Source organism: Adiantum capillus-veneris, chromosome 13 (assembly GCF_014529385.1).
Source record: "Adiantum capillus-veneris isolate H3 chromosome 13, ASM1452938v2, whole genome shotgun sequence".
Taxonomy (NCBI): domain Eukaryota; kingdom Viridiplantae; phylum Streptophyta; class Polypodiopsida; order Polypodiales; family Pteridaceae; genus Adiantum; species Adiantum capillus-veneris.
This window is the reverse complement of record NC_140943.1, coordinates 41,602,663-41,746,841: the sequence shown is the minus strand read 5'-3', so window position 1 is coordinate 41,746,841 and position 144,179 is coordinate 41,602,663.

Below are 144,179 nucleotides of genomic sequence, written 5' to 3'. Positions count from 1 at the left end.
TACCTGATGAACTAGTGGATGTCGCCTACAGTCTGTGTGTAGATGCGCCCGTGTCGTATGTGACACGCCTCCAAGAACTGTGAGCCGTCCTTCGATGTGTAGACAACCACAAATCAACACTCTGGGAGTGCCGATATCCTCAGCACCTGCAGTCCTAAGCCGAATACCCCAAATTTGCAGAGTCGGATCTGCACCCGCTGAGACCACGTAGTCGAAAATGGCCTGCGCAGAACTTTGTCGAAGCCGAACGGTAACCCAGATGACCTCAGAATGAAATTCTGAGCACACCAAGCCCTATGGGCTTACCCTCAAGATTTGGGGCCGTGTCTTTGCCTGTCGAATTTCACTCCAATCTGAGCTGGTGACTCTACCCTCCTGCAGTGCTGCCCCGAGCCTCGATCTAAGCTCTGATACTAGTTGAAGGAGTACGAGCGGAAGTGCAACGCGAGAGAGAGTGCGAGAAGAAGAGCACGACGATATGGTGAACTCGCTCTACTGTAATGTGTAGAGCATAGTGAGTTCTTATTAGGTTTTTACAAAAGAATGTGTGTACATACCTGGCGGCCCGCCCACTTACCTGGGCGACCACATTGGGCTTTATACCCCAACACTATACCCATTGTACATACACAAGCTTTCAACAAGTCAATAAAGAGCTCTATTTTCGTGTACATGATTTTTGTTAAAGATTCTCAAAATGAACCTAATGTTTTAGTAAAAGAAAATATACACAATCAAAAGGAATTAGAGTTATCCAATTTTCTCAAGGGGTTTCAAGATGTCTTTATTGGCGACATCCCTTGTGAGCTACCTCCTAAACGAGGCAATGATGACCATGCAATTGAACTTCTTTCAGGAAGTTCACCGCCTAACAAACCTCCTTATAGAGTTTCTCAAGCTCAACGAGAGGAGATTATGCGGCAAGTGCATGAGTTAGTTGACAAGGGCATGGTTAGGCCTAGCTCATCTCCATTTTGTTCTCCTGTGCTAGTAGTGCAAAAGAAAGATCACACATATCATATGTGTGTCGACTATAGAGCACTAAATAGGATCACTATCAAGAATAGGTTTCCTGTTCCACGAGTAGAAGACCTATTTGATAAGCTACAAGGGTCCGCCTACTTCAGTAGGATTGACCTAAAAAGTGGCTATCATCAAATAAGGATAGTTGATCAAGACATTGTAAAGACCACATTTTTCACTACGTTTGGTCTTTACGAATACATTGTCATGCCTTTTGGCTTGACCAATGCACCAACCACATTCAACCACTTGATGGAGAAGCTATTCAGGCCTCACCGAACCTTTACTGGAGGGTTCTTTGATGATATCATCATCTACTCTAATTCATTAGATGAACACAAGCAACACCTCCAGGTAATATTTCAAGTTCTAAGAGAGAATAAACTTTATGTTCATCGAAAGAAAAGTGAATTTTTCTTGCAAGAGATTCAGTATTTAGGACACATTATCTCTCAAGATGGCATCCAAATGGATCCATCAAAGTTAGAGGTAATAAAAGGATGGCCTAAACCAAGGAATCTTCATGAGTTAAGAAGCTTTATGTTACCATATACATGTGGTAGTGATGTGTGTGAACACACTAGGACCGCCGGGGCATTTTTTCCCTCTTTTGTATATACGCCCATCACTCTAGGGTTATCTATCTTTCCATTGCACACTAAGTAACACACTCTCTATTGTGTGCCTTGAGCTTCCTTCATCTTCTCCAAGCTATGTGCATTTCTCTGCAACCCTAATTCCAACAATTGGTATCAAAGCAGGTTACGTCCTCCTGGGCTTAGTCGCCAGCTGCTCCAGCACACACCTGCTCACTTTCTCCAATTACAGTGAGGTTTGGCGAGCGTTCGCAGGTCGACAAATATTTCGGGCGAGCGCGTAGAGCTCAGTCTGCTCAGATTTCTGATTCGGGCTCATTTCGGCCTCCGTTTCCACTACAGGTAGGTCTGCACAGGCAATTTTGTCATTTTGTGCAGAATTGCCAATTTTTGCATGACAAGTGCCTTACAATCTTCTACGGTTTGTGCTATATAGCACGTGTTGTTCTCGCTCCGTTTCTCCTATTTTCAAACAGTTTTCACATCATGTGCAGCATTTACCATGGCTGACAACAACACAAATGTCTTCAAGATGTTTGCTGCTGAGGACAGGTTGGATGGGGACAATTACCCTATGTGGGCTTATATGATGCAACACGTTCTTGTGTGAAAGGGCATCTGGAATATTGTGCAGGGCATTGATGTACATCCTGGTTCTGAGGATGTAGGCGATGTTGATGATGTTGCAGATCTTGCTCCAAGGATTGCTGCTATTAGAGTTGTTTTGCCTATGGTAGAACAAGCTCGTTGGGATGTAAAGGATGAGCAGGCTCATGCATTGATTGCGTTGTCAGTGAAGCGCACCATTGTTCCTCACATCCCTTCAGCAAAATCTGCAAAACAGGCTTGGGATATTTTGGCTGATCTTTATGAAAGTCGCAATGAGGTTAACATTGCTTTGTTGCATAAATAGCTAGAGTCAAAGATTATGCATGAGGAAGATGATATGGACACTTTTCTTTTCTGCAGGTGAAGTCATTTCAGACAGTTCCCTTGTGCAGATTGTTCTTGATGCCTTACCAGATTCTTACCATACTTTTGCTAGTACTTGGAGACTTATGACCCAAGGAAATCCAGAAGTTGTCAAGTTTGATGCATTATGCACATTGATGTTGCAAGAGTCACTTTCCAGAAAAAACAGGACTAGACAACGTGCAGTCGAACAGGCTTTTATTGCTTCTCAAAGAAAGGGTGGTGACAGCAATGCAACCACTTCTTATGGTTCTGCTGCGAGTGACAAAACTTCTGTTCCTAATGCTTCTGCTGGCAGCAATTCGTCTGGAAATTCTGGTGATAAGGGCAAAAAGAAGATGCGTTGCCATTATTGTAAATCTAGTGATCACTTGATCAAGCAGTGCCCTAAATTGAAGGCCAAAGAGGCTAAGAAGAAAGAGGGTGGTTCCACTGCAAATGCTGGTTCCACTACAAATGTAGCCATTGTTGAGTCTTCTTTAAAAGGAGACTGTGATGCTGATGTCGATGCAGAATGGGCTTTTAGCGTAGAGTGCACTTGCAATCTTGCTATCCATGATGCATGCTTGTCAGTTGTTGCAGATTCACATGTGTGGTATTTCGATAGTGGTGTTACAAAGCACATTACCTCACATCGTGAATTGTTCACCTCTCTCGAGTCTGTCCCTCATGGGACAGACTCATGGGAATTCTGTCACGTGTACCAACAATGCCTCTTATCCAGTTCAGGGAGTTGGAAAGATTGTGCTTACTGCTACAAATGGCAGTTCCTTCACACTTGTTGATGCAATTTATGTACCTGGGATCAAGAAGAATCTCTTGTCTGTATCCGCACTTGCTAGACTTGGACTTGTAGTCAAATTTGTGGATGATAGTAGGTGATGTTGAGGATGTTGCAGGTCTTGCTGCAAGGATTGCTGCTATTAGAGTTGTTTTGCCTACGGTAGAACAAGCTCGTTGGGATGTAAAGGATGAGCAGGCTCATGCATTGATTGCATTGTCTGTGAAGCTCACCATTGTTCCTCACATCCGTTCAGCAAAATCTGCAAAACAGGCTTGGAATATTTTGGCTGGTCTTTATGCAAATCGCAATGAGGCTAAAATTGCTTTGTTGCGTAAAGAGCTGGAGTCGAAGAGTATGCATGAGGAAGATGATATGGACACTTTTCTTGCTGGTGTCAAGGATATCAATGAGCAACTTATTTCTACAGGTGAAGTCATTTCAGACAGTTCCCTCGTGCAAACTATTCTTGATGCCTTACCAGACTTTTGCTAGTACTTGGAGACTTATGACCCAAGGAAATCTAGAAGTTTTCAAGTTTGATGCATTATGCACATTTTTGTTTCAAGAGTCGCTTTCCAAAAAAAACAGGACTAGACAGCGTGCAATTGAACATGCTTTTATTGCTTCTCAAAGAAAGGGTGGTAACAACAATGCAACCACTTCTTATGGTTCTGCTGCGAGTGACAAAACTTCTGTTCCTAATGCTTCTGCTGGCAGCAATTCGTCTGGAAATTCTGGTGATAAGGGAAAAAAGAAGATGCGTTGCCATTATTGTAAATCTAATGATCACTTGATCAAGCAGTGCCCTAAATTGAAGGCCAAAGAGGCTAAGAAGAAAGAGGGTGGTTCCACTGCAAATGCTGGTTCCACTACAAATGCAGCCATTGTTGAGTCTTCTTTAAAAGGAGACTGTGATGCTGATGTCGATGCAGAATGGGCTTTTAGTGCAGAGTGCACTTACAATCCTGACGTCCATGATGCATGCTTGTCAGTTGCTGCAGATTCACATGTGTGGTATTTCGATAGTGGTGCTACAAAGCACATTACCTCACATCATGAATTGTTCACCTCTCTCGAGTCTGTCCTCATGGGAATTCTGTCAGTTGTGCTAACAATGCCTCTTATCTAGTTCAGGTAGTTGGAAAGATTGTGCTTACTGCTGCAAATGGCAGTTCCTTCACACTTGTTGATGCACTTTATGTACCTGGGATCAAGAAGAATCTCTTGTTTGTATCCGCACTTGCTAGACTTGGACTTGTAGTCAAATTTGTGGATGACAAATGTACAGTTCATGATCTCAATTTTGGTGATAAAATTGTTGCATCTGGCCATTTGTGCCGTGGGCTGTATAAGCTCACTTTGTATAACAAGTGTGGACAATATTTTGCAATTGCTGTTGCAGATTCAAGGGCTATTTCAGATGCAAAACTTTGGCATGCACGTTTTGGTCATCTGAATTTTGCCAGTTTGCTACGTTTGCAGAAATCTGATATGGTTGCTTCTTTGCCGCCTCTTGAAGCACCTGTCAAACATGTTTGTGAAGGCTGTATTTTGGGTAAGATGCAACGTTCTAAGTTTCCAAAGGATGGTTCAGTTCCGGCCACATGTAGGTTGCAGCTTGTGCATAGTGATGTTTGTGGGCCCATGCAAACTCCGTCCTTGGGCAATTACCTTTACTTCGTGACTTTCATTGATGGGTATTTCCGCTTAAAGCGAAGTCCGAAGTTTTTATGTGCTTCAAACAATTTCTGGCTATGGCTGAAAATGTCTCGAAATGTACTATGGGCAGCCTCCATTCCGATCGACGGGGGGAGTGTATGTCTCATGAATTCAATGCATTTTTAGCTAGTCATGGGATAAAACACCAATGTACAATGCCTTATATACCTCAGCGTTGCTGAGAGGAAAAACAGGTCACTTACGAAAATGGCACGATGTATGGTCAAAAGTCAAGCTTTGCCGCATTCTTTTTGGCTTGAGGCCATGATGTGTGCCACTTATGTACTAAACGGGTGTCCTATGAAAGCTTTGCAGTCTATTACTCCATATGAAGCATGGCATGATAGAAAGCCTTCTATTGAGGACATGTGTGTTTTTGGCTATTTGGCATATGCTTTGGTGCTACAAACATAGCGCAGAAAATTGGATGATAAGGCTGTCAAATGTATTTTTGTTGATTATAGTGCTAACAGCAAATGTTATAGGTTGTATAGTGCTGAAAGCAAATGTTACAGGTTGTATCATCCGCAAACAAAACATATTCTGGTTTCACAGGATGTTGTGTTTGTGGAAGATCCTGTTCAGCTCTTGCTGTCATGTACTAGAAACAGTACTGTAAGCTTACATGACATTTAAGACACTTTGTTGCCTCTTTTCAGTGGTGGAAATACGAATGTAAGTTCCAATGAGGCAAATGTACAGCCTATGGGGGTTTCTGAAAATGTTACAGATCAGCCTATTATTACTGATGCAAATGTACATGATGTACTTGATGAGGAAAGGGCTGAAAATGAGCAGGCTAGAGGTATGCCAAAATGGCTGGTGCACACTTTGCATGACAGTAAATTGGATGCACCTTTGTCTAGTCGTACTCGTTCAGGCTCTCGCCATGCATCTTATGCATCAGATTGTTATGCTTTGACTGTGTCTATCTTAGATGATGTTGAGGAGCCTCTGTCTTTTGATGAAGCACATAATTTAGAAAATTGGATGGGTGCCATGCAATCATAATATGATGCACTTATAGAAAATGACACATGGACTTTATGTGATTTGCCTCCTGGCAAAAAGGCCATTGGTACGAAGTGGGTTTACAAGTTGAAACGCAAGCCGGATGGTGAGATCGATCGCCATAAGGCTCGACTTGTTGCAAAGGGTTATGCACAACAAAAAGGCATAGATTATGAAGAGACTTTTGCTCCCACTTGTCGTATGACTACCGTGCATTTTCTATGTGCATTGGCAGCTCATTTTGGTTGGGATGTACATCAATCAGACATTGTTACTGCTTTCTTGAATGGTGACATATTTGAGGAAGTTTATGTAACACACCCTTGCGGTTTGTCATAAAAGGACAAGAGGACAAAGTGTGCAGATGTCAGAAGGCTTTGTATGGGTTGAAGCAATCTCCTAATTCTTGGTATGAGAAAGCTGACACTCATTTGGTCAAACGATGCTTTCGTAACAGTCCAACAGAAAGCACATTGTATGTAAAGCGTGAGGGTGATGTACTTCTCATTTTGGTTCTTTATGTTGATGATTTGTTGATCACTGGACTTAATTTAAGGCTGATTTGAATTTTACTTTCAAGCTGAAAGATTTGGGATTGTTGCATCATTACTTGGGTATACAGTTTAAGCAGTGTGATGGTGGTATTACCTTGTGTCAGAAAAGTTACATAGACACATTGCTATGTAATTTTGGACTTGAGGATTGCAACCTATTGCCACTCCCATGGAAACAGGTTTGAAGTTGAGTCTACATGATGCTGGCAATCCTGCTGATGTCACTCTTTATCAAATTGTTGTTGGCTGCCTCATTTATGTATGCAACACAAGGCCGGATATTCAGTTTGCAGTCTCATAGGTCGGCAGATTTATGCATAGCCCAGGGTCTAAGCATTGGCAGGCTGTCAAGAGGATTTTCCGCTACCTTAGTGGCACTTTACATCTTGGCTTGTTTTATCCCAAGGGGGGATCATTGCCGCCAGACTTACATGCTTTTTTGATTGGGCTGATTGTTTTGACACGCGTGTCCATAAGTGGTTTTTGTTTCATGCTTGGCAGTTCATGTATATCATGGTTGAGCAAGAAGCAACCTACTGTGGCCACTTTGAGTTGTGAGGCTGAGTACATGGTAGTCTTCACAACTGTGGTTAAGTGTGTATGGCTCAAACGCCTTATGGCTGATTTGGGTGTTGGACACACACTACCAACACTATCTACACCGACAGTCAGAGCGCATTGGCAGTTTTGAGGAACCTAGTTTTTCATGCTCGCACAAATCACATTGAGGTGCATTACCACTGTGTCAAAGAGAGGCTCTCAGCAGGAGAAATCAGCTTGGCTTATGTGCCAACTCAGGACAACCTTGCAGATCTTTTCACAAAGGCATTGTCTCGTGAGAAGCTTGAAGCTTTTCACAAAGCTTTGGGCTTACTCCCCTTTGTGGACTGATCATGTCCTCAGGGCATGGCACTTCCCTCTACTCATGTGCCAACTCTTGTTCACCGCATCACTCTAGGGGGGTTTTGTTACCATATGCATGTGGTAGTGATGTGTGTGAACACACTAGAACTGTCGGGGCATTTTTTCCCTCTTTAGGAGGTTTTTTCCCCCGAGCGTTGTATAGACGCCCATCACTCTCGGGCTATCTATCTTTCCATTTCACACTAAGTAACACACTCTCTATTGTGTGCCTTGAGCTTCCTTCGTCTTCTCCAAGCTGTGTGTGTTTCTCTGCAATCCTTAATTCAACACTTTATAGGTATGTGTGCATACTATAGACGCTTCATAGAAAAGTTCTCACTAATTGCGGGACCATTACATGACCTAACAAAGAAAAATTTAGGTACACATGGTCTGCCAAGGAGAACAATGCTTTCAAAAAGCTTAAAGAAAAGCTTATCTCTCAATATGTGCTTACACTACCGGATCTCTCAAAGCCATTTGAGGTCCAATGTGATGCTTGTGGTGATTGCCTTGGAGCTGTTTTGCTTCAAGAAGGGCATGCCATAGGCTATGAAAGTCAAAGGCTCGACCCTGTTGAGCAAGCTCTAGGCATATATGAAAAGGAACTCCTTGCAGTTCTACATGCCTTAGACTCATGGAAGCACTATTTATTGGGGACTCCTTTCATTCTGCGAACGAATCACCAAAGTCTCAAGTACTTAAAGACGCAGACCAAGCTCTCCGACAAACAAATGAGGTGGGCAAATTTCCTTTCGCAATTTCAATTTCATATTGCTCACATTGCTGGCAAGCATAATCAAGTAGCCGATGCACTCTCAAGACGGCCGAGAGTGAATGCGCTTTCCATAGCAACTCACAATGATCTATCTTCTATGATAGATGAGTATGCTATTGATCCTGATTTTAGAGATGTGATATCAGCCCTTGCACTAGGGAAGAAAGAGGAACCATTTACTTTACAAGATGGTTATCTTCTCTATGGAAATAGACTATGTGTTACTAGCTCACTACGTGAGAAAGTAATGTATGAATCTCATGCTCCTCCTTATGCATGGCATAGAGGGATTGAAAGGAATATGTTTTCTATTGGCCTGACATGAAAGCAAACATATAGGAATATGTTTCTAAATGTGTGGTATGCCAAAAGACGAAGTCTGATAGAGGGAAGCAACTTGGATTGCTTCAAACTTTGCCAATCCCTAATTCACCATGGGAGAGCATATCCATGGATTTTATCTTTGGATTGCCTAAATCTATCCATGGGAATACGGGAATATGGACGATAGTAGACAGGTTCAGTAAACAAGCTCATTTTATACCTGTCAAAAAGACTATCAAAGCCCATCAAATGGCAACCCTCTTCATTTCACAAATCTTCAAGTACCATGGCTTGCCAATGTCCATAGTGTCGGATAGAGATCCTAAAATGACCAGTAATTTCTGGAAGGGTCTCTTTGAGAATTTAGGAACAAGGCTAAACTTCTCTTCATCCTATCACCTGCAAACGGATGGCCAAAGTGAAATAGCTTACCTAACAATTCTCGATCTACTAAAAGCCTATGTAACGAAAGTAGATCTGGGAGAAGTACCTACCCTTAGTGGAGTATGCCTACAATAACACTATACATACTTCCACGGGAAAAGCACCTTTTGAGGTAATTGAGGGAAGATCAAAAAGTCCCTTGCTACTTAAGGTACACAGGAAGATCTTCGCTACATATGAGTATAGACGAGACATACAAGAATCTTTCCAAAAGATTAAGGATGCTATCTCTATCTCACAACAAAGGCAAAAGGCTGCTGCTCACAAGCATAGAAGAGCCCAAGCCTTTAAAGAAAATGATTGGGTCTTACTCAAATTTCCCAAGGCTCGATTAAGGCACACGACAGGCAAGAATCCTACGGGACACCAAAAGTACTATGCTAAGTTAGAAAAAAGGTATTATGGTCCCTTCCAAATTCTTAGGCCAATCAATGACATCGCCTATCAACTCAAGTTGCCCAACCATTGGCTCATACACAATGCTTTCCATGTGAGCCTATTAAAGCCTTACAAAGGAGAGCCACCTCAAGAACCAACTATTGAAGACCCACCAGAGATCGAGGTCCAAGAAGAGGTGCTGCAGCCCGAGTCCATTCTCAGACATGAAGACAAGGTACTAAGAGGTGGTAAGACTATTAAGTTTAAGAATTATCCTTTTGAAGATGCTAGATAGATGCAAGGCATACAATCAAAGGATAACCTAAACCTTGTCAATGCTTACAATGCTTCCCTAGAGTAAGCAAATGTACAAATGTTTAAAATGAACAAAGTTTTTGTCTTATAAGACTCTCTTTTTCTTTATTGTGCACAAAAATGAAGTAGTATGCATGCTTAGATCAAGTTTGCGGAGACGACATCTCCCGAACACCAAGTAGAGCTTGTCACTCTACTATGGAAGACTGATAAGAGTAATGTGCAGACATGCTTGCGATAGCTTAGGCTCTCAAGCGCCAAATGGACTAGTCATCCATTCTGGAACGATGTCGTAGGGTAACATAGGGATCCTCTACCCGCTACAAAAAGGACTAATGAATATGCTTTATCTTCTCTACCCCATAGTCGAGGACGAGTATGATTTCAAGAGAGAGGTAATGTCATAATAATCAATATCTAATTCTCCTAAATGATTTTCTCATGTTAAACTGATCATTTAATATGGGGAAGTGTTATGGGAGAAAAAGCTAGAATATTGGTTAAGCTAGCAAACCGGCCACAATAGGGATCCAAAGGGGGGGCCATGTGCAAAAGAGCTATGTGCAACAATGGGCTCAAAAGACCCTAAGGTTCAGCCCATTAAGACTTCCAAAATGCTAAGGTTCCAAAATTCAAAGGTTGTGTCCAAAGGTCAAACATTAGGGGAATTGGATGCTTTGTGTGTGTCTCAAAAAGTCTTTGTCAAGCCCTACATAGGAGGGGGATGAGCCCAAGAAGTAGGGGATGAGAGAGAAACACCCACACACACTCACAAGCTTCATTTGTACACAAGGGGAAAGAGGGACACATGTCAGCTCCCTAAGCCAGATGCCCACAAGGTGTACTCAAATCCTATTGGATGGCCATGGAGGTGGACCAATGAGAATTAGGCTAGAGTAAATCTAGTTTAATTAATTTAAAAACACTTAATAAAAGAACCAATAAGAATTAAGCTCTCTAGAAGACTATTGGGCAGTCTCCCAAGGGGACCAATGAGCATTCAACAGCCCAATGGCTTGCCTGATTCCTATTGGCCAGGAGGCAAAGGGATCCAATGAGAGTTTAGTTGCATTTATTAATTACCTAAAGCTCTCACAAAAGGGGAAAGGGGGACACATGTCAGAAGGCTATCACTTATGATGCTTAATTTCCATTGGCTAGGCCTGGGGAGGTGCAATAGGACTGTAGCATGAGCATTTAGCAAGGGGGGTCGACCAAGAGAGAGAGGGGGCTGATTTTTGCAAGGAATTATCACACACACACTCACACAATCTCATGTGTGAAGCAAAGAAGACTCTCTCTCCTTCTCAAGCTTTAATGGAAAGCTTACCACCTACTCCAAGCTGGTGAGAAGGGATGCCTACACCAACAACTCTTGGCTTTGTGATGCAAATCCAACCAAGAGCCAAGCTTCAATGCATGCTCATATCCTCTACCATGCTAATTACTAAGCTAAGTTATGCTAATATGAGTGATTATGTGAGGAGATGTACATCTTTCTCGTAAGAATAATCCTTCTTTCTCTCAATCTACTCTCATACCCCGCTAGCTCTCATCATTTTCGAAGGTGTGTAAGGTCTTGGGGGTCTGAGACCCTGAGGGAATTGATGTTGTGTTTGATAAGTGTTTTGCTTAGTGCATGAAGTTTCCATCTTCATTGCACTAGCTAGTATTGAAGGAACACAAAGAATTGTATTGTAAAATGTCTCTCTTGATTGGAGAAACCATAATACAAAGCCTTTTGGAGGGGGTCCGGCTCCATGCAAATCCGGTCCTCAACTATTGTCAATTGCTTAATTTCTCTCTCTTTTGAAGTATTGTTCATGCTATCTAACTAGGTGTTATGCTTTTTGTTGCTCTCTCCAACCAAACACTCTTGTTAATCTCATTAGGAATCTATTCTAACGAAATGCTCACTATGTTCATGCTATTTTCTGCTACACACAAGTTACTAGGCCATTAAATGTTACAAGAGGAGATGAGCATGCCATTGAAGCTTGCCTCTTGGTTGGATTTGCATTCCATAGCCAAGAGTTGTTGGTGTAGGCCTCTACTTCTCAATGCTTGGAGAAGGAGATGGAGTACTTGCTCAACACATAAGTTGTGTGTATGTGTAGCAAATGAGTTAGACTAAAAATACCAGCTCTCTCTCTTCTTCGTCGACCCCTCTTCCCATTTGCTGTTGTTGGCTTCCTGTTAACCCTCATGGCTCACGGACACCCTATCACCTACGAGACGGACGTTGTAACCTACGGTGGACATTGTATTATTTATTTGGTAGAGTCAGGTACCGGGCTTGTCGGTCCAATAGGACAAGGGTAAGAGTGATCGCCGATGAGAGGCGCACTCTAACTGGGACATTCAAGGGATTAGTTGGCTAAGCAAGGGCGCCCAAGTGTGAATGGGGTGAGCTCATATAAAAGCCAACTAAACCTAAAAGTCACTTATTCTCTCATTTGTGCAATAGAAGAGTGCTCTTTCTCCATCTCCATCTCCATCTTCTTCTTCTTCACCTCCTTGTGTGTGTGTGTGTGTGTGTGTGTGTGTGTGTGTGTGTGTGTGAGAGAGAGAGAGAGAGAGAGAGAGAGAGAGCGATCGAGCATTGCGATGGCACGATGGCGGTGAAGCGGTTGAGCGAGACGTAGCGGCGTCTCCTTCTTCTTCGCGGCGAGGAATCCTCCACGGCAGGAGCATAGAGCGGTGAGTGACACACCATTGCCCTCTTTTGAGCTTACTAGTTAAGCTAGTTGTGTGCTTGGAGTCGTCTGTGGCTCGCACACAGTGTTAGGCAAGGCCCTTGCTTCGACAGTGCGGCAAGGAGCGCACATTTTGGCGCCGCTGTCGGGGAATCGCCCTGCACTAAGCCCAAGAGGCACTTTGTGCTTCTCCTATGAGTTGTTTGTAGTAGGAAAGAAGAGGAAGAGGAAGAGGAATGAGTTATTTTTCTGCAAGTTGTTAATTTCTGTATTGTCTGCAAGTTCTGTGATTTCTGCATAATGTTGTGTTTTCTGTTTGCACACAAGTCGTTAGCTTGTTCGCAGTGAATGAATAAGTAGGTAGACAGTTAGCAATTTCTGTTTGCACACAGTCTGTACACAGTTTTCTGTCAAGGTTTGCCTGCACACAGTCTTTGCACAGTAAGGTAGTGAGAAAGGAAGTAGGTGGACAGTTAGATCACCGTCAGTAAGCAGTTAGTAGAGTGGTTAACAGATTAGTTAGTGGTTAGCCGCACTGTTAGTAGGTAGATAAGGTAGTGAGCTGTCTGTAAGCTGTTGACAAAGAGGTTAGGTAGGTGTTGACAGTGTGTGTGGCCAAGAAAGGCCGAAAATATTTAAGCGTGAGTGACTGGGGGGCTACACTTAAATTCTTGATCGGGATCGATTCCCCAAGCCCAAGCCCAAGCCCAAGCCCAGGCGCAGGCCTCAGTCCTCAGTCTTATGATACATACTAAACTCACTCTTATATATATACCCTACCCCCTCAAGAGGGAATGAGAGCATGTGGGGCAAGTCCTCCACTCTCCTCCCTTCTCTTCCCACTTACACCCTTAGACTTTCTAATTTGGGCCTAGTTCCCTACTAGAAATTGACGGTTTTAGGGATTCCGAGGGCATAAAGGGACCAAACGGAGGGCTGCAAAGCACGGCACGTCCCTTTGACCGAGACGCTCGTTTTGAGCTATCATACGTTCTATTCTATAGCTGGGTGAGAAAAAAAAGAACCAAAAAATAAAAAAATAAAAAAATAAGAAAAGACTTGTGTTGCAAAACACCCAAAATTACTATGTGACCAGCCTTCACGGGCACTCACTGACACTTCTAGGGGATCCAAGTCATATGAACCTACGCTCTGGACGAGTGTTAGAGCACGAGCATATTGGTAGTGCCTCCATTTACGCGGGCACCCATTATTCCTCCACCCTAGGTTCTGGACCTTCGGCTGGGACTCAAGGTAGCACGAACCAAGATCCTCATATCGCGTCTAGTGATTCTTCCTCTGACTACGAAGTCATGGAGGGGTATCCTACACCAAACCCTGATAGTTCAAGTCAAGACATGTATGCCATGGGCCCACGGCCCGGGTCCAGCGTGTTTAGCCGCTTAAAGGAGACCCTTAGTAGAGCTACTCGCTCCAAACATGCGGTTAATGAAATTAATGAAGGGAGTGGGGAAGTAAATTCGTCATTCATGTCTAAAATAGACCCTATGCTTCTTGAGAGTGTGCATGTGAGTGTTCCATCCACTGCACCTCCTGATCCTTTAGGACTATCTCCCTCTGAGGTTCTACTACCCGATGGTAGGAGTCTTGCGGAAGTACAAGAGATCGAACGCTATATGCAAGCAACAAGGGAGAGGGAAATTGAGAACCTACGAAGGCTAGAACAAAGTCGAGCCCTGAAAGCAAAGGCTCCTATGACAACAATCATGCCAGCCGAGCAACCGAGTGCTCCCAAGGTAGCAGTCACGGAGGGGCAAGCGATGGGGAGCAATAATGCTTCCACTTCGAGGGAAACCTCCAGCACGCCAGGCCTAGATGGGATATTCCTAAACGAAAATTGGGAGTATGACCTACAAGCAGAAGCTTTAACAGATCGGTACACAGGACACACCTATCATGTGGGTTGGTTAGATGTTCTACAATCCACATCGGGTGCTACTAGCATAGATAAGCAACAACAGAGAGTCTGTGATGTCCTCCATAGGATTGTCGAGTTAGAAAGACAAAACACAGGGATCAACATGCCTTCAACAGGCCTAATCAGATTCTTGGATACGGGAAAGGCCAACCAACCAACCCTATCACAAATGGAGACTCCCTCAGTGAGCCCCATTGATCCTCCATATGTTGTTTCGCCAGGAGCCTCAGTACAATCTGAGCCCACAAGTGGCAGCTTTACCTTCCCAGATCTAGCTCATCTTTCTCTTAATGACACTACGGTTACCATGCATATCCCAGTGGTGAGCATGACAAGAAGTACACCATGGACTTCATTTGTTAACACTGCGTCGATGCCTAGTAGCACAGTGCCCCCAACTATACCTACATGTATGTATCAATCATGTGCACCTGTCGTACCTCAGCCTCATGTAGCTCCTACACCTCCAATTATTCCAAGAGCTTACAATCCACAATGGCATTATCCAAGGTCTTATACAAGTGGAGCCATGCCATTTAATAATAACATGCCATATCAGGCACCCCCTATGCCTAGGGCCACACCTGTAAACTTTGGACCACCGTCTGGTACACCACCATACGAAATATGGGACCCAAGAGCCGTGCGCATGCCAAGGCCAAGGCCAACTCCCATCTCACATGTGGTTCCAGGAGCACATACACCCATTATACCTACTCAAATAGGAGATTTGGCAGCATTTGCTCAAACTATCGGTCGCTCTATTGCGGAAAACATGCGTAGTGCACCTGATAGAGAGCCTAGGAGCAAGGCAGTTCAAGTAGCTAAGCTCACACAGAAATTCAGTGGAGATGGAGATTCTAGAAAGAATATGGAAGTCTTTGAACATGTGTGCGATTCCTTGGAAGAGCACAATGAGCTACATAAGTGTAAGGCTTTGAGTTTGACCCTAAGCGGAAAGGCTGGAGATTGGTATAGAACCTTAAGAGTAGAAGAGAAAACGATCTACTCTACTCTTAGGAGACTGTTCTTAAAAGAATACATACGAGAGAGAGTACTTTGGGGTGTAGCCTCTCAGCTCCAGAAAGCCCAACGAGAAGAAGGTGAATCCGTGAGAGACTTCATTAGTCGCCTAAAGAATTTGAATTCTCGATGCAATCCAAACGAGCGATTCAACAACAACCAATTGCTCAATAGATTCATTAGGGGACTACGACATGAAAGTATTTATAATGGCCTAGTCATTAGAGGCATCACTACTTGGGAAGCAGTCACCATGAATGCAATCCAATTGGAGGATAATTTAATGATTGCAGGAGAAAGAGTGTCTGCCGAGCCGAAGTCTAGTAGCTCGCAAGCATCAGGGCATGAGCCAATGAAGATAAATCCAATCGTGAAAGAGCAAACGATATCTGAGATGACTTTGGCAGATCTCACCAAGGCCATCCAAGAAAGCCTTAGGGGTAATCGTGCTCCACAAAACACTCATATGTATCCAAGAAGGGAGCAGCAATGGTGCTCAACCTGCTTGGGCCCACATACTACGAGTGAATGCCCTACTTTCAGAGTAAAGCTTAACGGGACTTGTAACGTGTGTGGTAGGTATGGCCATCAAGCGAAGGATTGCCTAATGCTTAAACGCATCATGGAAAATAGACCGCCTATAGCTTGGGCAGACTCACCTCGAGTTCCTGCATTGATGCCTACCCCACCCATGGAGCAACAATTGCCATTACAGCACATTGTCCCTAGAACCCAAAATGTGGTCCAAACCAGACCGTTGCCACCTGCAGTGCTAGGACCGCAACCCCCTCATCCAAGAGTTACACCTATGAACCAAATAGGTTGCGAGTCATCTAGTACTTATGTAGATTGCGAAGAGGACATAGACTCTAGTATCACGTATGGAGTCAACATGCTTGAGGAGTGTCCCATGTACTATATGGAAGACCATTGGGGACAAATCAAACCGGTATATCAAGCTACTGCGCTAGGAGCAAGAGGCCAAAACATTAATAGTTTTGCCAGGAGACCACCTCTTTAGTGCTACGAATGTGGTGGACCACATCGAGTAGCTGAGTGCCCCATTAGAATGCAAAAGAATGTTGCACTAATGCAAACAAGTCAAGGGAGTGCATTGGCAATGCCAATACTCATTTGTAATTGTTGTGGCATAGATCATTTGATCGCACAGTGTCCTAACAATCCAAACGCGCCGAAAATCACACCATTGAACTTAATAGAGAGTTTTGATGGGACACCACCAACTATAAACATAGCACCAGTGAATGCACTCACACGGTCGATGCTCCAAAAGCAAAATTACATCCTCGAAGAGAGAGATGCTGCATCCATTGGCCGAGCGAGAAAGAAGAAAACACGAAGAAAGAAATCCCTTAATGCCTCTAGCTCAAAACCTAGTTCAAAGAATAACATAGGGACAGGAGAGGATCCCGTGTATATGAATGACCATGAGGATGACTCAGATTCGATAGAGACCACGGAGACCAAAACTGTTACTACAAAGGAAAAACCCAGTGAGGAGGATCACGAGAGGGAATTACGACGAACACCAAAAGAGTATTCAAAGTTAAACCACCCAGTTGCGAACCCCCAAGATAAGCCACGAGAGACAAAAAATGAGGATTGCAAGAGAAAGATTGGAACCTATCCAAACCCAACAGTGGAAATTGAACGAGTCCAACAACTGAGGGGTTTGGTGGAAGAAACTAAACGAACATTAGAACCTGAACCCAAACATATCCAGATGTTGGACACAGTGTTTCCCACACAAGTTCAACCTCACAAGAACTACAGGCCGTTAGCTATACCCAATATAATTCGGGAAGAGAGTGAGGGTAGGACATCTGAACGTGGACACACACCTTTCCTACTAGAGAGAATGTTTGGTGAGGGAATGCCCGACCCCCTTGAGGAAGTGGAGATTCCATCTTCACCATTCTCTTGTCAGGGTCCTACGTCCCACAAGATGCCATTAAATTTTGCCAAATTGATGGATTTCATGTCTTCAGAAGTTAGAACCACCATCATGTCCAAACTATATAAAGACCCCGAGCTAGTATCAGCTCTTTGAGCCTTCCTCAATGGAGAATTACAGGCCGGATTACCACAGTTTGCACATATGAACAAACCTGACTCGGTAATGAATGATGAGGAACATTTAGCACCACCATTTGACCTAGCGGGACATGAATCTGTAATTGAAGTACCCGTTAACAAGTTGGGGCAATACTTTAAAGGTGATGAATCTAATGCTACTCTTCCAATCACTACTAAAGGATTAACTGTAAAGGGGGTCCTTGACGGTGGTGCGGGAGTCAGCATGGTGACAAAGAGTTGTTGGGAGTCTATGGGGCGACCTCACCTTGAAGCCACAAGCGTAGTGGTAAAAATGGCTAATGGATCTATTGTTACGCCTATTGGAATGCTAAAGGATCTCAGAATCAAGGTCTTGGGACACAAGGTAAGGCAGAGTTTCATTGTTATGGATTTTTCCAAGCATCCTATGTCATTTGAGATGATCTGAGGGCGTCCATTCATGAGGGAAGCAAAAATGGTGCATGACTGGTCCAAAAACCACGTCTACTTACAGTTCCAAGACTCTGTCATTCGAGTTGATCTTTTAAGTGGTCGAACGCATCCTCTAGGAAATAAATTCATCATTGATAATCGATCAGACACAACAATTCACTCAGCTCTATTACAGTATTGTTACATGTGTAACGACGACACGGATATTGGGGAGAACTCTCCTTATATGGATATCCTACCCGGAATGGCTGAGTCACACAATGTCGATTGGGTACACCTAGCAGCAACTATAGATACATGGGGAGCTAGAGGAACAACCTGGGTAACACCAGATGGGGAAGAGATACCACACATTGCACCAGTAAACATGGCAGGTGTAGCGCATGTAACATCTGATGATAAGAAAGAGGCACACCTATCTAAGAGTGAAACCGATGATTCCTCAAAGGCTTCAGGCCAATACACATCAGAAACGGAATCTCAGGGAGAAATGGATTCAGAACCTGGGGAAACATCGAGTGAGCCAAGTATAGAAACTGAACACTCAAGGCCTAGTACGACCATCTATGGTAATTTATATGAGAGTGAAGAAGATACAAGCGAAGACCTATCAAGAGAGTAGAGTTCAAACATTTACCAAACTCAAAACCTTAACAAGAAACAAAGGTCATATAAGAGACGACGATATCGAGCAAATGTGAGAGCTAGGATAAACAAGGAAAGATCTACTGCAGAATGGATTAGCTATCTAGGGGCATGTGATGCTCATCGAAAGCTAGTAGGCAATTGGGGTGAACATCTCCAGAGTGTCATGTGGTGCAGTCCGCGACCCATTGACCTCGCTCAATTGGAGGTTACATAGCCGAAATTGAGTCGAACTATAAGAAGACATAAAAACCGAGACTTAGCACAACAACAAAAGGAGGTAGAACCACCTACTAACTATAAAGGAGTTCAAAGATTTATGGGCCATGTTGGTTATTATCGAAGATTTATTTTAAACTTTGTCGAGATAGCGCGTCCATTGTACAAGCTTCTTATCGAGTTTCACTGGACGGAAGAATGTCATCAATCTTATGAGTTATTAAAGAAGGCCCTAACAAGTGCTCCAATCCTGCGAACACTTGATTGGAATATACCTTTTCATGTGCATATTCATGCATCAAATTTTGCTATTGGGTGTGTTCTAACTCAACCAGGAGAACATAAATTGGACTACCCTATTAGCTTTGCAAGTCGCCAATTAAATGATGCCGAGATGAACTACACTACTACAGAGCACGAAGGTCTAGCTATGATTTACGCAGTAAAGAAATTTTGCTATTACCTTCTTGCTACCAAGTTTGTGTTTTATGTTGATCATCAAGCATTGCTATATTTGGTAAACAAGCCGTGTTCCACAGGTTGAATTACACGATGGTTGTTAATTCTTCTTGAGTTTGACTTCACTGTTGTTGTGAGGCCTGGGAGGAAACATGTCATGGTGGATCATTTATCTCGTATCCCTAAGGGCGAAGCTCCTACGGGGGTTGATGATGAATTGCCTGATACTCCTTTGTTCATTGTTGAGACAATGCCTGAATGGAGTGAAAAGATTGTTAACTTCTTAGTTAATGGTTTTCCACCCAAAGAGCTGCGAAAAGATATAGCTCGAAAATTAATCAAGGAATGCGAACCCTATTGCTTACTGGGCTGGAACTCTCTATAAGAGAGGAAAAGATGATGTTCTTAGACGCTGTGCCCGCGAGGATGAGTATTTATATATTCTACAAGAGGCACACATGGGCGTAGCTAGTGGTCACTTTTCAGGAAAGTTGACTGCCCGAAAGATCTTACAGTCAGGCTATTGGTGGCCCACTCTGTTTAAGGATGTATCACTTTTTGCAAAGGGATGTGATGAATGCCAACGCTTCAACAAGCCACAAAGAAGGGATAGGATGCCTCTACATCCCATCAAGGTAACCCAACCATTTGAAAAGTGGGGCTTAGACTTTGTAGGACCGATCACTCCGGCTGCACGTAACACGCAATCACGATATATCATTGTGGCTACCGACTATGTAACCAAATGGGCTGAAGCAAAAGCAACACGAAAGGCGGATGCAAAAACAACAGCTAAGTTCCTCTTTGAGAACATTATCACACGTTTTGGATGCCCCTTTGAACTTGTGAGTGACAATGGAACTCATTTTATAAATGAAGTAATAAAAGAACTCACATCAAACTTCATGATATCTCACCACAAGTCTACACCCTATTATCCCCAAGCAAATGGCCAAGCTGAGAGTACCAACAAAACTCTCATCTCCATTTTGACAAAGACAGTCGAGGCTCATCGCACTGATTGGGACCTAAAGCTTACATCGGCTTTATGGGCTTATCGTACTGCGTATAAAGTTGCTATTAATTTCACACCGTTTAAAATGGTGTATGGCCAAGAAGCAGTTATGCCATGGGAGTTTGTCATTCCTAGTCTTCGAGTAGCTTCTCAAGAAGGTTGGGATGGTAACCCCTTAGTGGAGCGATTATATATCCTGGAAAGGCTAGATGAAGAAAGGAAATTAGCTGTGCGAAATGCTCTAGTGGAGAAGGATAGGAGAAAGAAGTGGTTTGATAGCCATTTAAAGGATAAAGACATCAAGGTTGGTGATAAAGTTCTTATGTACGGGGTACATAATGAAAAGAAGAAATTGAAATACGTTGGTAAGGGACCATATCGAGTGCGTGAAATTACCCTGCAAGGTACCATTCGTGTGGAGACTCTAGATGGAGTTGAAACCATTGGATTCCTTAATGGGAGTAAATTCAAAAGATATTATGATCCTCTAAGCCAGGAAGAGTTGCAAGCCATCCATCAAAAGAAGGCTGCCAAGGAACAAGCAGAGCTTAAAAAAATCAAAGCAAGAGTTGAGGCTCGAGAACGACAACAACGTCTTAGACGCCAACGAGAGGCTAATCTGGGAATCACGCAAGCATTCTTTGAGGACACAGATGACAAGTCATTAGAATCTGAGCCACCCCTACAATACCCAATTGAGCTAAATAGCCCCTATGGGAAAGTACTATACAATGCCTGATTAGATACGGGAGCTAAACACAATTTGTTGTCCTATGTAGTTTGGTGTCAATTAGGGAAACCGACCCTATCCCCGAGTACGATGCAAGTCAAGGGCATTAATAAAAAGAAAACTGCTATTCTTGGAGTCCTTCAGACCCCTGTTGTCTATGACAATGGAAGCATAGTGCAGAGGTTTCTAGTCATGCCCGCGGGAGCTATGGAAGGCAACGTAAACTTGGGATGCACGTGGATGTTGGTAACCAAATGCACTATTGATTGGGATACTGGTAGTGTCACGATGCGACCACAGACTCTTACCCCTATCATTCAAGCAAAGTCACCTATGTTGCAAACTCTAGCAAAGTTGAAGGATAGCCAACATTCACAAGCCAAGGTGGTTAACTCGTCTTTGCCGGCTACCCATGAACCTAGCACTTCAACACTTGTAGTTGCAGCAAGCAGTAATATTGCAAGTACTCAACCTGCACGACCTAAGAGTACATATCAATGGGTCCCCAAGGCCTTACTTCCAACTACCTCAACCCTCCCATCCATTTCAAGAAAAAATTTCCCTGGAGAACCAAGAGCGCGCTCTAGGAGAGTCAAGACCAAATCACGATGGATTCCAAAACGACTATTAGAAGCCCAAGGCTACTATGATGGAAATGAGCAAATTTGGGTACCTAAACATAAAATGTGTCCTTCCCTATCGACAACAAACCCATATGAGTCAAACAGTATAACGCTAAAGCCAATGGCAGACCATGGGAAGGGAAAGATCACAGAATGCTACACACCTAGTCCAGAGCTAGTTTGGGCTCCAAGGCAAAACCAATTTATTCCACCTAGCTCAGGAAGGGGGGAGTTCCATGAAGCTTCTAGCTCATCATGTAATACATCCATAGAGGTAAAAGCTTCTACACAGCCTCCATCTATAGTAGTGGACCTCCATGAAGCTACAAAAGAATCCACACCTCCCAGTGTTCAAGAATCACCTGATGAACCCCTTCAAGTTCGATCCTGGGAGAGTACCTTACCACCCTTGCAACTCGACGAGGCACCTATGGTAATAGAAAACTACTGGCAAAAATCTTCACCTATAACAACTGGTTTCAAAGGGTGACGATATCATTTGAAACGGTATGATCTACCCAAGGAAGGGGGGAGTGTTTGTGGATATCCATTATTCACTTGCTTCCCTCTCAACCTTTCTCCCTGACCTCTTAATCTCCAATCTTCGGGAATGTATATATAAAGCCTTATACTCACAAAAACAAGATAAAAAAGTAAAAGAGCAAGAGCCATAACACAAAATCATATAAACAAATTATGCACAAGAACACGACCCTTGTAATATTTGCACTCTAACCATCATCTATTTGCGTGTACAGATATGGCTAGTACGCTAGAGTCATCCACTCCTGCCTTGGGCGAGAGGTACCCTCGTTACTTTTCACAAATATTTCACATGGTCTTTCCAGTGCTTGCATATGAATGGGATTTGATAGGTACGCTAGCATGTGAGAGGAATTTTGAGGAGTTAGAATGGCTAATACGTCTCTTGACCACGTCTGATCCATACTTAGTAGAGAGAGTTTCTCCCATTGCACAAGCCTACCCTTTTGACCAAGATGACTATAGGCGTCTAGTGACCTTCTTAGTAAACATGGGCACCTATGATGAAGAAGAAAATTTACAGGACTATACGGATGGCACATATGGTCTCATGGATGATGAGTTTGTTTATCTCGACGACGAGGATAGGGGTTTAGCCTTAGGGTTTCCCCCCAACCTCTACAATATCCTATTCCCTTGACTCTCTAGGGGAGTGCAAATAATTAGGTTAGGGTTCCTTATGTTTTTTGTTGTGTTCAATAAGTGTTGGTACCTTTTCCCACTAATGTGCCTCCTGGAGGTATTCCTTTTGTTTCCTAGTGTGTACAGGAGCGTGTTGCTATTGATAGGATTTGGACCTTCATGAAATCTTTATCTCGACTCACTCTTCAAATCAAGCGCGACCATCGACACAAACAAGTGTTTCTTGTCCATTAGAATTGCCCCTTATCTTTTTTGCATCTATGATTGTCTGCTTTGATTGTGATTGGTAGGATAATATGCATCACATTTGCTTAGTAACAAACATTTAATTCAATGTAATTTTTTGTCATAATCACTTGTCTAGGTTTAAGAATCAAGCAGTCCGACTAAGCTAGTTTGACTAAGTTAGGTGTTAGAGATCTTCTCTTAATACCATGGGGAATGCCTTCCTAATAATCAATGGTTACTTAGGTTCTTAATCCGATTTAGGCAGCATTGTGTGAAATGTACTAGGGCTTTCTAGTGGGCTTGACCCTATTGACCTTTAGCTTAAGTATTATAAAGGGAGTTTACTAGTGTGATGAGCCTGGGGAGGTGTATCAGTGTTATATGACCCCCCAAAGTTACAAAACTAAAATGGTGAAAAAAACAAACAAAAAATCAAAGTGCCACAATGTAAAATCTTAAGCTAGAAGAGAAATCTCAGCTTGATTTGGTACTTCACTCACATGTATCGCCTATGGTACTAGAGCCCTAGAGGTTCCCAGTATGGGCGCTTTTTCTTGAAAAGCAAAAAACCCAAGGCATACAAAATAAGCACACACATCAAAATTGAATCACTGTGAAAAGAATTTGGGGGGTCAAAGCAAAGGTAATCAGTCAGGCGATGGTTTCATGAGAAATTCCTTTTATCGTAGCTTAACTACAAGGTCCTCTAGGTATAGCCTCTAGTCATCCCTCGAACATGAAATACTTGGCTCTCGCGATTAAACAACTTAATTAACCAGAGAAAATTAAGAAGCTTACCCATGGTATTAATAGTCGATCTCTAGTGCCTTTCGACCGTTAAATTAGCGACCCCAGACTTGTTTAATTTTTTACCTTTACATCTGTTTATGCATTTGATTACATTGCAATTTAATGCTTATTGCTAACAAATTGTTTAAAATTCTGTTACCAATCAATTGTCTGCCTAAAATTGCATATGCTTTTTAATCGCTTATGAGAATGCAATTACTGTGCAATGTTGTTTGATTCTGCAGTGACTAAGAAGGCTAAGGACATTCATCTCAAATGCTCTTCCACCTCGACCAAAGAGCTTCAACTCAATAGCTTTCGAGGACGGAATCGGTGGACATTGTATTATTTATTTGGTAGAGTCAAGTACCGGGCTTGTCGGTCCAATAGGAAAAGGGTAAGAGTGATCGCCGATGAGAGGCGCACTCTAACTGTGACATTCAAGGGATTAGTTGGCTAAGCAAGGGCGCCCAAGTGTGAATGGGGTGAGCTCATATAAAAGCCAACTAAACCTAAAAGTCACTTATTCTCTCATTTGTGCAATAGAAGAGTGCTCTTTCTCCATCTCCATCTCCATCTTCTTCTTCTTCACCTCCTTGTGTGTGTGTGTGTGTGTGTGTGAGAGAGAGAGAGAGAGAGAGAGAGAGAGAGAGAGAGAGAGAGAGAGAGAGAGAGAGAGAGAGAGAGAGAGAGAGAGAGTGATCGAGCATTGCGACAGCACGACGGCGGTGAAGCGGTTGAGCGCAACGTAGCGGCGTCTCCTTCTTCTTCGCGGCGAGGAATCCTCCACGGCAGGAGCATAGAGCGGTGAGTGACACACCATTGGCCTCTTTTGAGCTTACTAGTTAAGCTAGTTGTGTGCTTGGAGCCGTCTGTGGCTCGCACACAGTGTTAGGCAAGGCCCTTGCTTCGCCAGTGCGGCAAGGAGCGCACACTTCCCATTGACTCCTGCAGAGCTTAGCCAATAGCAATTAGGAGACATAGTTGACAGTCTTGTGACAAGTGTCCCCCTTTCCTCTTTTGTGAGAGCTTTAGATAATTAAAATAATTTATTTAAACTCTCATTGGAACTTTTAGTCTTCTGGCCAATAGGAATCAAGCAAGCCATTGTGTTGCTTGATGCTCATTGGACCCCTTGGTAGACTGTCCAATACTTTTCTAGGGAGCTTAATTTCTATTGGTTCTTTTATCAAGCATTTTTATTAATTAGACTAATTTTACTCTAGCCTAATTCTCATTGGTCCACCTCTTTGGCCATCCAATAGGATTTGAGGGGAGATTGGAAGCAACTGGGTGAAGAGCCTGCCATGTGTCCATTATTCCCTTTGTGTAAAGGGAGAGCTTGGGAGTGTGTGTGTGTGTGTGTGTGTGTTTCTCTCTCTTCCCCTACCTTTAGGGATTGCCCCCTCCTTCCTAGGAATGTGGGAAGACTTTTTAGTCTTCCCATAACTGTCCAATTTTCTCCACTTTTGGCCATTGGACTTTTTAATTAAACTTTGGAACCTTAGCCTATGGAAGTCTTAATGAAGCTGAACCTTAGTTCTTTTAAGCTCCATTGATACACATTGCTCTTTTGTAGACTGTCCCCCTTTGGATCCCTATTTTTCCTCCTTTGGATCCTTGCTGAGACCGTTCTAGAAGCCTTACCAATATTCTAGCTTTTACTCCCCTGGTACCTCCCCATATTAAATGATCCTTTTAACATGAGAAAATCATTTGGGAGAATTATATATTAGTTTTTATGACATTACCTCTCTCTTGAAATCATAGTCGTCCTCGACTATGGGATAGAGAAGATAAATCCTAGTCATTAGTTCGTTTGCTAGCGGGTAGAGAATCCCTATTTTACCCTATGACACCGTTCCAGAATGGATGACTAGTCCATTTGGTGCTTGAGAGCCTTAGCTGCCGCAAGCATGTCTGCACATTATCCATAACAATCTTCCATAGCAAGGCTTGTGTGTACCATAATTGTTCAGCACATAACCCTCGTTTTGCAAATCTAGGAGTGATGTCAGAGAGGTCCCGTTATATGCAACGAAGGCACATTATGTTCTTCAGTAGGAGGTTCTTGTTGCAGAAAAGGGTTAACTTTCACTTCATCGTCTTCGGTGTCGATTACAACATCTACAAAACAATATATAAGAACATGGAAACTCATTCACATTAAAAGACAGAGGTAGACAGTTATTGTTTTGGTTTTATATATACTGTGCCTCTCGACCTTAACGATAGCCATCTTTGTTTTTTGCGCTTTCAAGCATCCAACTTGTGCACCTATTGAAAAAGATGGGCCATTTCAAAATACAAAAGATGAACCGGTTTTGTGTAAGCTTTCTTCAAAAGAAGGTAGAAATTAACGTACTGTAAGCTTGCCCTTTGCCTTTTGAGAGAGATGGGTGGATAGTGAAGTTCGGTTCACTGTATACACTACGCTTGCAAAAAACTGTCAGAGTGCTTGCAGATGACTCACTCACATCAATACGTACACATTCACGTTGGAAGTTCCATGTTTTGTATGTGCTTACATGTAAGGCTAACATTTTTTCTTGGCTCTACGAAATGAATATGTTCAAGTAAGAATACCAAAAGTACAAAGAACACTAGAACACCCGTACTCCATACTGTCAATCTCTATGCTTTGTGCGCCACCACGGTTGTAGGCCATATTTCAGCAGACTAATTTGCTTTGTCTACATGACACAAACAAATATAAAGGCTAAGAACACTTTGCAACTGTGATTCTATCATCAATCATCCAAACTAAATCTACAAGGAAGAGGGATTCAGAAAAGGGGGGAGGGGGGGAGGGAGGATTGCATCTTTCTCATAGCACACCTCGCAAATAAACCACTATCTTTTGGAGGGGCACAAAAAAGAGTGAAGAAAGGTGGCAACCACACCAAACGAATAGAAGTGGAGAGAGCAGGGAAAGCGAGTAATGGAATTTTTAAGTAGTAACATACTATATTACACCACCAATCTAACATAGAGCAGTGCCACAGGAGACAAATAGGAATGGAGAGAGCATGGAAAGTGAATAACGTCATTTTTTGAGCAGTGTCAGACTATATTGCACCACCAACCCACCATAGAGCATGAGAGCATAAAGAAAATCAACAATGCACGAGACAAAAAATTATCAACTACATTCTTTCAAGCCCGAATGGAGTTAACAAGGTGGGGGGGGGGGGGGGGAGAGAGAGAGAGAGAGAGAGAGAGAGAGAGAGAGAGAGAGAGAGAGAGAGAGAGAGAGAGAGAGAGTAAAACCCTGGGACTGCCTAGCCTTGATCCTCCGCCCAACCTCCCTTTATAGGCCTTGCCCCTAGGATCCCATCTCCTTTAGCAGCCAACCCTTGGCCTCCAGGGTGGACCTTGGCTTGACATTACTCCCCCCTTGGAGAAGAATTTTCGTCCTCAAAAACAAGAGTGATGATACACTAATGTTTTCCACAGTGGCCTCCTTCATGGATCCATCTGTTTGCTTGACCGAACACGGTTTAGTAGGAGGTTCAATAAAACATCTTGATTTTCCACATTGTCGTCCATTTGCAACCATCTGATTGTATCAGCTCCTATCTAATCATAGTGTGTAGACTCCATATAGAACACACATGAGCATGCTAAACGAATTATCACAACAAAGACGTACCCAAAAGAGTACCACTTTCCATGAAAAGTAGCTTGCCGACTTAACTCATCAACCATGTTTAAGTCCTTGACTTGTTCTCAAATTTCATCAGTAAACAACCCCACCATAACTAGTGTTCAAGGTTGAGAACCAAACTTAAACATGAAGGGACTAATCTGAGTCACAAACATGCTTTACGTTATTGTAAGCAACACCAACTAGAGCGATACATTCTTGCTAATTGGATTGATTGGTGCTAATGTACGCGCTTTGCATATCCTTCAGCACAAGAGTACACTTATAAGTTGTAATCTTCCTATCCTCTTTGGATTTTGACAGTATTGAGATGCGTTTTCCCCCACGGTTTACAGACAGTCATCCCAGAGGACTAGTAAATGGGGATCACAATATCGTATGTCATAAAATCTAATATCTAATATCTAACCAACCCAAATGATTTTCTCATATTAAATTGATCACTTAATGTGGGAGAATAAACGGGAACAAGCATTAAGATATAGACATGTGCTTATAGATCTATCTAAACACGGGGCCAATGGTAAAGGGACCCAAATGAGAAATGGTCTACCAAAGAGCAAGGCTAACAAATGCAGCATAAGACCTTAGGGTTAGCTTCATTGAAGACCTCCAATAATGTGTGTAAAAGGCCTTTGACCTTAGGTAAGCTAGGCCTTTGACCTTAGGTAAGCTAGGGCTGAGCTTGAGGCGCAGGAACCCGACCCAGCTCGAGGTGCTTGTCCTGCTTGTTATGCTTGATGACTAAGGTGCTTGATGATTGAGGTGCTTGATGCTTGAGGTGCTTAATTATTGAGATGCTTGAGTTGCTTGACATGCTTGAGATGCTAGGGTTGCACTTGAGGTGAGAACCCAACCCAAGCTTAAAGTGCTTATGAGCCAAGCTTGTGGTGGGAACTGGGCCTATGCATGAGGGGCTTGAGGTGTCAAAAAGTCAAAGATTCAATCCCTACAAGGAGGGGGCGAGCCCTACATGAGGGGGGATGAGAGAGAACACCCACACACTCACAAAAGGCATGCATGGTACAAAGAAAGCAAAAGGGACACTTGTCAAGTTCCTCCTCATGTTGCCCTCATGGTGTGCCTGAAGCCTATTGGTTGGCCACCCAAGGGGTCCAATAATAATTTAGGAGATTTGATTAAATGATTTAGCATTTATCTAGACCTCTCTCTCAAAGGGGAAAGGGGGACACTTGTCTCAAGGCTACCCTTGCTGCTTGTAATGCCTCCTGCTTGTGATTGGCTAGGCCTGGAGGGGTCCAATGAGCTTCAAGCATGAGCTACAAGGGGGGGTCGACCCAAGCAAGCTAGGGGGTTGCTTAGGGGGTATACTCACCCACACACACTCACAAACACTCTCATTGTGTGCTATGCAAAGTGCAAGAGCTCCCTCTCCTTCTCCAAGCAAGTAGAGGTTGAGAGCCTACACCAACACTCTTGGATATGGAGTGCAAATCCAACCAAGATCCATGCTTCAATGCTTAAGCTTGCCATCTCCTTCTTCTTCATTATTACGCTATTATGTATGCTAGCAACAAGAGTTATGATAAGTGAGGAACTAATTCTTTCTCCTACGAAATGTTTCTTCTTCCTCTTCCCTACCCTCATTCCCTGCTAGCTCTCTCTACCTTTGAAGGTGTTTGAGGTCTTGGGACCGAGGCTTGGGATAGTTAAAGCTTTCTTCAAGTTTATGTTATGTTCGTGATGCATGAAGCTTTCCATCTTCATTGCATCACCTAGGTCACAAGGAACACAAAGATTGCATTGTAAAAGTCTCTCTTAATGGGAGAAATCATAATACAAATGCCTATTGGAGGGGGGACCGGCTCCACATAAATCCGGTCCTCAATTGTTGTCATGTTCTCTAAATTCTCTCTCTTGCAAAAGTATTGTTCATGCCAAGTTAACTAATTGCTATGATTATGTTGCTATCTTCAATTATGTTTACCCGCTATGCTCACAAAGTCATTTCTCAAAAGTACTCTCATTAATTTCCGCTACTCTCAAATTAAATATAGGCCAATTCCATTACATCGTACAACATTGCTGAGGAATCAGCAATGTCCTGAGTAACCATCGTAGTTAACTAGAAAGATCCACAAAAACCCAAACCGAGCCATGACCTCTATTGGTGATTAGTAGATCCCAAAGTAAGCTCATAGAGATTATGCCTACATAGCATGCAAAATGCTTCATAAGCAACAACTTGATGAATACGCATGCCGTTCCAAATTAGCCTTTGCTAAACACTAGGGCCCATAACACCTAGTGTGCATGCATTTAGCAAAAATAAGATCCGAACCTGTATATCCATAATCATTCTTGCCAATACTTTTGGTGAATATGATGCTCCTAGCACTCATTGAAGAAGAGTGTAAATAGTGGCAAAAAAAAACAAAATACTTTCTATTGCAATCATTTACAAGCCTTGCTGAAACGTTTGAACCATAATAGAAGGTGAAACCGTAATCACTTCTAGGTACAAACAATGAAACCTGTTTATTAATAACTCATAGCCTTGCTATATGCATAAACAACCATTTGTAATGTTGTTTCGCTGCACTTGTACCGTAACAAGTCATTCTAAGTATCCGACAATTTATGGCCACTGAAAGTGCTCCTGCTGATACGTCGTGCTGAAAATGGTCTAGGAAACAGATTTGACCAGCACCTAGGGACATTGTCGTGACACATACTTGAAATAGTGGGCACCAATGTCAGTCCCAGAGACTCATATTTGCCACATGTGGAATATGTCTCAACTAAGGATGTCTAAAAAAAGAACATCCTATAAGTACAAAATGTACTTGTCTGTGGAGGTAACTGCAAACATTCTACGACAAGAGTGAGAGGGACCCTCATTAGCCTTGCTCCACACTGGCTAAATTGAACTCCTTGAGTCCCTAGAGCATGTTGTATCCCATGTGACAACATGTCCCACATAAACCCTACAAGTGGGTCTATAACTACATAATGTAGAAACTTATTTTGGACACTATAGCCCAAATGTCTTTGGCTCTTACATGACCTTGTCATCTCTGTGAAGAGCAAAAACGGATATGCATCCTACGTAGAAAAAGCAAACCAAAAGAAACAAAACCAAAACAGATGCGTACCTGTAGCGGAGTGAAAAGCACCTACCCAAATTTCCCGCCGGCAAGGCCTAGGAACACCTATTTGAAAATTAGTAAAATGCAAGTAATATTGCACATGTAACCTTGGGTATTGCCATTGCAATCCAAACCCCTCGGTCATTGCCAAACCGCTTGGCTAGACTTTTGTATAAAAACTGCTCAACTAGCACGCAACAACATCTTAATTCAACTTTGGAAGTTGAAAGTATCCACGAGCCCTTGGCAACTTATGGACTTCTTTCCTTGAAAGTGCAAGTGTGAAGATTCCAAGAATTGACCATCACACGTAATAAGGAATTTAGTAATCATGAGTTGGGTCTTATCCCCAAAACTGGACTCATATAGACACTCTTAGTGCTATAGATAAAATAGGAGATCCACTAAATTTGGAATTGTATTCACAACTAGAGCTTTTTGGACCCAAAAATCCATAAGCTTGGATGTTTGTGAACAACCGTGCTGTCTGAAATACTGGCTTCAGCTATACACCTTGGTAGAGATAAGCCCTGATGAGTTTAAGACGTTCAAAAACTCAACTTGATTTTCACACTCAAAGTGTGTAGAATAAAATAAACTAAAATAAAATCACTAATGGCAAGACTCTTGCTTGTCCATTAGAATTGAGTGGTACTCAAATATAATTGTTCGATCTTGAAAGCAATCACTAATGGATTACAAACAGATGGCTCTTAGCCCTTCAAAAACAGATGGCTCTTAGCCCTGCCTGTTACCATATCGACATAGAAAGATTTTAGAAAAATCATGCCTAATTTCACCTTTCCCGCATAGAAGTTGGAGAGAGAGAGAGAGAGAGAGAGAGAGAGAGAGAGAGAGAGAGAGAGAGAGAGAGAGAGAGAGAGAGAATGCTGGGTTGAGGAAATCCCATGAGGCGATTGTTGTGTGCCCCGTGTCGACCATGGCTGTGTCATAGCTTATCCTATAAGCGTACAACTACATGCTCTCGTAGAGAGGCATAGCGTATCCTATAAGCGTACACCTGTGTACTTGTACCACGCCCTCGTAGAGAGAGGTACCGTAAGTCATATCTTGTCCGACTTACCGTGTACATGAACGTGACTGTATCAGGGTGCATGTGTATGGCACTTTGCGTGTGATTAAACATAAAAAATGTTTGAAGAAACCAGTCACTTACCTTGTCCTTGACAGAGTAGTTAGTGTTATAGCGGAAGCGTATACAATGATGATGTTGTGTGACCGTCATACTAGTATGCCATGCATACAAAGCAAAAAATATAATAACAAGCCCTTGGATTCAATGACAGTCTCAACCATGTGAGCTTTTGTTATACGTGCCTTGCATGATTACACTAGTATGGATACATCACAATGGAACATTGTGTAAAGTGTGAGCTTATATCCATGTAGTGCTAAAGATGTGTGCCATTATCATGGACCCGAAGTCAATCAATAATACAATAATACCTTTTCACAATAAAGAAGCCTTGCTGTGTATGAAATTTGGCAAAGTACTTTGCTTTGTACATCAACTTCGTACGGAGGCTGCCCAAGCACTTTGCTTTGTGGAGCAGAGAGATCTTTTGCAAACCGTATTGACAAACAACCATAACGTGACATTTACTAACCTTGTCGCCCACTTGTGGCCCGGTTTGTGATAATGCACTCAAATCTAGCTCATAGCCATATGTACTGTTTGAGTGAGTTAGCGAATGTATCATATACACCCGCATGGGATGTAAAAATCTGCAAACATCTTGGCATACGAACTTTGGAAATCGTGATGCCGAAATGGCGAAAGGATAATCATGCTGCACGTAAGGACGCATGGAGTGCTGGTGCTCATAGTGAACCCATACTCTTGCCAATGTACATGTCATAACCAAAGAAAGTCGACGTTGTCGAGTATTTATTGATAAGCGACCTTGTCAAATTGTAGGTAATGGTTGGTCTTACTAAGTTACCTATGCCTCTTTCACCCAAGCTAGTGATAGGCTATGCCAATCTCCATGAGATTCTTAAACACTACCATGCCTTGACACTTTCCATGCAGGAAAGAAGCCTTGCTTGTAAACGAGATCATGTCTCAGCAAGCCTTTCTTGATTGTGAATGGTTGTTGCAAACCGTGTGTGCAAAAACAAAGATATAATGCTTTTGATAATGTTGACAAGCCGTGCTATAGCTTTAACACAAGCCATGCGTGGCTGATATGATGTTGCAACAACAGATCATATATGCACAAGTCATTTGTTCGTGCAATTCTAGAAATGAACAATCAAGCATGCGTGCCAATCCATGCAGAGAAATGGAATTGACCAGGCTAGTAACAATCTTGTAGGAATGGTAGTCAAGCCATGCTTGACAATTTCCAACCAACCCCTTGGGTGACAATTAGTGCCTAAGTTGTAATCGACAAAACGCAACAAAGATCATATGATTGAAGAACCATTTCAAAATGGAAGTGAAAACTTAAACACGAGATCCTGAAGTCTTGTCGATAAATCCATGAAGACATCATAATCGACTGCACCTGCTCAATCCCTTGGATAGCCATGCATGTAGGTGGAAACAATAGCATGTGATGCAGTCTTACCCATAATAACAATGTCTCTATGCTTTTCGTATTGGTTTGGCTCCCTTTGAGCACTGCTAGCATGTCGTTTGTTGAGTCCTTTGATCCTGCGACCATGTTGCCCCATTGGGTTTGTCCTTTGCTGCCATCCATGTTTGTCTCAGCAGCAGTGAGAATCATAGGTTGTCAAAACTCGCAAAAAATTTAGGTATCAATTTCTGTAATTGCCAACCTGTGTCGACCTTGCCAACTTCCCCTTTGACACATTAGGTAACAATTTTTGTAATTACCAGTCTGTGACGGCCTTGCCAACTTCCCCTTCGACACTTGGTTTTGCTGCTCGGATGAAGGAGGGGTGTGCCGAGGGTGGGCACACTCCTTTGTAGCAAAAAATAAATGTCCTTGGGCGGCCGTTCGTGGGAAACCTGATGAAAAAAGACTTCTCAGAGAAGCAGTGATGGTGTCGTTTGTAGGGGCGACAACTTTGCCAAGATCTAAGGGTGATGTCGTGCATGTCTGCAGACGGCACTGTGTCGAATTTTCCTCCTCTTAGCATTGCGTACCCAACAAGAGCACCAAAGACAGATTTTGCAGAGGTCAACTTTCAACCCGTAGGCAACCTTTCCCGTGGCTCGCGTCTTCTCCATTTTCGAACACTTCTTGCTCGAACCAAGGGACCATACCCATGCCATGACGGCTTGATGACCACACACACACAGAGAGAGAGAGAGAGAGAGAGAGAGAGAGAGAGAGAGAGAGAGAGAGAGAGAGGAGGGGGGGGGGGTAGAGGAGAGAGGGAGAGGAGAGAAAAAGAGTGAGGACATGGGAAGACAAGTGCAAGATGTAAGGTTGCAATGCTAAGGGCACCGAGTCAAACGAGAGAGAGAGAGAGAGAGAGAGAGAGAGATTGAATTATCGTCCACGGAGGTCAGATATGACCTATGGGACCGAAGGACAACGCATTACAAAAGGTTCCTTCTAAGCGAGGAGATTGTCGGATACATCTCAGTTAAGGACTGAGGGTCCAATGGGAGGGGATCAAAAGACAAAACTCTAAAAACCCTAAGGGGGGGTGGGTGAGAGGGGAACCATTTTGGGAGTGCGGAACTCCTGAATAATGGCTTTACCTTCTCGATAAACTGCCCATTTTCTGGCCGTGCGTGTTGCTCGTACCTTTTGTAGTTCTACCTTCTTCTGCTTGAGTTGGCCGGGGGTGAGATCTTGTGCAAACCAGATTTTGGTGCCCTTGAGAAGCCTTGATTGCTCAAGGAATTTAATTCGGTCCACTTTGGTCTTGAAAGTGAGGATCGCATGATTGGTGCGATGCTCATGTGTGATGGAGTCGATTGTTGATGGATCCCACTCTATCATGTGGGTTGTTGTTTGGATGCGGGCAATGGATTTGTGGTTGAGGTTTCCCTCTCCTTTCCAGTCACTTGGCAACCCCCCAATGCGAACATTGAGGGCGATCTCCTCTTGCCGTTGTCGTTCGCGTAGCGTGAATGCCACACGGTCATCAACCTTGTGGGTGATGGCTTCTTGTACTTGGTTTTTGACCGCCTTTGTGAGGGTGGTCTTTGTGAGGGTGGTCGCCACTTCTTCCTTTGTTTTGTCAAGCTTGGTTTGCATTTGTTCCGTTGCTTCCTTCTGGTGGTTCTCCACTCTGATTAGCCGCATTTCAGCTCATCGTTCTCCTTGCGGAGCCATTCAACTTCATGCTGAAGGCGGATAATATTGTCCGTTTTAGGGGGTGTTGTCATGACCCCTGCGAACGTGGGTTTGCTTCTGGACGAGGCACGGGTAGCCATTCAGGGGAGCACACTCTTCAACTGTTGAGGGTAGGGTTTTTTCGAAAACAGGGTTTCCAAAAAAAAATAAAAATTGAAATGGAGGCGGTCGTCAAGTGGGATGGCACAAAGGCCGCCAAGCCGTCGAGGGGTAGCAGAGCAGCAAAGGGTGCCGGGGGCGGACTGTGTTGCACAAGTGGCGCGGAGTTACGGCCACAGATGCTGGGGGATGCAGGTCGGCAGGTAGGGATGGCAGCCGGCAGAGCATGGGCGACGGCCGCAGGCTTCGCTTTCGGGCTGTGGGCGGAGCTGGTGCAGTAACGTCCCCCCACAGGGCCGCCCTCACCCAGGGGGAGACGCATAGAGAGGGTTGAGGTTTAGGGTTTCTCGGCAGGAGGGAGAGAGAGAGAGAGAGAGAGGAGAATGGGGGGAGGGGTGGTAGAGGAAAGAGGGAGAGGGGAGAAAAAGAGCGAGGACTCGGGAAAGTTGCAAGTTGTAAGGTTGCAATGTTGAGGGCACCGAGTCAAACGAGAGAACATTCCACTTGTGTGTGTGTGTGTGTGTGTGTGTGTGTGAGAGAGAGAGAGAGAGAGAGAGAGAGAGAGAGACGGGGGGGGGGGGGGGGGGGGGGGGGGGGGGGGGGGGGCACAGAGGTGGGGGATCGATGCTAAGAATGCTCCAGGAGGCTCGTGACATGCGACGAGCCTACATTTTGAATCACATGAACATTTTTAGATAGAGGAGGAGAAAGGAAGAGGGACAGGCAGAGAGAAAAAGGGGGAAGGGTGTGCTCGACATGAGCTCAGCATGTTCACACATAGCATACATACGAAACCCCAGCTTCGAAGTCCATTACACGACAAACACCAAGCATTGCACACGTAAAAGATTACACACAAACAAAGGGACACATACAAAGTCAACACATACGATAAACAACAACATGCAAAAGAAAATAGATGATTAGAAGGCCTTCAATCACAATTGCTGCATATCTCAATTGCCCCGCATTTAGATCCCTTTTCCACTCAACTGTCAATGGCCACAAGCAACATAGGCAAGTGATAACGCGGAAAAGAGTAAAAGATTTAATGACACAACCATCAGCAATAAGAAACTACTCCAAACACGACAGTAAACAGAACAAACAACCCCAAAAGTCAAACATTGAGATGGACCACGTGCCTATGCACATGAGAAATCATGTACTGAAGCAGTAGACACAAGAAGTGCCAGACTGCAACAACAAGAAACTTATCGCAACAAACTGAAGTCAGAATGTCTACATGTCCCTATTAAAATCCAGAACAGAAAAGCACATTCCTGCCATCTATAAATCATCATGTTGAGGCCTTTAGCAAAGCTTTCACCTGGCAATGCACCTAATCAACATCACAAGAACAAGAACAAATGCATTCTAAGCACAAGCTTAGTTGCAGGTTGTCCCAATGGAGAAGTCAATGCCATGGGACTGTCATTCGTGCTGCACTTGAAGCATAGCCTGCAAAGCAAATCTGAAAAGTAGTAGACACAAACAAAGAGCAGCATAGTGTGCACAAAGTAATCCTTTTTAGAAGCAACATTCCCATCACAGAAGGCCGAGACTCTATCCTGTAGCCTAAAATATCAAATGGCACATGTGCAAGACCGTCATTCACATGCTTTAAAGCACTATGTGCTAATTTAAACCCACAAACAAACAAATATAACTAAATGTAGGAAACTGAAATGAAGATAAGCACATGTCCCCACAAACAAACAAAGACTGAACCCTTGAACAAATCTGCCACAGATTTTTGTTAACAACAATTTTTCAGCAAACCATAATGATTACAGTCGAAAATCATGCCAAAACCAACTTAAGACACAACACCTTGCTTCAAACACTTGCGTAGAAAGCCAATCAAAAGACAGATACAAGTTCTCAATACGAGGCTCAACAATGACGACCCTTTGTTTTGTCACCTCACTAAAAGCCTATGCAAAGAAAAATGATTTGTGCCAAACAAACAAGCTACATGCATGGAAAACGGAAGTTCGGTTTTTTTGCTTCGTGAAAGAAGTGATGGTGGTGCGAGATTGGACTGGCCTACTCGGTTAAAGATAGCACAAGGAGCTATAGTAGAGCTACCTTATCTGCATCAAATCTGCAATCCACATATTGTGGATTGAGACATAAAATCGAGCAATATCTTATTAGATGAACAATTTAAAGCCCATCTTGCAGATTTAGGTTTGGCGTGGTTGCTTATGGCCACATATGCACATATAACAATAGAATCAATGGGAACTTTGGGATACATACCTCCCGAGTATGGTGAGGTTTTGAATGCAACCACAGGAGGTGAGGTTTATAGTTTTGGGTTTGTTCTTCTAGTTGTTGACGGGAAAGAGGCTTGTTGACATCTGTAAACCAAGAGGATGTGGGGATCTTATAGCTTGGGTGCATGAGACGACGAAAGACCACAAATTAAAATTACATATTTTTCCAAAAGCAATACTTACGAACACAAGGAGACAAGCATCATCTTAGATGTACACAACAAACACAAAAGAAACAAAGGCAAAAAGACGTCACTTGTCCACAGACGGTTAGACCAGTCTATCACATGAAATCAGAACTTGTTCACAAGCCATGTCCCAATTCCTTCCAAAAGACACAGCTGCCATTTGTAGATCATATACATACCACAAGAGAATAGCACAGTCCATACAAGAAACATACCCAAACCGAAGGACATGCTCAAGAAGAAGATCAATACCTGCTACACAAGCCTAGACGACACCAGACAGCCCCGACCTCAAAACCCACCTATTTAAACCCGCCACAGACCATAGCCGGAAATGGGAACTCCATGCGAAGCCATCATGCAATGATGTGCCAGATCCAAAGAGAATCAAGGAGCATGGGCATTGCTACAAATGAAACATGGCATGCCTTCAAAATACATAAAATAACATGCTATAGACAATAAAACAATAGATCTGCATACCTGCACACTCGTGTACACGTATGCCATAGCAAATCTGACATGAGAGAGAGGTAGAGAGCGAGACAGAGTAGGAGGGCACGGGTTGACGCACCTCCTAGAGCGGAGTGCTAGGTCGGCACGGTGAGAGAGAAGGGAGGAGAGGAGAAGAGAAAGACACAAGCACTGGGTGCAATCTCCCCCCGTGCAAGAGTGAGCCTTTTCCTCGCACGTATTTCATTTATAGATTCTCCAATTCTCAAATTGAATACACATTGGCCAGCTGACACAAATGACCATAGCTCCTAATGAGCACTTGAGCAATAAATGTACATATCACTTATCCATAACATACTCCGGGGTTCAAAAAGCAACTGCCCTTAGTTGCGAGGTACATAAGTGGTGGAGTTGAGTGCGAGGTACAAGACGGTAGGTACATTCTTGCAAAGCACAATGAGTAACTAAAAACCAAAAGAGCAACAAGGATTAGTAGGAAGCAATTTAAAAGTGGGAAAATATTTAACATGTGTATGGTGTGATGGGACTTCATAAAATGAAGTAAATGTACATAGGTGTAGAGTGCAACCTTAGTAAAAAATGTGGTTCCAAATAGACCACCATGTGTTGCCCTTCCACCTAGCCTACCAATTCATCATATCCGCTCATATCAATCCATACCAAATGTGGTGGGCCAATTCCACATATAATGTAACCGCGGAGAGTCCTACCATACCAAGCGTAGGCACTCTAGTACACATGTATCAACAACCATTCCATAACATTATTGCAAAGTGAAGAGTCCTGCCTCACCAGGCGTAGGCACTTTAGGACACATGTATCGACATCCAAAAAATTCCATAACAATATTGCAAAGCGGAGAGTCCTGCCTCACGAGGCGTAAGAGCTCTAACATGTGTAGAAATTTTGCCATTTCCATTTTGTATAAACGATAAGATCCTTGCCATAACTGTGCACAATGTCGCAACCGGTGTGCTGGATAATGCAACCAAGGATTTGTGGAAAAATTTATATGTGGAGGTTTTCTGATGTGAAACCATTGCACGTAGAGTTATTTGCAATAGTAATTCTCAAAGACAAAGCTAGAAAAATGACTTCTTGTCAATTGTAAAACTAATTGAAGCACACAATAATTGGAAAAATAAAATAAAAATTCATTCCAATATATGATCTATATTCATCATGCTTTACCTTAATCATCTCGGAGGAGTACTATACATTTTTCATGTTTAAATTTTTTGTAAAGCAATGGATATAGAGTTGATAGGCAACATTCTTTTATGATTTTTTTAAATTTCTTGTTGGCGTCAAGTGTGAGGTGCTCATGTACTACGGCACTCGGATTTAGGACTACATATGGTGTCAAGTCTTTCTCTCTTTTTCTCTCTGTCAAGGACTACATAAGGCTTTGAGATGAAGACTTGTTGCATAGACTTATGGGATCTCTTGAGGATTGACTCCCATGCAAGGCAAGAAATACTAAACGATTTTTTTTCCGATGGTAAACAAAAAAATTTCTTGAGGATTGACTCCCATGCAAGGCAAGAAATACTAGACGATTTTTTTTCCGATGGTAAACAAAAAAATTTCAATGGTTTTATCATCTCGTGCCTTCTATAACTACTAGGATTATTCCTACGAGACAAAAGTTTCTCTACTACGTCTTTCTATTGAGAATCTCAATTTCCTCTTCTTGAATGAGAGTTCAAATCTCATCTAATTAATCTTACAAACCTCTCAGGATGTTTTTTGGCCATTACATTGAAAACTTCTCTATTTCTTCTTCTCTCTCTCTTTTGGGTACGGTTCAACTGGTGCTCCTTGCCCCCCCCCCCCCCCCCCCCCCCCCCCCCCCCCCCCCCCCAACACGCACACACACACACACACACACACACACACACACACACACACACACACACGTATCTATATATCACATCCAATTAAGTAATCTCCATAAGCGCTTGTGATTTTACTATTACATTAAAGAGTTTATATCAATATTATCAAACAATAATAAATATGTTAATAATATTTGGGCCTTTTTTGAGTATATAAGATATCATTATTCTTGTTGTCCTATTCATGTTGCTTCCTATTAATTGTATTCAAAATTTTAACAAAGATATACAGGGCAGATTTATATAAAACAAAATAGAACTATGCAATTATACTTATCTGTGACATGTAATAGCCGAGAGCTATGTTGTTAAGATGCAAATCTTGCACCGAGTAGTTTTCTTGTTCCTAAGAGCATATCGTCAACTCTGATACCACTGCTACAATCAGGAGCACAAAGAGCCCTGCAAAATAGAGAAATAGCATGCTATAGATGATAAAATTAATCAATCTACATACATGGATAATCAATCTACATACATGGATAGTCGCATTAGCACATAAGCAAAGCTATACACGATCTAAGAGAGACAAAGAGCGAGAGAAAGAAAGAAAGCATGTGTAAATGGACCTCCTAGAGTGGAGTGCTACACTGTCACGATGAGAGAGGAGAGAAGGGAGGAGAAAAGAACAACAGAAGCATTGGGTGCAATCTTCCCCTGTGTAATAGTGAGCATTTTTCTCTTGCACGTATTTATTTATAGATTTCTTGAATGCTCAAAATGGATACATACTGCTTAGTCGGACATACATACTAATGATCATAGCTCATAGAGAACACTTGAATAACAAAATATACATAAATGTAATATCCTTTCATAGGTTGACCATGCTTTTTCCACCTTTCAGCTGCAATAAATAACTATATATGAATTTCCATTACATGTATATCGTGTGGAGTCATTTTTTGATGATTTTTGGTAGTTTCTCGGCCATTTTTGAGACTTTGATCGAAACAGACCTTTATGAGATTGTGGCTAGTGTCTTGTGTTTGCTTAGCCTTTAAGAGGGTCCTGCGTGAGGTTCTATTGAGTTGGGGTATTCTCAAATGTTGAGATACCATCAATGATATAGGTTGTTGGAGTTTCCTTTGTTTGGTCTCATCCGGCTGTTAGGAAATAAGACGTAGCTAAATAGATAATTGAGTAGATTACTTAATGGAGAGAGACAGATTTACATACACGAGATTATAGAGTAGAGAGAGAGAGAGAGAGAGAGAGAGAGAGAGAGAGAGAGAGTACACACGATATACGTGGTTCACCCAATGTGGGCTACGTCCATGGGAAAGCATCCACTCAATGGCTTTAGTACTTCAAAACAAGAAGTAATTTACAAAGGGATTATACCCTTAATGGAGCTCCCGCCTTGCTTCACTCTCACCACCTCACACTCACCTTGTTGCATCACCTTCACACTATGAAATGTGTGTAGAAATGGCCTCCTTTTATAGGCCAAAAGGGCTGCCCTCTCTTATGAGAGACAGCCATGTGTAGCCGCCCTTGTGCGAATAAGTCCAAATCGGACCCTCCAATCCGCCCATGTGTGGCCGCCCTTGAGAAGACAAGTCCGCTTTTGAATTCGGCCATCGGCCATTGAATTCGGCCACCGGCCACCGGCCATTGACTTCCGACCACCGGCCACCGGCCATTGACTTCCGACCACTAGCCATCGGCCATTGACTACCGGCCACCGGCCAACCGACCGGTTGTTTTCCGACCACTTTCCGGCCGCCGTCCGGCCATAATATTCCGGCGAAAAAAAGTCTTGGGGGCCTCCGCCCCCGAGGCCTTTAAAGTTGCCCCTGATTCTTGTCCGTGAAAATTTTGGTTTCCGGTGAGTGATTTTCCTTCACGCACGATGGCTTCTCCTCATAATGGGGGCCTTACAAATGTGCACTTTTACCACAGAAAATTACAAGGGTAAATCAGGCTCCATACTTAACACCGGCATGGTGCATACAATTGACCGTTCTCTCGATTGAGGAGCTCATTGCTTACCCACTCTATGTGCTCCATGGACCATACCTCCGGACATGTCAAAGTGGGTTTCAAAGAAATCTTCGATAAACATGGCAAGAGAAGGAGGCGTCTCTAACTTCTCTTCGAGAATTCCACAAATAACAATGTTCTTGGAATGTCGCTCCCGTTCCTTCAACTCCTCCACATCCACATTCTCAACATTCTTTGTTTCAGCCATCGCTTGCATGATTGAGGAATTGGGAACCACATTCTTACCACATACATCACCCCAAGACTTGTTTGTACATACATTTTTCATGCCGCATACATCTCGGCTCATGGTGTCAAATTTCTCCTCTTTCAATACACGGTCATGCTCTACTTTGCTCATGCACTCCTTCAAACTATTCAAGTCCACAAGAGAGCATTTACATTCCTTGACTTCCTCTTCAAGTTGCATCAAACATGTTGTTTGCATCCAAGTGTCCTCTTGAGATTCTCATTCTCAACCACAAGTACCCTTAGTGCGCCATTATCCATTGCAAGTGCCCGTAAGTCTTTGCCTTGTTAGTTTACGGTCTCTTGCAACGATACCAAGTATGCCATGATCATAGTTTTTGATGTTGTTGATTGAATGTTTGTGTTGCTATCTCCACACTTAGGCAATTTTGGATCATTTTCCACAATGGTTGTGGACCTTGTTGAAGAAGAAGAACCCTTGCAAGTGCCAAAAGACATTGTATGTAAAATAGGAGACAAGAGTAAACTTTTCTAAACATATTCACTTTAGAAATGATACTACAAAAATGACTTCCATGACTCTGAAATTTTTTGTTTTTCAATCAATACGTAGAGGGTGTCATGCTCTTCGATTGAGGCTATAGATCACCCAAATCGGAGTTTGGATGAAGAACTTATGATCAAAAGAGTGAACTGTTGTTGTCTACTAGGTCAAAAAACGTATGTACTAAAAACACACACACACACACACACACACACACACACACACACACACACACACACACACACAGAGAGAGAGAGAGAGAGAGAGAGAGAGAGAGAGAGAGAGAGAGAGAGAGAGAGAGAGATAAATAGTCTTAACCCTCACGGCTCACAGACACCCTATCACCTATGAGACGGACGTTGTAACCTACGGCGGACATTGTATTATTTATTTGGTAGAGTCAGGTACCGGGCTTGTCGGTCCAATAGGAAAAGGGTAAGAGTGATCGCCGATGAAAGGCGCACTCTAACTGGGACATTCAAGGGATTAGTTGGATAAGCATGGACGCCCAAGTGTGAATGGGGCAAGCCCATATAAAAGTCATTCTAAACCTAAAATGTAGTATTCTCTCATTTGTGCAATAGAAGAGTGCTCTTGCTCCATCTCCATCTCCATCTTCTTCTTCTTCACCTCCTTGTGTGTGTGTGTATGTGAGTGTGTGTGTGTGTGTGTGTGTGTGTGAGAGAGAGAGAGAGAGAGAGAGAGAGAGAGTGGGCGATCGAGCATTACGAAGGCACGATGGCGGTGAAGCCGCTGAGCGCGACGTAGCGGCGTCTCCTTCTTCTTCGCGGCGAGGAATCCTCGACGGCAGGAGCATAGAGCGGTGAGTGACACACCATTGCCCTCTTTTGAGCTTACTAGTTAAGCTAGTTGTGTGCTTGGAGCCGTCTGTGGCTCGCACACAGTGTTAGGCAAGTCCCTTGCTTCGACAGTGCGGCAAGGAGCGCACATTTTTGGCGCCGTTGCCGGGGAATTGCCCTGCACTAAGCCCAAGAGGCACTTTGTGCTTCTTCTATGAGTTGTTTGTAGTAGAAAAGAAGAGGAAGAGGAAGAGGAATGAGTTATTTTTCTGCAAGTTGTTAATTTCTGTATTGTCTGCAAGTTCTGTGATTTCTGCATAATCTTGTGTTTTCTGTTTGCACACAGTCTTTGCACAATTAGTAGTCGTTAGCTTGTTCGCAGTGAATGAATAAGAAGGTAGACAGTTAGCAATTTCTGTTTGCGCACAGTCTATACACAGTTTTCTGCTAAGGTTTGCCTGCACACAGTCTTTGCACAGTAAGATAGTGAGAGAGGAAGTAGGTGGACAGTTAGCTCGCTGTCAGTAAGCAGTTAGCAGAGTGGTTAACAGATTAGTTAGTGGTTAGCAGCACTGTTAGTAAATAGATAAGGTAGTGAGCTGTGAGCTGTTGATAGAGAGGTTAGGTAGGTGTTGACAGTGTGGTCACCTAAACCGCGCGCGGTCGTCACCTAAAAAAATAAAAATAAAAATAAATTAAAAAAAACCAAAAATATTTAAGCGTGAGTAACTGGGGGGCTACACTAAAATTTTGATCGGGATCGGGATCATTTCCCCAAGCCCAAGCCCAAGCCCAAGCCCAGGTCTCAGGCCTCAGACCTATGATATATACTAGACTCACTCTTATATATATACCCTACCCCCTCAAGAGGGAATGAGAGCATGTGGGGCAAGTCCTCCACTCTCCTCCCTTCTCTTCCCACTTGCACCCTTAGACTTTCTAATTTGGGCCTAGTCCCCTACTAGAAATTGACGGTTTTAGGGATTCCGAGAGCATAAAGTGACCAAACGGAGGGCTGTAAAGCACGGCACGTCCCTCTGACCGAGACGATCGTTTTGAGCTATCATACGTTCTATTCTATAGCTGGGTCAGAAAAAAAGGACCAAAAAAATAAAAAATAAAAAAATTAAGAAAAGACTTGGGTTGCAAAACACCCAAAAATACTAGGTGAGTAGCCTTCACGGGCACTCACTGACACTTCTAGGGGATCCAAGTCATATGAACCTACGCTCTGGACGAGTGTTAGAGCACGAGCATATTGGTAGTGCCTCCATTTACGCGGGCACCCATTATTCCTCCACCCTAGGTTCTGGACCTTCGGCCGGGACTCAAGGTAGCGCGACCCAAGATCCTCATATCGTGTCTAGTGATTCTTCCTCTGACTACGAAGTCATGGAGGGGTATCCTACACCAAACCCAGATAGTTCAACTCAAGACATGCATGCCATGGGCCCACGGCCCGGGTCCAGCGTGTTTAGCCGCTTAAAAGAGACCCTTAGTAGAGCTACTCGCTCCGAACATGCGGTTAATGACATAAATGAAGGGAGTGGGGAAGTAAATTCGTCATTCATTCCTAAAATAGACCCTATGCTTCTTGAGAGTGTGCATGTAAATGTTCCATCCACTGCACCTTCTGATCCTTTAGGACTATCTCCCTCTGAGGTTTTACTACCCGATGGTAGGAGTCTTGCCGAAGTACAAGAGATCGAACACTATATGCAAGCAACAAGGGAGAGGGAAATTGAGAACCTACGAAGGCTAGAACAAAGTCGAGCCCTGAAAGCAAAGGCTCCTATGACAACAATCATGCCAGCCGAGCAGTCGAGTGCTCCCAAGGTAGCAGTCACGGAGGGGCAAGCGATGGGGAGCAATAATGCTGTTACGTATGGAGCCTGATTTACCCTTGTAATTTTATGTGGTAAAAGCGCATATTTGTAAGGCCCCCATTATGAGGAGAAGCCATCGTGCGTGAAGGAAAATCACTCACCGGAAACCAAAATTTTCACGGACAAGAATCAGGGGCAACTTTAAAGGCCTCGGGGGCGGAGGCCCCCTCCGCCCCCCGAGACTTTTTTTTTCCGCCGGAATATTCTTTTTCTCCGGAATATTATGGCCGGACGGCGGCCGGAAAGTGGTCGGAAAAAAACCGGTCGGTTGGCCGGTGGCCGGTAGTCAATGGCCGATGGCCGGTGGTCGGAAGTCAATGGCCGGTGGTCGGTGGTCGGAAGTCAATGGCCGGTGGCCGGTGGCTGAATTCAATGGCCGGTGGCCGAATTGAAAAGCGGACTTTTCTTCTCAAGGGCGGCCACACATGGGCGGATTGGAGGGTCCGATTTGGACTTATTCGCACAAGGGCGGCTACACATGGCTGTCTCTCATAAGAGAGGGCAGCCCTTTTGGCCTATAAAAGGAGGCCATTTCTACACACATTTCATAGTGTGAAGTTGATGCAACAAGGTGAGTGTGAGGTGGCGAGAGTGAAGCAAGGCGGGAGCTCCATTAAGGGTATAATCCCTTTGTAAACTACTTCTTGTTTTGAAGTACTAAAGCCATCGAGTGGCTGCTTTCCCGTGGACGTAGCCCACATTGGGTGAACCACGTATATCGTGTGTACTCTCTCTCTCTCTCTCTCTCTCTACTCTATAATCTCGTGTATATAAATCTGTCTCTCTCCATTAAGTAATCTACTCAATTATCTATTTAGCTACGTCTTATTTCCTAACAACTGGTATCAGAGCAAGGTTTGCTCGTAGCTAAATTATCTCAAGGAAAGGATTCCTTGAATTGAGTGGGAGTTATGGTGGAGGAAGGAAAGCTCAAGATTGAGAAGTTCAACGGCAAAAACTACCAACATTGGAAGATGCAGATTGAAGACTATCTCTACCAGAAGGACCTCTATTTGCCACTAGGCGGTCTTGCGAAGAAGCCCGCAACAATGGCAAATGAAGCATGGATTGTCCTCGATCGAAAGGCACTGGGAACAATCCGGTTAAGCTTGGCCTCAACGGTGGCCTTCAATGTTTCGGAGATGAAGACCACGGAGGACTTGATGAAGTCACTTGACGACTTCTACGAGAAACCATCGGCATCCAATAAGGTATTTCTTATGAAGCGCTTGTTCAATCTAAAGATGGCAGAGAATGGTTCAGTTGCAGAACACCTAAATGACTTTAACACAAACATAAGTCAACTTCGATCAGTGAAAATCAATTTCGATGACGAAGTGCGAGCTCTCCTTATACTATCATCTCTACCGGATAGTTGGGACAGCCTTGTGATGGCTGTAAGTAATTCTATCTCTGGCACAAATACTCTTAAGTTTGATGATGTTGTGGGTGTTCTCCTAAGCGAGGAAATGCGAAGGAGAAGCACAGGAGAATCATCAAGTGCTGCACTATCAGTGGAAACAAGAGGAAGGCTTAAGGAGAGGTTCAAAAACCAAAAGGGTCGTGATCGCTCAAGGCGGAGCAAGTCACGCACAAAGTCAATTCTTGAATGTTGGAACTGCGGCAAGAAGGGCCACGTCAAGAAGGATTGCTGGTCCAAGAAGAAGAAGGAGACAGAGTCTCAAGACAACAAGCCAACATCGAAGGCCAATGTGGCAGGTAAAGTAGAGCAAGATGCTCTAATTCTCTCATTAGACAATGTGTCTAATTCCTGGATAGTAGATTCCAGGGCTTCATTCCATGCGACACCACACAAGCAACATTTCCAAGACTACACCAAAGGTAATTTTGGGTATGTATACTTGGGAGATGATGAAGCTTGTGAGATTGTCAGCAAAGGTACAGTTTCTGTCAAAACTGCTAACGGAAATGAATGGAAGCTTAAAGATGTTAGGCATGTTCCTTCTCTTTGCAAAAATTTGATCTCTACAGGACAATTGGACGATGAAGGTCACAACATTGCATTCGGAAACAAACGGTGGAAGATCTCAAAGGGATCTTTGGTGGTTGCCAAGGGTGAAAAAGTCGGTACACTTTACTTGTGTACTGTTAGCACGCAACCTTCAGCTTGTGCAGCAACTATAGAAGTTGACAGTGCGGTGTGGCACTACCGACTTGGGCATATGAGTGCCAAAGGAATGCAAATCCTTCAAACAAAGAAGCTTCTACCAGGTTTGAAAGAAGTGGACTTAGAGTTCTGTGAAGATTGTGTTTATGGTAAACAAAAGAGGGTAAAATTTCAAAAATCAGGAAATGAAAGAAAAAATAAAAAACTTGAGTTGGTTCATTCTGATGTTTGGGGTCCTGCAAGTACACCATCACTTGGTGGCTCATTGTACTATGTAACATTCATAGACGATGCGACTAGAAAAACATGGGTTTATGTCATGAAGAATAAATCCGATGTATTTTCCATATTTCAAAGGTGGAAAGCCGTTGTGGAGAATGAAACAGGTACCAAGGTTAAATGCCTCAGATCCGACAATGGAGGCGAATAATGCAGCCAAGCTTTTGAAAGCTTTTGTGCTAGCAATGGCATTCGGAGGCAAAGGACAACCCCAAGGACACCTCAACAAAATGGGATTTCGGAAAGGATGAACAGGACAATCATGGAACGAGCACGAAGCATGCGGCTACATGCAGGCCTACCGCTTGAGCTTTGGGCGGAAGCTGTAAGTACGTCTGTGTACTTAATCAATCGGTCACCCTCAACGGCATTGGATGGGGGAGTTCCAGAAGAGGCATGGACAGGTAAACCGGTGAATTATGCATTTCTCAAAGTGTTTGGGTGTGAGGCTTTCATGCACATAGATAGAAGCCTAAGATCAAAGTTAGATGCAAAGTCCAAAAAGTGTTTCTTCATTGGGTATGGAGAAGGAGACTTTGGGTATCGCCTATGGAATCCTGAAGATGGTAAAATCTTAAGGAGTAGGGATGTAATTTTTAACGAACAAAATATGTACAAAGATTACTTGGAAAGAAAACAAACAAAAGAAACAGGTGATGAGTACATGGAGCTTGAGGACGGTGAAGACTCAAGGACTACAAACGGTGACAATGTGCAACAACGTCAACCAAATGAGGAGCCTCAACCTATTCCCCGAAGATCTACAAGAGCAAGTAGACCTCCAGAAAGGTTTGTTTCTTCCTTCAACCATCTCTTGATCTCAGATTCTGGAGAGCCGGAATCATATGAAGAAGCTATGCAACATGAATCCAAAGAAGAATGGACGAAGAGCATGCAAGTAGAGATGGACTCACTACATCGCAACCAAACATGGGAGTTGGTTGAGTTGCCTAAAGGTAAGCGGGCACTTCAAAACAAATGGGTGTACAAGCTAAAGGAAGAAGAAGGTGGGAAGAAAAGGTACAAGTCTAGGCTTGTGGTAAAAGGTTTTTCTCAAAAGAAAGGTATTGACTTCGATGAAATATTTTCTCCTGTTGTAAAAATGAACTCAATTAGGCTTGTCTTAAGCCTTGTGGCTGCTCATGATCTAAATCTCGAGCAAATGGATGTAAATACGGCATTCCCTCATGGTGACTTAGAGGAGGAAATCTACATGCTTCAACCAAAGGGGTATGAAGTAAAAGGTAAGGAGAAAATGGTTTGCAGATTAAAGAAGAGCTTGTATGGTTTAAAGCAAGCATCAAGACAATGGTACTTGAAGTTTGATCGATGGATGTTGGATCATGGATTCACAAGATGCAACTCGGATCACTGCGTCTACACGAAGAATTTGGGAGATGGGAAATTCATCATCCTAATGTTGTATGTTGATGACATGTTGATTGCAAGTGCTAACATGCAGGACATCAAAGACCTAAAAGAGGAGCTGTCCAAATCTTTTTCAATGAAAGATTTAGGTGCTGCAAAGAGGATACTTGGTATGAAAATATCAAGGGACAGGACGAAGAAGACAATAAAGCTATCTCAAGAAGATTACATCAAGAAGGTACTAGAAAGGTTTGCAATGCAAAATGCAAAATCAGTTTCTACACCTTTGGCTGGTCATTTTAAACTAACGAAGGATATGTGTCCAAAGACACAAGAGGAGATAGCCTATATGTCTAAAGTTCCATATGCTGCAGCGGTAGGTTCTCTAATGTATGCTATGGTCTGGACAAGGCCAGACATTGCACATGCAGTGGGAGTTGTGAGTAGGTTCATGGACAACCTAGGTAAAGAGCATTGGCAAGCTGTGAAGTGGATACTTAGGTATCTAAAAGGGACAACAACAAATGCTTTGTATTTTGGAGGAACTGATATTTTTCTAGAAGGGTATGCTGATGCAGATATGGCAGGTGACAAAGATACTCGAAGGAGCACTACTGGCTATGTGTTCACGGTTGGAGGCACAGCAGTAAGCTGGGCTTCAAAGCTACAGAAAGTGGTTTCACTTTCTACCACAGAAGCAGAGTATGTAGCAATGACGGAGGCAAGCAAAGAAATTCTGTGGCTTCACAGATTCTTAGAAGAGCTTGGATTCAAACAAGACAATTGTGTCTTGTACAGTGATAGCCAAAGCGCTATCCATCTTGCAAAGAACTCAGCCTTTCATTCAAGGACAAAGCACATTGAGGTGAGATATCACTTCATACGCACTCTTTTGGAAGAGGGACAGCTAAAGCTAGGAAAGGTGCATACAAGTGAAAATCCTGCAGACATGTTTACAAAGGTGGTCAACAAGGAGAAGTTGAGCTTTTGCTCATCTTCAATCGGCATTCAAGGATAAGAAGCCAGAATGGAAAGCAGTCACAGGTTTGGTTTGGAGATCAGTCTCCAAGTGGGAGATTGTTAAGTATGGGGCCTGATTTACCCTTGTAATTTTATGTGGTAAAAGCGCATATTTGTAAGGCCCCCATTATGAGGAGAAGCCATCGTGCGTGAAGGAAAATCACTCACCGAAAACCAAAATTTTCACGGACAAGAATCAGGGGCAACTTTAAAGGCCTCGGGGACGGAGGCCCCCGAGACTTTTTTTTCCGTCGGAATATTCTTTTTCTCCGGAATATTATGGCCGGACGGTGGCTGGAAAGTGGTCGGAAAACAACCGGTCGGTTGGCCGGTGGCCGGTAGTCAATGGCCGATGGCCGGTGGTCGGAAGTCAATGGCCGGTGGTCGGTGGTCGGAAGTCAATGGCCGGTGGCCGGTGGCTGAATTCAATGGCCGGTGTCCGAATTGAAAAGCGGACTTTTCTTCTCAAGGGCGGCCACACATGGGCGGATTGGAGGGTCCGATTTGGACTTATTCGCACAAGGGCGGCTACACATGGCTGTCTCTCATAAGAGAGGGCAGCCCTTTTGGCCTATAAAAGGAGGCCATTTCTATACACATTTCATAGTTTGAAGTTGATGCAACAAGGTGAGTGTGAGGTGGCGAGAGTGAAGCAAGGCGGAAGCTCCATTAAGGGTATAATCCCTTTGTAAACTACTTCTTGTTTTGAAGTACTAAAGCCATCGAGTGGCTGCTTTCCCGTGGACGTAGCCCACATTGGGTGAACCACGTATTTCGTGTGTACTCTCTCTCTCTCTCTCTACTCTATAATCTCGTGTATATAAATCTGTCTCTCTCCATTAAGTAATCTACTCAATTATCTATTTAGCTACGTCTTATTTCCTAACAAATGCTTCCACTTCGAGGGAAACCTCCAGCACGCCAGGCCTAGATGGGATATTCCTAAACGAAAATTGGGAGTATGACCTACAAGCAGAAGCTTTAACTGATCGGTACACAGGACACACCTATCATGTGGGTTGGTTAGGTGTTCTACAATCCACATCGGGTGCTACTAGCATAGATGAGCATCAACAGAGAGTCTGTGATGTCCTCCATAGGATTGTCGAGTTAGAAAGACAGAACACAGGGATCAACCTGCCTTCAACAGGCCTAATGAGATTCTTGGATACGGGAAAGGCCAACCAACCAACCCTATCACAAATGGAGACTCCCTCAGTGAGCCCCATTGATCCTCCATATGTTGTTTCGCCAGGAGCCTCAGTACAATCTGAGCCCACAAGTGGCAGCTTTACCTTCCCAGATCTAGCTCATCTTTCTCTTAATGACACTACGGCTACCATGCATATCCCAGTGGTGAGCATGACAAGAAGTACACCATGGACTTCATTTGTTAACACTACGCTGATGCCTAGTAGCACAATGCCCCCAACTATACCTACATGTATGTATCAATCATGTGCACCTGTCGTACCTCAGCCTCATGTAGCTCCTACACCTCCGATTATTCCAAGAGCTTACAATTCACAATGGCATTATCCAAGCTCTTATACAAGTGGAGCCATGCCATTTAATAATAACATGCCATATCAGGCACCCCCTATTCCTAGGGCCACGCCTGTAAAGTTTGGACCACCGTCTGGTACACCACCATACGAAATATGGGACCCAACAGCCTCGCGTATGCCAAGGCCAAGGCCAACTCCCATCTCACATGTGGTTCCAGGAGCACATACACCCATTATACCTACTCAAATAGGAGATTTGGCAGCATTTGCTCAAACCATCGATCGCTCTATTGCGAAAAACATGCGTAGTGCACCTGATAGAGATCCTAGGAGCAATGTAGTTCAAGTAGCTAAGCTCACACAGAAATTCATCGGAGACGGAGATGCTAGAAAGCATATGGAAGTCTTTGAACATGTGTGCGATTCCTTGGAAGAGCACAATGAGCTACATAAGTGTAAGGCTTTGAGTTTGACCCTAAGCGGAAAGGCTGGAGATTGGTATAGAACCTTAAGAGTATAAGAGAAAACGATCTACTCTACTCTTAGGAGATTGTTCTTGAAAGAGCACATATGAGAGGGAGTAATTTGGGGTGTAGCCTCTCAGCTCCAGAAAGCCCAACGAGAAGAAGGTGAATCCGTGAGAGACTTCATTAGTCGCCTAAAGAATTTGAATTCTCGATGCAATCCAAACGAGCGATTCAACAACAACCAATTGCTCGATAGATTCATTAGGGGACTACGATATGAAAGTATCTATAATGGCCTAGTCATTAGAGGTATCACTGCTTGGGAATCAGTCACCATGAATGCAATCCAATTGGAGGATAATTTAATGATTGTAGGAGAAAGAGTGTCTGCCGAGCCGAAGTCTAGTAGCTCGCAAGCGTCAGGACATGAGTCAATGAAGATAAAGCCAATCGTGAAAGAGCAAACGATATCTGAGATGACTTTGGCAGATCTCACCAAGGCCATCCAAGAAAGCTTTAGGGGTAATCGTGCTCCACAAAACACTCATATGTATCCAAGAAGGGAGCAACAATGGTGCTCAATTTGCTTGGGCCCACATACTACGAGTGAATGCCCTACTTTCAGAGTAAAGTTTAACGGGACTTGTAACGTGTGTGGTAGGTATGGCCATCAAGCGAAGGATTGCCTAATGCTTAAACGCATCATGGAAAATAGACCGCCTATAGCTTGGGAAGACTCACCTCGAGTTCCTGCATTGATGCCTACCCCACCCATGGAGCAACAGTTTCCATTACAGCACATGGTCCCTAGAACCCAAAATGTGGTCCAAACCACACCATTTCCACCTCCAGTGCTAGGACCGCAACCCCCTCATCCAAGAGTTATACCTATGAACCAAATAGGGTGCGAGTCATCTAGTACTTATGTAGATTGCGAAGAGGAAATAGACTCTAGTATCACCTATGGAGTCGACATGCTTGAGGAGTGTCCCATGTACTATATGGAAGACCATTGGGGACAAATCAAACCGGTATATCAAGCTACTGCGCTAGCGGAAAGAGGCCAAAACATTAATAGTTTTTCCAGGAGACCACCTCTTCAGTGCTACGAATGTGGTGGACCACATCGAGTAGCTGAGTGCCCCATTAGAATGCAAAAGAATTCTGCACTAATGCAAACAAGTCAAGGGAGTGCATTGGCAATGCCAATACTCACTTGTAATCGTTGTGGCATAGATCATTTGATTGCACAATGTCCTAACAATCCAAACGCACCGAAAATCACACCATTGAACTTAATAGAGATTGTTGATGGGACACCACCAATTATAAACATAGTACCAGTAAACGCACTTACACGATCGATGCTCCAAAAACAAAATTATATTCTTGAGGAAAGAGACACGGCATCAATTGACCAATCTTAGAAAAAGAAGAAAACATGAAGAAAGAGATCGCAAAAAGCAGCGAAGTCAGACCCCAGCTCAAAGACCAACATAGGGACTGGTGATGACCCCGTGGACACTGAAGAAGATTCTGATTCAGGTGAAACCATGGAGACCAAAACGACCACTAACATAGAAACCAACGAGGAAGATCTTCATGAGCCACAATGGCCAGGATCCAAAAAGAAGATAGGAACTTACCCAAACCCTACAGAGGAGATTGAGCGAGTAGAGCATTTAAGAAGTTTGGTAGAAGATACCCAAAGGGATCTAGAACCAGCACCTAGGAAAATCCAGATTACAGACACCGTGTTCCCTGCACAACAACAACCTCACCAAATCCATAGACCCTTGGACATACCTAGTGTCATCCAAGAAGAAAGTGACTTACCACTTCTTGATGGAAAGAATGTTTACAGAGGGACTACCTGATCCTATCGAAGAAATGGAGATCCCATCTTCCCCACGTCAAGGGACTCAAGGACAAAAGGTGCCGTTAAACATTGCCAAATTGATGGATTTCATGTCTTCAGAAGTTAGAACCACCATCATGTCCAAACTATATAAAGACCCCGAGCTAGTCTCAGCTCTTCGAGCCTTCCTCAATGGAGAATTATAGGCTGGATTACCACAGTTTGCACATATGAACAAACCTGACTCGGTAATGAATGATGAGGAACATTTAGCACCAACATCTGACCTAGCGGGACATGAATCTGTAATTGAAATACCCGTTAACAAGTTGGGGCAATATTTTGAAGGTGATGAATCTAATGCTACTCTACCAATCACTACTAAAGAATTAACTATAAAGGGAGTCCTTGACGGTGGTGCGGGAGTCAGCATGGTGACAAAGAGTTGTTGGGAGTCTATGGGGAGACCTCACCTTGAAGCCACAAGCGTAGTGGTAAAAATGGCTAATGGATCTATTGTTACGCCTATTGGAATGCTAAAGGATCTCAGGATCAAGGTCTTGGGACACAAGGTAAGGCAGAATTTCATTGTTATGGATTTTTCCAAGCATCCTATGTCATTTGAGATGATCTTAGGGCATCCATTCATGAGGGAAGCAAAAATGGTGCATGACTGGTCCAAAAACCACGTCTACTTACAGTTCCAAGACTCTGTCATTCGAGTTGATCTTTTAAGTGGTCGAACGCATCCTCTAGGAAATAAATTCATCATTGATAATCGATCAGACACAACAATTCACTCAGCTCCATTACAGTATTGTTACACGTGTAACGAAGACACGGATATTGGGGAGAACTCTCCTTATATGGATATCTTACCCGGAATGGCTGAGTCAGACAATGTCGATTGGGTACACCTAGAGGCAACTATAGATACATGGGGAGCTAGAGGAACAACCTGGGTAACACCATATGGGGAAGAGAAACCACACATTGCACCAGTAAACATGTTAGCTGTAGCGGATGTAACATCCGATGATAAGAAAGAGGCACACCTACCTGAGAGTGAAACTGATGATTCCTCAAAGGCTTCAGGCCAATACACATCAGAAACAGAATCTCAGGGAGAAATGGATTCAGAACCTGAGGAAACATCGAGTGAACCAAGTATAGAAACTAAACACTCAAGGCCTAGTACGACCATCTATGGTAATTTTTATGAGAGTGAAGAAGATACAAGCGAAGACCTATCAGGTGAGTCGAGTTCAAACATTTACCAAAATCAAAACCTTAACAAGAAACAAAGGTCATATAAGAGACGACGATATCGAGCAAATGTGAGAGCTAAGATAAACAAGGAAAGATCTATTGCAGAATGGCTTAGCTATCTAGGGGCATGTGATGCTCATCGAAAGCTAGTAGACAATTGGGGTGAACATCTCCAGAGTGTCATGTGGTGCAACCCGCGACCCATTGACCTCGCTCAATTGGAGGTTACAGAGCCGAAATTGAGTCGAACTATAAGAAGAAGTCAAAACCGAGAGTTAGCACAACAACAAAATGAGGCAGAACTAAAAGAAAGGTCTCTGTCAGGACAAGAGCCTGCTGACTTACATACGGTTCCTGAACATTTTAAATCTTATACCACGGGGGAGCGAAAGGTTGTGTATGCCAAAGCCCAACGAATACCTACCAATGGAAGCAGTGGAGTCTATGATGGTCCAGCGGTAGTTAAAGAGATAGAATTAGCAGAACCAGGTGAGGATTCTAAACCAGTCTTTATTGCTCAAGACCTTACCAAAACTAAAGAGGCTGTACTTAAGGAGCTCCTCAAGGAATACAAGGATATCTTTGCTTGGACATATCATGACATGAAGGGCGTTCCACCTTCTCTGGTGCAACATACAATTCCCATGATAATCATTGCTAAACCCGTCCAGCAACGACCCTATCCAATGAATCCTAAGTACGCCAAAATTGTACAAGAGGAGATTGAAAAACTTATCCAATGTGGATTCATATACCCTATTGAGCACTCAGAATGGGTTTCTCCAATAGTCATTGTGCCAAAAAAGAATGGGAAACTAAGAGTGTGCGTGGACCTCAAGAAAGTTAATGCAGCTACTAGGAGAGATCATTATCCCTTGCCATATTCAGAACATGTGCTTGAAAGAGTTGCGGGCAAGAAAGCTTATAGCTTTTTAGATGGGTACTCTGGTTATAATCAAATCACAATTGCATTAGAGGACCAAGCTAAAACTGCTTTTATCACAGAGTTTGGAGTGTTTGCATTTCGTGTTATGGTTTTTGGCTTAACAAATGCCCCTGCTACATTCCAACGATTAATAAACAATGCGCTTAAAGAATTTCTAAGGGAGTTTTGTGAAGCTTTCCTAGACGAACTTTGTGTTTATTCTTCTTGGGAGAAGCATTTGTTATATCTACGAAAAATATTTGAAAGGTGCAGATTTTATCGCATCTCATTGAACCCTTTCAAATGCCAATTTTGGGTTAAGCATGGAGTCATTCTAGGGCATATAGTGTCCAAGAACGGGATATCCACAGATGAGAGTAAGATTAAAGCCATTGCCGATTTGCCACCACCTACGAACTATAAAGGAGTTCAAAGATTTATGGGCCATGTTGGTTATTATCGAAGATTTATTTTAAACTTTGCCGAGATAGCGCGTCCATTGTACAAGCTTCTTATCGAGTTTCACTAGACGGAAGAATGTCATCAATCTTATGAGTTATTAAAGAAGGCCCTAACAAGTGCTCCAATCCCGCGAACACCTGATTGGAATGTACCTTTTCATGTGCATATTGATGCATCAAACTTTGCTATTGGGTGTGTTCTAACTCAACCAGGAGAACATAAATTGGACTACCCTATTAGCTTTGCAAGTCGCCAATTAAATGATGCCGAGATGAACTACACTACTACAGAGCACGAAGGTTTAGCTATGATTTACACAGTAAAGAAATTTTGCTATTACCTTCTTGCTACCAAGTTTGTGTTTTATGTTGATCATCAAGCATTGCTATATTTGTTAAACAAGCCGTGTTCCACAGGTCGAATTACACGATGGTTGTTAATTCTTCTTGAGTTTGACTTCATTGTTGTTGTGAGGCCTGGGAGGAAACATGTCATGGTGGATCATTTATCTCGTATCCCTAATGGCGAAGCTTCTACGGGGGTTGATGATGAATTGCCTGATACTCCTTTGTTCATTGTTGAGACAATGCCTGAATGGAGTGAAAAGATTGTTAACTTCTTAGTTGATGGTTTTCCACCCAAAGAGCTGCGAAAAGATATAGCTTGAAAATTAATCAAGGAATGCGAACCCTATTGCTTACTGGCTGGAACTCTCTATAAGAGAGGAAAAGATGATGTTCTTAGACGCTGTGCCCGCGAGGATGAGTATTTATATATTCTACAAGAGGCACACATGGGCGTAGCTAGTGGTCACTTTTCAGGAAAGTTGACTGCCCGAAAGATCTTACAGTCAGGCTATTGGTGGCCCACTCTGTTTAAGGATGCATCACTTTTTGCAAAGGGATGTGATGAATGCCAACGCTTCAAGAAACCACAAAGAGGGGATAGGATGTCTCTACATCCCATCAAGGTAACCCAACCATTTGAAAAGTGAGGCTTAGACTTTGTAGGACCGATTAGTCCGGCTGCACGTAACACTCAATCACGATATATCATTGTGGCTACCGACTATGTAACCAAATGGGCTGAAGCAAAAGCAACACGAAAGGCAGATGCAAAAACAACAGCTAAGTTCCTCTTTGAGAACATTATCACACGTTTTGGATGCCCCTTTGAACTTGTGAGTGACAATGGAACTCATTTTATAAATGAAGTAATAAAAGAACTCACATCAAACTTCATGACATCTCACGACAAGTCTACACCCTATTATCCCCAAGCAAATGGCCAAGCTGAGAGTACCAACAAAACTCTCATCTCCATTTTGACAAAGACAATGGAGGCTCATCGCACTGATTGGGACCTAAAGCTTACATCAACTTTATGGGCTTATCGTACTGTGTTAAGGCGGTTACGCCGCTAGCGGAAGCTAAATAGCGAGAACTCAACCAAGAACATAATTTGTCAGACGAGGACGGAGCTTGACCCGCAGGTGCATGGAAACAACTAGGTGGGTGTCAAATCACCTACTCGACCTTCTAATGACAATCACTACTAAGGTAATCAAATCTAAGTTCTAAAATACGCAAGTGACTGAAATCCGTACTACGAACGAATGCTATACGAAACAGGATCAAGAATCATTGAATCGATCTCAAACTCAAGGGAAAGTCTATACACTAGGTAAGAACAACACCCTAAAGACTTGAACTGCAAAATCAACCTATAACCACTCCGTGCGGTAAATGCGTATGAAGACAGGCCAAAAAATACAGGTGATCGAAACTTGACCCCGATGGTACTAATGTGTAGCTCTACTTGTTGTGGTTCTATAGATATGCTGCACGCTCCATTCCGACACACGAGTTGGAAGAAAACTCACACCGAAGCTCGTAGGAACTTACCACACATAGAAGCCGATAGCGCGCACTCTTGGTATCTGTGCGTAGTTCTCGCCGTTGCTAACACAATGGCGGTGTCGCTTCTCCAATGGTGTCTCCGTAGCTCGCGTAGCAAGTAGATAAGACTCTCTCTCTCTCTCTCTCTCTCTCTCTCTCTCTCTCTCTCTCTCTCTCAGACACAGTCCCGGCGCTCGAGAAAACTCACTTTGATTAATAATCTGCCCTTTAGGTTACAAAAACTTTGGATTATATACCTCAGCCTTGGAGGTGAGAACATCTCTAACTAATTACATCAGCAAGTGAAATTACTTCGGGATTACAAGCTGGAAATTCAATTGAGTCCCGTTACTTAATGAATGGTTCTAATCAAAATTAATGTCGGGAAGACATTTATTACAATCAATGGTTACAAAATGATGAGTGTGAGCAAAAATGTGGGTGTGATCCTCTGCTGGCTCAACACTCCCCCCCTCCGCGTTCATGTCGTCCCTGACATGACTTTTATGCTTGGTCAATAAAGTCCTGTCGTCTTGAGCATCTGCAAATGTGATTCGTATCGTACGTTGCCGATGGTCAAGGTTGGGCCGAATATTTTGCTTTCGTGGGTGAAAAAGCCGGTGTAGAAAGCTTCTTCGAATGTTTGCATGTGGAAGCTAGGCAAAAACATAATCCTTTGGTATAGGAGGTGTAACACTTTTGGAGAAGGCTGCAATGAAAGATCATACATCATATCAGTCACTGTGTCGGCCGTCGATAGTAGACTCGAGGTCGTGGCTTTATCTGGCGCGAACACTTCAAAGCAAGCTAAGAGAGTCCTGCAGATTTTCTTGAGCATCTGACATGAAAGGTCAGGAGAGCCAGTAAAGAGCTTGATGGTGCCCGTTAGGGTTTTCACCATGTAGGCTTTACCTATTCTCTCTCCTGCCTTTGGTCCTGGCATCCAGGGATAATTAAGCCAATTTGGCTTCTTTTCTGCAATCCTGCCATGCTCTTTCCAGTTTCTGACTCTTGGCACCGGGCAGAAGGTTGCATCCTCCCGAATCTCCTTTGGTGCCTCCACCAAGTAGATGAGGTAGGCTGGGTATTTGTTCAGCCAACCTTTCCTCCATCTAGGTTGTGAATCTACTATCTTCTTTGATTGTTCCTCCTTTGTGATTGTTACCATATACATGTGGTAGTGATGTGTGTGAACACACTAGGACCGCCGGGGCATTTTTTCCCTCTTTAGGAGGTTTTTTCCCCCGTGCATTGTATATACGCCCATCACTCTAGGGCTATCAATCTTTCCATTGCACACTAAGTAACACACTCTCTATTGTGTGCCTTGAGCTTCCTTCGTCTTCTCCAAGCTGTGTGTGTTTCTCTGCAACCCTAATTCCAACAATTGGTATCAGAGCAGGTCACGTCCTCCCGGGCTTAGTCGCCAGCTGCTCCAGCACACGCCTACTCACTTTCTCCGATTTCAGTGAGCTTTGGCAAGCGTTCGCAGGTCGACAAATATTTTGGGAGAGCTCGAAGAGCTTGATCTGCTCAGAATTTTGATTTGGGCTCATTTCAGCCACCGTTTCCACTACGGGCAGTACTGCACAGGTTATTTCGTCATTTTGTGCAGATTTTCTGTCAGTGCCGTTTTCTGCATAACAGGTGCCTTATAGTCTTCTACGGTTTGTGCTATATAGCACAAGTTGTTCCCGCTCCATTTCTCCTATTTTCGGGCAGTTTTCACATCAGGTGCAGCATTTACCATGGCTGACAACAACAACACAGATGTGTTCAAGATGTTTGCTGCTGAGGACAGGTTGGATGGGGACAACTACCCTATGTGGGCTTATATGATGCAACACGTTCTTGTGTCAAAAGGTGTCTGGAACATTGTGCAGGGCATTGATGTACGTCCTGGTTCTGAAGATGTAGGCGATATTGAGGATGTTGCAGGTCTTGCTGCAAGGATTGCAGCTGTTAGAGTTGTTTTGCCTACAGCAGAACAAGCTCGTTGGGATGTTAAGGATGCGCAGGCTCATGCATTGATTGCGTTGTCTGTGAAGCGCACCATTATTCCTCACATCCGTTCAGCAAAATCTGCAAAACAGGCTTGGGATATTCTAGCAGGTCTTTATGCAAGCCGCAATGAGGCTAAAATTGCTTTGCTGCGTAAAGAGCTAGAGTCGAAGATTATGCATGAGGAAGATGATATGGACACTTTCCTTGCTAGTGTCAAGGATATCAATGAGCAACTCATTTCTGCAGGTGAAGTCATTTCTGACAGTTCCCTTGTGCAGACTGTTCTTGATGCCTTACCAGATTCCTACCAGACTTTTGCTAGTACTTGGAGACTGATGACCTAAGGAAATCCTGAAGTTGTCAAGTTTGATGCATTATGCACATTGCTGTTGCAAGAGTCACTTTCTAGAAAAAACAGGACTAGGCAGCGTGCAGTTGAACAGGCTTTTATTGCTTCTCAAAGAAAGGGTGGTAACAGTAATGCAGCCACTTCTTATGGTTCTGCTGCGAGTGGCAAAAATTTTGTTCCTAATGCTTCTGCTGGCAGCACTTCGTCTGGCAATTCTGGTGATAAGGGCAAAAAGAAGATGCGTTGCCATTATTGTAAAGCCAATGATCACTTGATCAAGTCGTGTCCTAAGTTGAAGGCCAAAGAGGCTAAGAAGAAAGAGGGTGGTTCCACTGCAAATGCTGGTTCCACTACAAATGCAGCCATTGTTGAGTCTTCTGTGAAAGGAGATTTTGATGCTGATGTTGATGCAGAATGGGCTTTTAGCGCAAAGTGCACTTACAATCCTGCTGTCCATGATGCATGCTTATCAGTTGCTGTAGATTCACATGTGTGGTATTTCGACAGTGGTGCTACAAAGCACATTACCTCACATCGTGAATTGTTTACCTCTCTCGAGTCTGTCCCTCATGGGAATTCAGTCACTTGTGCCAACAATGCCTCTTATCCAGTTCAGGGAGTTGGAAAGATTGTGCTCACTGCTGCTAATGGCAGTTCCTTCACACTTGTTGATGCACTTTATGTACCTGGGATCAAGAAGAATCTCTTGTCTGTATCCGCACTTGCTAGACTTGGACTTGTAGTCAAATTTGTGGATGACAGATGTACAGTTCATGATCTCAGTTTTGGTGATGAAATTGTTGCATCTGGGCTTTTGTGCCGTGGGCTGTATAAGCTCACTTTGTATGACAAGTGTGGACAAAATTTTGCAAATGCTGTTGCAGATTCAAGGGCTATTTCAGATGCAAAACTTTGGCATGCACGTTTTGGTCATCTGAATTTTGCCAGTTTGCTGCGTTTGCAGAAATCTGATATGGTTGCTTCTTTGCCGCCTCTTGAAGCACCTATCAAACATGTTTGTGAAGGCTGTATTCTGGGTAAAATGCAGCGTTCTAAGTTTCCAAAGGATGGTTCAGTTAGGGCCACATGCAGGTTGCAGCTTGTGCATAGTGACGTTTGTGGGCCCATGCAAACTCCGTCCTTGGGCAATTACCTGTACTTCGTGACTTTCATTGATGATTACTCCAGGCATGCGTGGGTATTTCCGCTTAAAGCGAAGTCCGAAGTTTTTATGTGCTTCAAACAATTTTTGGCTATGGCTGAAAATGTCTCAAAATGTACTATGGGCACCCTCCGTTCCGATCGAGGGGGGGAGTATATGTCTCATGAATTTAATGCATTTCTGGCTAGTCGTGGGATAAAACACCAATGTACAGTGCCTTATACACCTCAGCAAAATGGTGTTGCTGAGAGGAAAAACAGGTCACTAACGGAAATGGCACGATGTATGGTCAAAAGTCAAGCTTTGCCGCATTCTTTTTGGCTTGAGGCCATCATGTGTGCCACTTATGTACTTAACAGGTGTCCTACGAAAGCTTTGCAGTCTATTACTCCATATGAAGCATGGCATGATAGAAAACCTTCTATTGAGCACATGCGTGTTTTTGGCTGTTTGGCATATGCTTTGGTGCCACAAGTGCAGCGCAGAAAATTGGATGATAAGGTTGTCAAATGTATTTTTGTTGGTTATAGTGCTGAAAGCAAAGGTTACAGGTTGTATCATCCGCAAACAAAACGTATTTTGGTTTCACGGGATGTAGTGTTTGTGGAAGATTCTGTTCAACCCTTGCTGTCATGTACTAGAGACAGTAATGTAAGCTCACAGGACATTTATGACACTTTGTTGCCTCTTTTCAATGGTGGAAATACGATTGTAAGTTCCAATGAGGCAAATGTACAGCCTATGGGGGTTTCTGAAAATGTTTTAGAACAGCCTATTACTGATGCAGATGTACATGATGTACTTGATGAGGAAAGGGCTGAAAATGAGCAGGCTAGAGGTATGCCAAAATGGCTGGTGCACACTTTGCGTGACAGTAAATTGGATGCACCTTTATCTAGTCGTACTCGTTCAGGCTCTCGCCATGCATCTTATGCATCAGATTGTTATGCTTTGGCTGTGTCTAGTTTACATGATGTTGAGGAGCCTCTGTCTTTTGATGAAGCACAGAATTCAGAAAATTGGATTGCTGCCATGAAATCAGAATATGATGCACTTATAGAGAATGACACATGGACTTTATGTGATTTGCCTCCTGGCAAAAAGGCCATTGGTACGAAGTGGGTTTACAAGTTGAAACGCAAGCCGGATGGTGAGATCGATCGCCATAAGGCTCGACTTGTTGCAAAGGGTTATGCACAACAAAAAGGCATAGATTATGAAGAGACTTTTGCTCCCACTTGTCGTATGACTACTGTGCGTTTTCTATGTGCATTGGCAGCTCATTTTGGTTGGGATGTACATCAATCAGACATTGTTACTGCTTTCTTGAATGGTGACATATTTGAGGAAGTTTATGTAACGCAGCCTCGCGGTTTTGTCATAAAAGGACAAGAGGACAAAGTGTGCAAATGTAAGAAGGCTTTGTATGGGTTGAAGCAATCTCCTCGTGCTTGGTATGAGAAAGCTGACACTCATTTGGTTAAACGAGGCTTTCGTAACAGTCCAACAGAAAGCACATTGTATGTAAAGCGTGAGGATGATGTATTTCTCATTGTGGTTCTTTATGTTGATGATTTGCTGATCACTGGACCAAATGAGAGACATATTGCTGAATTTAAGGCTGATTTGAATGCTACTTTCAAGATGAAAGATTTGGGGCTGTTGCATCATTACTTGGGTATACAGTTTAAGCAGTGTGATGGTGGTATTGCCTTGTGTCAGAAAAGTTACATAGAGACATTGCTATGTAAGTTTGGACTTGAGGATTGCAAACCTATTGCCACTCCCATGGAAACAGGTTTGAAGTTGAGTCTACATGATGCTGGCGATCCTGCTGATGTCACTCTTTACCAAACTGCTGTTGGCTGCCTCATTTATGTATGCAACACGAGGCCAGATATTCAGTTTGCAGTCTCGCAGGTCAGCAGATTTATGCATAGCCCAGGGTCTAAGCATTGGCAGGCTGTCAAGAGGATTTTCCGCTACCTTAGTGGCACTTTACATCTTGGCTTGTTTTATCCCAAGGGGGGATTATTGCCGCCAGACTTACATGCTTTTTCGGACTCAGATTGGGCTGGTTGTTTTGACACGCGAGTGTCCACAAGTGGTTTTTGTTTCATGCTTGGCAGTTCATGTAGATCATGGTTGAGCAAGAAGCAACCTACTGTGGCCACTTCGAGTTGTGAGGCTGAGTACAGGGCAGTCTTCACAGCTACGGTTGAGTGTGTATGGCTCAGACACCTTATGGCTGACTTGGGTGTTGGACAGGACACTGCCAACACTATCTACACTGACAGTCAGAGCGCATTGGCAGTTGCGAGGAACCCAGTTTTTCATGCTCGCACAAAGCACATTGAGGTGCATTACCACTATGTCAGGGAGAGGCTCTCAGCAGGAGAGATCAGCTTGGCTTATGTGCCAACACAGGACAACCTTGCAGATCTTTTCACAAAGGCATTGTCTCGTGAGAAGCTTGAAGCTTTCCGCAAAGCTTTGGGCTTACTCCCCTTTGTGGACTGATCCTGTCCTCAGGGCATGGCACTTCCCTTTACTCATGTGCCAGCTCTCGTTCACCGCATCACTCCAGGGGGGATTTGTTACCATATACATGTGGTAGTGATGTGTGTGAACACACTAGGACCGCCGGGGCATTTTTTCCCTCTTTAGGAGGTTTTTTCCCCCGTGCATTGTATATACGCCCATCACTCTAGGGCTATCAATCTTTCCATTGCACACTAAGTAACACACTCTCTATTGTGTGCCTTGAGCTTCCTTCGTCTTCTCCAAGCTGTGTGTGTTTCTCTGCAACCCTAATTCCAACAGTGATGTCACCTTCGTAAAGAGCGACATACTGCTCCTGCTCTATTCTCTTTTTCGTCTTTAGCACTTCAAATTTCATCAAAGGGAAAGGCAGGCTGGGTTGCATCCACTGTTCATGGAGCACTTTTGTGTCTAGTCCCTGAAGTCTAATGGAGATTAGGAGTCTCCTCTCCCATTCCATTTCCGCCTTGGCACTCTCCTCTGTTGAGTTTTCTATTTGGTCATGGAGCCTTTGTTCTTCTTCTTCAGAGATTCTTGAAGTCGAGGCCACCTCTTGAGCTGGGGCTGGATCTTCAATTGCGGTTGCCTCTCCAGTTTCTGGTAGCTCTATGGCTGCTCCACCTGATTCTTCTTGTGGTGTCTCTATCTCTCTTCTTTGTTGCTTTTGTAGATCTTGGAGCTGTTTGCGGAGGGCCTCATTCTTTGTCCGTAGTGTTTGATTTTCTAATGTGAGCCTCTCCTCTGTGGCCAATGATCCCTCCGCAATGTGCAACCTTTGCACTTGCTCTAATCTCAGCTCTCTTTGTAAGCTTCAGACCTGGTCTTCCAAAGCTGGTATGATAGCTCCCTCTTGTTCGGTTCCTCCTCTGCTAGCTCTAGGGGTAGTCCTGAGTCTAGTGATTGTTCTTTCTTGGAGCTCGACTCTCTCCCTTAGCTCAATGAGCTCATCCTTGGCCGCCTCCAACTCATCCTCTATCCGCTCCCTTGCTTCCTGTGCACTTGTTACTTCTCTTGAAGCCTCGGCTAGCTGGAGTATCAAGCCGTCTCTCTCGTTTTCCGCGTCATAGAGTGATGCTTTATGACTTTCAGATTGAGTAATAGCATTCTCTAATTTTCTCTACAACTCCGCTTCCTTTTGTTTGGCTGTCTCAATCTCTACTTCCTTTGCCTTGGACCTTTCTTTTATCTTGCTGAGCAGTTCATGCACCATGTGCATGTCTTTTTCATCATCAACTCTAAAGCTCTTTCCGCCACCACCTCCACTGGCTTTGGCTCTTCTAGTTCTTTCGGTTCGTCCAGTTTCTCTTCACTTTCCTTTTTACTCTTTGTTTTTTCCTCCGTTCCTCTCCGTTCATCTTGTTTTTGTAGGGTGATCCCATAAACTGCCTCAAGGGCCTCTTCTTCGGTGTATCCTATCTCTACCAGATCCTCATAATCATTTCTCTTTTGCTGAACTGGATCTATCTTCTTTTCTTTGGTCTCGGCCTCTGGCTTTTCCAAATCATCTGTGTCCACCTCTACTGTGGTCTCCTCCACAAATTTTTCCGTCTTCTTAGGGCTTGGTACATCAGTCATAGAGGGATATCTGTCCTCAGCTTCCTTGGCTTTCCCTTTGTCGGCTTGCCCATCTTTCTCTTGAGGCTTAGTAGACTCATCTCCTTTCCTTTTCCCCTTGTCGTCTTTTTTCAGCTCAGCTTTTAATTGCTGTACCTCCTCTTCAGTGTATGGATCGACAGGTTGCTGCTCCAGAATAGCCTTTGACTCCTCATAAGCTTTAATATATTGATCGTATTGATCAATATGTGGCCTGGCTGAGCTAGTTCCGACTTTAGTGGGGTCTGGCACCCACTTTTCTTCAAAGTCACCCTTTAGAGCTCTTTCCGCTCTAAACTGCTCCACTAGTCTTTCCATTCTTGCTGCTTTCTGACTTTTGGTTTGCTTGGGAGCAACCTTCTTCTTTACTTTCTTTTTAAGTGGCTCGTCCACATCCTCTGTAGGTTCTGAAACTACTTCTAGTTTCCGGCGTGCTCTTGTGGATGCCCTCTTGGATACTTCGGGCTGTTCTTCCTCCTCGTCGGCTTCTCTAAGCCACTCATTCTGGGAGGGAACCTTTGGCCACTGATCTCTAGCTCCAATAGCTTCATAAGCTATTCTTGTCAGAATTTCCGCTCCTCCTATGTACTTTGGCTTCTCGTTGTGCATGGCAATTACTTGCTCGTGGATGTGTTGAGCGTAATTCACCTCTTTTGGCATATTGCTCTTTAATGCCCATGTGATGGTGGTCGCAATGGCATGGGGTGGTGTCGTATACTTTTGCGGTCTTTTACTGCAAACATGAAGAAATTGGTTGTACAGTCGGCAAAGGGTTGCCGCTCTTGGGTCCGCCATATCTCCATAGGTTGCATTTTGCTTCTTGGGCCCATAGACTTCGATGGCCTCCCTTCTTTCCCTGACCGAGCTCCCTTTGTTGTGCAGCTTCAATGCGTCTGTAATGAGCTGTGGAGTGATCTGTACTTCTACTTTCTCTCCATCCATGGGTGTTAATGTGGCTTTTCCATCCTTCTGAATGGATGTTGCCAACTCGTACACTCTTCTTGTATCCACACCTGATGGTCTCGAGGTGAAGAAACTGTGCAAGTCTGCCCTTTCCAGGTACCTGCTGATGTCTTCTGACCTGCTATAATCTACCAATTCCTGTGGGATCATCGGTACATCCACCGCTTGCCCTTGAGGATCTCTGAAAGTCCCCTGGTAGATCTTTATTCCCTCTTTCTCCAATACTGCTTCCTCCACCCAAGTTTTGGTTGGCTTGAGGGTTTCTGCTGGAATGTCAAAGGGTTCCGCTTCTGCAAGAGCATCTTTGATTGTCGGTCTTTTTCTCTTCGTTGCCGATGACTTGGCGGAATCCATGGATCCTGTAACTCCAATTTCAGAAGTTAGCGTCTTTTTAGTACTGAAAGCCGAAATGAAGCTTTTAACTATTCAAATGACTTGAAAGTTGAAACATGAGCTATTCAGGGCCTAAGGATGCAAGGTAGGTGAAAACATATGCAAAATGGGCTCAAAATCATGCTGGAGACATCATACGCGTATGATGTCTTTTGTGTCAAAATGACTTCATATTGGTTGTGCTTGTAGCTGATAGTGTTTACATGAGTATTATATGCTTGGATTTGAGTTTGGATCCCATTTGGTCAAGTTTTGGCCAATTTAGTCCAGTTCCGGCTCTTGGCAAAATTTTGAAAAGGAATTGGATTTTATGATCCAAATTGGATAAAACTTGGTGGTTCACTTTCAAATGTCATGTAGATCACTTCTGTTTGGTGGTTGAAGCCCTGAGGTGCCAAAATCACATAGTGAGACATCATACGCGTATGATGTCTTTTAGTGTATTTTTGGACCAAATTTCTCTATAAGCTTGGATTTGGCTTTAGATAGGCTTATTCAACGGATTTATGAAGTTTGGATAGATTTTGGGCTAAAATTGGCTCTGGAGACATCATACGCGTATGATGTCTTTTTCATCAATTTTGCATGGGATTGGTTCTGTGGACTCCCCATGTATTAGTGAAGGGCTGTTTCTACTCAAATCTTGGTTTGGACTTGAGTATGTTGGATTTGGGCCAAAAATAGGCTTTAGGTGAAGGATTTTCCCTCAATTGGACTAATGGGGTGATCCTCTTGACCAAATGGGATCCAAACTCCATATGTAGCATGTATTAGATATATATAATGGATGTATGATGACAAATGAGCAGTTTTGGCTCTGTAAGTGCAAATAGACATCATACGCGTATGATGTCTTTTGTGTCAAAATGGTGCTTTTTGGTTCCAGATAGCTTGTAGATGTGTTAATCAACAATCCTACAAAGTTTCAATGAGTTTGGAGTTATTTTGACAAAATTAGGACCAAAAATCAATTTTATGGCCTACTTTGCGTCTTTTTGGTTTTCCTTGGGTTTTCTAACTCCACTTCTCATGATACTTGGTTCATAGGATGTGATTAACATGTGGAATGAGGCTATGCACTCAAATGTTGAAATGGATGTGAAATTCATGCTGTGAGACATCATACGCGTATGATGTCTTTTCTTGAAATGTTGGTCTTTTTGTGCAAAGAATGCTTTGTGCTAGTGCCCTAAGCCTTGCTAACTAGTTTTCAACTTAAAAAGTCATCAGTTTAGCTAAAAAGCCCCCTTATAGGCATTTCAGTCTCCGAAGTCGTCTTTTTGCCTTGGAGTTGAATTTCTTCAACTTTTCTTCTCGAGAGTTGCATTTCCAGCTCATTGGATATGTTGTGAAGCTATCTATTTGGTTGAACTTGACTTTGGCTCCCCGTTCTCCATCTTTCTCATTTTGGTTGCCCGAAAGCGTCTTTTTCACCATCGGTAAGTGAATCAGCTTTCTTTTGGGTTTTGCTTGCAAACATAAGTCATCCATGTATATTTGAAGCTGCTTGTGAAGTTTCATTTCATTCGGTTGTCAATTTCAGCCGTTATGCCAAAATGACGCTTTGTGTGTCTGTCGTCGAATCGGTTGTTTTGATCCACTTTTGGTGGTCCAAACCTGGAGATACTCCATGGTTGCATTGCCCTCGATGTTGTTAAGCTTCGTGAGAAGTTTTGTGTCATTTCGACAACTTTTTCCTGTTTGCCTCTTGTAGGCTCTGTTGACCTAGGGTTTTTCCAGTCGTTCTTTCTCGAGCTTTGAGTGTTAGAAACCCATCTTCTATACTAGGGTAATCCACCTATAAGTTCTTGCAAGGTTTGGTTAGGCGGTTGTGCCACTACCTAGCATTCTACCGCATTCCCCGTTTGCTCTTGTTTCTTGGTTTTGGTCAGTTTTCGCGATAAAAGTTAATGATAAGCATCAAAAGCTTATGGCAACGAGTCTACCTCTCATGTCTGGTGTCCTCTGAGCTCTCGTAGCAGTCGTAGAAGGCTGTAGAAGGTTGGATGCTCCTGTGTGCTCTTTGCTCTCTCCAAGAAGGTAATAGTGGAAATGAGCTTGAAAGTGATGTGAAAAATACTTAACTTCGGACTTCCCGGATCACTTGTTACCAAATTTGACATGTGCTCCTATCTCGTCGTGAAATGCACTTTAGGATTTGAAATTTCTCAATTTGGACTCCGTTTGACCTGTTTCTGAGAAATCTGTTTACTTTGCCAAAATTCTGTCATTTCGGGCTTTCCGCAACTTTTCCAGAATTGTACCCAATTTTTACCATGGGTTGCCCTTGTCATTAGGACCATCACCGTCTATTCTTTTCTTTCTTCCGATCTCATTTCACCTGCTTTTTTTATTTTTCTTTTACTTTTATTAAGAAAATCATAAAAAATAAAGGAAAATAGAAAATTGAAGCCAAAAAATTCCAAACATACACAATAAATAGCTGGTAACCCTGTGTATATGAATATACACTTATTTGTGATTTTTGGACTTGGATTACCACTTTTTAGCTCCAAAAACACTCTTATTTAGTGATATTTACACGTCTAGAGACCCAAATTCATCATTTGATCTCTTCTTGTTGGAAAACAAGGTAAATAAGGGCATAAATATTATCAATATCCGCAATCAAACATAAAAATTGCGAAATCATGTAAGACACTGTCCTTGTAATATAATTTTTGTTTTTCTTTGTTTTTGTCGTTTGTAGCTGCTTTGTAGCTCCTGTATACCTGTATACCTCCCCCCCTCCTAGTCTGAGTCCTCCTGGACGACTATGAAGTGTCTGTGGGCGAAGCATTGTACTTGTTTTGGTCATAAGTTCCCAATGCAATTGTAGAGCGATGATACAACAGTCTTTCCAATAAAGCTGCTCTTTGTTTGATTGAGGGATTGGTGGTCGGGTTTTGGGTTGGTTTTGGCACTTCGGTAGTAGAATCAATAGATGGATTCTTCTTTACCTTGTTGTTCTTTTTCACAATCCAAATCTGCTTCCGCTTCGCTTGTGCTTGCCACAAACTCTTTGCGACCCAAACCTGCTTTGTTCTTTGTGTTGATTTCCTTGCCTTAAAATACCTAGGAGTTTCCGTGGATATTTACTGAAGGGAGTTCCTGTTTACAAATCCTTGGGATCCAATTTTGCTTGCTATAGCTTTGTGCCGTCATGAACTTCTTTGGAATCCAGATCTGTTTCACTGTCCTTGATTGTCTGGAATCACTCTGTTGTCTGGTATTGAAGACTCTGTTTTCCACCTTTGTGTTCTTTGGCACAACCTTTTTTGTTCTCCATACCAACTTTGACTCCGTTTTTTCCCAAGGTTGAGCTGTTATATTATTGCTTGTCTTCCTTATCCAATGTTGAGAGTTCCTCGTCGAAGAGCAATCCAGTTGTATAGAAACTTTTGGTTGCCATTGCTTCTTCTTTTTCTCTGGTTGTTGTTTACCTTTGTTCTTGGATTCTTCCTTTGGAGTTGGCTCTGCTCCTTTGGTGAACTTAGCTGATTGACTTTCACCTTCGTATTTGATAAGCACTGATTTAGAACTCCAGTTAATCATTGCATTGTATTGCTTCTGCCATGGTTGTCCTAGCAATAATGGATGTTGTGTAGCTTGGTCTTCAACCACGTAAAACATATGAGGATACACATACTGGTTAATCTGTACATGTAAAACTGTGCATCCGACAGTTTTGATTGAATTCTCAGAGTAACTCTTTAACTCTTGCTTGGCAGTTTGTAATTTAGTGTCATTTGTCAATTGTCTATACAAACTGAGTGAAAGTAGGTTAGTTTGAGCTCCTGAATCCAATAGTGCTCTGGCTTTGATTTGGTTGGTTCCTACTTTGCATTCAATGATGGGTTCTTCTTTGTCATTATCCATTTCTGTTATACTGACTGCGTTTATTCGTATTGCTCCTTCATTGCGCTGTTTCTGACGTAGTAGTCTTCTTTTCTCCATTCTTTCCTTCGCCTCGGCTTGCGCTTCCTCCACAATCTTTTTCTTTTTCTGGACACGCACCTTTTCTTGATGTATTTTGAGAAGCATGTCTTGGGTTAGCGGCAAAAGATACTTTTTCACTCTGCATCCACTAATCCAATTGGGCATTTCTTCTCTGTCTAATGTAGCAAGCTTGACGGCTCCACTTGGTGATAGATCTTTAATCAACAGAGGTCCCATCCCTCGCTTTTTAAGCTTCTTAGCATGCTGTTTCAAAGTGTAAACTAGGACATAGTCCCCAACCTTAAACTCTTTAGTCCGTACATGCTTATCAAAAAATTCCTTTTGTCGCCTTTTTTGAGCGTAGATAGAAGCTACTGCTTTTAGGCGAAGCTCATCTAGCTTTTCCAGGTCATCTATTCTATCAGAAAGCTCGTGCCCTGTCCACTCTAGATCCTTAGCCACCCTTAAGGTTGAAATCAAGAATTCTATTGGTAAGATAGCATTTAGCCCAAAAACCATGTTATATGGGGTCGTTCCTATTGATGTTTTATATGCTACCCTATATGCCCATAATGTTGAATGCAACTTCTGGTCCCAGTCAGTTCTCGACTCAGATACAATCTTTGTAAGGACCGTGCATATGGTTTTGTTTGTTGCTTCAGCTTGTCCGTTTGCTTGTGGATGATACGGGGCTGATTTCCTATGGATTACCATGAATTCATCTAGAAGGATCTCTATCACTTCATTTATAAAATGTGTGCCTCGATCACTCACAATTTCTATTGGCAATCCATATCGTACAAAGACGTATTCATATAGAAATTGTGCTGTGGTCCTGGCATTTGCTTTTTGAGTTGCCTTTGCTTCGACCCACTTTGTTAGATAGTCTGTAGCCACAACGATGTATTGTGCATGAGTCTTATATGCAGGAGGTGAAATGGGTCTGACATAATCAATCCCCCATTTTGCAAAAGCTCTTGCCCCCATCATTGGTCTAAGCGGCATATCATCTCTTTTAAGTTGTACTTTGGTCCGCTGACAGTCATCACACCGTTTAACGTATTCCTCAGCGTCCATATGTAATGTTGGCCACCATATTCCTACGGCTAAGACAAGTTTTGTTGTCTTATCACCTGAGAAATGGCCTCCACCTACTCCTCCATGAGCTTGCTCCAGGATTATCACATACTCAGACTCTGATGCGCAAATCCTAAGCTGGTTGTCTTTACCTCTTTTATAGAGTTGATCTCCTATTAAAGCGTAATCTCTAGCTTCTGACTCTACAGATTTCTGACGAGCTTTTGACGTTCCTTCTGGGAAAGTTCTATTTGTGAGATATTCAACAATATACTGACTCCATTCCAGAGCGATCATTATCTGATATAATGTCGAATACTCTGCTGGCGGTTTTGATGAACATACAATACATACAGTGACATATTCATGTACGCTTTCTTTCATTCCTGGCCAATAGACTCCCAATTGTAACAAATTCCTATATGTGTTTCTTCTTGAACAATGAAATGCACATTCCTGAACATGTGCTTCGCGCAGATATATATTATATTCCTCAGGATTGATGCATAGTCGTAAAACATGATCATTTCCCAATTGATACAACCTTCCTACAACCAATTGAAGATTCTTGGATTGCTGAATAGCAATATGTTTCTTGTTGTATTCTCTTCTATCAAACTCTCCTCCATAGGTTAATAAGCTAACGACATTTTGAGACCACTTTGGTATCATTTCTATGTTGAACAAGTACGCGTCTGGCATGCCGTCATCTACTCCTATAGGGTCTTCCCCATTCGTCAATCGCGAAAGATGATCAGCTCTAAGATGTGTTTTTCCTTTCTTTACTACTACCGTGAAGTCGAATTCCAGTAAGATAATGAACCATCTCACTATTCTCCCGGTATTGCATGGTTTATTCACTAGGTAGAGCAAAGCTTGGTGATCCGTAAAAAACACAAACTTGTTGGCTAGAAGATAATGCCGAAATTTCTTCACAGCATATATCATTCCTAATCCTTCTCGCTCTGTTGTGGTGTAATTCTTTTCTGCATTGTTGAGCTGTCGACTGGCGTAACAGATAGGAAAATCCATGTTTCCTTCTTCTGGCTGAGCCAGAATGCATCCTATTGCATATGCCGAAGCATCTATATGCACATGGAATATCTTCTCCCAATCTGGTGATTTCAAGACTGGAGCATTAACGAGTGCCTCTTTCAATTTCTTGAATGATTCCTCACACTCCTCTGTCCATTCAAAGTTCACTATTAGCCTCTAAAGTGGTTGGCCTATTATAGCGTACATGTAAATGAATCGTCTATAATATCCGCAATGTCCCATAAAGCTCTGTACTTGTTTCGCATTGGTTGGTCTAGGCATATCCACTATAACTTTTATCTTCTCTAAATCCGTGGATATTCCGTTTTGTGAGACAATATGTCCCAGAATTTTGCCCTGTCGGACCATAAACACACATTTCTCAGGATTGAGACAAATGCGATATGTCCTACATTTCTCAAATACTTTTCTTAGGTGTTCTAGATGCTCATCTCTCAGAAGAGAATGTACACATAAGTCATCCATGTATATTTCTAGAAACAACCTTAAGTATTCTTTGAAAGCATGCGTCATCAGCCTCTGGAAGGTTGCAGGAGCATTGGTTAGACCAAAAGGCATAACCCGATAAGAATAAATTCCCCACTCCGTTGCAAAAGCTATTTTATGTTGATCTGCCGGTGCTATGGCTAGCTGGTTATATCCTGAAAAACCATCAAGAAAGGAGTATGCTGTTTTCCCTGATACACGCTCTAGAACATGATCAGTTATCGGCAGGGGATAATTGTCCCTGATTGTTGCAGCATTCACTTTCTTTAAGTTGACACACACTCGGAGTTTTCCATTCTTCTTGGGTACCACCACAATTGGAGATACCCAATCGGTGTGTTCAATCTCGTATATGAATTCAACTTCCATTAGCTTATCTATCTCTTCTTTGATTCGCTTAGCAAACATATCATTATATGTGTATGGTCTCTGTCTGCTAGGCTTTGCGTCTTGTTTTATTGGGATTGTGTGTTGGCATATTGATGGGTCAACTCCCTTTAAGTCCTTATAAGACCATGCAAACACATCCCTGTACTCTCGGAGAAGACTCAAAAGTCTCTCTTCCTTGCCTGGAGACAAATCTGTGGCTATGTACACCGGTCTAGGTGTTGACGAAGGAAATTTGGAATGGCGGCCTCTACACCAAAACAAACTCCATTGCGCCACAAGGGAAATGAGATGAGGGCACCACCTAGTCTTGGAAGCGTGGACTAGGACCGCTACACAAAGAGAGAGAGAGAGAGAGAGAGAGAGAGAGAGAGAGAGATCACTATGAATGAAGCATTAACCGTAGTGTGTGTACAAGGAATGGATGACTTCAAACACTCCCAACACAAATAGCATATAGATTACCAAACAATCACTCAAGGATTAGCCAAGATCACATCAAGCACTCTCACACGCATATAAAACATTTCTCTTAATTAACATAAGTAAGAGGAGGAGAGGTTACTAGCATGAAACAATTTGCACTCTAGGATGTGCAAGAATAGAGTGAATGAATGAGCTTATGGGCTCATGGTGAGTGATACAAAGGCTCAATGGGGCTGAGGGAGGCTTGAAATTACAAAGGGGAAGGCCTCTTTATATAGGAAAGAGAGTGATTAGGAGTGAGGTTAAGATCCAAGTGTAATTTGTACAAATGAAGCTTGATTAGGGACATTCAACCAATGAAGAAGCTCCTTCCAAGTGATTTGTTGACCAATTAGCTCCATCATCACTTGTGTTGTCTTCACTCATTCCTCCATAGCTTGAGTCCAAGAGCTTCCTTATTTTAAAATGTAAAGAATCTACATAAAATCAATACATATCTAGTAAAAATAGAAAGGGGTTGAATGAGAACTTATGAATTACAACAAGATTAAGCATGACTTGAGAGGTGATTAGAAGAGGAACTTTGATGGGTTTTTGAGCTTGAGAGAGAGGAGGAAGGAGAGGAGGGTGAGAAGACTAATGGCTGATTTTAAAGAAGGTCTCAATGTGGAAAAGGAAGGGTGTGTGTGTGTAAAGGTAGAGGGGGTGGTCTCCACCACAGTTGAAAAAACTGGCGTCCACCATTTTGGCCATATCTCCTAGACCGTAGATGCAAAAATTATAAAACAAAATATGGCAAGAATCTCCAGCTCATCAGCTACAACTTTGATGAAGACAACTTTTCTTGGATCGGAGTGGAAGTATTTTTTAAAAATTCAGCAAAATCATGTGTCTGGTTTCTTCCTTTACCAAGTCTTCCACTTGGGTCCCATTTGTTTGAATCATCATATGGCTCCAAAGCCATGATGATATGAGCCACTCATGACCCTTGAATCATGGGTGCATGGCTCCACAACCACATCATATCTTTTCTTTTCACATTTACATATTTTCCCTTCCCTTTACCACTAGGCTCTCCCTCTACCTTTCACCTCCGGTGAACTAGTCAAGAAAAAATCATTTTTTTTAAAATTTTTCCAAGAGGTTGTTCTCACTCTTTCTTTTATTGTAAACCTCTAGAAGCAAGGAAAACCAACAAAATATGATAAACAAAAATTTGTGATAGGCTCGGATCATAGCCCCCCCAAACCTGGCTAGGGGTATTTATGCCTCTAGCCTACTTTCTTTGATCTTGAGCTGACCTTATCCTGATGTGATAAGGCTTTAGACGCCATCCATTTGTCCTGGTCTTGTGCACTTTACCATCAATGTCTTGAAGTCTGTAAGAGCCATTTTTGAACTTTTTGGTGACCAAGAACAGGCCTTCCCATCGGAAAAGAAACTTTCCATCCTTACGAGTGTCGAAGCGATTGTCATATCGAAGCACCAGAGATCCCTTTTTGATGTCTTTGGATGCTAGCTTTTTGTTGAAATTTTCTCTGTGCTTCTCTGCTTCTTGAGAATAGTGGTTGATGGCTTCTTCACGATCCAATTGCAGCCTCTCTAGATCCATGATCCTTTGATGTACTTTCTCCTTTTGAGAGCCTACCTGGCTACCCAATATTCGAAGACTTGTTAACTTCACTTCAATGGGCAAAAGCGCCTCCTTTCCATAAACCAAATGAAAGGGTGTGTACCCTAATGTGGTTTTGAAGGAGGTTCTATAGGCCCATAGAGCTCCATTCAGGTGTTTGTCCCAATCTTGGCGCCTGGCATGTACCTGTTTGGTGAGAATTTTGCAAATGATTCCATTTACCTTTTCCACCAAACCATTGCACTGAGGGTAGTAAGGAGTAGAGTGTTGATGCTGAATATTTAGCTTCTTCATGAGTTCTCCTACCAAGTCTGCTCTAAACCCTGGTCCTCTATCAGATAGTATTTCAAGAGGGGTGCCAAACCGGCAACAGATGTGGTCAAAGATGAACTGACTCACATCCTTAGCAGTAATTCTATTGGTCGGCATAGCCTCAGCCCATCTAGTCATGTAGTCTACTCCCATGATGATGTACTCTTTACCTGACTGAGTGCGTGGTAGAGGCCCTATGGCATCAATTCCCCACTTCTCAAAGGGCCCATATACCTTTATTGGGTTCTGAGGTTCAGCTATGAGCCGCCGTGGTCCTGCTTTCTGACATTCATCACATGTTTGACACCAGTATTTGACATCACGATGAAGACTTGGCCAAGTAAACCCAGTTTGTAGAACCTTTCTACTAGTGACGTCGTGTGCAAAGTGTCCTCCGCACATATCATCGTGACAAGCTTTTAAAATCTCTTCAATTTCACTCTTCAAAGGAACTCTCCTAAGCACACCATCCTTACCAAGACAATACAAGTCATCATTTACTATGCGATACCTGGTAGCCTTCCTAGCTAACTATCGCCTTTCCCCTGCATTCAAGTGTTTAGGAGCCTCTCCTTGCTCCAAAATGTGCATAATATCTTCCAAGTCCTCCTTGCCTTGCTGAAGTGGAAGTTTGATGGCCACTGCTCCCACTATTGACTCATTTAACTTTGATGATGCTAGGTGGTCTGCATCCTTGTTCTGGTCTCTTGGCACATGATGTACTTGTGCCTCCCTAAATCTCCTCATAAGAGCTTTTGCTTCTCTCATTTTAGTAGAGAGACGGGCATTTTTGCAAGCCCATGTACCTTGCATTTGCCTTACCAAAAGCATGGAGTCACCAAAAGCGTTTAATCTCTTAATTGAATTATCGAGGCACCAACAAAGGCCATGAATTAGAGCATGATATTCTGCTTCATTGTTGGAGTGGACATCTTCTAGAGTGATCCCTTCACCATGGATCCTCTCTCCCAATGGGGATAAGACCACGATGCCTGCAGCTGCCTTATCCTTGGTTCTCTTGTATGCTCCATCAAAGTAGAGGCTATAAGCATTGACCAAAGCCTCTAGAGCTGGAGGTGGTGGAAGTTCCTTTCTCTTCAAATGGAAAACTTTTTCATAGCACTTGTTTGTTAAAATGTCGGCTAAGCATGCTCGAGTTGTTCTTTCAACCTGTATTGTATAATCAAACTCTTGAAGTCGCACCACCCACTTTGCTATTTTGTCAGAGATTTCCATATGTTGTAGTGCATAGGAAAACATATCCTCCACATTGATAATTACAAACCTCTTCGGCAGCAAGTATGGCCGAAATTTGGTTACCGCAAACATGAGAGCTAACACTAGCTGTTCCATCAGGGTGTAGGCCTTCTCTGTGTTTTCCATGAGGCGGCTAGCAAAATACACAGGCCTCATAAAGGAGGTTTTTGGATCTTTTTGTAGGAGGGCAGCACCAATGGCTTCTTCTCCCACACTAGGGTTTACAAAGAATGTTTCTTCCCAACAAGGTTGGAGGATTACAGGGAGTGACCCTAACATTTTTTTAATCTCTCTAAAATGCCCTTCACTTTCTTCACTCCAAACAAGCGTCTCTTGACGAGTCAGCTGTTGTAGAGGAAATATCACTTGGGAGAGTAAGTGTATGAATCTACTCAAATATCTTAGCTTTTGCAAGAAGGAGATTAATTGTTTGATGGAAGTTGGGGAAGGTAGATTTAGCAATGTTTCTATCTTTTCAGGATCTACCTCGATTCCATCAATGGACACTACATGCCCTAATAGTGTAACCTTGCTTTCCCCAATGTGACATTTGTCCTTGTTTAGTTGTCCACCCAGTTTAGCTAAACGAGTAAATCCTTCATCAATCTTGCCGAGATGCATACTTTTGGAGCTGTAAATACAAAAGTCATCTATGAAAACCTATATGGACTTACCAAAGTAAGGTTGGAAGACCATGTTCATGAATCGTTGAAAGGTGGCTGGAGCGTTGGTGAGACCAAAAGGCATGACTCGAAATGCAAAACATCCCCATGGTGTGATGAAAGTAGTCTTTTTCTGGTCCTCCTCTGCAATGCGTATTTGAAAGTAGCCAGAGTAGCCATCACACACTGTGTATCTCTCATGGCCTGCTACTTCATTTAGAATCTCATCTTGAAATGGGAGAGGGAAGTGGTCCCTCTTTGTTGCAGCATTTAGTGGCTTGTAATCCACGCACACTCGCCATTTACCATTCTTCTTTGGCCTCACCACTACTTCTTTGGCCTCACCACTACTGGGGAGACCCATTCTGAATCTTCTACTGGGTATATGAATCCTGCTTCTAAGAGTCTCTTCACCTCAGACAACAGTGCATTTTGTTGCACAACTCCTAATCTTCTTAGTTTTTGTACTACTGGCTTGCTCCCTTCTTTTAGATGGATATGATGCTTCACTGCAGCGACACCTGTAATGTGAGTGTAATCAGAAATAAACAATGATGCATGCTTCTTGAGAACATTTACATAACCCTCCTTTTCTTCTTCCTTTATATCCTTGGATAACATCTCCTCTAGGCTGGCATCCCACACATTCTCCATTTGGATCCTTGGGTTGTCTTCTGATGAGGTAGTTTCCTTTATGGTGACGCCCATGACTTCGAGAGTGCTATCACTCTCTTCACTTGAACTCTCTTCCTCGTCCATGGATGAGGAGCATCCACTTGAACTCCACTCATCAGCTGATGTCTCTAGTTCAAGGTTCTCTTGTCGCCCATTCTTTAGGTTATAAACCACCTTCCGACTATGGCCACCCATGCGAGGCCTCAACTCCAAGTCTCCTGTTGCCCAATCTTGCCTAGCTCCTATACCCATGAGCCAAGGTCGTCCTAAAATAAGGGGGTATCCTTTTCCCTTTACTGGCATCACATAAGCATCAACCTCTGTAGTGATTCCAAAAACAGAAACTCTCAAAGCTTTCACTACACCCACACAAGTGACAGAGACATTATTGGCCATTTTTTCCCTAAAGTTTGATGATTCCATTACCTCTAAACCCAATTGATGCATTAGCTTTTCTGTCATGACACAAACCTCTGCTCCACTGTCAATGTAAGTTTTTGGAATCCGTTGTCCCTTGATTTGAGCCTCCACCAAAGGCACTATATCCTTGAGACCATATGCTTTGATTACACTTACTAGCTTACTTCTCTTTGCCCTCGTGCTCACCATTTTTGACCATTGTCGTCGAAGCTTTGGGGAGATATGAAGTAGTTGTGGCCAAGTAATCTTTGGTCCTTGAGAACTCACATCAGCTGTCAAGTCATAAGGTTGTGTCCGAGATCCCATAGGGAAATCAGAGATGTCAATTTGAGACCTAGTACGGGTCTTTCTCTTCTTGGCTTCATCTTTAGTTGCCCGAGATGTACTTGCTTCATTGCTTGCATCCTTGCTTGTTTCTTTACCTACTTCATCTTGGACACGCACACGTTTGATAGGCATTGTAGCCACTTCATCTATCTTCATCTTCCCTTTAGCTATTTCTTCCTGGTTGCTTCTGCCCTTGAGGACCTCCTCCATCCTTATGATGCTCACATTTGGTTGAGTAGCAGGGGCTTGAGCTTGAGCACGAGGTGGCTGCAAAATTTGAGGTTGCGGTTGCTCTTGTGCTTGAGCTCTAGCACGGGGTGGACTTACTTGTTGTCGAGGACCTCTGACAGGGTAGTCATATCTTCTGGGATGAGGGCAATTATACATGCCGTGGCCAATTTCCGTCAATAGGCCTTCTTGCACCCTGCACAAGATTTACTCTCAACCCCTCTAGCTGGTTCGTGAGATTGTTTATTTGTTGGAGCATATCTTCTTGTTGACCTCTATTGAGGTCTGGTGCATTAGGCACATTTGGAGGTATGTGAGAAGCTTCCATAGTTGTGATATTGCCTCCCAAAGCTAGCTGGCCAGCTTGGGCTTGATAGAGAATCTTTCTATTCTTTTCCCTAGCAATTCTTAAGGCATCTTCAAAAGCATTTGGAAATTTTCTCTTTACCTTCTCCCTTAGCAAGGGGTACAAACCTGAGATAAATCGATCCTTTTGGAGGCAATTGGGAGCTCGCTCACCAGGGTTTAGTGAGTCTGACCATTGCCCCCAAAGTTTCAGAAAACCTTCCTCATAGGTTGCATAACCATAAGGGTCAACTTGATGAAGGGACAGAAGCCGTTGCCATAGTTCTTCTGCCGAATTGGCTCGTTGAAATCTTCGTAGGAAAGCCACCTTCAATCCCTCCCAATCAATTCTTTGGGTTGGATCTAGAGCCTGGAACCATACCCTAGATTCTTCTTTGAGCACCAAAGGAAAAGCTCTCAATTTCAATGCTTCGTCATCCCTCTCGGAGACAAGGAAAGCCATCTCCAAGTTATCCAAAAAATCCCCAGCATTTTCCCCACTACGCCCAAAAAAATTTGGGAAAGCCATCATAAAAGTGGGTTGCCTTCCTCTCAATACAGCACAAAGATGAAAACGTCTAGGCCCAAATCATATCTTATTAAGGGTAGAATAAATGGATTGATAGATGCATTAATCTCAGCTAGACGACGAGGGCCTAGTAAGTCCCTTATGATGTTTTGGAACCTAAGCTTTGTGCTAGCTATTATATGCACAGTTTGTCTAGCAAGAGGTTGGAAAGGTCCATATAAATCCCTATGATTCATGGAGTATGCTTAAAGCAAGATGAAGATGTGAACATCAAAAGATACATTATACTCCAAAATAGGAAATATTATAGGGTCAGGGGACAGCAATATCTCTCTCAACCTCTCAGCTCCAAAATAGAAGACCAATCTTTGTTGGAAAAAAATCTTTCTATCAATGCGCACATTCACCCTAATATTCTGAACTGATTGAAAGTTGTAGAAAATGGGATTATTCATTGGTGCATTAATTACAAACTTCCATGAAGCACTTCATTGAAGTTGAGCTCTCTTGGATCCCACCATTTGAGAGATGCGAAGAATTTGCTCACCAGTGATTAGCCTAGCTTTGGTGTGACCATCTTCAGCTTTGTAGAGTTCATAGGGTTCGATGGCTACCCTCTCAACCACCTTGAGCCTTCTTGCTAGTAGTAGTTGGAGTGCATCACCATATGTAGGCTCTTGCCAATACCGCACCCCATTGATGTGTAGCTCCCTCTCCAAAAACTTGTTAATACCCGAGTTTGAGAGTGCTTTCACCACCTGAAGTCGAGGCTTCAAAGGAAGCGTCTTCACACTAGCCACAAAGCACTCAACACAATTTTTTGACCTAGGGACTTGATGACTACAAGATTTTCCTTGAAGCAAAGAAGGGTGTGTGTAGTTAACTCTCTTTACCCGCATACGTGCCGTTTGTCGATAAAGACGCTTCTTTTCTCGAGCTTCTTGGGGAGACCATAGTGGAAGTCTCGGAGAATTTGATGGATCTTCCTTCATAGGATTGATAGAGCGCTGCTTGAGAACTCCTCCGTGGGGGCACCAATTTATGACGAAGGAAATTTGGAATGGCGGCCTCTACACCAAAACAAACTCCATTGCGCCACAAGGGAAATGAGATGAGGGCACCACCTAGTCTTGGAAGCGTGGACTAGGACCGCTACACAAAGAGAGAGAGAGAGAGAGAGAGAGAGAGAGAGAGAGAGAGAGAGAGAGAGAGAGAGAGAGAGATCACTATGAATGAAGCATTAACCGTAGTGTGTGTACAAGGAATGGATGACTTCAAACACTCCCAACACAAATAGCATATAGATTACCAAACAATCACTCAAGGATTAGCCAAGATCACATCAAGCACTCTCACACGCATATAAAACATTTCTCTTAATTAACATAAGTAAGAGGAGGAGAGGTTACTAGCATGAAACAATTTGCACTCTAGGATGTGCAAGAATAGAGTGAATGAATGAGCTTATGGGCTCATGGTGAGTGATACAAAGGCTCAATGGGGCTGAGGGAGGCTTGAAATTACAAAGGGGAAGGCCTCTTTATATAGGAAAGAGAGTGATTAGGAGTGAGGTTAAGATCCAAGTGTAATTTGTACAAATGAAGCTTGATTAGGGACATTCAACCAATGAAGAAGCTCATTCCAAGTGATTTGTTGACCAATTAGCTCCATCATCACTTGTGTTGTCTTCACTCATTCCTCCATAGCTTGAGTCCAAGAGCTTCCTTATTTTAAAATGTAAAGAATCTACATAAAATCAATACATATCTAGTAATAATAGAAAGGGGTTGAATGAGAACTTATGAATTACAACAAGATTAAGCATGACTTGAGAGGTGATTAGAAGAGGAACTTTGATGGGTTTTTGAGCTTGAGAGAGAGGAGGAAGGAGAGGAGGGTGAGAAGACTAATGGCTGATTTTAAAGAAGGTCTCAATGTGGAAAAGGAAGGGTGTGTGTGTGTAAAGGTAGAGGGGGTGGTCTCCACCACAGTTGAAAAAACTGGCGTCCACCATTTTGGCCATATCTCCTAGACCGTAGATGCAAAAATTATAAAACAAAATATGGCCAGAATCTCCAGCTCATCAGCTACAACTTTGATGAAGACAACTTTTCTTGGATCGGAGTGGAAGTATTTTTTAAAAATTCAGCAAAATCATGTGTCTGGTTTCTTCCTTTACCAAGTCTTCCACTTGGGTCCCATTTGTTTGAATCATCATATGGCTCCAAAGCCATGATGATATGAGCCACTCATGACCCTTGAATCATGGGTGCATGGCTCCACAACCACATCATATCTTTTCTTTTCACATTTACATATTTTCCCTTCCCTTTACCACTAGGTTCTCCCTCTACCTTTCACCTCCGGTGAACTAGTCAAGAAAAAATCATTTTTTTTAAAATTTTTCCAAGAGGTTGTTCTCACTCTTTCTTTTATTGTAAACCTCTAGAAGCAAGGAAAACCAACAAAATATGATAAACAAAAATTTGTGATAGGCTCGGATCAGTGTCTCACCTGGAGCTGCTAAATCAACTTTTTTTGCATCCTCCGGTCCGTCATAAGATTTGTTCGCCTTTCTCTCTCGAATAGGTTGGGTTAATACCACCTTCCTATCCTCAATTGTGAATTTCCTGTAGTGAGAGGGAACATCCATGTTTTCCTTGATTTTGGCGTTTTCATCCTGTCCACTCTCAATTTCTGTCGTCCAAACTTCTTTCAGAGTTTTCTTGAGCTCTCTGTACTTGTTTCTACGTTCTAACTTAGACTCCGTGTGTTCTCTGTTGCGCTTGTTCTTTTCTGATTTTTCTGTTTCAGTTTTTGTTTCATTCTTTTGAACTTGATTTCTTGAGCTTCTTTTGTCTTTTCGTAAGCTCTTTTGATCATTGCCTCTCATTCTTCCAGAAATTTTGTCCTTAACACAATCTTCCACCTTTACTAGCATTAGGTATTGATTTTTTCCTCTTATTCTAGGCATTGGATTGGTTCTAACCCCCTTTGTTTTTCTCTTTGCTCTATAGCGTTTCTGGCGTTGTTTAGTTTGGTTCGGAAAATCATAAAATCTGACATCCGTTATAGTTTCTTCGTTTCCGCTTGAATTGTCCGTTGACTCGTTGTCTGCTTCATTTCCCCACTCTGGATGATCGGGAATGTCGTGAAACACCTCTTCTTCATCTTCCTTTTCCAGTGTATCGTTCTTTTCAGTTTCTTTTTTGAGTATAGTTCTCAGCATGAAGTACGGAACCACGTCGTACCCGTCCTTGTCGCAAAATTTCATTGTGGGACCATCCGGAATTGCACAAACATCTAGGGTTGCTAGAATGTGTGTCCATTCTAATGGTTCAAGCGTGTCCTCTGGAAAGGGTTCTCCTATATAAGTTTCGTCTTCGATAGCCCTTTCTAAAACATATTCTTCTCGCCTCAGAATTCCACATTTCGAGGCTCCACACATCCATAACTCCTTGGGCTTACCTAACCAAGCTGGAAATTCGGATCCCGCCAAAGTAGCTGAATCAAACTCCTCTACCGGTGTTCGGTTCACATCTTTGTAGCTATGGTCTTTCAGGTTCACACGTGTAGTGGTTTCCATATTTCTCAGGTATATGTGATCGTAGCCCCAATCCTGGACCATTTTCAACTGTCTCATGAATGGTCTTCCCAGTATGATATCATAGTTATTCTCCTTGCCAAAATCGACAATAGTAAAAGTATGTTCGTATTCAATGCCGCAAGAAGTCACTACGACTTTCTCTAATAAACCCATAGGTTTCTCCATGTGTCCATCTGATAATTGGAGTTTCAACCTAGTCTTCCTTATTGCTGGTTTCCCCCATTTTTTCCAGATTTCTTTTGTAGCAATGGCTACCCCAGCTCCGTTGTCTAGTATTGCCATCGTGTTCACTCCTTGGAATTCAACTGGTAAGGTTGTATTCCCCTCTTCACCTTCGCAATACTCTCCGACCTTGTTTAAGGGTACAGGCTTAGCGTTCTTTTGTGGTTTGCTCAGGTCTTGTATACCCTCTTGCAGTCTCGATGTTGGGTCTTTTATCCCAAATTTCTCCAAGCATTTTCCTACAGTGGTCCACATATGTGGTCTTAGCCTCAAAAGCTCAGCTAGAGTGATAGTGCATGTCACTGGTGTTGACAAGATCTCTATCAATCCTTGCGAGTCCATGAATTTTTCTGATGAGATTCTTCGTGAGGGAAGTGCTCTAATCTCGGATTTTGCTTCATACTCTCCTAAGTATGAAGGTAAGGTATTCAGTGAGTGAGGTTTGCTCTCCATTGTTCTAACAGAGCCCCCATCTCCCCAGTAAGATTGCAGATCCAAGTCCACTTGAGATCCTGCCTCAAATTCCACTATGGGAGGATTCCTGATGTCCTTTTCCCAATTTGTCTGATTAGCTTGGCAACTTAGCTCGTTTGCAAAGTTTGCCTCTCTCACTTGTTTCCAAAATTCATTGTAATCCTCATCTTTTCCGTAAGACCTCTGTATGACTGGATGAAAACTCTCTATCTCCTGATCGGTTGTGTTCAATACTATGCGGTCATCCTTGTGTGTATTTTCAGGCTTTTGTGCACTGGGAGTCTTTTCAGCTACCCGTGAAATGATAGTCTCTTGCTGAATTGGGTTTTCCGTTCCACAATTCATTGTTTCTCTTTGTGGTTCTAATAAGGCTTGTGCAGTCTCGATCATTCTCTGGCACATTTCAAGTCTCTGCTTTTCCAATTCCGCGTTTGGGTATGTCATCCACCTCTGTTCTTGTGTTTGGTTGTTCTTTAACCTAGCTTCGTAAGCTCTCATCAGTGCGTCCAATGGTTCATGTACTTTGTCGACTAGCACTGATCCCCCTGAGCTTAAGCTCGTTGTCTCTTTGATACTCTTTTGTTTCGTTCTTTCCGGGCTCATCTCTCGTTTCCCGTTTTGACTCTCAAGTTTTTCTAATCTATCTTTAGTTTGATTTAGTTCCTCAGCTAGAATAGCGTCTTCACGTTCTTTTCTCAACTTCATGCGTGCTTTTCTAGCTTTCCATGTGTTTCTCTGACTCCGCGGTCCTTGACTAACCACTTCAGTCGCTAACTTTCCATTCTCAGGTTCTCTAGTGGTTTTCTTAGCTTGAGCTCTAGTAACAACTTGCGTTGGTATCAGAGTTTCATTTTCAGACCCACTGCTGGTAGGAATAGTTTCTAGCATATTCAAAGTCGTCTTTTGCACTTTGTTTGGATTCTTTGAACAATCCTCAATGAAGTGAGTAACCCCACACTCAGTGCAATAAGCGTTAATTCTAATGATTTTCGTATGTGGACAAACATTCATCAGATGGTCACCTCCACACTTGTAACAGGGTCCTAGTGCTGGTCTTGGTCCCACTTGATTCGTCCTTTGTGGATAGGATGGTCTTTGTCCTGTTAACCCTCCATGAGCTATGAACATCAATGTTCTTGCATCCAAATTGTATCTCTCTTCATCAGAAGCACTTGTAACTGTTGATATTCCAACATTCCCAATCATGCCCCATGTTTCTGGTTGTTTGGGTTCTTCTGGTGGGTAAAACACAGTTGGAGACATGTGTGCACCAGATTCTTCATAATAGGCTTGAACAGGCACTAAGGCTTGTTCTTCCTGATTCTCTAAGGTTGGTGCATATCTAATGCCCACTGGTCTTGCTCCTGGTAAAGGTGGTTGTTGTCCCAATACCGGTTGCGGTCTTTCTATCCCCATAGGTACTGGTACATTTCCCGTTGGGTATCGAGGTACTGGATGTACCTGAGGTGGTGCTAATTGAGCAGGAGGTACATACTGACGCTCCCTTACATACCCTTTGTTGTAATAGCACTCCTCTGTTGGATGGTTTGTCCATTTTTGTTCAATCGCACACCATTTCAGTGGTTTTGGCAATGGTTTTTGGTAAGGTGCCATCCTTTTTAGAGCCTCTTCTATCATTTGCTCTACATTTAGCATGGTTGTTGTTTGAACATTCTTTTTAGTGGTAGTCTCGCTCGCTACGGAGGAAGAGCTACTGGATGCAAAATCTGTATCCGCTGACACCTCTCCATAAACCGTACAGTTATCCACTAAGTACAATGCTTCTCTCGTTACTTGCTCGAAACTTGTACAAGCTTTCAAGTGCAAGTCCTTCTTGAGAGTGTCGTTTCTCAATCCTTCAATAAAGAGAACAGATAGTCTGTCATCTTGTGGTCGTTCACATACTGGACATCTCTCAATGTATTGTTTGAAGCGAAGTGAAGCTTCCTTCACTTTTTTGTGTTCTCTCTGTTTAAAAGCATATATTTGTGAGACCGTATTGTGCTTAATCCCTCGTTTTGAGAATTCCTCAGCAAACTCTCTTAGCAAATGGTCAATGTCATGGAATCCCTCTCTGTTCAGTGGCTGAAACCATGTCAATGCCGTACCTTCTAGAGTAAGACCAAATCCCTCGTATTGTGTATGGAAATCTGTTATCTGCTCAGCTCTTAAGACTTGCTTAAAGAGTGACACATGTGCATACGGATCTCCTGAACCACCATACTTCTTTGGCATACACTTGGCTACTTGAGATGGTCTCATACGTCTATGGTCTGCTACCAATCTCATTGCTCCTATGTCCCGGCTAAAGCTTTCTCTAGCATCATGGACTTCATGGGTTACCCTTGTCGGTTCCCCTGCCCTGAATCTACTACTAGGAGGTAAATGTGATGGTTCCGCTTCGAACCTTGGACCTGGAGTGGTATATGTGGGGATTGGAACTGCACTACCTCGATTCGTATCCATTGACTCTCTGGAATGTAATGATCCCATTGGTCCGGGCTTCGAGTACTGAGGTTGACTGAAAGAGTCAGCAACCTGAGTTCTTTGTCCTCCTGTTGTCATTGGGTTTTGCACTCCATTTGTTGGTGCTGGTCTTTGTGAGCTAGAAGTAACATAATACTGATGTAGTGGTCCCCCAAAGTATGTATATCCTTCTAATTCTTTCTTGCCCATTGTTGAGTATTGCCTCCCATACTTGTTGTAAGCGGCAATTTTCACTTCCGATCCCTCTGTGTAGGTAAAGACATAAAGTCTTTTTTGGTCTGTCAACTCTCCAGTGTAGGGGTCTTCACATCTATAATAGAGATCTTGCTCCCCATTATTATATTTGTATAGCCCCACATAGATGTTATTAGTGTTGATCCTTGTAGTTTCATTCTCTCTTCTTAACCTCGCATCAGGGAAGTTCATTATTGGTGCTTTCTCCTCGAGTTCTTCATCTACTTTGGCTTTGGTGCCCATCAATCTCCACTTGTCCACAATGTTATGGTTTAGGACTACCAAGTACATGGTACCCTCGTCATCTAGATATCTATCTCCGCTGTAGCTCACAGGCACTAAGTCCTTGAACTCACTAGGTCTATCTTCTATCTTTACACAATAGCGGTCTATTCCATCTTTGTAGATCTTGGCACCTTGCTCATTGTCGTACTGGTATTTTATGAACAATAGCTTCATTGTGGCGGAAGGGTTTCATGATCCTGCTGCCATATTTTCTCTGTTGTTTAGGTTCAAGTGTTCCAAGTGTTCGGTGAAAATCTCGTAAGATCTCTCCGAAGAAGTATCAGAAACACTTCCTTCAAAGATCAGCTCTAATGGTTGCACCCAACTTTGGTTCACACTTCCCTCGGTTAATATGACAGTTGCTTGTTCCCCTTGTTTTGGTTGGTTATTCTGGAGATTCCTGCCCGATCTCAAATTCATCAATTCCCCTAAAGGACTTTAACTTTTCCGTCTCGGCAATTTGTTTTCCCAAGTTTTTGTGGTCAGAATTGATCCAAACTGATTGATACTTGGTCAATTGTTTAATCTTGTCAGTTGGACAACTTCTTTTTCAACAAGTGAGAATTTTGTTGCACTTATGCTGAAAAAGACATTATACGCGTATGATGTCTTTTTTTCATAGATTTGGACTATTTTGGTTATGCTCACTCTCAGTAGCCCCCTTATGCTCTGTCCACTCACAAAATTCAGTTTGAACTCTGTTTGAGCAAGTTATGGCTAATTTAGGCTTTTCTTGGCAATTTTCCGCTTTTGACTTGTTTTGGGTCAATTGTGATCCAAATGGGATGAAACTTGAAATATAACCTCTAGACAGCTATTACAATGGATCTGTGTTGGCAAAGTATCAAAATATGTCCAACATTAGGTCAAAGACATCATACGCGTATGATGTCTTTTTCATCAATTTGGGTCAAGACTTGATATTTATGCTTTCTACAGTGTTTGCAACAATCTTGTCAGGTCAGATATCAAAACTAAGCAGTGGATGTGCTAAAAGACATTATACGCGTATGATGTCTTTTTTCCCAGATTTTGACTATTCTTGGTTTTAAGCCTTCTCCAATGTTTATAATTGAGTTTCAAGTGTTTTTGTCAGGTTTGAATGTAAAAACAAGATCTGAATCCAAAATTTCCTATTCTTTGCGTTTCTTGAGCTCCGACTTGTCTTTTTGGGTTTCTTTGAGTGTTAATGCTCTTGTTTTAAGTTGAAATTAGGGTATAACCCCCCTTTTGAACACTCTGGTAAAGTCAAAATTTCTATTTTGGTCTCTATTTGGTCATTTAGACATCATACGCTGTCAAGAGTTTTTTGAGCAAGGGATTGCGCATATGTACATACACATGCATGGTGCATCAAATAAAGGATTGCCCATTTTCCTTAGCCAGGTGGTTATGTGGGGCCCACATGTGTACAAATAGGACAGGGTGTACATAGTGCATCGATTTTCACTATTACCAGTACCACTGTGTTTTTCTACAATAATGAGGAGTTTATAGCGTGTAAAACTTCTCGAGGAAGCTATCCGCGGGCCGACAACGTGAGGTCAGCAGGTGCGTCAGATGGCATCTAGTGGCGTCAGGAGGGCGAACAAGGTCAATATTTGCACGCAGATGAGGACGGACACAACGTGGGTGTTTTCTTGTGAGAGTTACGCAGAAAGGTCATCATTAGGACCACTTTTTGGGGCCACTTCACGTGGTGGCGAGATGCATTATTGGAAAAAAGCTGAGTGCCAGGTGTGTGGATGATGCAAAAAGGTGACAACTATGCACTGCGAGGTCAGTTTTTGGCCTGTTCGAGGTCCGTTTGAGGTCATCTAAAAGGCCAAGGGTGCCCAAGTAATAAAGCTAAGTGTGGGAACTGAAAAAAGAGAGAGAAGACCAGAAAAAAAGTGGAGAAGAGAGGAGGAACAGCCGCAGGTGTGTTTTTGGGGTTTTTGGAGCCTATTTTGGCCGTAAACTGCTCATCCGAGGTCGGATTTGAGCACTTTGACATTGTAGACTGGGGTTTTGGGCCATTCCGGACGCGATGGCGCTGTCCATTTTGCCAAATTCCTCACTCTTTTCCTGCTGTTTTTCTGTGTAAGTTTCTCCTATGAGCGAAGTTTCTGGTCTAGTTTGTGATTGTATCTGGCTTATTTTACCCATATTGTGTGAGCTATTTGCCCCATTGGTGTTGGCCCAAGCTCATTTGTATCTAATTATCAGAAGTTCCCCTCTTTTGAGTTGAGTTTTTTGGGTGTGTGTGTATGTGTGTGTGTGTGTGTGTGTCTCTGTGTGGAGTGGGCAAGTGGATAGTCTCTCTCCTCTCACTCCATAGGTGTGTTCCTTGTCTCGGCCAGGTGTGTTGTGTAAGCCGAGTGGTGCCCCATAATGTGTGTGTGTGTATCTTTCCAAGAGTGTGTGTCGGGTCGTTATAGAGGCGCTGTGTGTGTTTTCATGCAGATTTCCAGTTTTTTGGCACAGAATCCTTCCTAAAGCTTTCTCAAGTGCTCAGCAGCTCCTGGATACACAAAAAATTTCTCTGACTTTTGTTTATTGCAAGTTTCACTACTAACTCGACGGTTTAGTAATCTATCATGCAATCAACCATATCAAGCAAATACTCCAATGATTACTAGCTCCAGATCAGGATCAAATGAAGTCCTACCTAAGCTATTCCTAATCATAAAATGGGTTTGGTAATTGTGATTTTAAAGAGATCCACTGTCACTCACGGACTAGCAAATTCTTCTTCTATCAACAACTACTCAACACCAACAAAACAACAAACAAATCTAAGCTAAATTAAAAATACTGTCAACACGGAAGACCCAGGAATACCCCACTTCCTAGTATCTCTCGAGATCTTCGGAGTCCACCACTCCTAGATCTTTTCTAACTAAAGTATACAAAGTAGTCTATACGACTCACCTCGTAGGATTAGTCTAAGGTCACCTACTTAGGGCTCTCGTCCCCGGCAGCGGCGCCAAATGTTAAGGCGGTTACGCCGCTAGCGGAAGCTAAATAGCGAGAACTCAACCAAGAACATAATTTGTCAGACGAGGACGGAGCTTGACCCACAGGCGCATGGAAACAACTAGGTGGGTGTCAAATCACCTACTCGACCTTCTAATGACAATCACTACTAAGGAAATCAAATCTAAGTTCTAAAATACGCAAGTGACTGAAATCCGTACTACGAACGAATGCTATACGAAACAGGATCAAGAATCATTGAATCGATCTCAAACTCAAGGGAAAGTCTATACACTAGGTAAGAACAACACCCTAAAGACTTGAACTGCAAAATCAACCTATAACCACTCCGTGCGGTAAACGCGTATGAAGACAGGCCGAAAAATACAGGTGATCGAAACTTGACCCCGATGGTACTAATGTGTAGCTCTACTCGTTGTGGTTCTATAGATATGCTGCACGCTCCATTCCGACACACGAGTTGGAAGAAAACTCACACCGAAGCTCGTAGGAACTTACCACACATAGAAGCCGATAGCGCGCACTCTTGGTATCTGTGCGTAGCTCTCGCCGTTGCTAACACAATGGCGGTATCGCTTCTCCAATGGCGTCTCCGTAGCTCGCGTAGCAAGTAGATAAGACTCTCACTCTCTCTCTCTCTCTCTCTCTCTCTCTCTCTCTCTCTCTCTCTCTCTCTCTCTCTCTCTCTCTCTCTCTCAGACACAGTCACGGCGCTCCAGAAAACTCACTTTGATTAATAATCTGCCCTTTAGGTTACAAAAACTTTGGCTTATATACCTCAGCCTTGGAGGTGAGAACATCTTTAACTAATTACATCAGCAAGTGAAATTACTTCGGGATTACAAGCTGGAAACTCAATTGAGTCCCGTTACTTAATGAATGGCTCTAATCAAAATTAATGTCGGAAAGACATTTATTACAATCAATGGTTACAAAATGATGAGTGTGAGCAAAAATGTGGGTGTGATCCTCTGCTAGCTCAACATACTGAGTATAAAGTTGCTATTAATTGCACACCGTTTAAGATGGTGTATGGTGTTGACCGCTGGGTCAACAACACAAAATAACTCAAGTTTCGTACCAAAGTCTTATCTTTTGCGAGTTATGAAATGCTGCGGATTATGGCTATAAACGTCATTTGTAATGAGTAGTTATTTTAGTTTCAGAAGCCGGGGTGCAATGGCACTTCCAGATTGTAAATACAAAGCCATTTGACCCTTTCAACCCCATTTTTGGTTAAACCTAAGGTAGCCTTAGTATATAAGGTACCTAGGTCATTTTGTAAAAAAGACTTTTATCATAATCAAACTTAGCGCTGCCGTCTACTGTGTGTGAAAGAGAAAGAGAGTGAGTGTGAGCTTCATCCTCCCGCTACGCCCGACTCGGTCAACACATTGGAGATCCGACTGCACCATTGCGGTAGGCTCGAGGAAAGCTACGCGACAACGCCAAGCATTCCACGCGAGACAAAGCGCACACGCCGACGCATCTACGAGCTATTTGTGGCCGTAAGTGTATCAAACGATGTCTGTTTTCTGCGTGCTAGTAGTCTATAGAATCGTGGCGACATAAGCTACGCATAGGTACTCATAAATTTCAGTTTCGGGCACTTTCGAAATTTGGCTCTGTCATCCTACGCGTTTTCCGCAGATGGGTTTAGAGTGAGGGTTTTGAGTGTAGAAGCTTAGGGATAGGTGTATCCTAGTGAGGGGATGGTGTTCCTTAAGTTTCGTACAAATCTGGCATGATTAGGTGAGTTACTTTCTGTATGTGTGTATGTGGCTAGGTGGTGTCGTTGAGGGCAGTGAGGTTCTTGATTGTGGTTTAGTTGGCCTTCCAGAGTGTTGTATGTGTAGGATGGTCTCAGCTTGACAAGCTAAAGATATTTTCTCCGTGTGCCTATCGTGTCATCTGTGTCCTCGATTGACATTATGTTGATGTAGGTAGTGTTTTCATGCACTTCATGGGTGTGTGAGTAGCTACCCGTCCAACATTGGCACCGTTGCCGGGGACACAAGGACCTAAGTAGGTTTCCTACTAACACTCGTGTGATGGTTGCTTGATTTAGTTTCGGCTAAAGAAAGAATTTTTCTTAAGTGGATCCGGAAGAGGATATTCCGCGATCAAGTGGATAGCCAGGAAGCGTGTGTCTTGCCGAGGATCTGCGACTAGATAGGTTTAGTTAGGATCTGTGGATTAGAGTAGTTGTTGGTGGTCGAGTGATTTGTGAGGTGATAAAAGCGATTACTAGTCCGTGTGTGGCAGTGAAGCGTTTTTCTACTCATAGATGCAAAACCCCATATGATTTGTAGGAGTAGCTTTAGGTAAGTGATCCGATTCTGATCTAGAGCTATTCATCACTGAATTATTTGCTAAAGTGCTTGGTTGCATTTGAAATCACGAAAAAGTGTGCTTTTGAGGGTAAAAATGCATTAAACAAGTTTTTGTGGATATTTTTGTATGACTGACTGATGCTGTGTATATAAAAGAGCATTTGCAAGGGTTCTGTAAAGAAAACCTGTAATTCTGTAAACATAGACATCTTACGCGTAGGATGTCTCAAGGAGGTTCTGGAGACCAGATTTGAAAATTCTGACTGCACCAGTGGGTTCAGAGGGTAGGTTTTACCCTAGTAACATATTGACTTGAGTGTTTTTCCCTATTTTTGTTGACCAAAAGCCAAAAGGCGGAGTCAGAAAACGTAAAAATTCAGCAAAGGCTTAATTGAGTGATTTTTGCATGTTTTTGCAATTGTGAAGCATACTTGCACTTGCTAAGAGCATAAGGAAGCATCAGGGACACTTCAGTCTCAAAAAATCAGTAGTAGACATCCTACGCATAGGATGTCTACAGGGTGATCTATGCATTTTTTTTGAAAATCTGAGGATACCAGTGTGTTTAGAAGGTAGGTTTTACCCTATTTTCACCTGGAAAGTGGAAATTTGACCAAATTTCGACAGATCAAAGCCAAAAGATGAGAATTGCTAGACATCCTACCCAAATTGTGTCCAAGGCCTAATTTTGAGACCAAGCCATAGGGTGACTTCATGTGCATGTTATACATGATGTTTTGAGTGCATGTGAAAGTTTTCAGCTCATTTGGGTGAGAAAATTGGGTTCAAAGCGGACTTCAACACTTTTGACTGAAAAAGACAAGAACAGCTAAAATTTGGGACTTTTGAAATCCAAACCAAAATTTAAGCATACCATTGGGTTACTGACATCAAGGGGAAGCTGTGGGACAAGTCTGGGGTCAAACAGGCCAAAAAGACTTATGTGTGATTTTGGACTCTAAACAAAAATCTGAGCATACCACAGTGATCAACACCTTAAGTAGAGTTTGTGGTTCAAATTTGGGGCAATTCTGAGCAGTTAGACATCCTACTCGTAGGATGTCTAAGGCATAATTCTGAAACCAAAATTCTACTGTGACCATAGCAGGGTGTTGTATAGCCTTAGGCAAGCCTCCTAGTCAAATTTGGTCCAAGTTGGCCTTGATTTGGCTTTTGGAACAGATTCTTGATCATTTGACCAACCTATAGGTGTCAAAATCAAAAAGTAAAAATAGCTGTGAGTTAAGCACATCAAGGGGAAGCTACAAAGCAAGTTTGAGCTACAGTGCAAGGGGAAGCTACAGTGCAAGTTTTGAGCAGTTAGACATCCTACGCGTAGGATGTCTCTGGCTTGATTTAGGACTCCAAACCAACCTATGAGCACACCACTGTGATCAACACATCAAGGAGAATCTGGGGTGAAGATTTCAAGTCATTCTAAGCAAAAAGACATCCTACGCGTAGTATGTCTTAAGGCCATTCTTAGGTCCAGATGAAATTCTGAGCATACCATTGTGTTGCTGGACTTAAGGGGAGTCTCTGGACCAAATTTTGCTAAATTCTGAGCATATAGACATCCTACGTGTAGGATGTCTCTAGGCTAGTTTTAGGGTCCAACTGTACTTTTGACCATACAGGAGTGTTCACAGTGTCACAGAGATCCCAAATATTTTTTCAAAAATGAATTTGGGCTCATTTTGACCATTCTAAACTGCATTTCACTGTTTTGGCCATAACTTTCACAAACAGTATCGGATCAGAAAAGTTTTTATATCGAAACATAGCCTGAGAGCGGCTCAACAGATCTTAGTGCAAAAATTGAACTAAATGTATGCCCACGGCAACCATTTAGTTCAACTTTAAAAAAAACATCGTTTGAGGCCTCAAAATTCATCCGGAAGTCAGGGGTGTCTAGAAGCGACAATTTGCGAGAATTGTGACGAAACGGTTGCGGTTTTGGACATAGTTTCGACTTTTCCCTAACCAAAGCACTTGAACACAGTGGACTAAGTCTACTTAAACCAAGAAAAAGCTCTTAAGCCCAGAAATCATGTCTACCCTAGATTCAAACGCAGCTTACACAAGCTTGGAGATCCCGACGATACAGGAATATCCTCCCACAATGGATCTTCCAAACTTGCAATTGATAAAGATCCATCATGTTGAGAGAATTTGGATGATTGTTCATGAGAGTGAAGGACTATATAGATACATTGACGATGATGAGGTCAATCTTTATAGGTGCTCAGATCCATACCTAGAAGAGATAACGGATTACAAGCTCTTATATGTCTACACATACGAAGTCGATTGTCAATGGAGATCTATAGTTGTCGACAAGTATGGACGAGAATACAGAGTTGTAGAAAGCACAAATCCACAGACTGTACTAGAAAGAGGTGGATATTTGGTCAATGAAGGACCACAAATGCCTCCACCAAACACGAGAATTCCTATAGGAGTCCCAAGAAGAGAGCCACCAGGATTCCCTTCAAGAGCGATAACGAGAGAAGGATTGGGAGAGTCTCTAGTTAGACTTGTAGACAATCGACGAGTTAGACCATCCCAAGTCCAAAAATGGGTAAACAGAAAATACTCCGGAGATGAAGATCCGAGAGATCACGTAGAGGCTTTTAGAAGAGTGATTAGAGCAGAGGAAGTTTCAGATTTTGCGACACAATTTGCGGGATTTGGATTGACTCTAGAAGATGATGCAGCTACATGGTTCGACTCGGTGGAAAAATGGGATTTTGAGACCCTAGATGAGCTGTTTGAGGAGTTTATTGAAGAATTCTCGCCAAAAGGCATTGCTCACAACACGGTCTCACAAATCCATAGATTCAAACAGAAAGAGGATGAATCAGTACGCAAAGCATCATTACGACTCAAGAGATATGTTAAGCTCTGTTCGAGAGTGGAATTACCTACGCAAGCACGACTGATGATGATCTTTATCCTGGGAATGAGACATGCGGGCCTTCAGAAGGATCTGCATATGATAAGGAGGATGACACTAAACGAGTTGATCAAAGAAGCTCTTTATCTAGTGGATAACTGTGAGGCATACAAAGAAAAGGACTTAAAGAGTCAAGGAGATGACACATCCTCTCAGCACAGTGTTTCACAGATAAGCGAGTCCATTGCCAAGCCAACGGCACCTAGTGATCAAGAAAAGCTTATAGACGACTTGGTGAAGAGGTTGATTCCTCTTGTAAGGTCTGATTCGGGAGAGCCAAAGTGGTGTGAAATTGAGAGAAAATGGACAAACCATACGGAGGAAGAGTGCTATTATAGCATGGAAGATGCAAGGGAGAGGTATGTACAACCTGTTCTAGAAGCACCTACTTCACGATACATTATGGGGAATGCGCCAAGACCAGTAGGAGTATTAAGGCCACAGCTTGTCTTAGGACAACAACCTCCGTTGCCAGGTGCTAGAATGCCGGTAGACATGAGATACATGCCAATGATGGAAGCATCAAATAAACCAACGCCAGTACCAGCTACAATGTGGTATAGCAACCAAAGTGAGTACTACCCTTTGGAGCAACAAAATGTGAGAGAAACACATGGAGTGGTGAGGCCGGTACAACCTCCACCTCCTGGGTTTCAGTCGAAAGAAAGAAGGTATGAAATGGATGAAAGGACATTGCGATTCATTGCAAATAACGGCTTATCTAGGTCAAATCTTGCTTATAGCCAAGAGGAAATGCTAAAAGAATCTCCTCAACCAGAGACAGATTGTCACAAAATTCGTGACAACCACTTGGTCAAACAATGTCCTCATACGGAGATCACTGAAGTAAATGCCTTTTGTCTTGAGTGTGGCATCACTCACTTGATCCCCGATTGCCCGAAGAAACCTAACCAAATCAGGAAAAGCACGACAAATGTATTAGGGATTGTTCAACTCCCTAGTAGCTCAGAAAATGAAAATGTTGTACCAATTCAAGTGGTTACGAGAGCACAAGCCCAAAAGAAAGCTGATGAGAATCCAGAGACAAAGAACACGAAAAGTGACACGAGTCCAAAGACATATAATGGACCAAAGAGAGACGCACCTAGTCAGAAAACTAAGAGCAAACGAAATAGTTGGAAAGCTAGAAAGACTAGGATGAAAGCACGCAGGGAACGAGAGCAAAAATCCCTAGCTGAGAAGCTTACCGAAGCTGAGGAGAAGATAAAACAACATGAGGAAAAGGAGGAACCTTCTCTTACACAGATGGTTAAACCTCTAGAAGAACCATCCACAGATGAGAAATCAAGAAGTGCTAGTTCAGGAGGATCTGTGTTGGCAGAAAAGGTTAATGAGACATTAGATGCCCTCTTGAAAGCCTATGATGGGAGGCTCAAAAACAACCAAACCCAAGAACAGAGGTGGATGGCATATCCCTATGAGGAATTAGAAAAGCAAAGGTTGGAAATGTGCAGGAAAATGATTCAAACAGCCCAAGGTTTACTAGAACCACCAGTTGCAAAACCTGAGGATGTGATCCGTGTCATGCCTACACAAGCAATCCCACCAAACCAGGAACTAAAAGAGCCAAATTGTAGTCATGAGCACAGACCAAAACTCAAAGACCCAGCATTAGAACCAAGGATAGTACTGAATACCACGGATAACTCTTCCGAGGGATTTCACCAAGCTATACCTGAGGATTGTAAAGAGATAGATGGTCTTGACGAATTGTGGAAACAAGTCAGAGAGGCCAATGAAGCCGATGACCTAAGAAGACGAGTAGACAAGACTGGTGATGAACGAGGAGTGTTTCTACCACCAATAGAGGAATTTGAAACTGGATCTCTAATGAATCTAGACGTGCAATCGTGTTGGGGCGACAAAGGATCTGTACAATCTATGGATAGTCAACCCCATTCGCTAAGAACACTACCATCCTACATGGGAGAGTACGAGACCAAGTCAGATGTGGTTGCAGTCCCATCACAGAGACTGTCTCCCAACAAGGCCATCGATTCAAAGGGGCTAGTAGATATTCTATCTACCCCAGTCACCTGTAAAATAATGTTAGCCGAGTTGCTCAGAATAAGATCAAACATGTGGGCTAATGTGGGTAAATGTCTAGAGAAATTTGGTGTAAAAACGCCAATGACTCAAATCGAGGAAGGCATCAAAGAGCTTAAAATGCCTCAACTAAATACTAGGCCAGTGCCATTAAACAAGGTAGGCGAGTATTACGAAGGAGAAGATGGAAACACCACCCTTCCTTTGGAATTCAATGGTGTACAAACCATGGCAATCCTTGACAGTGGAGCTGGTGTGGCCATTGCAACCAAAGAGGTTTGGAAAAAATGGGGAAAACCTGCCTTGAGATCCACACGAATGACCCTGCAGCTTGCAGACGGACACAAGGAAAAGCCCCTAGGACTACTAGAAAAAGTAATTGTTACTTCTTGTGGCATTGAATATGAACACACTTTTGCTGTTGTTGACTTTGGCAAGAAGAACAACTATGAAATCATTCTAGGAAGACCATTCATGCGACAATTGAAAATTGTCCAAGATTGGGGTTATGACCATATATACCTGAGACATATGGAAACCATAACAAAGATAAACTTGAGGGACCATAGCTACATGGATGTGACGAGAACACCAGTTGAGGAGTTTGATTCCGCCACAGTAGCAGGATCAGAACTTCCATCTTGGTTAGGTAAGCCTAAAGAACTGTGGATGTGTGGAGCTTCACAATGTGGTAGCTTGAAACATGAGGAATGTATCCTAGAGCGGGTTATAGAGGATAAGGACTATATCCCAGAACCATTTCTTGAAGAAGAGTTAGAGCCTTTTGGATGGGAACACATTTTGGCTACTCTGGACGTGTGCGCCATGGAGGATGCTCCCACAACAAAGTTTTGTGATGAAAATGGCTATGATGTCGTTCCTTATTTTGCAGTGAGTGTAATCCAGGAAAACGAAGAGAACCAGACATCAACAAGCTCTCGACATAAGGAGCAAACAAAGAAATGTGGAAAATCAAAAGATGAAGAAGACGACGAGTTCTATGACTCTGTAGAACACTTCGAGCTTCAAGAAGATCAACGACCCGGGAATCAATGTCATAGCTACACAAATAAAGTGCATCAAAAGTGGATTTCGAAGTCCTCGGTGAAGACACAACCACCACAAGCATGCTCATACATGGCTCCTAATAAGGATGAAAAGAATCAGTTAGGAGGAATACGACCAGAGCAACGAGCTAACAATGCTCTAATCAATGGGCTAGAAAAGTCCTCCAAGAAACTACCACCCATGAGCAAACAGACAGTAACTTTCCACTACCAACCAAAAAATCAAGGAAAAGTACAAGAAGTCAACCTTGCTGAGGATAGTAGCGATAGTGATGAATCTTACGACATCCCCTATCATCAACTCAGGCCATCACTATCACCAACCCCTTCAGCAACAACAACCATGACAGGTCAAAAGAACAGGACAACAAGTCAAAGCCAAAAAGCTCGACAAATCTGGATACCAAAAAGCCAGATCAGCCAAAAACAGATATGGATCAAGAAGACAAAGATCTCTAATGACAAATCACAAGATCCAACACCAAAACAAAAAAAGGAAAGCGTGCATGAATGGGTAAGAATATCACAAAGTCGCAAGCTTTCACAACTCAGGTTTGGGCTCCAAAGAAGTTGATTCAAGCACAAAAAAGTCAGGAATTCATTTGGATTCCAAAACAACCACAGTATCAACTTTCAAAGCCTGAATCCCGTCACCAACCAAGCGTACAAGGGATGAAGCAAAGACCACTGTCGACTCACACAACAAAAAGGTTGATCCCAAAGAAGTCTCTTCAAACACAAACGAAGCATTCGCAAGTATGGGTTCCCAAACGAGCGTCAGCAACAAAACAACCAATAACCGCAAAGAAATGGGTCCCAAAGAAAATCAACAAAACTGCTGTCAGTGCATCGCCGCTTGAATTCTTACAATTCTTCCTACGATTACAGTACAGTTAGAAGAGAGCAAGTCGCTTCAATCAAGCAACGATACAGGAGCTTCAAAGACCATTACATTGCTTAGAATAGGAAGCCTCGACAACAAATGCCAATAAGCAAATTGCTTATACCCACATCTTGCACAACATAAATCTTTTCCATGCATTGACTGTGTATGCATAATAGGGCTACATTACAAGGCCTGCATAGGCACAACTTTTAATTGCCCAAGCACAACACATACCCTTTGCGATACCCTGTCGTAAAGGATGACTCCAAATAGGAAGGGGGGAAGCATTCTGAATGCGGACTTAACATTATGACTATTAGAGGGCAATGTTTTGTGAGATGCATTGAATTTTTGCGTTTTATTGTGATAATTTTTTGACGAAATTTAGAGTATATGCCCTCATAGTAGTGTTACAGAGGAGTATGGGGACAAAATCCATATATGTGCCCCTAGGGACATGTGTATAGTGTACATAGCATTTAGATTTCTATTTGAATGATTTTTCTTTTGTTGAGTTGTTTTAAGATTTTCTTTGTTTATCATTAAGAAAAAAATAATAAAAAATCCATAATCCACATGAAGAAAAGATTGACGAGAGGCCTGAGCACTACAAAGAGAAGAAGGTACAGGGAAACGATGAAACTTCACGAAGTATGTCTCAGCAGCCACTACAACAGCCGAAGAACTTGTCACAAAGCAGTGTCAACATGCAACCAACAAGTCATACAAGTCAGAGTTGAGTAGCTAAGCCACAACATGAGTGAGGTGTTAGTCTTAAAGCTTCAAGTAATATTCTTTGTGGTCTAAGCGTCTTAGCTATTCTAGGTACTGCTCAAGCTGTAAGAGTTGAGCATATTTACGTTGTGTCGCTCATGCTGGTATAGGTGAGCAAAAGAATCGAAGTCTAAGTACTTAAGTCTGGTGAAGTGAAGGAGAAGGTCCAAAAGACACTCACGTACTGAGCACAGTGAGATACGAGTGGAGAAACTTCTACATCAAAAACCCTTCTTGGAAAGGTGGAAGCTATTGAGACATCTTTTGATGTCACATGTGCTACATTTATTCCTCAAAACACCCATCATCTCCTTCTTTCACATTGCATGCTTTTGTTGACAAATTTCTCATATGCATATAGAGTGTCCCATAATTGGCACTTGCATCAGGCACTCTTTCCATGTTTCACCCAAGCACTCACCTTTCATGAACATGTACTTCACGTTCAACTACTCGACTCCAATAAGAGCGTATACCAAAGACATTTTTTTTCCCACCGGGGTTTTTTTCCATTGGTCATCCACGTTTTAGACCCTAATCTAAAGACACCTATCACCATCCTCTTGTACATATTCCTTCTACATCAACAATAAGGAAATGCTACTCAAATCAATTGACAAATGAATTGGAGCACCAATTTTAGATCATAGCATACTTCTCCTCAATGGCGAGTTGAAGAATGGCCTACAATGACAAAGCTGCAGACAACACTAACAACATGATTGCACAGAAACAAAGAAGTCACCAATGAAGAAGATCAGACATAAAAGTAATCAGAGGATCTCAAAAGATGAATGGTTACGATGATAGACGTCTGCTCTAATGGATCATAGTTCTTGGATTCGGCTTGACAGACAGACTTTGCATTGGAGCGCAACTTGGCCTAAAGAAGTTAAGGGTTTAGCCATACAATTTCTACAACATCCTTACAAAGTTGTCATTGGCTCACAAGATCAGAAAGCCAATCACTCAATTCTACAGATTGTAGAAGTTGTTTCTGAGAATCACAAATACTCAGAATTCACAGATTTGCTGGAGCAAGTGATGGATGGAGCTTTCTCTATCCATGATGATAAGAGTCAAGTAAAACGACATTGGGTTCTTTTGAATTTAGATCTGGCAGTAGACCTATAATGACAGAAACAGATGCTGCATCTCGGAGCGTGGATGTGAAAGACATAAAGTTCGTCATCAATTATGATTTTCCTCAATCATGTGAAGACTATGTACATCGGATTGGACGAACAAGACAAGCTACTGCAAAGGATATAGTCTATACTTTCTTTCCAACAACAAAACGACAACAAAAACCACATCGCCATCGACAATCAGGTCATGTCGGGGACGACATGAACGCGAAAGGGGGGAATGTTGACCGCTGGGTCAACAACACAACATAACTCAAGTTTCATACCAAAGTCTTATCTTTTGCGAGTTATGAAATGCTACGGATTATGGCTATAAACGTCATTTGTAATGAGTAGTTATTCTAGTTTCAGAAGCCGGGGTGCAATGGAACTTCCAGATTGTAAATACAAAGCCATTTGACCCTTTCAACCCCATTTTTGGTTAAACCTAAGGTAGCCTCAGTATATAAGGTACCTAGGTCATTTTGTAAAAAAGTCTTTTATCATAATCAAACTTAGCGCTGCCGTCTACTATGTGTGAGAGAGAAAGAGAGTGAGTGTGAGCTTCATCCTCCCGCTACGCCCGACTCGGTCAACACATTGGAGATCCGACTGCACCATTGCGGTAGGCTCGAGGAGAGCTACGCGACAACACCAAGCATTCCAAGCGAGACAAAGCGCACACGCCGACGCATCTACGAGCTATTTGTGGCGGTAAGTGAATCAAACGATGTCTGTTTTCTGCGTGCTAGTAGTCTATAGAATCGTGGCGACATAAGCTATGCATAGGTACTCATAAATTTCAGTTTCGGGCACTTTCGAAATTCGGATCTGTCATCCTACGCGTTTTCCGCAGATGGGTTTAGAGTGAGGGTTTTGAGTGTAGAAGCTTAGGGACAGGTGTATCCTAGTGAGGGGATGGTGTTCCTTAAGTTTCGTACGAATCTGGCATGATTAGGTGAGTTACCTTCCGTATGTGTGTATGTGGTTAGGTCGTGTAGTTGAGGGCAGTGAGGTTCTTGATTGTGGTTTAGTTGGCCTTCCAGAGTGTTGTATGTGTAGGATGGTCTCAGCTTGACAAGCTAAAGAGATTTCCTTCGTGTGCCTATCGTGTCATCTGTGTCCTCGATTGACATTATGTTGATCTAGGTAGTGTTTTCATGCACTTCATGGGTGTGTGAGTAGCTTCCCGTCCAACATATGGCCAAGAAGCAGTTATGCCATGGGAGTTTGTCATTCCTAGTCTTCGAGTAGCTTCTCAAGAAGGTTGGGATGGTAACCCCTTAGTTGAGTGATTATATATCCTGGAAAGGCTAGATGAAGAGAGCCAGTTAGCTGTGCGAAATGCTCTAGTGGAGAAGGATAGGAGAAAGAAGTGGTTTGATAGCCATTTAAAGGATAAAGACATCAAGGTTGGTGATAAAGTTCTTATGTACGGGGTACGTAATGAAAAGAAGAAATTGAAATACGCTAGTAAGGGACCATATCGAGTGGGTGAAATTACCCCGCAAGGTACCATTCGTGTGGAGACTCTAGATGGAGTTGAAACCATTGGATTCCTTAATGGGAGTAATTTCAAAAGATATTATGATCCTCTAAGCCAAGAAGAGTTGCAAGCCATCCATCAAAAGAAGGCTGCCAAGGAACAAGCAGAGCTTAGAAAAATCCAAGCAAGAGTTGAGGCTCGAGAACGACAACAATGTCTTGGACGCCAACTAGAGGCTAATCTGGGAATCACGCAAGCATTTTTTGAGGACACAGATGACGACTCATTAGAATCTGAGCCACCCCTACGATACCCAATTGAGTTAAATAGCCCCTATGGGAAAGTACTATACAATGCCTTATTAGATACGGGAGCTAAACAAAATTTGTTATCCTATGGAGTTTGGTGTCAATTAGGGAAACCGACCCTATCCCCGAGTACGATGCAAGTCAAGGGCATTAATAAAAAGAAAACTGCTATTCTTGGAGTCCTTCAGACCCCTGATGTCTATGACAATGGAAGCATAGTGCAGAGGTTTCTAGTCATGCCCGCGGGAGCTATGGAAGGCAACGTAAACCTGGGACGCACGTGGATGTTGGCAACCAAATGCACTATTGATTGGGATACTGGTAGTGTCACGACGCGACCACCAACTCTTACCCCTATCATTCAAGCAAAGTCACCTACGTTGCAAACTCTAGCAAAGTTGAAGGATAGCCAACATTCACAAGCCAAGGTGGTTAACTCGTCTTTTCCGGCTACCCATGAACCTAGCACTTCAACACTTGTAGTTGCAACAAGCAGTAATATTGCAAGTACTCAACCTGCACGACCTAAGAGTACATATCAATGGGTCCCCAAGGCCTTACTTCCAACTACCTCAACCCTCCCATCCATTCCAAGAAAAAATTTCCCTGGAAAACCAAGAGCGCGCTCTAGGAGAGTCAAGACCAAATCACGATGGATTCCAAAACGACTATTAGAAGCCCAAGGCTACTATGATGGAAATGAGCAAATTTGGGTACCTAAACGTAAAATGTGTCCTTCCCTATCGACAACAAACCCATATGAGTCAAACAGTGTAACGCTTAGGCCAATGGCAGACCGTGGGAAGGGAAAGATCACAGAATGCTACACACCTAGTCCAGAGCTAGTTTGGGCTCCAAGGCAAAACCAATTTATTCCACCTAGCTCAGGAAGGGGGGAGTTCCATGAAGCTTCTAGCTCATCATGTAATACATCCATAGAGGTAAAAGCTTCTACACAGCCTCCATCTATAGTAGTGGACCTCCATGAAGCTACAAAAGAATCCACACCTCCCAGTGTTCAAGAATCACCTGATTAACCCCTTCAAGTTCGATCCTGGGAGAGTACCTTACCACCCTTGCAACTCGACGAGGCACCTAAGGTAATAGAAAACTACTGGCAAAAATCTTCACCTATAACAACTTGGAACAACTGGTTTCAAAGGGTGACGATATCATTTCAAACGGTATGATCTACCCAAGGAAGGGGGGAGTGTTTGTGGATATCCATTATTCACTTGCTTCCCTCTCAACCTTTCTCCCTGACCTCTTAATCTCCAATCTTCGGGAATGTATATATAAAGCCTTATACTCACAAAAACAAGATAAAAAAGTAAAAGAGCAAGAGCCATAACACAAAATCATAAAAACAAATTATGCACAAGAACACGAGCCTTGTAATATTTGCACTCTAACAATCATCTATTTGCGTGTACAGATATGGCTAGTAGGCTAGAGTCATCCACTCCCGCCTTGGGTGAGAGGTACCCTCGTTACTTTTCACAAATATTTCACATGGTCTTTCCAGTGCTTGCATGTGAATGGGATTTGATAAGTACACTAACATGTGAGAGGAATTTTGAGGAGTTAGAATGGCTGATACGTCTCTTGACCACGTCTGATCCATACTTAGTAGAGAGAGTTTCTCCCATTGCACAAGCCTGCCCTTTTGACCAAGATGACTATAGGCGTCTAGTGACCTTCTTAGTAAACATGGGCACCTATGATGAAGAAGAAAATTTAGAGGACTATACGGATGGCACATATGGTCTCATGGATGATGAGTTTGTTTATCTCGACGACGAGGATAGGGGTTTAGCCTTAGGGTTTCCCCCCAACCTCTACAATATCCTATTCCCTTGACTCTCTAGGGGGAGTGCAAATAATTAGGTTAGGGTTCCTTATGTTTTTTGTTGTGTTCAATAAGTGTTGGTACCTTTTCCCACTAATGTGCCTCCTAGAGGTATTCCTTTTGTTTCCTAGTGTGTACAGGAGCGTGTTGCTATTGATAGAATTTGGACCTTCATGAGACCTTTCTCTCGTTCACACTTCAGATCAAGCGCGACCATCAACACAAACATGTGTTTTTTGTCCATTAGCATTGCCCCTATCTATTTTGCATCCATGTTTGTCTGCTTTAATTGTAATTGGTAGCCTAATATTCACCACATTTTCTTAGTATCAAACATTTAGTTCAATGTAGTTTCTCTTAATACCATGGGGAATGCCTTCCTAATAAGCAATGGTTACTTAGGTTCTTAATCCGATTTAGGCAGCATTGTGTGAAATGTACTAGGGATTTCTAGTGGGCTTGACCCTATTGACCTTTAGCTTAAGTATTATAAAGGGAGTTTACTAGTGTGATGAGCCTGGGGAGGTGTATCAGAGTTATATGACCCCCCAAAGCTACAAAATTAAAATGATGAAAACAAACAACACAAAAAAATATCAAAGTGCCACAATGTAAAATTTTAAGCTGGAAGAGAAATCCCTGCTTAAATTGGTACTCCACTCACATGTATCGCCTATGGTACTAGAGCCCTAGAGGTTCCCAGTGTGGGCGCTTTTCCTTGAAAAGCAAAAAACCCAAGGCATACAAAATAAGCACACACATCAAAATTGAATTACTGAGAAAAGACTTTGGGGGGTCAAAGCAAAGGTAATCAGTCAGGCGATGATTTCATGAGAAATTCCTTTTATCGTAGCTTAACTACAAGGTCCTCTAGGTATAGCCTCTAGTCAACCCTCGAACATGAAATACTTGGCTCTCGCGATTAAACAACTTAATTAACCAGGGAAAATTAAGAAGCTTACCCATGGTATTAATAGTCGATCTCTAGTGCCTTTCGACCGTTGAATTAGCGACCCCAGACTTGTTTAATTGTTTACCTTTACATCTGTTTATGCATTTGATTACATTGCAATTTAATGCTTATTGCTGACAAATTATTTAAAATTCTGTTACCAATCAATTGTTTGCCTAAAATTGCATATGCTTTTTCATCGCTTATGAGAATGCAATTACTGTGCAATGTTGTTTGATTTTGCAGTGACTGAAGAAGGCTAAGGACATTCATCTCAAATGTTCTTCCACCTCGACCAACGAGCTTCAACTCAATAGATTCCGAGGACGGAATCTACATCAGGAAGGGGGGCATGTTAACCCTCACGGCTCACGGACACCCTATCACCTACGAGACGGACGTTGTAACCTACGGTGGACATTGTATTATTTATTTGGTAGAGTCGTGTACCGGGCTTGTCGGTCCAATAGGAAAAGGGTAAGAGTGATCGCCGATGAGAGGCGCACTCTAACTGGGACATTCAAGGGATTAGTTGGCTAAGCATGGGCGCCCAAGTGTGAATGGGGCAAGCCCATATAAAAGTCATTCTAAACCTAAAATGTAGTATTCTCTCATTTGTGCAATAGAAGAGTGCTCTTGCTCCATCTCCATCTCCATCTCCATCTCCATCTTCTTCTTCTTCACCTCCTTGTGTGTGTGTGTGTGTGTGTGTGTGTGTGTGTGTGTGTGTGTGTGTGTGTGTGTGTGTGTGTGTGTGTGTGTGAGAGAGAGAGAGAGAGAGAGATAGAGAGAGTGGGCGATCGAGCATTACGAAGGCACGACAGCGGTGAAGCCGTTGAGCGCGGCGTAGCGGCGTCTCCTTCTTCTTCGCAGCGAGGAATCCTCCACGGCAGGAGCATAGAGCGGTGAGTGACACACCATTGCCCTCTTTTGAGCTTACTAGTTAAGCTAGTTGTGTGCTTGGAGCCGTCTGTGGCTCGCACACAGTGTTAGGCAAGTCCCTTGCTTCGACAGTGCGGCAAGGAGCGCACAAATAGAGACATAGAGAAAGAGAGAGAGAATATGAAATGAAATGTTATAGTATACGTCTTGAAAATGTCAAAATGATTTATGAGACCAATCCAATAAAGTCCTTGTGGATCTAATGTAATGTCTGCGTTGTCTGAGAAAGTAGTGCATAAGTCAGTGAAGAGTTTCGTCAATGTCCGTCTTTGTAAATAAACATTCTATTATACATAAAGAGAGATAGAGATAGAGAGTCATAGGTTTAGGATTTAGTTTTTATATTTAAGTTAAAGCTAGAGTTTAGGTTTAGATTTGATGTTAGAACTTTGGGGTTAGGTTTATGATTTAACTCTATATTTAAAATTTAGAGCATAGTTAGGGATATTTAATGATAGTTAGTGATGAGGGCTTAGGTTTAGATTTAAGATTAGATTTTGGATTTAGCTGTTATTTTTAAGTTTAGCTTGAGGATATATCACAGATTAAATTTAGAGTTAGGTTTATGATTATGTTTGTAGTAGTTTGCACGTAGCTCACATGAGCTTAGGTATATAGTTATTTGCAAGCTCACATGTCGAAACGGCTCGCGGACAAGGAGTTTGCGCATGTGAGCTTGAAAGTGTAAAGAGATTAGGTATGTAGTTGTTTGCAAGATCTTCTTTACGTACCTAAGATAGAGTTCAGAAATAACTTTCTACTCTCTTCTCTCTACCTTATCTATCTTTCTCTCTCGCTTTTTGTCTTTCTCCCTCTCTTTCTCTCCACGGATACTGCATTAGGTTGGAAATCTTTCAACGACACTGTACCTCACAATGGATTCAGACATGCAATGTGCACAGTAAAACGGTGCACGCACCACAAAACGGTGTCTTCACTTACAACCATAGCTCTTCGAGGTAGTTTACAGTAGGGAATGGCTACAACTGAATAAGAAGCAAAGGGGTTCTGTCCACTACATGCATTGTCATATAGACGTGGATGTGTAGATTTCTTGTACCCACAAATATAGGCATTGACCAATAAAGACGAGATTATAACTTGGTGCTTTTGATCTCCATACACCTCTAGACTGAGGTGTGCGGGGATCGGACATGGCTATAGAATTTGAGGTAGTTTACAATGTGATCTATTGTTTCTTTGATTGTGAGGGATATTGAGAGAGAGAGAGAGAGAGAGAGAGAGAGAGAGAGAGAGATAAGAGACGGAGGATGCCAAGAGAAGATTAAATTTATGTTCAAGGTACAAGGCTTTTACATTCATTATGAGTAGTGACAACGATGTGGGGCCGTCCAACCGAAACGCCTATCTCTCAACAAGGATCTTATGTCCTTGTAATCAATGCAAACATACAGTGCGATGAACAAGACGCATTTCTTTACAGCACGTTCATGAATTTGGCGAGTTTGATCCATCTATTATAGATTGAGTTGTTGCCAATTACAACTCGTTGGACTCTGACACTGGCCAACAGTCAGCAATCTTGCAACCCAATAGACGTGTTCACGTAGGCACTTTACTCAAGCAGCATACGTGAGGCCATAAGATACATCCTCTGACAGATCAAAGGGTGATCATGCAGAGCACATTCCCAACGAGGCTGTGTTTGAGCTCGAGATCGACAGAATGATCAAGACGGTCATGGATTCAAAAAGGCTTATCTATGATGACATGAAAGTGAAGCCGATACACCATTGTATGGTTGAGCACGTGTGTGTAGATTGAAGGCGCTCCTGGTTCTTCTCAACATGCAGGCAAAGTTTGAATGGAGTGACAACGCTTTTCAGTTGATCTAATACAATGTGTCTACTTCAATAAAAAACTCTAAATGTATTTTGTACCAAATTACTTACACAAGTGTTTTGCATTTTTTCTCTGTGTAGATCACTCAAAGAGCACATACTGCCAACTGATAATATGATGCCAGATTCCAAAGAGGAAGCAAGAAAGATCTTATGCAACTTGGGGATGGATTACGATTCTATTCACACTTTTCCTAACGATTGTGTTCTTTGCAGAGGGGAATACACAGTCATGGAGAAGTGTCCGAAATGCGATTCTGAGAGATATCGAGTAGATCTCCACGGACAAAATATTTCGCAGAAGGTGTTGTGATACTTTCCTTTGCTGCCTCACATCAAGAATTTCTTTGAATGTAAGTCCATGACCGCTCTAGCATCATGGCACGGGGAGAATAGATGTTCAGACAGTGTGCTATGGATCCCTGTAGATTGTGTGGCATGGAAGCATATAGACTACACATGGCCAGATTTTGCCAAGGAAGCTTAAAGTTTACACCTCAACCTGGCTATGGATGGCGGAAATCCATTTGGTTAGAGATCAACATCTTACAGTGTATGGCCAGTTGTCATTGTCAACTACAACATTCCCCCATGGTTGACTACCAAGAAGGGATACCTATTTCTAAGCTTGATTGTGCCAGGGTGGTATAAAGTGAAGAATATGGATGTGTATCTTTGTCCACTATTGGAAGAGCTACAACAATTGTGGATTGGCATAGAAGTGGTGGATATAAGCCGACACATAGGTCAATGCAATGCTTTGATCAAAGGCATTCTGATGTGGACCATGCATGACTATCCCGGACTAACAGAATGCTCAAGTGATATATACGCAAACTCAAACACTATAAACCTTTGTTTTTCTCATGCTTATCTATTGTCATGTGTATACATGCAGAGCTCTAGACAAGTGGATACAAAGAATGCATCACATGTGGACCTAGACTTAATGCACGTCAAATGCCCTCACTCAAGAAGAAAATATACGAAGGTCATCAAATGCATCTTCTAGAGGATCACGAGTTACATGATGGTTTTTTGGGAAGAGAACCGCCAAGGATGTCTGCTGAGCATGATTAGAGCAGAAGGAGATGTGTGATGACGGTTTGCCCCCAGGGATGAAGAGATTCTCTCTGTGGTAGGAGTTACCATATTGGCCCAGATTCATGATCAATCACTTGCTTGATCCAATGCACATATTTAAGAATGTGGGCAATCTGCTGTGGGACCATATCATTGGCAAGAAAGATACTTTGGGAGCCATAATTGACCTTAGAAATGCGGATCGTATGATGTGGATCGTATGGAGCAATACTAGCCCCACAGACAGCACCCGATGGATCAATAAAACTCCCTAAAGCACCATGGATTTTGATAGGAGGCCAAAAACGCAAAGTAAAAGAGATCATTTGCTCCTGCGGACGCCCACTGGCGTAATGCACTCTTTCGGAACATGTTTCACTAAAGAATGGAAGCTTACTGGTTTGAAGTCACATGACTGGCATAAAATGTGTCAAGTATGTTTGAAGTGAAATAGATCGTAGTGAGAATTGTGTATCATATCCATGTCTGGACTTTAATACCATTGCTAGACGTGTTTTGTAGTTTATTTTATCGGTGGCCATTGAGGGTTGTTTTCCCCTAGAGTCTGTACCACAATCTACAAACTCGCGAAGTTGGTGCATTGTATCTCCCAAAAGGAGATCCATGTAGGTTCCATACCATCTGCCAAACTCCCATTTTGGTATGGGTGGTCTCCTTGGCGCATATCCATCCTTCTTACAAGGAGATTTCTTTTTTTATTGGATGATTAGAGTAGCAAACTCAGATTCAGCAAGAATATCATTTTTGGGTAGCTGCGAAGGTTGTTTGCATGTTTGAGAAACACTTTCATACTACCATGCCAGATTGGCTAGCCAAAGAAGATTGGAAGAATGCAAAGCGAGCAGTGCACGAGAATCCTGACAAGTGGAAGCAACAAAAGGAGGAAGCCAAAGCGCGAGTAGAGGCAGGGAATTCGTACCACTTGGGGAGCGACAGATGGACATCATTTGAGGCCAACTTTGTAAGTGTTTTTGCATTGCCATTTAGGTTTGGTAGTTATGGATATTTGTACTTTTAAATTCTAACATAACGTATTCTTTGTATGTTTTGAACAGTGGTCGATCACAGGATATGACCCCACACCGTACGAGCTCAAGTATGCAAGCAAAAAGGGCTTAAACGCCCTTATGGACATTCTGAGTTCTCGCTTCGGCTTGGTTAGTATTTAACTTTACTCTCTTACATTTGTTGTAATAAGATAAAATCAGATTGTTTTGTAATTGTATGTTTATACTTACAGAAAGTCTTATTGTTTTTTTTTGCAGAATTTAACAGATACGCCGCTTCGACGTGATGAGACGTCAGATTAGTCGACGTCAATCTAGCCGTAGCCAAATAGCACTAGCTTTCTTTTCTCATAGCATGTATAATGAGATGACATGTGTACGTCATTTTCTATAACTATTGGTCAACGATGTATTTTTTCAATAATGACAATTGTGTTATAACTATTACATTTTGGTCAAAACTTGACAATCAAGTGATTTTGCATATGATATGTATAATTTTGTTAGTGTATTACTTTTGTCAATCACTTTCATCGAGATACTTTTGTCAGTTTTGCATATTTATTCTGAAAACTTTATGTTCAATATGGTTGATGGAGTGGCAAGGCAATGAATGCTCTGTCACCAAAAAAATTTATTCTTGGGCGTCGCTATATGCGTCTCTATTTTTGGTCCTGCAACGTCTCTATACGTGTCGCTAAATTGGAAATTGCAAATTTGCTATACACGTCGCTATATATGTCTCTATATGCGTCACTATTTAGCAACGGATATAGCGATGTTCTCTTTGCAACATTTTTAGCGATGTTTATGGTGAAACTGAGGGAAAAAATTATCCCTGTGTATTTTCGTCGCTACAACCGTCACAAGTGTGAAGGACCTCTTGTAGTGAAAAATGGCCGAGAAACTACAAAAAATTATCAAAAAAAGACTCCACAAGGTATACATGTAATGGAAATTGATATATATTTGTTTATTGCAGCTGACAGGTGGAAAAAGCATGATCGAGCTATGAGCTATGTGAAAGGATATTACATTTATGTATATTTTATTATTCAAGTGCTCTTTATGAACCATGATCATTATTATGTTTGTCCGGCTGAGGAGTCTGTATCCATTTTACGCATTCAAGAAACCTATAAATAAATACCTGCGAGAGGAAAATGCTCACTCTTATAGGGGGAAGATTGCACCCAGTGCTTGTGTCGTTTTTTTCTCCTCTCTTCTCTCCTCTCTCGCCATGATAGTGTAGCACTCTTCTCTAGGGGGTGCATCTACACATGGTTTCTTTCTTTCTCTCACACTTTGTCTCTCTTAGATCGTGTATATCTTTGCTTATGTGCTCGTGCGACTATCCACGTTTGTAGATCAATCAATTTTATAATCTATAGCGTGCTATTTCTCTATTTTACAGGGCTCTCTACAATGGTATAGAGCTGAGGATACACTCTTAGGAACAAAAAAAACACTCAGTGCAAGATTTTCCTATCAACAACATAACTCTCGACTATTACATGTCACAGATAAGTATAACTACATAGTTCTATTTTGTTTTATATAAATTTGCGATCGAATCTCTTCTTGATGATGTATATCTTTGGTAAAATTTTGATTACAATCAATAGGAAGCAACATGAATAGAACAACAAGAATAATGATATCTTATATACTCAAAAAGACCCAAATATTATTAACATACTAATTATTGTTTGATATTATTGATATAAAATCTTTAATGTAATTGTAAGATCACATGCACTTATGGAGATTACTTAATTGGATGTGATAAATAGATACATGTGTGTGTATGTGTGTGTGTGTGTGTGTGTGTGTGTGTGTGTGTGTGTGTGTGTGTGTGTGTGTGTGTGTGTGTGTGTGTGTGTAGGAAGGAGCACTAGGTGAACCGTATCAAGAGGAGAGAAAGAAGAAGAAATAGAGAAGTTTTCGATGTAATCGCCCAAAAAAAAATCCCGACAGGTTTCTAAGATTGGTTTCAGAGCTCAGATCGAGGCTCGGGGCAGCACTGCAGGAGGCTAGAGTCACCAGCTCAGATTGGAGTGAAATTCGATAGGCAAAGACACGGCCCCAAATCTCGTGGGAGGGCCCGAGGGGCTTGGTGTTGTCAGAATTTCATTCTGAGGTCATCTCGGCCACCGTTTGGCTTCGACAAAGGTATGTGAAGGCCATTTTCGACTACGTGGTCTCAGCGGGTGCAGATCCGACTCTGCAAATTTGGGGTTTTCGGCCTACGACTGCAGGTGCTCAGGATATCGACACTCTCAGAGTGTTGATTTGTGGTTGTCTACACATCGAAGGACGGCTCACAGTTCTTGGAGGCGTGTCACATACGACACGGGCGCATCTACACACAGACTGTAGGCGACATCCACTAGTTCATCAGGTAGCTTGTCTTTGCTGCTTGATATTCCAGATTTCATCCTGACATTGCAGGTACTTCCACATGGGATGTATTGTCAGAGATGATGTATGTTTGTTGAGGGTTTGTTGGCTGTGAGTCACGCAGCAAACAACCGCCGCAGCGGTTACAGCATATAGTGGGAAATTTGTGGATGTATGACTTTGTGGGAAGTCTATGTACTGTCAGATTTACTGCAGCCTTTGTTGAGGGTCGAGTGAGGTTTTATTGAGCTGGGGGATTCTCGAATGTTGAGATCCTTTCGGTGATACAGGTCTTGGAGCGATCCCTCGAGCACCCTTAGATAGGCAGCTAGGATGTATTGACTGTGAGTTAGACAGTTGGGATTGCATATTTGCTTTACTTCCGTTGAGGCATTGTCACAGTCTATGCTTACAGGACAGTGACAGGACAGTGAGAGACAGTACAGGTGCAGGACAGGTTTACCCGCAGTTTACAGTGTCAGAGAGACGGTGTTTTTTGAGCTGTTTTTTGAGTACACCAGAGCCATTTTACAAAGGAGACTCTGCCAAAATTTATGCAGAATCTCAAGCTTTCTTGGTTCATTTGACAGGTTGATATTGGTTCAGAGGTCAGTTTACAGGGGAAACTCTGCCGAATTTTTCTCAGGAAAGTAAACCACTGTGAAGCGTAGCTATGGTTGGATCACAGGACACTGCTCTTTACAATATCAAGAAGCTGGATGGAACCAATTTCCCATTGTGGAAGAAGCACATTTGGCACATGTTGGTACAAAAGAAGCAGATAAAACCTTTAAAGCTCAAGGGGATAAAACCAGAAGATATGGACGAAGATGAATGGAGCGAAATGGATGAATTGGCACTTTCTACCATTATGCTGACTTTGGCAGAAAGAGTTTACTTCAATGTAGTAGACGAGATGTCGGCTTATCAAGCATGGTTAAAGCTGAGTGATCTTTATGAGAAGCAGAGTGCAGCTTCACAGGTATACTGGCTTAAGAAGCTTGTTGACTTGAAGATGAAAGAAGGGACACCTATGTCCAATCATCTAAATGAATTCAACACAATCTATAGTCAGTTGTCAGCTCAAGGTGTCAAGTTTGATGAACCTGTTAGAGCTATGTTCCTGTTGATCACATTGCCGGAAAGTTGGGACACTTTTCGCACAGCTTTGAGTAATTCTGCACCTCCAGATGGTTTGAACATAGCAGGTGTAGAAGGAAGTCTGCTTACTGAAGAAACCAATAGAAAGACAATGGACAAAGGCAAAGGAACAGCCTTAGTTGTCAGGGGAAGGACCAAAGAAAAGTACAAAGGTGGAAAGAGGAATCAGTCTCGTAGCAAGTCCCGCAGTGCTAAAGGCAAGAGTGACATAGAATGCTACCATTGTGGCAAGAAGGGTCACATGAAAAGAGACTGCAGAGAATGGAAAGTAGAAAAAGGCAAAGAGAAAGCTGAAGACCATGGTGAGAAGAACAAGTCCTCAGTGAAGATTCAAGAAATATATGTGACAAACACTGTTGCAGAGGATGACAGTCTAGTGTCAGGAGACATCTACTTCTTGAAGAATACAATGGACTCACCTCTTCTTACAGCATCTGATGGAAATGCACTGAGTGACTGGATAATAGACTCAGGGGCATCACTTCATATGTCTCCAAACAAGGAGTGGTTTACTTCTTATGTGACCACTAAAGATCATGTTCGGCTAGGCAATGGGCAGACATGTGAGATCTTAGGTGTTGGAGATGTTCAATTGAAGTTTCAGAATGGCTCTTCTTTCACGCTGAAGAATGTGAGACATGTTCCCGCAATTACAAAGAGCTTGATTAGCACAGGTTTACTTGATGATGCTGGCTACGTCACCACTTTTGGACAGAACATGTGGAAGATATCCAAGGGTTCTATGACAGTAGCACATGGAGTAAAGTCTGGAGGACTTTACATGATTTATGTATCAAATGTCTCTAAAAATGTAATCAATGTAACCGAGCAGCCGAACGTTTCTTTGTGGCATATCCGGTTAGGACATATGTCCAAGAAGGGAATGGAAATCTTGTCTCGTTCTGGTTATTTGCCTGGCTTTTCATTTAATGATTTTGAATTCTGTGAACATTGTCTGTATGGTAAGCAAACACAACAGGCACATAAGCATAGAAGCAATAGAAGAGATACACAATTGGCACTTGTTCATAGTGATTTCTGTGGACCTATGCCTAACCTATCTCTAGGGGGAGCTTCTTACTTTATGACATTTATAGATGATTACTCGAGGAAAGTATGGGTTTACTTTCTCAAGCACAAGGATGAAGCGTTTAGTGTTTTCAAAACGTTTGTGACACTTGTGGAGAATCAGAGTGGCAAGAAGCTTAAATGCTTACGCACTGACAATGGTGGAGAGTATGTTTCAAAGGCCTTTCAGGACTTTTGTGAGTCAAAAGGTATAAAACGTGAACTTACTGCTCCTTACAATCCTCCTCAAAATGGTGTTGCTGAGAGGATGAATAGGACCATACAAGAGAAGGTCAGAAGTATGTTGTCTAATGCACAGCTGCCAAATGGGTTTTGGGCTGAAGCTGTATAAACAGCTGTTGATCTTGTAAATAGATCTCCTAGCAAGGTTTTGCAGAAGGATTCAATGCCAGAGATGGTATGGTCAAGCAAAATGCCTTCATACAAGCATCTCAAAGTCTTTGGCTGTGAGGCATATACTCACGTTCCAAAGGAATTTAGGAACAAACTTGAGCCAAAGAGTAGAAAGTGCATCTTTCTAGGCTATGGTAATTCTGGTGAGATGGGGTACAGACTTTGGGATCCCGAATCCAGAAAGGTTGTCCGCAGCAATGATGTTCACTTTAATGAATCCAAGTATCATTCTAAACCAGAGAGGGTTGAGGAGATTAGAAGAGTTGTCTTCCAAGAAGATGGACCTGCACGTGCAAGACAAAATGTCAGGGCTCAAGAGGAGCAAGGACAGGATAGAGTGGAACCACAGGTTGTGGCTGAGCCTGAGCCACCTATTGTGCGTAGATCTAGACGTATCACGCGACCTCCTGATAGGTTTGTTCCATCTATGAACTATGTCATGTTGATTGATTGCAATGAGCCTTCATGTTACAAGGAAGCAGTGCAAATGAAGGACTCCGGGAATTGGCAATTGGCCATGCAGTCAGAGATGACAGCTCTGCATAAAAACAAGACATGGAAGCTAGTTAAATTACCACAGGGCAAAAAGGATCTACCTTGTAAATGGGTTTACAGGTATAAGATCACCGCTCATGTTAGTCAGCCAAAGTACAAAGCAAGGCTTGTTGCCAAGGGCTTTAAGCAAGAACAAGGCATTGACTTTAATGAAGTCTTCTCTCCGGTGGTCAAGATGACTACATTGAGATGCTTTCTTGCATTGGTTGCCATATTAGATTTGGTGTTGCACCAAATGGATGTCAAAACAACGTTCTTGCATGGTGATTTAGATGTGGAAATTTACATGCAGCAGCCAGAAGGGTTTGTTGAGAAAGGCAAGGAAGATTGGGTATGCCAGTTGTTAAAGAGTCTTTATGGCTTAAAACAATCACCGAGGGCATGGTACCATAAATTCCACAAGTTTATGCTTTCTCAAGGCTACAAACGTAGTGAGTTCGATCACTGTCTATATACAACGAAGGCTAAGGATGGTAGTTGGTTGATCCTTATTTTGTATGTGGATGACATGTTGATTGCTGGCAAGCACTTGGAAGAAATTTCAGCTTTGAAGTCAAAGATGGCAAAATCGTTTGACATGAAAGACATGGGTGAGGCCAGTCATATACTTGGTATCGCATTGAGAGAGACAGATCAAAGAAGTTGATTTGGTTATCTCAAACAGAGTATATTGACAAGGTTTTGCAACGTTTCAATATGGAGAAGGGAAAGGCATTGAGTGTTCCATTGCCACCATATGTGAAAATTAGCAAACAAGATTGTCCTGTGTCTGAGGAAGAACAGGCTGAAATGGATAAGATTCCATATGCGTCTGCAGTGGGTAGTTTGATGTATGCAATGATTGCTACTCGCCCAAACATTGCATTTGCAGTGGGAGTAGTAAGTCGATACATGTCAAACCCAGGCAAGAAACATTGGGAGGCAGTGAAAGGAATATTGAGATACCTGAAAGCTACAAAGAGTATGCGTATATGCTATGGGAGTCAGGTGCTAAGTGGAAAGGGTTTTACAGACTCAGATTATGCAGGTGACTTAGACAACCGAAGGTCTACGTCAGGGTATGTCTTTACATTGGCTGGTGGAGCAGTATCATGGCGTTCTAGATTACAAGATTATGTTACTCAGTCTACTACAGAGGCTGAATATGTTGCAGCATCAGAGGCATGCAAAGAATCAATTTGGCTTAATCAACTAGTAACAGATTTGGGAATCAAAGAAGAGATGTCTGTGTTATATTGTGATAGTCAAAGTGCTATACAATTGGCTCGCAATCCAGTTTATCAATCAAAGACAAAGCATGTGGATGTGAAGTATCATTTCATCAGGGAAATGCTCGAGGATAAGCAACTTCAGCTTGTCAAAGTTCACACCACAGAAAATCCTGCTGATCTACTTACAAAAGGACTTCCCTCAGAGAGCTTTGCGCATTTTCGCAAGCAGTTAGGTGTAGGGTAGTACACCACTTCTCTACATCTCTTGTATATTAGTTTGAATAGTAGCTTCTCTCACACTTAAAATACCACATTGGACTTTAAGTGGGAGGTTGTTGGGGTATAAATCCCAATGTGGTCGCCCAGGTAAGTGGGCGGGCCACCAGGTATGTACACATATTCTTTTGTAAAAACCTAATAAGAACTCACTATGCTCTACACATTACAGTAGAGCGAGTTCACCATATCGTCGTGCTCTTCTTCTTGCACTCTCTCTCGCGTCGCACTTCCGCTCGTACTCCTTCAAATATTATGCAATCCTTATCTTGATGACCATACCTTCCACATGCATTGCAATTCCCATTGAATTTTACTTTAAAAGTAGGGCATTCACTGGTACTATGCGGTCCATATCATATTGAGCACCATTGTTGGTCCCTTCTTGGATACATATGATTGTTCTGCGGAGCACGATTGTCTCTAAGACTCTCTTGAATAGCCTTGGTGAGATCTGCTAAAGTCATCTCAGATATCTTTGGCTCCTTAGCAATAGGCTTTAGGGTCATTGGTTGATGCCCCGATGCTTGTGAGCTAATAGATTTAGACTCAACAGACACTCTTTCTCCTTGAATCATTAAATTATCCTCCAATTGGATAGCATTGGTGGTGACTGCTTCCCAAGTGGTGATACCTCTAATGACTAAGCCATTGTAGATATCCTCATGTCGTAATCCCCTATTGAATCTATCAAGAAATTGGTTATTGTTGAAGCGCTCATTTGGATTACATCGAGAATTCAAATGCTTCAAGCGACTAATAAAGTCTCTCACCGACTCTCCTTCCTCTCGTTGGGCGTTTTGGAGCTGAGAGGCTACACCCCAAAGTACTCCCTCTCGTATGTATTCTTTTAAGAACAGTCTCCTAAGAGTTGGCTAAATTGTTTTTTCTTCCACCCTTAGGGTTCTATACCAATCCCCAGCCTTTCCACTTAGGGTTAGGCTTAAAGCATTGCTCTTATGTAGGTCATTGTGTTCTCCTAGAGAATCGCATATTTGTTCAAACACTTCGATATGCTTTCTCACATCCCCGTCTCCACTAAATTTTTGTGTGAGCTTGGCTATTTGTACTGCCTTACTTCTAGGCTCTCTATTAGGCGCGTTACGCATATTCTCAGCAATAGATCGATCGATAGCTTGAGCAAATGTTGCCAAGTCACCTAAGTGAGCAGGCACCGTGGGTGGAGGTGCTCCAGAGACTACATGTGGAGTAGGTATTGGCATCGGGCTTGGCGCATAGGAACTTGGGTTCCACGTTGGGTACGATGTTGTGCCATGTGGTGGTCCATAGTTCATATGGTTGGCCCTAGGCATAGCAGACGCCGGATGTGACATGCTAATGCTAGCCGGTATAGTCCCATGGAAATAAGAGCTTGGGTGTTGTGGTTGTGGAGCATAGGTAGTTGAGACAATGGGAGGGGTAGGGACTACATGAGTGCGATGACCTATAGGTGCATACGATTGGTACACACTTGTAGGTACTGTTGCAGGCATTGAGCTACCATGTAGTGGTGGTTTACTAACAGATGAGGTCCATGGCGTGTTTCTCGGCATGCCCATCATTGGGGTAGGCATGGTAGCCGTGGTGTCATCAAGGGAAAGATGAACTAGACTTGGAAAGGTGAAGCTATCACTTGTGGGCTCAGATTGCACTGAGACCCCTGGCAAAACAACATATGGAGGATCCATCGAACTTACCGAGGGAGTCTCCATTTGCGATAAGGTCGGTTGTTAAGCCTTTCATGTATCCAAGAATCTCATGAGACCCGTTGAGGGCATGTTGATCCCCTTGTTCTGTCTCTCTAACTCAATGACCCTATGGATGACCTCACAAACTCTTTGTTGTTGATCCTCCACACTAGTAGCGCCCATTGTGGATTGTAGGACATCTAACCAACCCACGTGATAGGTGTGACCTGTGTATAGGTCGGTCAGAGTTTCCGTTTGTATTTCGTACTCCCAGTTCTCATTTAAGAACGCTCCATCTAGGATTGAGGTGCTAGGGGTGTCCTTTGAGCTAGATGCAATGTTGCTTTCTAGGGGTTGGCCCTTAGCGGTTGAGTCAGGAGCACTCGATTGTTCTCTTAGCAAGGATATTGACATAGGCGCTTTCGCTTTTAACTCTCTTCGTTGCTTCACCTTACGTAAGCTCTCGACTTCCTTTTCCCTCGCTGCAAGGATATACTGCTCAACCTCTTGCACTTCGGCAAGGCTTCTACCATTGGGTAATATGACCTTGGAGGGAAATAACTCTGAAGAGTCAGGAGGTGCAGTGAATGAAGTATTCACATTCACATTCTCTAAGGGCGTACGCTCTACGTTGGTCATGAATGGAGAATTCACTTTCCCACCCCCCTCATTTACATCATTAGCTCCATGTTCGGAGCGAGTGGCTCTACTAAAGGTTTCCTTCAGGCGGCTAAGCACGCTCGGCCCGGACCGCGGGCCCATGGCATGCATGTCTTGGCTTGAGCTATCGGGATTAGGCATTGGGAAACCCTCCATGACATCGTAGTCAGAGGAAGAGTCACTAGCCACTATGCTCGGGTCTTGGTTTGTACTACCTTGGGTCCCCGCCGAGGGCTCGGAACCTAAAGTAGGTGGATATTGAGAACTCGCGTAAGTCAAAATTCTCTCTAGTTGCTCCGTCTCTACCACACAACTAGAGCGCAGATGCATGTGCCTTTGGCTACAAGCGTCGGCGAATAACCTTGAAGGTTAACCGCTTACCTTTTTTAAGCGTCCGTTTTCACTCGTGTTTTTGACGTTTTTAATGTTTTTTATTGTTTAAATTTTTTTATTAAAGTGTGTGAGAGCTCAAAACGAGCGTATCACTTAGAGGGTCGCTGTGTGCTTTACAGCACAATTTTCGGGCATCTGAAGTTCCGTTGGTCCTCAAAAAATCGATTTTTAGCTACGTGTGAAGCTAAAATTCGTAATTTTAAAAGGCGACTGAGGCGTAGGCCTGAGCGTGAGCTTGGGCTTGGGTCTGGGAGATATTCTTGATCCCGGTCCTACCTTTCAATTTTTTTAAATTTTTCTTTTTTGTTTTTTGATTTTTTTAAAAAATTAAAGGATAAGGTCTCCGCGGCCTATGCGAGAGCACACACACACTCTATCTACCTACTTCTAACTAATACACCTACTTGTTACACACTAACACACTCTATTACCTCTCACAGATCTACTTCCTACTTACTATACATTACATTACACAGAAAATTAACAACTTTAATACACAGAGAATAAACACAGTACCTTTGAAAACTCCATTAACAAAGAAAACTAACAACCTTAATACACAAAGAATAAACACGGTACCTTTGAAAACTCCATTAACAAAGAAAACTACACATTATAACACAAAATCCTTCTTCTCAACACACACACCCTCCTTCCTTACCTTTCCTACAATTGAAATTGCACCACAAAAGAAGCACAGAGTGCCATTCAAGCTTAGTGTATGGCATTCCCCGGGAGCGGCGCCAAAAATGTGCGCGTATGTCGCACGTGTCAATGCAAGGAACTTGCTGATACACCGCGTGCGAGCCACAAATGGCTCCAAGCACACAACAAGCCTAAACTAGTAAGCTCAAAGATGACGATGGTGTGTAGCTCACCGCTCTACGCTTGCTTCGTGGAGGATTCCTCGCCGCAAAGAAGAGGGAGACGCCGCTACACCGCTCTCAACCGCCTCGCTGCTATCGTGCCGCCGCAATGCTCTCTCTCTCTCTCTCTCTCTCTCTCTCTCTCTCTCTCTCTCTCGCATACACACACACACACACAAGGAGATGAAGAAGAAGAGGATGGAGATGGAGCAAGAACACTCTTCAATTGCACAAATGAGAGAATGAGTGAATTTTAGGTTTAGTTGACTTTTATATGAGCTCGCCCCATTCACACTTGGGCGCCCACACTTAGCCAATCTTAGCCAAATGTTATATGTTCTAGCTTTAGAGTGCGCCTCTCATCGGCGATCACTCTTACCCTTTTCCTATTGGATCGACAAGCCCGGTACCTAACTCTACCAAATAAATAATACGACGTCCGTTGTAGGTGATAGGAATGTGCATGAGGGTTAACATGGTTATTCTAGGATCTCTATCTGACACGATGGATGTTGGTAATCCATGGTGTTTGAAAATGTGTGATATGAAGAGAGTTGCCATTTGGTGTGCCTTAATAGTCTTTTTGACAAGAATGAAGTGTGCTTGCTTGCTAAACCTATCAACTATTGTCCATATTCCCGTATTCCCATGGATAGACTTGGGTAGTCTAAAGATAAAATCCATGGATATACTCTCCCATGGTGAATTTGGGATCAACAATGGCTGGAGTAAACCAGGTTGCTTCCCTCTATCATACTTGGTCTTTTGGCATACCACACATTTTGAAACATACTCTTGTATGTCCACTTTCATGGTAGGCCAATAGTAATACGTCTCTACTCCTCAGAGAGTAGGGTGTATGCCTATGCCCCGCATAGGAAGGAGCATGAGATTCATACATGAATTTCTCACGAAGGGAGTGGGTAACACATAGCCTATTGCCGTGGAGAAGATAACCATCCTGCAAGGTGAATGGTTCCTCTTTATTCCCCAAAGCAAGGGCTAACATTATATCTCTAAAGTCAGGGTCAATAGCATACTCATCTATCATAGAAGATAGATCATTGTGAGTTGCTATAGACACAGCACTAAAATTTGGTCATCGTGAAAGTGCATCATCCACTTGATTGTGCTTATCAGCAATGTGAGCAATATGCAAAAATTTGCCCACCTCATTTGTTTGTCGAAAAAGCTTGGTTTGTGTCACGAAGTCCTTGAGACTTTGATGGTCGGTTCATAGAATAAATGGAGTCCCCAATAAATAGTGCTTCCATGTGATTAGGGCATGTAGAACAACTAATTGCTCTTTCTCATAATTGCCTAAGACACGTTCATTTATATTGAGCCTTCGGCTCTCATATGCTATGGCATGCCCTTATTGAAGCAAGACTGCTCCAAGGCAATCACCACAAGCATCACATTGGACCTCAAATGACTTTGAGAGATCCCAAAGCATCACATTTATATTGAGCCTTCGGCTCTCATATGCTATGGCATGCCCTTCTTGAAGCAAGACTGCTCCAAGGCAATCACCACAAGCATCACATTGGACCTCAAATGACTTTGAGAGATCCTGAAGCATGAGGATTGGTTGGGCGGTAAGCTTCTCTTTGAGCTTGTCAAAAGCATTTTTCTCCTTACAGTCCATAAATACTTAATGTTCTTCTTAGTTAAGTCATGTAATGGTCCTGCTATTTGAGAAAATTTTTCTATGAAGCATCTATAGTATGCACACACACCAATAAAGCTTCTTAGCTCATGTAGATTCCTTGGATTAGGTCATGCTTTTATTACCTCTAACTTTGATGGATCCATACGGATACCATGTTGAGAGATAATATGACCTAAGTATTGAATGTCTTGAAGGAAAAAAATGCTTTTCTTTTGGTTGAGAAAAAGCTTGTTCTCCCTCAATGCTTGAAAAGTCACTTGGAGATGCTGCTTATGTTCCTCCAAGGACTTGGAGTAGATGATGATATCATCAACAATGAATTTGCGGTAGGGTCTAAAGATTTTCTCCATTAGATGATTGAACATGGCCGGTGCATTAGTCAAGCAAAGAGGCATGACTAGATATTCATAAAGACCAAACGTTGTATGAAACGCGGTCTTTACGATATCTTCATCTACTTTCCTTATTTGATGATAGCCACTTTTAAAGCCAGTTGTACTGAAGTAGGTAGAAACTTGTAGCTTATCAAGCAGATCTTCTACCTGAGGCACGAAAAATCTATTTTTGATAGTGATATGGTTTAGTGCTCGATAGTCCACACACATACGGTATGTACCATCTTTCTTTTGCACTAAAAGGACTAGAGAACAAAAGGGCGAGGAGCTAGGCCTCACCATCCCTTTGTCTAGCAATTCCTATACTTGCCTCAAGATCTCCTCTTGTTGAGCTTGGGAAACTCGATAAGGAGACTTGTTAGGCAGTGAGCTTCCTGGTAGGAGCTCAACTTGATGGTCATCATCCCCTTGTTTTGGAGGTAAGTTCATAAGGATATCATCGATGAACACATCTTGGAATCCTTTTAGAAAATTAGACAAGTATAACTCTTCTTGATTCCTACCATTTACATTTGATAAAACATTAGGACCTTTTAGGGACTCTTTGACAAAAATCATATACGCAAAAATTGAGCTCTTTATTGATTTATCAAAAGCAGGTGAATTTACAAGTGGTATAGTACGCCCAAACTCACTAGCATCTATATACATGTTCTTTCCCATGTAGGTGAAGTAGATTCTCCTTTCAGGGAACTTCATGTTGGCAGCCATGCGGTTGAACCATGGTGCCCCTAGGATAGCATCCTCATGTTGAAGAGGAGAGATGAAAAAGTCTTCTTTGTCGATATAGCTTTGGACATGGAGCGAGTAACGGAGGGTCGCTGTCCCTTGAAAGCAGTGTCGGCCGTTACAACATCTCCCATCTTGAAATAATGAATGCCCAACTTGGTGGCCAACTCCGTTGATATGAAGTTGTAAGTAGAGCCAGGGTCAAACAAGATGAAGGCATCATGCTCCCTTACCTTTCCTCAAGCATAGGAGAGAGGTGCACCTTTGCAATGAGCATCCTCTTTTGGAGCTTCAATGATGGAAGCTCTAGAAGTCTCATTGCAGTCATTTCTCTTGGGGCAAGAACGATAGCCATGTCCTTGCTCCCCACACTTAAAACACTTATGGTCCTTGTGAAAAGCTTCAAGCTATTCAGGAGAGAGTTTGTTTTTACCTTTGTAAACTCCCTTTCCCTTGAACCGATTGTTGTTGTTTTTGTTGTTGTTGGAATTGCCTTGGGAAGAATTTTGGGCATTGGTTTTCCCCCTTTGCATCATTTTTGTCCTTGTTTCCCATGGGCTTGACATTTCGTCTAGCCCCTTGTTGAAAATTGATGCGCGAAGCAACCATGGTGTGGTGGATTACTTCGGTTATAGAACCAGGACATTGAGAGGTGACATACTCAACCATCTCTTCAGGTAATCTCGCACAAAACTGCTACTTTTGGTGAGCAAAGCCTATGTTTTGGAAGACAGTAGCCTTGAGATGTAAGTCTCAAAACTTGTCTACATATTTGTGGATAGACTCATGAGAGAGAAGCTTTGAACTGCACCATTCGGTAAGCACTTTGTCCTTTGCATCGCTTGCAAGGAATTGCTTCATGATAGAAACTTGTAGAGTTTTCCATGTCTTTGGGGCTTCGCCGTTGCCATGAACCCTAGCCCACCATTGACGAGCTGATTTTTGGAAGTGCACAACTACATGGTGTAGCTTGGAGAACTCCGTGAAGCCCTCGTCTCCAAAGGCCGTATCAAATTGCTGGATGAAGGCCAATACTTTGTCAATGGCACCAAAGGTGCCATCATAGGTGAGAAAAGAGATACTCTTTCCTCCCTCTTTAAGCTCCATTAGCTAGCCTTGCTCTTTGACATACCATCTCTTATTTGGACCCCTTTACCATTGGCCCTGTGTTGAGATAGATCTGAAAGCACATGTCTATATTCTACCCCTTGTTCTTGTTTATTCTCCCACATTACATGACCAGTTTAATATGAGAAAATCATTTATGTTGGTTAGATATTAGATTTTATGCCTTTCTCATGTACAACTAAAGCTTGACAACAACTCAAGAAAGAAGCGGCCGTGGTTGGCCACTAAAAGGCCATACAATCATGTTGTCTTTTCTCATGTATAACTTAAGCTTGACAACAACCCAAGCAAGAAGTCTCTGTGGTTGCAAGTTTCATCTTGGTTTAAAAATGGACACAAAGGTTGAAATATGCCACAATAAGCAAGATAGTTTAGGACTCTTTGGGGTGCAAAATGATGGTCTATAATGCTCAAGCAACTGGGGTTTCACATCAATCTAGAAGTGTAAATTGGAATACTTGATCATAAGTGATCCTCTTGCTACAAACCAGCAACATGGAGCTATAAGAAAGGCCTAGTTCTGCTCTTCACAATCTTTTGTTGTTGAAGCCATGCCATCACCTTTGTCTTGAACCCGACCACATTCAACCTTGCAGATCAGCCATACAATCTTTTTCCAAGTAGTACATGTGTGTAGAACATTAATCAATTGTTCATTGACAAGGTTCATGGTGAATTCTCTCATGCATGTCAACATCTTGAGCACTACCACATGCCCTCAAGGTGCATGAGTGAGTCATTGAATTTGAAGGAAGCGCCTTAGGCTTCACATTCATTGCAAATGGTCTAAAGCTTCCTTGTCATGGCCATGTTGGGCATAATGTGCAATCAATTGGTCCAAAGATGACATCCTTGATAGGAATCTCATCAAGTAGGGTTTATCTAATAATTCAACTCTCTGCATGGGAGTATCTATTGTTGTTGGCATCCCGCTTTTGATTTTCCTTGGAGCAATCTGAGCAAACATGTGGATGGAGGCAAGGCATTGACACAATGTTGTGCAGCTTGGCAAGATAGACCTGAAGGGGATCGGGGAGCACCACAGACGGAGAGTGAGAGAGAGAGAAGGAGACACACAACACAGATATGGGTGGGGAGACTCAAAGAGTGAGCAGCCCCCTATACACTTATGCTATGTATAAGGTATACAAGTCAGTGGGCGCCCAGACTCTGGGCGGTCGGGCAAGGCACACGCGCCTATACCCCAATAAGTAGGACAATGCGTGTGCTCTTCATTCATTGAGGTCCTATACCAATCCCCTGCCTTTCCACTTAGAGTCAAGCTTAAAGCCTGATGCAAAGTTGCACCAATAACCGTGCAAAACCTTGCACAAAATCACAAGTCAATATGACTCAATTGCGCATAAATATCGGACAAAATTTTGGCAGAGTCTCCTTTGTAACTGGAGCAAAATCTCAACAGTAAACCTCAAAGAGACAATAATATATGCCACAATGGCCAATCCGGGAATAAACTCGACCGGAATCACCTCACAAAGTCATACATATGAGCATACCCGCTCTTGCCGGAGTACCACTCAACGGCACCTCAAATGACATACATGTGAGTTATGATTGCTGCCAAAATACCTTTCAAGCGATGAGCAAATGTCTGCCAGATAACTATAGCAACATTTCGCAAAACCTTGCAAGATCTGTCGCTATGCGCAATACAAAATACGGCACACAAGGGCATACACAAGTGACTCCAAACTCCAACCAAATGATCACTGAAAATCACCTGTCAAAGTGGGAGTAAACTCAACCACTAAACTGTCAAAGAGCAACCTACAGATACGTAGAATCTATGGTGAGAACCTGGATAAAATCCAACAGAGTTTCTTCTATAAATTGAGCCAAATCTCAAATAATCTCAGCCATAAACAAATACACAAATCCATATATGGCATACATGAACCGCCAAGACCATGGCAACATAGCTCACTCTCGCATGAGTGGCTCTCTAGACAAATGCATATCCAAAAACCTGTGTACACCTATGAATTTGCTGGTTGCTGTAGAAAATATCCGTGTGTGTGAGATATACCAAAAACAGTGTTTTTGGGACCCGAAAGTGCACAAATAAACCTGCTGCTGTACCTGCTATAATTCAAAGCATAATTTCAGCAAATAGACATCACCATTGCGTCCGGAGCGTGCCAAAACCCTGACCTAGACTCCTGGATCATTTAGATCTGACTCTGTATGACGGAGCTACGCAAAAAACTGCATTTTAGAGCCCGAAAATGGCAAAAACGAGTTGCACACAGTCTTGAACCTGCTCCTGCTCCACTCTGCGTGATGCAATGTCCTCTCAATGCAAGCTCCAACGCAAGAGCTCTGCCACAACAGCATCCAAGCACTCGAATGTCAAGCTCTCCTCCGTCGAGCACTTCTCTAACGAGCTCCACTGAGCTCAAAAGCTCCTCTCACCAAGGAAGCCGCAACTACCTCTCGACCAAGCTTGACCACACCAAGATCCTAAGCTCCAAAGACAATGCTCCTCAAGCTAAAATCGCTCTCCGTGAAACTCCGCGATCGAACTCCACCGTCGAGAGCGAGCGAGCTATCGCCTCAAAGCTCTCAAAGCCGTCGTGCTCTCCGCGGTCACCATAGCTCTGATACCAATTGAAGGGGATCGGGGAGCACCATAGACGGAGAGTGAGAGAGAGAGAAGGAGACACACAACATAGATATGGGTGGGGAGACTCAAAGAGTGAGCAGCTCCCTATACACTTATGCTATGTATAAGGTATAGAAGTCAGTGGGCGCCCAGACTCTGGGCGGCCGGGCAAGGCACAGACGCCTATACCCCAACAAGACCTAGCAGTACATATTCACTTTTAGTAGCGGCCTATCTCTTCTGATTTGTGGCACAAATCTACCTTGTTGAGGACAAGAGAGACGTTCAACAGCTTCTATAGAGATTCTTGGAGGGTTTGACCGGCCAGCCTTGTCAAAGTGCTATTCATAGAGCTTGAAATGCACTAGGACAAGGATTTTCTTGAGATCATCACCTAATTTCTTTGTGAATTGAAGAATCGCTTGATTGTTGGTATTGAGCTCCTCTAGTTGCATGTTAGAGAGCATCTGAAAACTCTTGCAGGTCATTTATAAATTGTGCTTGAGATATTTGTTGGCTTCTCCTTCTCATGCATTCAGCTTCCAAATGATGCAAGTTGTTGGAGGCATCACAAAGAGATGGTGGGTGATGCCCAATGGGTGACAATGTACTATGATGCTTCCACACTTGCATAAGAAAGCACTCTCTCTCAAAATTCAACAATCAATCCCTCTCTTCTTTGAGGATGGATTTCGTTTGCCCGACCTCTAATCGAAATGGCCTATGAACTTTGAGAATAGCGAAATTAAGAGAATTAAAGTGAGCATTTTTGTGAGATTACTTTGAGCACATAGAGGGTGAACTTAATTGATGGTAGCAATATGAACATAGTACTTAATTAACTTGGCATGAACAATACTTTTGCAAGAGAGATAGTATTAGAGAATATGGCAATAGTTGAGGAACCGATTCACTTCCGGTCCCCCCTCCAAAAAGCGTTTGTATTATGAATTCTCCCATCAAGAGAGACTTGTTACAATACAATCTTTGTGTTCCTTGTGACCTTGGTGATGCTATGAAGATGGAAAGCTTCATCCATCACGAGCTTAACATAAACTTTGCAAAAAAGCATCAACTATCCCAAGCCTCAGTCTCAAGACCTCAAACACCTTCGAAGGTGGAGAGAGCTAGCGGGGAATGAGGGTAGGGAAGAGGAAGAAGAATCATCCATAGGAGAAAGAAATAGTTCCTCACTTATCATCACTCTTCTTTCTTAGCATAGCATAATAATGAAGATGAAGAAGATGGCAACCTTAAACATTGAAGCATGGCTCTTGGTTGGATTTGCATTCCATAGCCAAGACTGTTGGTGTAGGCTCTCCACTTCTCAACAAGATTGGAGAAGGAAATGGAGCTCTTGCACTTTGCACTCCGCACAATGAGAGAATGTGTGTGTGTGTGGAAGAGTATACTCCGCTCTCATGATTGGTCCACACCTCTCTCTCTCTCTCTCTCTCTCTCTCTCTCTCTCTCTCTTATTATTTTATTATTTCATTTGGACATGTGTCCTCTTTTCACTCTTTGAGAGAAAGTGTTAGGAAATAAGACGTAGCTAAATAGATAATTGAGTAGATTACTTAATGGAGAGAGACAGATTTATATACACAAGATTATAGAGTAGAGAGAGAGAGAGAGAGAGAGAGAGTACACACGATATACGTAGTTCACCCAATGTGGGCTACGTCCACGGGAAAGCAACCACTCAATGGCTTTAGTACTTCAAAACAAGAAGTAGTTTACAAAGGGATTATACCCTTAATGGAGCTCTCGCCTTGCTTCACTCTCACCACCTCACACTCACCTTGTTGCATCAACTTCACACTATGAAATGTGTATAGAAATGGCCCCCTTTTATAGGCCAAAAGGGCTGCCCTCTCTTATGAGAGACAGCCATGTGTAGCCGCCCTTGTGCGAATAAGTCCAAATCGGACCCTCCAATCCGCCCATGTGTGGCCGCCCTTGAGAAGACAAGTCCACTTTTGAATTCGGCCACCGGCCATTGAATTCGACCACCGGCCACCGGCCATTGACTTCCAACCACCGGCCACTGGCCAACCGACTGGTTGTTTTCCGACCACTTTCCAGCCGCCGTCCGGCCATAATATTCCGACGAAAAAAAACTCTCGGGGGCCTCCGCCCCCAAGGCCTTTAAAGTTGCCCCTAATTCTTGTCCGTGAAAATTTTGGTTTCCGGTGAGTGATTTTCCTTCACGCACGATGGCTTCTCCTCATAATGGGGGCCTTACAAATGTGCGCTTTTACCACAGAAAATTACAAGGGTAAATCAGGCTCCATACTTAACAATCTCCCACTTGGAGACTGATCTCCAAACCAAACCTACGACTACTTTCCATTCTGGCTTCTTATCCTTGAATGCCGATTAAAGATGAGCAAAAGCTCAACTTCTCCTTGTTGACCACCTTTGTAAACATGTCTGCAGGATTTTCACTTGTATGCACCTTTCCTAGCTTTAGTTGTCCCTCTTCCAAAAGAGTGCGTATGAAGTGATATCTCACCTCAATGTGCTTTGTCCTTGAATGAAAGGCTAAGTTCTTCGCAAGATGGATAGCGCTTTGGCTATCATTGTACAAGACACAATTGTCTTGTTTGAATCCAAGCTCTTCTAAGAACCTGTGAAGCCACAGAATTTCTTTGCTTGCCTCCGTCATTGCTACATACTCTGCTTCCGTGGTAGAAAGTGAAACCACTTTCTGCACCTTTGAAGCCCAGCTTACTGCTGTGCCTCCAACTGTGAACACATAGCCAGTAGTGCTCCTTCGAGTATCTTTGTCACCTGCCATATCTGCATCAGCATACCCTTCTAGAAAAATATCAGTTCCTCCAAAATACAAAGCATTTGTTGTTGTCCCTTTTAGATACCTAAGTATCCACTTCACAGCTTGCCAATGCTCTTTACCTGGGTTGTCCATGAACCTACTCACAACTCCCACTGCATGTGCAATGTCTAGCCTTGTCCACACCATAGCATACATTAGAGAACCTACCGCTGCAGCATATGGAACTTTAGACATATAGGCTATCTCCTCTTGTGTCTTTGGACACATATCCTTCGTTAGTTTAAAATGACCAGCCAAAGGTGTAGAAACTGGTTTTGCATTTTGCATTGCAAACCTTTCTAGTACCTTCTTGATGTAATCTTCTTGAGATAGCTTTATTGTCTTCTTCGTCCTGTCCCTTGATATTTTCATACCAAGTATCCTCTTTGTAGCACCTAAATCTTTCATTGAAAAAGATTTGGACAGCTCCTCTTTTAGGTCTTTGATGTCCTGCATGTTAGCACTTGCAATCAACATGTCATCAACATACAACATTAGGATGATGAATTTCCCATCTCCCAAATTCTCCGTGTAGACGCAGTGATCCGAGTTGCATCTTGTGAATCCATGATCCAACATCCATCGATCAAACTTCAAGTACCATTGTCTTTATGCTTGCTTTAAACCATACAAGCTCTTCTTTAATCTGCAAACCATTTTCTCCTTACCTTTTACTTCATACCCCTTTGGTTGAAGCATGTAGATTTCCTCCTCTAAGTCACCGTGAGGGAATGCCGTATTTACATCCATTTGCTCGAGATTTAGATCATGAGCAGCCACAAGGCTTAAGACAAGCCTAATTGAGTTCATTTTTACAACAGGAGAAAATATTTCATTGACGTCAATACCTTTCTTTTGAGAAAAACCTTTTACCACAAGCCTAGACTTGTACCTTTTCTTCCCACCTTCTTCTTCCTTTAGCTTGTACACCCATTTGTTTTGAAGTGCCCGCTTACCTTTAGGCAACTCAACCAACTCCCATGTTTGGTTGCGATGTAGTGAGTCCATCTCCACTTGCATGCTCTTCGTCCATTCTTCTTTGGATTCATGTTTCATAGCTTCTTCATATGATTCCGACTCTCAAGAATCTGAGATCAAGAGATGGTTGAAGGAAGGAACAAACCTTTCTGGAGGTCTACTTGCTCTTGTAGATCTTCGCGGAATAGGTTGAGGCTCCTCATTTGGTTGACGTTGTTGCACATCATGAGGGCCACATGTGGAGGATCATTTGAACATGTGTCTTTTATGCTTATTAAGTCAATTGGTTGAATTGAATACCTCAAGGACTTAGTCAATCAAGCATGGAAACGTTGATGCCTCTTCAGAGTTATCTTTGAATTGAATACTTCAAGAACTTTAGTCATTTAAGCATGTGAGAAACACCTCAAGCTTTGGGTAAGGTTCCCACTAACACTTAGCAATCCAACAAGCACCTCATGCTTGGGTAGGATTCCCACCTCAACATCAGTCCTAGCTTGCCAAAGGTCAAAGGACTTTTGAACACTAACTTTTAGAGGTCTTTAATCAAGCTAACCCTACGGTCTTTAAGCTCCGTTAGGTAGCATTGCTCTTTGACATACCATCTCTCATTTGGACCCCTTTTAACCTTGGCCCCCTGTTGAGATAGATCCATAAGCACATGTCTATATTCTAACCCTTGTTCCCGTTTATTCTCCCACATTACAATTTAATATGAGCAAATCATTTGGATTGGTTAGATATTAGATTTTATGACATGTGCAATATTATTGTGCATGCTATATCAAAACTTTGCATTTTCTCGAGTAGGAAGCATAAGGGTGGCCTGTCTTTGCCCATGGGGTCTAAAGTTGAAGCATGTTTGCAACATAAGGCACCTTTTTGAAAATGTAGGCCTAACAAAGGAGTAGCTTCTGCATGAAAAATACGTGTTAGTGCCCATAACAAAGTAGATATGCAAGAGAACTGAATAGGATTAAATATGATGCAAAGACACCTACCAACAAGAGGTCGATGTGTGGGGGGCGACGAAGATCAAGGCTTGCACAATGCAAGCTATAGTCACAGCATACTGCAAGATGTCTAGGGCAAGTTCAAGTGGAGCAACATGTGCAAGAAGTCATGAGCTAAAGATACGTATCAAGGTGTTTGTTGTGAGCACATTATGGGGGCTTGGGTTGTTTGAGGGGGATCAATTACTCTCTATCTCTCTCAATTTTTGAGCTTTCACCCAGATCAGAGTGCTTAATTGTTTTCTTTACAACGTTTCTACCACAATGAGTGCCCACTAACGTGATCTACCAATTGGAAAGTTTTTTTTTGGCAAAACTCACAATGGTGAGTAGATTATATTATCAAAACCAAAAAATTATAGATTCTTGCCATGCTCGTGCCAAGCCATGACATCCAAAGAGACCATCGGCTATCAGGGGAGGCACCCCATGTCCAAGAGAGGGCCCACACCCTCAATTATGTAAGTTAGCAATTGCGACGCCAATTGCCCTATTCCACTCATTCGAGTTCATCCGTTTCTTGATGGCAAATCCCCCCCTTTCTTTCTTGTATCATCTCTGTGAACCTAACTGTTTCCATGGCGTTCTCGAAGATCCAGCAGTTCCTAGCCTTTTAAACCTGATTGAAGTAATAAAATCTAACAATTTGTGTTACAATAAGTAGTGCTTGGCTCTTGAACACTTTCCCTCCCAGGATGAGATCATTCTTAAACAATCCTATCTTCTAAGTCTTTTGCACCCATTTGCAACTCTTCCCCACCAGGCCACAAATGGACAGGCACTCTTTAAATGTGGAACTGCAACCGCGTGCCAATGTTCTCCCAGATTGCCATCCAAAACAACTAATAGACCGAGGATCTTTGTCCGAAACAATGGACTCAGACATGCCCCATATATTCGAACAATTTTGCCAAAGGATCGGGCTTAACTGTCTTCTTTACTGCAGAGCAGTGAGCTTCCTTACTGAATCTATTGATGACTGTCCAAAGGCCATCATGCTGACTCTGAGTTTTTGGGAGATAAAAAATGAAATCCATTGCAATAATTTCCCAGGGGCGGGTGGGAATGGGTAAAGGCTTGTTAACCCTCACGGCTCGCGAACACCCTATCACCTACGACGGACATTCTAACCTACGGCGGACATTGTATTATTTATTTGGTAGAGTCAGGTATCGGGCTTGTTGGTCCAATAGGAAAAGGGTAAGAGTGATCGCTGATGAGAGGCGCACTCTAACTGGAACATTCAAGGGATTAGTTGGCTAAGCATGGGCGTCCAAGTGTGAATGGGGTGAGCTCATATAAAAGTCAACTAAACCTAAAATTCACTCATTCTCTCATTTGTGCAATAGAAGAGTGCTCTTGCTCCATCTCCATCTCCATCTTCTTCTTCTTCACCTCCTTGTGTATGTGTGTATGTGTGTGTGTGTGTGAGAGAGAGAGAGTGTGTGCGATCGAGCATTGCGACGACGGCACGACGACGGCGAAGCGGTTGAGCGCGGCAAAGCGGCGGCTCCTTCTTCTTCGCGGCGAGGAATCCTCCACGAAGCAAGAGTAGAGCGGTGAGTGACACACCATCGCCTTCTTTGAGAGCTTACTAGTTTAGGCTTGTTGTGTGCTTGGAGCCATTTGTGGCTCATACATGGTGTATCAGCAAGTTCCTTGCATTGACACGTGTGACATACGCGCACATTTTTGGCGCCGCTGCCGGGGAATGCCGTGCATTAAGCTCGAGTAGCACTCTGTGCTTCTCCGTGGTGCAATTTCAATTATAGGAAAGGTAGGAAAGGAGTTTGTGTGTGTTGAGAAGAGGGATTTGGTGTTATACTGTGTGTTTTTTTTGTTAATGGAGTTTTCAAAGGTTCTGTGTTTATTCTCTGTGTATTAAGGTAGTTAGTTTTTTATGTTAATGGAGTTTTCAAAGGTTCTGTGTTTATTCTCTGTGTATTAAGGTAGTTAGTTTTCTGTGTACAGTAAGTAGGAAGTAGATTAGTGAGAGTTAATAGAGTGTGTTAGTATGTAAGAGTAGGTGTATTAGTTAGAAGTAGGTAGATAGAGTGTGTGTGTGCTCTCGCGCAGGCCGCAGGGACCTTATCCATATTTTTAAAAAAAATAAAAAATAAAATAAAAAATAAAAAATTTAAAGGTAGGACCGGGATCGGGAATATCTCCCAGACCCAAGCCCAAGCTCACGCTCAGGCCTAGGCCTCAGTCGCCTTTTAAAAAAAACGAATTTTAGCTTCACACGTAGCTAAAAATCGATTTTTTGAGGACCAACGGAACGTCAGATGCCCGAAAATTGTGCTGTAAAGCACACAGCAACCCTCTAAGTGATTCTCTCATTTCGAGCTATCACACACTTTAATCAAAAAAATCAAACATTCAAAAACATCAAAAACAAGAAAAAATCAAGTAGAAAACGGGGTGCAAAACACCCACAAAACAAAGAAAGTAACCTTTGAGGGTACTTGCCGACACTTGTAGGGCACCCAAAGCACATGTATCTACGCCCTAGTCGTGTGCTAGAGTCCGAACAACTAGCTAGTGCTTCGATTTACGGGGGTACTCACTATCCTTCCACGCTAGGGTCTACGCCCTCGGCGGGGACCCAAGGTAGTGCAACCCAAGACCCAAATATAGCGGCTAGCGACTCTTCCTCTGACTACGATATTATGGAAGAGCATCTTACACAAAGCCCCGGGGGAACAAATGAAACCGTGCCTAGCTGGGCCCAACAACCTGGAACTAGTGTTTTTAGCCGTTTGATGGAAACTTTTAGTAGAGCTACGCGCTCTGAACCTACGGCTAGTGAAGTAAACGAAGGGGGTGGGGAAGTAGAATCACCATTCACATCTCCTATAGACCCCAAGCTCCCTCAGAGTGTCCAGGTGGACATTCTACCTACCTCATTTAATGAGGGCCCTATCGAGCTACCACCTTCCAGAGTCGCCTCTAAGGTAGCGGTGACTAAAAGTCAAAACACGGGAAGCAACATTGCATCCACCTCACGGCAACCCTCTAGTACACCAAGTTTGGACGGGGTATTTCTCAATGAAAATTGGGAATATGACCTACACACGGAGACTTTGACCGACCTATACATGGGCTACACATACCATGTGGGCTGGTTAGAAGTTGTACAATCCACATCTAGCACCACTAGTCTAGAGGAACAACAACATATGATCTGCAATGTCATCCATAGGATTATCCAATCCCAAAGGCAAAATCGAGGAATGAACATACCTTCAACAGGTCCTATGAGATTTTTAGACACAGGCAAAGGGAAACAACCCACTCTATCACAAATGGAGACTCCCCCAGTGAGTCCCATCGATCCCCCATATGTTGTTTCGCCAGGGGTCTCAATGCAATCTGAACCCACAAGTGATAGCTTTACTTTTCCAAGTCTAGCTCATCTTTCCTTGGATGACACCATGGATACCATGCCTACCCCAATAATGGGCATGCCAAGAAACACACCATGGACCTCGTTTGTTAGTAAAACACCGCTACATTGTAGCTCAATGCCTGCAATAGTACCTACAAGTGTGTACCGATCGTATGCACCTATGGGTCATCGTACTCATGTAGTCTCTACTCCTCCCATTGTTTCAACTACCTATGCTCCACAACCACAATACACAAGTTCTTATTTCCATGGGACTATACCGGCTAGCATTAGCATGTCACATCCAACGTATACAATGCCTAGGGCCACCCATATGAACTATGGAGCACCACATGGCACAACATCATACCAGACGTGGAACCCAAGGGCTTCCTATGCACCAAGCCCGATGCCAATACCTACTCCACATGTAGTCTCTGGAGCACCTCCACCCACGGTGCCTGCTCACTTAGGTGACTTGGCAACATTTGCTCAAGCTATTGATCGATCTATTGCTGAGAATATGCGTAACACGCCTAATAGAGAGCCTAGAAGTAAGGCAGTACAAATAGCCAAGCTCACACAAAAATTTAGTGGAGACGGGGATGTGAGAAAGCATATCAAAGTGTTTGAACAAATATGTGATTCTCTAGGAGAACACAATGACCTACATAAGAGCAATGCTTTAAGCCTAACCTTAAGTGGAAAGGATGGGGATTGGTATAGAACCCTAAGGGTGGAATAAAAAACGATTTACCCTACTCTTAGGAGACTGTTCTTAAAAGAATACATACGAGAGGGAGTGCTTTGGGGTGTAGCCTCTCAGCTCCAGAAAGCCCAACGAGAGGAAGGAGAGTCGGTGAGAGACTTTATAAGTCGCTTGAAGCATTTGAATTCTCGTTGTAATCCAAATGAGCGCTTCAACAATAACCAATTGCTTGATAGATTCATTAGGGGATTACGGCATGAGGATATCTACAATGGCCTAGTCATTGAGGTATCACCACTTGGGAAGCAGTCACCACCAATGCGATCCAATTGGAGGATAATTTAATGATTCAAGGAGAAAGAGTGTCTGTTGAGTCTAAATCTATTAGCTCACAAGCATCAGGGCATCAACCAATGACCCTAAGGCCTATTGCTAAGGAGCCAAAGATATCTGAGATGACTTTAGCAGATCTCACCAAGGCTATTCAAGAGAGTCTTAGAGACAATCGTGCTCCGCAAAACAATCATATGTATCCAAGAAGGGATCAACAATGGTGCTCAGTATGCTATGGACCGCATAATACCAGTGAATGCCCTACTTTTAGAGTAAAATTCAATGGGAACTGCAATGCCTGTGGAAGGTATGTTCATCAAGCTAAGGATTGCATAGTATTTAAGCGTGTGATGGCCAATAGACCAACCTTAGCATGGACAGACACACCTCGAGTGCCTGCATTGATGTCGGCCCCACCTCTTGAACAAACAGCACAACACATGGTCCCTAGGGCCCAAAATGTTGTTCAAACAACACCCTTACCACCTCCAGTTCTAGGACCGCAACCACCACATCCGAGAATCACTTTTGTGAATCAAGTGGGTTGTGAGTCATCTATTTCTTGTTTGGAAGGCTGTGAGGAAGATATAGATCCTAATATCGCCTATGGGATGGATGTGCTTGAAGAAAGTCCACAATACTACATGGAGGACTATTGGGGACAAGTCAAACCTGTATATCAAGTAGCTGCTCTTGCGGCAAGAGGCCAAAATATCAACTACACTGCTAAGAGACCACCTCTTCAATGCTATGAGTGTGGAGGTCCACATCGTGTAGCCGAGTGTCCTATTAGGCTACAAAAGAACGCCACACTAATGCAAACCAATCAAGCGAGCACGTCTACAATGCCGATACTCATGTGTAATCGATGTGGCATAGATCATTTGATTGCCCAATGTACAAATAATCCAAATGCACCGAAGATCACGCCATTAAACTTGATTGAAGTTACCGAGGAGCCACCACAAAGTACACCTGTGGTACCAGTAAATGTACTCACACGATCGATGCTCCAAAAACAAAACTATATTCTTGAGGAAAGAGACATGGCATCAATTGCCCAATCTCAGAAAAAGAAGAAAACACAAAGAAAGAGATCGCAAAAAGTAGCGCAGTTAGACCCCAGTTTAAAGACCAACATAGGGACTGGTGATGACCTCGTATATATGAACGACGCTCAAGAAGATTCTGATTCAGGTGAAACCATGGAGACCAAAACGACCACTAACATAGAAACCAACAAGGAAGATCTTCATGAGCCACAATGGCCAGGATCCAAAAAGAAGATAGGAACTTACCCAAACCCTATAGAGGAGATTGAGCGAGTCAAGCAATTAAGGAGTTTGGTAGAAGATACCCAAAGGGATCTAGAACCAGTACCTAGGAAGGTCCAGATTACAGACACCGTGTTCCCTACGCAACAACAACCTCACCAAGTCCATAGACCCTTGGACATACCTAGTGTCATCCAAGAAGAAAGTGACTTAAAGTCATGGGAAAGTGGGCGTACTCACTTCTTGATGGAAAGAATGTTTACAGAGGGACTACCTAATCCTATCGAAGAAATTGAGATCCCATCTTCCCCACGTCAAGGGACTCAAGGCCAAAAGGTGCCGTTAAACATTGTGAAATTGATGGATTTCATGTCTTCAGAAGTTAGAACCACCATCATGTCCAAACTATATAAAGACATGAGCTAGTCTCAGCTCTTCGAGCCTTCCTCAATGGAGAACTGAAGTTTGGGCTACCACAATTTGCACAGATGGATGGAGCTCGGGAGATGCCAATAGAGGAGGAACACTTAGATCCACAACCCAACCTAGATGAGAACCTTGTTATAGAAATACCTGTTAACAAGTTGGTACAATACTTTGAGGGTGATGAATCCAATGCAACCATACCAATCACTACTAAGGGATTAACTGTGAAGGGAATCCTTGATGGTGGCGCTGGGATTAGCATTGTGACTAAAAATTGTTGGGAAACTATGGGAAGACCTCACCTTGCGACCACAACCATAGTAGTGAAGATGGCCAATGGGTCTATTGTTAAACCTATTGGGATGCTAGAAGATCTCAAGATCAAGGTCTTTAGACATAAAATAAGGATTACCTTTATTCTTATGGATTTCTCCAAACACACTATGGCGTCGGCGATGATCTTAGGACGTCCTTTCATGAGGGAAGCAAAAATGGTGCATGACTGGTCTAAAAACCATGTCTACTTGAAGTTCCAAGATTCTGTCATTCGAGTGGATCTTGTGACGGGTCGAGCACATCCTCTAGGAAACAGGTTAATAATTGATCATAGATCTGACACCACAGTTCACTCGGCCCCATTGCAGTATTCTTACACGTGTAAAGCGGACACTGATGTTGGGGAAGATTCTCCTTATATGGATGTACTACCTGGGATGACTGAGTCGGACAATGTGGATTGGGTCCACCTAGCAGCAACCATAGACACTTGGGGAAATAGGGAGACGACCTAGGTAACACCTTAGGGGGATGAAATACCACCACTTGTACCCTTAAACATGCTAGAAGCAATGCATATAGCTTCTAATGATCTACAAGATGAAAGTTTGATTGGCATGGAAACCAGTAGCGCCTCACAAGACTATAGCCCACACGATTTGGGGTCAGAATCATCAGTTGAAATTGATTCTGAGGACGAGGAATCTGAGTTAAACCTTAGTGAAATTGTGGGGACAAACCATTCAGGGCCCAGTGGTAACCTAGATGATAATCTATCCAAGGGAGCAGAAGACACAAGTAGCGATTCATCTAGTGAGTCTTCACTAGAAATCAACCATAATCGAGAATTAAACAAGAAGAGTAAGAGATATAAGAGGCGACGATATCGAGCAAATGTGCGTGCTAGAATAAATGAAAAGAAATCTACCGCAGAATGGCTTAATTATATAGGGGCATGTGATGCTCATCGAAAGTTGGTAGATAACTGGGGTGAATACCTTCAAAGCGTTATGTGGTGTAGTCCACAACCCATTGGCATCGCACAACTAGAGGCTACAGATAAGCCAAAGTTGAGCCGTACCGTAAGGAGACGACAAAATCGAGAGTTAGCTCAACAACAAAAGGAATCAGAAGTTAAATCACAGTCCACAGAACAACAGGACCCCACAGACTTACACCCTGCACCTGAACATTTCAAATCCTATACCACAAAGGGACGTAAGGTGGTGTATACAAAGGCTCAAAGAAAACCTATCGATGGGAGCAATGGAGTCTATGATGGTCCAGCGATAGTTAAGGAAATAGAGTTAGCAGACCCAGGAGAAGAGTCTAAACCTGTCTTCATTGCCCAAGATCTGACAGCGACTGAGGAGTGTGTACTTAAAGAACTTCTCAAGGAATTCAGGGATATATTTGCTTGGACATATCATGATATAAAAGGTGTTCCACCTTCCGTGGTGCAGCACACAATCATGGCTAAACCAGTTCAGCAACGACCCTACCCAATGAATCCTAAATATGCAAAGATCGTTCAAGAAGAGATTGAAAATCTTGTGGAATGCGGATTCATATACCCTATTGAGCACTCAGAATGGGTGTCTCCAATAGTGATTGTGCCAAAAAAGAATGGGAAACTCAGATTGTGCGTAGATCTCAAGAAGGTCAATGCCGCCACTAGGAGGGACCATTACCCCTTGCCATATTCAGAACATGTGCTTGAAAGAGTTGCAGGAAAGGAAGCTTATAACTTTTTAGATGGGTACTCTGGCTACAATCAAATCACAATTGCGCTGGAGGACCATGCTAAAACAGCCTTTATAACCGAATTTGAAGTGTTCGCATTTCGTGTTATGGCTTTTGGTTTAACCAATGCCCCTGCTACCTTTCAAAGATTAATAAACACTGCTTTTAAAGAATACTTGAGGGAGTTTTGTGAAGCTTTCTTAGATGACCTTTGTGTTTATTCCTCTTGGAAAGAACATCTATCATGCTTACGAAAAGTGTTTGAGAAGTGTAGATTGTATCGCATCTCCTTAAAGCCTTTCAAATGCCAATTTTGGGTTAAATATGGAGTCATTTTAGGGCATATAGTGTCCAAAAATGGGATTTCCACAGATGAGAGCAAAATTAAAGCCATTGCTGAATTTCCACCACCTACAAATTATAAAGGAGTTCAAAGGTTCATGGGCCATGTTGGTTATTACCGAAGGTTTATTTTAAACTTTGCCGAGATAGCTCGTCCTTTGTACAAGCTTCTTATTGAGTTCGAATGGACTACGGAGTGTGACCGTGCTTATGAGTCATTGAAAAAGACCTTGACTAGTGCTCCTATTCTACGAGTGCCCGATTGGAATGTAATTTTTCATGTGCATATTGATGCATCGAACTTTGCTATTGGGTGTGTTCTAGCTCAACCAGGAGAACATAAACTGGACTACCCTATTAGCTTTGCAAGTCGTCAGTTGAATGATGCCGAAAGAAACTACACCACTACAGAGCGAGAAGGTTTAGGTATGATTTATGCAGTGAAGAAATTTCACTACTACCTTCTGGCCAACAAGTTTCTGTTCTATGTTGATCATCAAGCCTTGTTGTATCTAGTAAATAAACCTTGTTCCACGGGAAGAATTACACGATGGTTGTTAATTCTCCTTGAGTTTGATTTTACCATTGTGGTGAGACCTGGTAAAAGACATGTCATGGATGATCATTTGTCTCACATACCCAATGGTGAAGCCCCTACTGGAGTCGATGATGAATTGTCTGATACTTCTCTATTCCTAGTCGAAACCATACCTGAATGGAGTGAGAAGATTGTGAATTGCAAGAAGCCCACATGGGTATAGCCGGAGGACATTTCTCAGGGGAACTAACATCTAGAAAGGTATTGCAATCAGGCTATTGGTGGCCGACCTTATTTAAGGATGCATCACTTTTTGCAAAAGGATGTGATGAATGCCAACGTTACAAGATCACACAACAAAAGGATAGGATGCACTTACATCCTGTTAAAGTGACTCAACCATTTGAAAAATGGGGTTTGGACTTTGTAGGCCCAATTAGTACGGCAGCTCGTAGCACTCAATCTCGATATATTATCGTTGCCACTGACTATGTAACAAAGTGGGCGGAAGCCAGGGCGACACGAAAGGCTGATGCGAGGTCAACTGCCAAGTTTCTCTTTGAGAACATTATTACAAGATTTGGTTGTCCCTTTGAGATTGTGAGTGACAATGGTACTCATTTTATAAATGGAGTAATCAAAGAACTCACTACTAACTTCATGATAGCTCACCATAAGTCCACACCTTATTATCCACAAGCAAATGGCCAAGCTGAGAGCACCAATAAGACCTTAATCTCTATCTTAACCAAAACGGTGGAAGCTCATCGCACAGATTGGGATTTAAAGCTTACATCAACT